Source organism: Sinohyriopsis cumingii, chromosome 4 (genome assembly GCF_028554795.1).
Source record: "Sinohyriopsis cumingii isolate HCF-2022 chromosome 4, ASM2855479v2, whole genome shotgun sequence".
Classification (NCBI taxonomy): Eukaryota; Metazoa; Mollusca; class Bivalvia; order Unionida; family Unionidae; genus Sinohyriopsis; species Sinohyriopsis cumingii.
The window spans coordinates 33,273,686-33,417,864 of NC_142964.1; the positions used below are offsets into that span (position 1 = coordinate 33,273,686).

The 144,179-nt window shown below is 36.5% G+C and overlaps 1 protein-coding gene across 1 annotated transcript; it reads right to left on the reverse strand.

Annotated features, from left to right (window-relative positions):
• Positions 1-15,059: 15,059 nt before the first annotated feature.
• LOC149800906 (uncharacterized) lies at positions 15,060-91,151 on the reverse strand. Its single transcript, XM_089956752.1, has 9 exons — positions 91,124-91,151; positions 90,225-90,287; positions 89,759-89,822; positions 83,865-83,989; positions 63,859-64,037; positions 57,366-57,411; positions 42,665-43,085; positions 26,555-26,685; positions 15,060-15,229 (listed from the first exon to the last, which is right to left on the reverse strand). Exons 3-9 carry the CDS (start codon positions 89,806-89,808, stop codon positions 15,060-15,062), a joined length of 1,122 nt encoding a protein of 373 aa, XP_089812878.1. The 5' UTR covers positions 89,809-89,822; positions 90,225-90,287; positions 91,124-91,151.
• Between the last annotated feature and the right edge of the window lie 53,028 nt (positions 91,152-144,179).

Sequence of the window (144,179 nt, forward strand, 5' to 3'; positions counted from 1 at the left end):
ACTTCTTACTTAAGTGAGAGAACACAACATGTTTACATAAATAATGTTCTCTCTGAACCTGGAACAATTAGATATGGAGTACCACAAGCTCAATTCTAGGTCCATTACTATTCATTTTTTTATTAATGACCTACCACTTTTACTAAGAGACTCAATATCATCTACAGATCTCTATGCAGATGACACAACATTGTCAGACATCCAAATCACAAAGCATTAACTCAAAATTTCTTTACAGAATGTACTAAACAAGCTGGAAAACTGATGCACATGCAATGGCATGGTGATAAATATTGGAAAAACTAAAATATTACTTATCTCAACACGGCAAAGAAGGACAAATCTTGATAGTAATGAACTATGTCTGACATGGAAGGCTACAAATTTGCAAATGGTCTGTCATGATAGACTACTTGGTGTTCTGGTAGATAATAACCTATCATGGACTGAACATATCAAACATATCAGTAAAAAAAAGTCAATTCAAGTTTATGGCTTCTCAGTAGGATAAGACATTTTCTCCCTGAAAGGCAGATAAAGCTATTTTATAACAGTTACATACAACCCTATTTAGAATACTGTAATACAGTATGGCGTAATTCAAATGAAAAAAAAACATAGCAAAGATGGCACATCTTCAAAAAAGAGCATTTGGGCTAATATCAATCCAGAAAGAAAGCAAGGAAAATTTAGCTGGTAGGTTAAAATTATTACCTATTAAAGACCGAATCTGTTTGAGAAAAGCCAGATTAATTTACATGATATCCCATAATAGTGCTTCTGAATATTTACAATCACTATTCCAGTATAGACTACCTGGTAATACTCCCCACCTGCGATCCATGTCTACCAAACAGTATAAAATTCCCAAACCAAATAAGGAGTTATTTAAGAGAAAAGGTTTCCAATACTCTGGAACTCTGCTCTGGAATAGTATTCCAGTTGAGATTAGAAATGCCTACTCTATTTCCTTCTTCCAAACCAATATATCCAGTGGCTTCCTACACACAGCTAAAATAAATAAATTCCTTTGTATGAGGGCCTCGAGGTAGATTAGTTGTTGGCTAATTGTGTTACCCTCTTTAAATAAGGTCATTATTATTATTATTATTATTATTATTATTGACGCTCCTTGATACCAGAGAGAGAGAGAGAGAGAGAGAGCGAATATCCCCTGCAACGCACTGGGCATGGTACCAAGTTAACATAATATTTAACATGAAACATTATAACAATTTTTGAACTATGATCACAACTCACGAATTTTATGTATTTCTACTCCCCAATACAAAAAAAATTAATTTTATTTGTTTTATCATTTTCTCGCAGCTTGGCATATGCAAAACTGAGTCTGGAGTTAGTCAATGGGTTTGAAAAGTGTTTACCAAATACGCCTGAATCAAACAGAACATTTAAACTTTCTTCAAGATCCTATTTGTTAACAACAACACAGAACATATAATTATAGTAATTCAATAATATATTATTGTTTAACTTCTGCTTTTGAACTAGTTTCTTATAAAACTTAATAACTGATGTTTGACATTTCGATGCCAATAAAAATAAAAGACGTAAGAAAATGTCTTCTTTTGAAAGGAAAAGGGACAGAAAAGACTCTGTTATGAAACTATTCCACCTGTATGGTTGAAACCAAGTCGTGAAGAGGAACAATAATAATAATAATAATAATAATAATAATAATAATGATTTGATTTGATGCATCGTATAGGTAAGGATTAAAACTATATGGACCATGGTTTTAAATCTGTGTTATGAATGTAAGAATAAATCTGTAATTCATGATGTTTCCTAATTGAAGATATAAAAAGGAATTCATGATGGAAAGGATACTCAAATTTCCCTTGTAGTAATACGCAATGTACGTGAAAACTGCATGATGCACGGTTCTTTAATTCTGCTATCAAATACGACTAAATTAAAATTCAGATTTAACTGCATGTTATTTGTGTGAATTATGACATTTGAATATGGCTTTTCAGAATGCCAAACATTCTTAGCGAAACCGATTATAAAGATGGCATACATTCCATTTTATATATATAAACGGAATAATTCGCTCAGAGCAGATTAATTGTTTAGTTTTTAGGCATATAAAACATTATTTTTTCTTTTGAAGTCGCAAACTAAAAAGTATGTTTTCTGAATATAAATGGCATCCTGAGAAAATATATGTTGGCAGAAAGTAAATGCCGAGGTATGATTATTAGTTCGATCAATGTTGTGGCACTTACCTATACCCATCCTATTCACATCCGGTGAGATAATATTTTCACTTTTCCCATGGTTGTGTACATCTGGATCAACTATCGACCGTTCCTTTGACGGCCTAAATGGACACACTGGCTGTAATTTAGGTAACCATGCGATATCCGTGACTCCGTCTGATGTATTGTCATCCTCCCGAGACATAGTGCCTGGAATCGAATACCCATCTTCCATTAAAACAATGTTTTGTTTTCACGTAGGATTGAAAGCAACAATATATATATATTCATCTATCTATCTATCTATCTATCTATCTATCTATCTATCTATCTATATATATATATATATATATATATATATATATATATATATATATATATATATATGTGTGTGTGTGTGTGTGTGTGTGTGTGTGTGTGCATGCATATACATATATATATATAGAGATATATAAATCTATTGCCATAATATGTGGCTTACAAAATATCTAATCTTTGTATTTGCAAGATAATCCAATCAAATACACATTTATCAAATCGTAAGTAATAAACGACATGGTATTTCATTTCCACAGACATTTCATTAGCATCAGGTGTCTTGATTCTTTCCTATTACATGAGACTAAACAGGACGAAATGCTAAACATAAATATTTTGATATAGGACAAGGGTGCCCTAAATCTTTGGAGCTCTGCATCAGCTATCGGTTTTATTTGCGGCGTCTGTTATATGTGCATTATGTCGCATACTATCTTGTTTAATGTGAAGTAAATTGTATAACATCGAAACAAATGCACGCTCTGAATCGTTCTCGTGAGAGAATTGAAGAGTATGAGGAGGCTTTGACTTTAATGACTGTTTCCTTAACGAGTATAAATCCTTGTCACTCGCCATTATTAAACGTGCTCATAGAGAAATTTCCGAACGGTTGGGATAGAAAGTTAAGCGATATATTGGTATCATGCACAAGGGTTTCGTTTGTTCTGATGTGATTGCAAACGTATACCACCAGTTAACCAGCCTTTAAACCACACTTTACAAAATTTACCAAACAAGATTGTATTCTATTTCCACTTATTTGACTGCAACAAATCAACATAGGCTGAGGACGATTAGTATGTGACTCCAAAAATGTATGGACTACTTTAGAGAAAGAAACAGGACATGCATCATCATCTTGTTGAATAAACAGTAACACAAGAAAGAGTGAAAACAACAAGCTTTGAAAAATACAATAATTTATTTCCCTGATATGTGTGTAATCTGGATCTTTAACGTAGCTTTAACGATTTTCCAGTCTCATCGCTACGATGTCTGCAGTGAGACAGTTTATAGTGATGTCTAGTACTGGGGCTGAGCGCCAAGCGAGGCAGCTGTTAGTTCAATTTTCGTAAGTCTTTGGTATGACTCGGCCGGGGATCGAACCCACGACCTACCGCACCCGAGGCGGACTCTCTAACCACTAGGCCACCGGGGCGGTCTTATTTCCCTGTAAAAATGAAAACAATATGAACTTACCATTTTGAGAATCAAATCCAAACATAATCCAAGAATAATCCACGAATAAACGTTTAGAAGTAATAATAATAAAATGTTCTAATAATTTCAAGTTCGAGTCCCGACGAAGAATCCAAGATGGAAGGCGATGGCGTATGCTGTAACCTGCACTTTGTTAAAGTCTACAGTTACTTGTAGAAACACAATAATTAATTCTCTGGTTCTGGAAATCCCAAATAAAATTTGTAACAAATGTCTTTGCTCAAGCATTCTGTATAAGCACAAAATATTTTCAGAGAAACGAATTAATCTTTTAGAATCCGAAAAATTAAAATAAAACTTAAAAACTCAAAAATTCAATACTGGTCACAACAGAAGAAAACAACTTGACATTAAGTGTTTAAAGGCCCCCAAACTCTTAGATCTCTCTCTCTCTCTCTCTCTCTCTCTCTCTAAACATCACTATTAATACTAAGTATTTCGCAAATTTGGAAATGCCTTATTGCGAAATAGAGTATCAGGTGATCATGTTTACATATAAAAATCATGTAGCCCCTGTATGTCCCTGATAAGAACCAATCATTTTATTCCGAGTAAAAGGTTATTAACTTGACTCTCAATCAAGGCCAGGAACTAAGTAAAAAAGAGAAACAGTATTTATCAACATCACTTTTGATTTTTGGCCAATAGAAGTGAGTCAATATCTTGTGATAAGTTTTATTGATCCCTAAATGACCAGCCAATGGAGCTTAATGGGCCAGACTAAGTATTTCCTGTCTGCAAGGTTTTGGAACTACGATTTGATAGTTCACTGACCATTCGTCACCAGCGGGTACCTCAAGAGGTCTCCACTTTCCCAGAAGAATTCCATTTGTAATGAAATAACAGACAGGAACTTCAATAGCTTCAGTTTCACTAATGTCCCTTTGAAACAAATAGGAGATCTCAGGATCTTTTTCCTGTTCAACAAGTGATTGTCGTTTATCACCCTGATTAGAATAAAGAGAATGATTCGTTAAAAGAGGATCACTGTGATCAATACCTTCTGATTGATCCAAACATGGAGTCAAAGTGACCTCATCAAAAGCCTGACCAATACATGTGTCAGCTAAAGTAATACTTTCCTTCTCAACATCATTCTCAGTAACTTTCTTTGCCATAGCTCTGGTAACTGCACAAGCTGAGAAAACAACAACATGGAATTCTTTTTCATTTGGATCGACTTTCTGATCCAAGCAAGGGTTGTCAGTGATAAGTGAATTAACTACAACCTTGTCTCCAGCAAAGTCATTGACTAGTAATAAATGAATGCCCTCAACGGGTAAAGCATATACTGTTCCGACTGTCACGGGTCCTGAGGCTAAGTCTGATGACAAATTTACACAATGTAGAGGAACGTTAACAAAGCCTCACTATACTCCCTGATTAAAAGACTATGAGAAGCTCATGTATCCCATAAAATATTAATAGGGATATAATTGGCTACAATTTTAATAGGGACAGGATTGGCCAAATCTCCCAAGAGTGATATAGAACCCTTCAACATGAACGGTTCATAATTCTCCATAATCAAATCAGACTGGGGTTTATTAGACCCAATAAATGTATTGCTTTCAATACATGACCGTGACCTTGACCACTTAGAAATAAGAAAAATTTGGAATAGGTCTGTCTTGATTCTGATGCCTATTTTTAAATTTGTAACAATCAGAAATAACGTGTCCTTTTTTCTTGCAATAGGTACACTAGGAAGAGACAATGATCTTGAATCAAGCTTCTCTGAAGTTTGATTGTTAGAAAGTGTGCCAGTCTGAGTTTTAGAAGGGCTTATATTAGGCTGAAATACTTTTCTGCCGGAAGATTGTTAAGTAGAAGTCTTATTTACTAAAAAACTTTTTGAGTTAAAAATACTCATCAGCAGCTCGAGCAGCATTTTCCAAGGTTTAATTCTGATGCTCATCAAGATAAGACTTAATGTCACTATGGACACAGTTTTTGAACTCTCCATGTAATACAGGTTGTTTGAGACTTTCATAAACTCGTTCAACTTTCTTGGCTAAGCACCATCTATCAAATAACTGCTCTTTTCCATGCAAATAGGTCTGGTCAGCTTCCTTTTTATAGTTTCTGAATTTCATTTAGAAGTGTCACATTAGTGATGTTGTATTACAGAGCTGAGATAGATTAACTCATTCTATGCCTCATGCCTTTATAACTACTTTTACCCCGATCTTCACTTACGAGTGCGTGGGCTGTAGAACAATAATAATAGTTCGAACGCTAAAGTGAAAAGATTTTTCGTAGCAAAATCGGCTAGTGTAAAGCTTTGAAGCTGTTATTAATGTTTTGGCAATAAAAGTATTAATTTTCAAAAATTTACAGTTGTTAAAACAACGGCGAAACATCGTGAAAATACTGACAGTGGCAAAGTAGCATATACCGTTTTTGTGTATATGCGGTGTACATTGTTGTCTCCATGTACATTTCTAAAAGATGCTCATTGCAAACAAAATGATACCATTCGCTCAGGTGTACGAGCTTTGTATAGCAAAAGTTGTGCCATAAATCTGCTGGCAGTCAGGCCTTCATTATTGATTGTGCCTGTACTACTGTTAAGTTTCTTATTCTGTGCGACAACAAATACTGCTACAGTAATACGATTATTGATCGCCACTATACTGAGTATGAAATACTTTCTTATACATTAATAAATGAATATATGAATATCTATACTGTGTTTTTCAATTTTGTAAACAACGAATTACATAGCAAACATTTTCTATTACTGTAGATTGTACTTTAAGTTATTGTAAACATGTTTATATGGCCTATTAGCTTTAGGAGAAGTTCTAGAAGGATTACCTGACGTTTGTCTTGTTTCTGTATTGTATATATGTGATTGAACAAACAGCGGTAATCAACGAGTTGGTAAAATATTTTGTTTTGAGCAGCTTACAATGATTTGACCAAGTACTGATTTGAAGAAAATTATTTTCAGACTTTAAAAACAAATAATTCATGGTAATCTAATGTTTGAAAATGACTATCATAGATGATAAGTATTTTACACCGATTGACCCTAAAATCAAATATTATCCATCGAGAGTATTGTTAAAACCCTATATATTCGGTGAGGGATGAAATCGTATTAACTTGTTTTTCGTGTTAGCCTAGGTGCTAGACTTTGCCTTAAATATGTTATCCAAGTAAAGTCTCTCAATCAGCTTTATCGTGCATGTCGGCGGAGATCACTGAACATATGGTTGTACTAACAAACGACAACGTCAACAATGTTGATAAAAAAAACGTACAGGCCTCGAAAACAAATTAGACATGATTGCAATGATTGCGATTTTCGAGCCTTGTAAAGCCAGAAATACTTCAAAATTGTATTAATTGATTTTAACTATGCCATAATTTCCCAGCACAGACCAGTATGCCTATCCTTTATGCGTTGAAGCAACTTTCCAGAGACCGTGGGATTGGAATACCAAGCAGTATGCGAAAAGCCACCATATTTGAGTAATTAGGAGACACAGCTTATAAAAGCAACATTACCAATACAGCTACTAAAACAATGCAAGCGTGAGCGTAAATTACAAATACAAAGAGGCGCATAAAAAGCTAATATACTTGCGTCATTAGGTCTTACAGTGCACTGCGTTTGACTGTTAAATAACTTCATGCAACACAAACACGATTCAATATGAAACTTTCTTGACAAACCAAGCGGTCAGAATTAGCAAACTTAGTTGAGGACGATAAAAATAGCCACTGCATGGCAGCTACAATCGCCCCTGAGGCAGTCTATTATGTGTGTCAACGAGCCCAAGCGCCCGAGTTTCAATTACAAAAACGTCATGGTAAGTATGAAAAGTAGCATGAAATTAATCCGAACGCGTAGGAGGCAAGCAAAGACGCTAGAAAACATGTGGTCAAGATGAGCTCAAGATGATTCATGGAATCATATCCTGTTATAATTATATGGCACCTCCGGAAATAAGGTAGATATTGTTCTTGGTGCACATGTGACAATGATACCTAATTTCAAGTCATCAAGATCAATGGGTTAAAATCACAACCCTTTTGGTTCTAATAGGAGCCTGCTTCATACTAAATTATACAGACACGACGAATATCAATGATGAAAACTAATGAATGACATGCTGCATTTTTTCAATTACAGCCTATAATAACCCGTGCGCAATTATGCAGAGAACCGCAAAATCACTAGTCGATAGGGTGGAGCCGTTGATGATGGAACATTCGATTTCACTCCAGCAAAAGAATATATCCTTATGAAACACAATTACCAACGATAGAGGCATTCTGTCCGTCATCACTGTATCGCGATTTCATATCCGACAAAGACTCTGCATATCCTCATATGCACATTATGTCTGGTCCGCGTTCAGATGTCAAAGCCTTGGCAACAGGATCGGAGAACGATCGCAACCAATGAGTTGAAAAGTACTTCTTTAAACCCAATAAAAATACTGCATTCGGAAAAAAAAACATGAAAAACTTTGTCAACCTTGTCCTTGACAGTACACATGACAAACTTCACAGATTGTGTTGCTTATCTGACATTTCAGTCAAGAAACTAGTTGATCACGGACTCGTAGATATCCAAATCAAGAAAGCGAATATTGTGGATGCCTGTGTTATCTCCTTCACTGACTACATATTCACGTCTGTTATCATTTAAGCAGTCGGGAACCACTTCAATGTTGTCATTACTCTCACATACCACAGACTCACACCCAAAAGCTGGTATTGTGGGAGTTTACATGGTAAATAGGTTTTCATCATGGTCTTATCGCACAAAAACATGTATTAGTGAAATGATCACCAAAATGAAAGTAAAATGATATTTGACACATTTAGGGTGACCAAAGTTTCTTTAAAGTTAATCTCGTTCAACTTTCTTGGCTAAACACCATTTATCACACAACTGCTCGTTTTGTCTAGCAAATTCAACATGAGTTTGTCAAGCTTCTTTCCCATAGTTTCTACATATCTGCCGATAAGCTTCAGGGACTAACTCGTAATCCCTTAGGATGCTTTCTTTAACCACATCATAGTTACCACTTTGGTGAAATGACAGCGAATTGTAAATATCACAAGCCTTACCGGTGAGTTCACATTGTAATAACTGAGTCCAATGATCCCTTGGCCATTTCAAAGTTTCAGCAACCTTTTCAAAACGAGTGAAATATTTGTCTACATCTTTTTCTCTGAAAGAGGGTGCTAAACTAATATTCTTTGCAATGTCAACACTTAAAATTGGACTTGAAGTATGAATGTGCCTTTTACTTGCCAGTTCCATTTTTTTCATTTTACATTGGTATTCCCTCTCTTTATCTCTTTCTTTCGTCTATATTTGCATTTGTTTTTCTTGTAATTGCATTTGTCTTCCTTTCTCTTTTTCTTCCGCTTATAAATGCATTTCTCTCTCTCTCTCTCTCTCTCTCTCTCAAACTGTAACTTTGTTTGTTCTTTTTGAAATAAAAGTTGTTCTTTTTCTTTTACTAATTGCAAATGCATTTGTTGTTCACTTTCTTCTTTCTGAAATTCCAGCTTCCTCTACTCCAATTCCATTTTGTATTGTAATTCTAATTTCTTCATTTTGTTAGAGCCTGATGCAGACCTGCTGATTGACACCAAAGCACTTTTATCCAAAAACATTCTTTTCTACCAAATACTGAACCAAAACATTTCTTATTTCCTGTTTCGTTAAGGAAGATTTACCTCAGAAAGATCGTATGTTCTGGCAAGTTGAATCACTTCAACGTTTTTGAAAAAATATAATTGTTCCAGGGTATGATTTGAAAGAAAGAGTTCCACTTTTGGTGAGATTTTAGAAAACGCTTGCCGATTTCACTAAAAAGTTCAAACCCATGGGGAATTTAATTTTCAAAAACATAAGTTTTCAGAATTCCAAATTATCCTTAGTACGAGCGCCCTATTCTTGGTTTACGTGTTTAGGCACGAATAAACAAGAAAGAGTGAAAGCAACAAGCTTCGAAAAAATTATAATAATTTATTTCCCTTGAAAAAGTCTGTAAAAATGAAAAAAATATGAACTTACGGTTTTAAGAATCAAATCCGAAAATAAAAAAAAGAATAATCCAAGAATAAAATTTCAGTAGTTCTAATAACAAAATGTTCTAATTATTTCAAGTTCGAGTCCCGACGAAGAATCCAAGATCGAAGATGGTAACGTATGCTGTAACCTTGTAGAAACAATAATCATCACTCCGGTTTTGGAAATCCAAATAAATATTTATAAGAGCTGTCCTTGCTCAGGAATTTCGTATGAGCATACGTATTTTCCAGGAAAATAACCGAATTAATCTTTTTCAATCCAAGTAATTTAAAATAACTCTAATCCATGTAATTTGCAAGAACTCCAAACAGCACAACATACAACTTCCAGTGTAAAAAGAAAGCCCAACTTCTACCGAGAATATCTCTCCAAAACAAAAGTTATATCCTATTCTAAAACGCAAAAGGCGCTCACGTGATCATGTTCCAGAACTTCGTCGAAATTATGTACTTGTTAAAGGTCACAAAGACCAAGTGTGGCCTTGACGAAAGCCAATCGTTTTACTCTATGAAATTAAAAGTTAATAAAATTGTTTCCATCTTAAACACGTGGTCCCATCATGACCTCGATAACAACCAATCATTTAAAAATAATAATAGAACTTATTTACGTGGTTGCTTCTAATTTTGAATCAAGGTAAGGAACTAGCTCAACAACAGGTTTATAAAACAAACAGTCAAGGTCAGACTATTTTCTGGAAAACAATATCATCTTTAGTGCAAAGATTTACATTACAATAGCATGTAATGAAAAATAAAATAAAAATTAAAACTGACAAACAATTCAATTGAAATAAATTTATATTAAATCAGATATAATTAAATCAAATATGCATAACACACCCCACATGATTCGGAAGTACTAATGTCATACATGTCTAAAGGTATAGAGCAAAGAAAATAATGAGAAGGCTTTGGCCGACTATGTGACTTTCACGACCTTGCGGATCGGTTGAAAACACTCGTATCAGTTCGTGCGTGTAACAACGCACCTTAAGTCAATCATGCGGTCGCATCGATTTGTCAGCGGTTTCTAAACAATGACATCATAGACTCAGAAACGTTTAGCATGTTGATGCCTGAACGTATTGAAGATACACATTATATATATATATATATATATATATATATATATATATATATATATATATATATATATATATATATATATATATATATATATATATATATATATATAACAACGACGATGAATTCTGTGGTCATTGAAAACTTCTAGTTTTAGGCAAAATCAATGCTGCAGTGCAGCGCGCTGGTGCAAACATAACCCGGAGAAATGCTTCCATAACCAGAATCTTAAATGAAACGAAAATTTTATGTGATTTGTTTTCTACACCAATATACTCGGGGGAAGGTCGCTTACTAAAGATTGCACAATCATAGTTGTGTGTTTATCGTAGATGGCCGTTTTAGCACTACCACGATTAAGTCGTTTGTGTTTTCGTGGGAGAGCTAAATAAAATAATAAAATGATATTCGTACTTGGACATGTTCTTAATGCTTGAAGATCTGTATATATAACATATTACGGATATGGCCTTTGCGAACGTGTTTACAGGCGCTGCACAAATCTCCAAACAAATTGCAATGCACTCGTTCATTGCATCAACAGATGCTGCTGCTGATTAGTTGAAAAATCTGTTATTGCAGGCAGCTCATTATTTTTTAGTCTGGTTATTACGATTAGAGACTCAGGTAACAACAGGGCCAGCATAATGTCTGGTTCACTACACATTTCGGTATTTTCTTCCTTCTAGATAGTCTTGTAATTCCAAGGAAATGGTGTACAAGACACCAATGCAGCAGACGGTGTTAATTATAATGTCGGATTTGCCAACATGTGCACCACGGTGTTCTTTAACAGCGCACGTTGTCCCATGGATAGATAGGAAATCGAAGCAATTCTTGAGAACGTCGACGCTCAAAAATATTTCTTTTACTCGACCGTTACAGTGACGATTAGGCAATGCTTGCTGGCCCATATATGATGTTCATCAAAGACACGACTAAACATCGTAATCAGAGGGCAGTATTTCATTGGAAGCGTCAGAAACGCCGCAAGAAAAACATTACCACGCCCTATGTACACATCATCGAGCCCAGCTTAATGATGCAATCTAATACGATTGTAACACAGTTCCCAATGCTGGTAAATTTATGTTATCTAAAATACATTTTGAATACCACCAATGAGTCTATCAGTGGTGACAGTCGCACGTTTGACATCATTTACGATGTCTGGCTAAACATATATAATTCCTTTTTTTCGCGATGACCGGAGACCCATGACAAAGCAGCGGTCGGTGTGAATTTTCATGACATATAAGTATTAAACAAGGTGTTGTGGCATTTTCATTTTAAACAATCTGAACACCCAACTGGAAAGTAAGTCCCATGATATTCCCCCATGGCAGTAACTGAGGTCTCGCTAAAGTTAAACGGACATCAAAAACACATCAAAACGGTGTAACTATAAATTCGCTCGTGTGTATCATAGACCGTTGAAAGATATTGACCGAGACAAAACTTTAGACATAGGTGACGCAGATGTTAAGTGTCATGATGTAATCCTCTACGACAAGACTGTTGCTATATGTCTTAGCAGTGTACACAACGACTACTGACATATACAAACGATCAACCGTCTGACTATGCAACCCTGACGTGGAACTGACCTGCTTTGCCTCCAAAGTGGATTTTACTAAGGTTATCAGCCGGGCTGTTGACGTTGACTCATTCGAACATGTCACTTTTGAAAACCGAACTGAAAAATTTAAGACGCTAAACTTGTGCGTTCAAAATATTGTTTTCCAGCTGCATTTCCGAAGAGTATATTCTATAACTATTAAACGGCGACAACATTGCATTCAGAATAAACAAAGTAGAATTTGCTACCTTTCCAGTTTGACAAATAATCTAATTATGTCGGTCAACAGCATTATCTGAAGAACTGGAAAGTAAGTAAAACGTTTAATGTCTTGCAATAATTGCTCTAGTAATATCAGTATAAGATAAAGGGTTAACGCAAAATTGCATATGAGAAAACATCTGTATTGGTTTGACATTGTAGTCAAGTTTCAAGCAATTGAATAACAAATATTTAGTAATATATTCAGTTCTTGTTTCAAATATTTGTCTTTTCGGTCGTGATATTGATGCATAAATGGAACTTACTTTGAACGATACATTCATTCACACCAAAGGCAATTTATTTTCCTGCCAATAAAAAACTATAATTACCATTATGAGAAGTATATATTATACGCCTTTCAAGTAGATGCAAACATATGCCCTGATGTGCTTTAAGTGCTTGTAATTTTCTCGAAAAAAGAAACCTTAATACTTCATAGTTTTGGCCTATATGGTGCGGCTCTATTCGCAAATTAAAATCAAGCAGCGTTAAATGAAATATTGCAACCTTGATAAACATTCATCATCTTCTATACTTCTGTGCAGAATCTCTGTCATAGATATCGCCTTCGAACAACAAGTAGGTATCAATTATTCTTTTCCAATGATATCTATCAATGAAAATTATCCCACCGACAATTTGATTTAATTCTTAATAATTTTGAACGAATTAGGCAATTAATGATTTTTTAATAATGTAAGCCTTGCAATAATGGGTCTTGCATTAAAATTGAAGTTGGATCTTAGTATGCAAGACAGAAAATACCAGTGTCATGAATTGTACATACCTGAAGACTCCATTAAACAGGAACGCGTGCTTCATTTAAGAATTATCAAAAAATTAACATGGAAAAGTTATATTTTAATGATCCAAAATGATATATGTTTAAGTTATTTCGCTGGTAATCAATTACGTGTTGCTATAAATAATAAAGAATATAGTACATAAGCCATGGTTACAGCAAAGATAGAACGGAATGAAATATGGTAAAATTATACGTTATTGAAAGACGCCGAAATGATGAAAAAATGTTAGACAACCACGGAAAATGAAAAAGAAACAAATGTAACTACCAAAATATGTACCTTGTTTTTTTATAGAAATGTTTGTAAGTAGTGTAGAACATTGGATTTTTAGCCTGTAAAGATTTTCATCGCTGATGTGTAAGCAGCATTTCAGTTGTGCATATAATATTAATTCATGCCCATTGCAGTAACGATCTCAACAATAATTTGATCTGAACCAGCATGTCAATATGTGTAAGCATTGTTTAAATCAGGCAGGAAGCAGAGCGAGCCATTTAATAAATGACAGGATCTATTACAATTTCCCAGAAAAATCTTAAATTGCACACATTATGGACACTATGTATAGGTGCAGACGTCTGCCTTCCGTGCGTTTTCAAGGAAATGTTTTTCCGGTCGTGACATATACGTAATGATTATATTCGAAATAGAGAATCGTAATTTACCTATGAAAATATTCAAACGAGCTATACATGAATATGAATCATTTTCAAGTGGTTCACTTTAATATAAAGAAACAATTTCACTCATGATTCCATCCTGTGTTTTCAGTCTACCAACATAAATCTGTGGTTGCCATTCATACCCATATCAAAACGTATTTCTTTCCAAGAATATTACCAAACATATGAATTCTACAACAGATGGAAGCAATAAATAACGTGCATTTTATTATTCGTCTGTAAGGTACCGTTTATGAATCCGTCTTGAAAACACCAAAAGACAACAAAAATAACAAAGGAATATTAGAAAGCTACTTTTAAATACAATGTATGACAGGGAAGACAATTAAAGAAAAAAAAAAACACAAATAAACAATACCAGAAACATTGTTTTTCTCTATGCAAAAATTGTAATTGTACATCTTAAGGTAAAATCACGACCATTAATTTCATTCTGTCAAGCAAGAGGAAACTGTCAAATAGTACAGATCTAGTGAGTTTATTACTTTGCATACAATACATAAATTGTTTTATTAACATAGCTGAAAACATAATGAGATTAGTATATGAAGTCATTCTTCAAAATAATTAATAATTTAGCTCTCTTTTTGCAACGCAATTTGAAAGAATGTATTGAAGTTGTCAAAGCTAAACCTAAAGATATAGTATCGACCTCATAACGTTCCTACAGCGAAGACTCTTACTTTGATTTGTTGCACTTAAGCATGCTTGTCGTTTTATTTAAATGTATTTAATCGAGTTTTAATCATGATCTTTTAGATGTCTTACATTTGTATAAACGTCATTCATGTATAAGTAACATACTTATACTCTACTCTGTAATCGTACTTGGTATTTGCGCTGATTTCCTCTTTTGTTCTTGTAACCCAATCGTTCCATCCTTTTCCGAATTTCTTAGTTCTTCTTTCAGATTTATCTGCTCACTTTCTGATAAAGGTGAGCATGCCAGACTATGGTTGTCAACTTCGTTCTCGCTATCTTCTGAAACAAAGACTTTCTGTCTTATCTCAAATAATATTAAAACATTGTTTCCCATTATCAGTTTTTAACTATGCATTTCTAAATTTTTCAGGAGGATAATACAGAGTAGAATGAAAGTAAAACACTAAAACAGCTTCATTGATAATATTCAAATTGAATGGTTACGTCAAATATGGTCTAGATATGAGTATGTAATTTAATTATTGTAAAGTTGTGGACTATTACTACGTCGATATCCATGCAAGTCATGTGCATTTGTCAATTAGTTTGGAGTTTTGTATCCAAACTTTCTGCTATCTTGAACTTCTTTAACTTTATTTCATTCTCGTCCAAATTTCATGCAAGCTAATTTGAAATAGTTTGCTTTTGCATGGACAGTACTCTCACATTGCACCAACATGTCATAAACATATGCAAGGCTGCATTTTTTGATCTGATACGCATCAGCTCAATTTGCAAATATCTTTCAGTTGATGCCACTAAAACAATTGTGTGTTCATTAATACTTTCAAGACTGGACTATTGTAACTCAGTTTTGTCTGGTTCATCTCAATATCTACTCCAAAAATCTCAAAAAGTTCAAAACACAGCTGCTCGGATCATACTTAAAGTACCGCGATCAGAGCACACATCCCCCGCTGCTCTGTACCCTACACTGGCTATCCATTCGATCCAGAACGAAACACAGAATGTGTTCTCTGTGCTACATTTCACTAACGGACTCCATCCCAACATACCTATCCGACCCCACCCATGCGTAAACACCAGCAAGATACCTTCGCTCCTCTTCTGACAATTGCATACTCATTATTCCCACTATGAAAACAAAGTCATATGGACAGCGTTCTTTTGCATACCAGGGCCCCGCAACGTGGAATGAATTGACCAATGAACTTAAACTCGGTGATCCCATTCAAGAGTGCTCTTAAAACTCACCTATTTCGACTGCAAGAACAAACTTAAAAATTTAAATATTTTCAGCATGTTTTTATGTTTTCTAATTTCATGGTGTTTGTTTTTTTGTAATCATATCATTATATGTTTTTATTGTTATAGGTATTGTCTAATGCTGCAAAGCGCTTAGAGCTTCTAAAGATTAGGCGCTATAAAAAGTCCTCTTTATTATTATTATTATTATTATTATTATTATTATTACTATTATCATTATTATTATTATTATTATTATTATTATTATTAAATATGACGACCTGTGTGAAATGACCAGCTATATCAACATTTCAATCTTATGACCCTGATTGTTCTTACATGAGTGTTGCTACCAATTATCCAAGCTTCAAATTGAAAAGTTCTTCTGGAAAGATTTTTGTAGACATTATTATAGATCTATAACGTTTGCATATCAAAAGAAATCCCTCTCTGAATTTCAGTCCCAGGGTACTATCACATGCATTATAAAAGATAGTAAAATAGACGATTTAACGGTAATTTGAGACTAGTTTCCTAGACTATAAAATAGCATCAGCTTCAAATGTGTATCGGTTTAAGGCTGTACTTCCTTCAGTTATAGATAATAATCAAAAAGGTTTTTGATGTTTTTGTGTTGGTAAAACACTAGAATTTTATGTGATTTCATGAACTGCCCGGACGAAACAGGTCGATCTGGTCTGCTCTGTTTAATTGAATTTGAAAAATCATTTGACTCCATCAAAAGGGGCTTGCTGGAAAGTGCTCTGCAATCTATTATCTTTGGTGATCATTCGACAGTGGTTCAGAATGTTTTTCAACAGATCCAAGTGCAGTATCGGTAACAATGTGCGTCTTCTAACAATTACAAAGATTGCATTCAAAGATATACTTTAGTTCTATATATATGTCTTATAGAATATGAATTCTCTACATTTATAGCAGCAATAACAGACATATCACCGGTATATTTCATAAAGGTAGAGAATTTAAAATGGGTGAATACGCGCAAGATGTCTTTATAATTTTGGATGGCTCAGTCGTTTAGTTGTACTGTCGAAGAACTTACGGATTTGTCATCAGTTTCTGGTTTGCATTGTAAATTGTTAAACTTTAACGTCACATTGAATAAGAGGGAACAAATTTCCAAAATACAATATATGCACAAACATTGTAATCGTTTGCTCTACGTCATCGTTTTTACTTTTAATAGTACAGGTCTCTTTAAACCTATAAGATGTATGCGAAGAAACTAAAAGAAGTCATAAAACTACTGGATTATGGGATCGTGGAAATATGTCCTTTATCGGACTAAACTTTGACCATATCACTGATTTTACCAACATTTATTCATTTATTATTATATGCTGATTTTTTTCCTCCGTTAACTTTACATTGTCAGAATCGTGCAATATTACCCGATACTGAACTCACGTGCAAATACACATATTGCATTCGCATGCATAAAGTAACTACTTTCTATTGCAAACAAACAATGGACGCAGACGCCAGTATTTTCAATTTGTAAACAAATTACGTAGTAGCCGCTTTACATTGTGGTTGTCTAGTTTTGTTTCTGAATGAACTAAAGCAGATGTTTCGTGGACTGTCACATACCAGCTGATTTGGCACATTCCACGTTAACTTTATTGATACAATGTTTCAAATTTAGGTTAGCTATACAACATGCAAAAAACGATCCTTACAAATAGCATACAAGTGACAAGTCATATGCTTTCTTTTTTAGCTGGTGATAAGAATGGCCAAAAAAATATAGTTACAGTATTACATCCTAAATTTCCTCAAAATGTACTTTGTTAGTTCTGCAAATCCGAATTACATGAGCCATGTCATAGGTTCTCAATCTTGATTACATATTTCGAAATTGTACTGTAATTTCGAATATAAGTGCAATTACATCCTCCTGAGTGCACTCAAAATGAAATAAGCATTAAATTCCATAACGTCATTTTGATAATTGCAATTGCAAGGCTTCGTATTTTTCCCACATTATGATTTAAAACATTCAATGACAGAAATAGAAACACATTTACAGATGTCAACAAGCTTCTTCCTCGCTTCTTCAATTTGATGTATTTCATGTGGAACTGTCACACATAAATCCAGTCCATAATCACGAAATTTCGTAGAATCGAAACAATACCAAAATCTATTCCTTCCAGATCAAATGGAAAAGTTGTTGTAATTCACATTCATTCACAATATGACTCCAAATTTCAATTTTAACTAGACGCGCCTTTTCTTTCGAAAGTTAAGTCGAGCGCACGGCTAAGTTCAAAATTGTCTGGACGGAGTTATGTGCGCAGCAATAATGTTGTTGTTGTGTAAATGATAAATCTGCGCTTGTGTATTTAGTTTGGAATACGTCATACATTCAGTTACTTTGTTTCGTGTAGTGTATTTTGTTAATATATTTAGGCATTTGGTAGAATAAAAAAATTAGCATATAATAAAAAATGTACTGCATTTGTATCGGAAAATACGAACTCGTTTTCTCGGATGAATATACTTCACTCCCAAGGTCGTGTAGTATTTCCGTTAGAAAAACTCGTTCTTATTTTCACATACAAATGCAGTAACCTATAATTCCCGGCATTGGTTAGTTCCATATTGCATATGCGAAATCAATGAACAAATTTTACAGCTGCAGCTACCGCACTGTTCTTGATACAGAAAATATTTATGATCGTCGAACCTGAAATGGTCTGCTAAACACTTTCCTTTGTAATTATGTCATGGAACTATCGCATGCGAAATAGACCCATGGCTAACAAAATGTGTAAAGGTCAAACGTTCTAAAAAATAATTATAATGCGATATGATAACTTGCAATTATGCTAGAACAGCTGCCTTAAAAAAGCAGAATTTACTCACAACAGCGCTTGACTTAAACATCCGATAGGTCACTGGCTTAGGTCACTTGTTCAAACATGACAGTAAATTCTGTGTTAGATATATATCTGGTGACTTGGAGACACAAATCGACCAGTACATAAAAATTACCACCCATGAAAGAATTTTGTGAAGAAATAAGCGTTTATGTAATAAAAAGCGATCATGAACTTAAAAAGAAGATGGAATCCCGAAACCGGCATGTGATGCTTCCGACATCAGTGCAGCTATATTTTACAACCCTGCTAAATTCAGTGCATTCTGTAAAACGTTTGCTTTCTCGTTTTCTCACTCCATAACACAATTATAACCCAAGATTTCTGAGATATACTGACATATCAGTGTTACACCACGTGTAAATTTCAAACTAATCTGATCTTTACCCATGAACAAAAAGATTCACTAATGTATCATTCCTTTAGCACAGTTGATGAGCAATTGGAATAAACGTTACAGTAGCGGAGCACACAAAAAACTTTGGCATGTGCAACAACACATGTTTGATTTGTTAATTACAAACACTAAAAGGATATCATGCAATGTTGAAGAAAAATTGAGACTTACAAAAATGCATTTAGTATAAGATTGGGATAAGCATCATCATTCGTGATAGAAAGATTGCTAAAAGAGAACGGTATGGGGAATGATTCAATTAACAGGTTGATGTTGATAAATATATAATTTTTTATAAGCCTTTTTTTACAGAACAACACCAGGAACTAGCAAACCTTACTAGATGGGTCCTTAAAGATTGTCAGAAGGCAAGACATTAATGTATGGAAAACAAATTGTTGTAAAACTACACACCCTGACTGAGTATACCATTATGCTTGTTTCGAATCGTCAATAGGAATGACATAATTTCAAATCGATCTGAAAACATTTGCACGTTTGCTGTCAATGCCGAAACGTTGCAAATTGTTTAAAACAAAGGTCACTGTTGTATATAGATGTCATAGTGGTTGGTCGATAATGGCTAACGACAATTTGTCAATCGTAAAGTATTATCTACATGCGCTTTAAAGGATGAATATCGCAGGACAAGAAAAAGAACACCATTTAGAACATCAATTCAACAATGGCGAAACTCTGGCTGTTAATCAAAGAGTGGTGTGAATAAATTAAACGTTATACAAAGAAATAAAGTACACTGAGACTGAAATAATTGCTAACTGAACAGTCTAAAAAATATTACATATGCAAGAAAGAAATACATTATATATTGAGATGTCTATTTAGGGAATCTGATTAAAGTCGGATCACATTAGTACGTGTAAATCTAATGGACATTTTAAGAGTTCATCTTATGTAGACCTTGTGGTTCACCAATTAACTCACAATTTGTAAATTTTTGAACATTACTTACGTCATTCAGAACATATTGTTAGTAACGATGACACTACCAAACACTAATTTGCAAGGCTTTATCTTCTAAGCTACTAAAATTAAGTGAACTGGGAATTGCAAATATCACCAAAACATTAATTTTTCCTGTTCCCTGTCAGATCCCCACTTCGGACTGTGAAGGTCTGATTTTAAGCAGAGTCCCTGTTTAGGTTAGTCAGTAGGCACGATGATCAGTGGCAGGCAGGCATTGGTGATATGCTGCATGCAATTGAGAAATACAGCAGAGTATACAGTGAAAGCTATATTCTCAAAATATTATTGGGATGAGAAAATCTTATGTATATCTGTATTGTAGATTTAAATGGTCTATAGTGAACAACTTATTACACATATAACCTTGTTCATGATTGTGATTATACTTTTATATAATGCAAATATGTTGACATGTCATTTTTACCATAGACTAGCTCTTTGTCTTGCTTGTAAGTACTAAATACGTTGTTTACTGACATCTGAGCTCAACGTCTACCACTAGAATGTTCTAAAAAGGGACCTTCTTTACGAATTAGATGGGAATGATCTACATTATGGTCATATTGTTATGTCGTTTGTTTTTATATAAGGTTCTGCAGAAACAAAATGTTCTTTTCATTCTTAAAGTTACGTTGCGTTCAGATATAATCAAAGATGAATCAAGTAATAAAAATTATTCTTGGGAATTACAAAGTGCTCATTGGCATCTTGAACTAAATCACCATTTGGGGATTTTTATGAATTCATTCAAGGACATTCTGGATAACATCATTGTGATACAGCAAGACTGTTGGCACATCAGCACTTCCAATACTGTAATTAATTCGGAACACTGTATACTGTTGCATTTGTGATACCATTTTTAGGATTATTTGGGATTCAATTCAGAATACAGCGAGCTCCTTTAACATTTTCGCTTTGTATTATAGGGGAAATAAATTATTTGGTGAAGTTACTAAACCGATTGGTTTCGCTTTATCTGTTAGGATTTGTTGGAAGTGGATAACATCGAATACCATTCACTTTTACTCAGACACAAACAATTTGGATTGTAGTGGTTTTACGAACCTTTGAAGACTAGAATGTACAAGCATTGAATTCAAAATAAAAGAAAACTGGTTGTTTTACCAAAGTCAATTGAGATACCATAATACTCAACACGAGTCAGTAGGCACGACACTATTAGAGCCGAGGGGGGAAGGAAACAGATCAAACTTGCAAAAAATTCTATTTGATTATTTGACAACTGGTACTTTGGAACTCCTAGATTCCAACTCGGCATAATTTTGAAATATAAAGTATGATTTCTAAAGGGAATTCACCTAACATTACCCAGAGAAAATTAAAAATACACAAAGTAATTTTGGGCGATTCGATCACAAATGTGAACAATAAGAGGAATAGGATATAAAGGTATATTTTAATGACAATATTTATCTTTATACAACAAACAGGAGGGCCTAAGCAAATTTAAACAACTTTAAAGACAGTAATGTTAAAGCTTGTTTTTGCGGAGAAGATAACATAAATCGACTAATAGTTGGGAACCAGCCGATAACACCGTTTTATTCAAATAAACGACTGAGTAAAAATGAGACATATATAACAGTATCCAGAAGTAAGAAACCGTCGATATTTTTTTAAAGGTAACACGTTTTGTGGTGTAACACATATGGATAAAAAAGCAAATTTCTATTGATCAAAAAACACGACGTTTAAAAAAAAATACAAATACATATACATAGCATTTAAACAACAAATTTGTACATGAAAAAGAGTCGGTCCATGTGAAAATTGAATCTCCAACATTTGCCTTACACAGGAACTATGTCAAACAAAGAATTATACTAACTGAAAATATAATGTAATAAATTTGTCATATTTTATTTATTTTTACAATAGCATTGATTAATGAAGACACTTTAAGGAATGCAACGTATTCTGGAGTTTTCTTCCCAACAAATGTCATCCGAAACACGAACTGCAGTTTTAACAACACATGATATAACCTTAGAGACAAAATGTTGATATATGAAAGGGTACCACCAGTAATCATACAGCCACATAGACTAAGCGAAGTAGTTCTACGGAGTATGAAAGAAAATCCTGTTCTTTTATATTTCAAGAATGGTATGATATTATGCCGTTTGTAACAATAAATGTAAGTGATAGAAAGAAACCTCTAACAAAAAACATACACTTCCATTTGAACAGTGACAGCTTAAAAGGACACATACCAATAGCAGGAGTGTTACTAAGGACCAATATGCATTTTATGCTGTCTTGTTTAAAGTGTGCATTCAAATAACTCGGTGACATTTAGGTACTGAATTTAGTAAAGTTTATTTTGAAATCCATTATGGAAATAATTAATCAAAAGGTGGCCTTTATTACCACATGCCCCAACCGAGGACATAACCCAGCGGCAACATTCTTATGAGAAGAAAATAAAGCATGTGCTTACACAGAAGAAAACAAAACTGGTACGTTTACTTTTTTTCTGAGTTGTATCAATGTTTCCAGATTTCGTGTTTGCAAACGATTGTGAATCGAAAGGTCTAACAAAAATTGTTAAATCATAATTGCCCTGATAATAACTCCAGTCATATATTTTATAAGGAACGTGAAATATTGTGTCTATGAATACACACCATTCGATGTACAGCTTAGTATATATTTTCACGCATCTTTTTCCATCCAAATGTTAGCATTAATCGGTATGTGATATATTTCCTTCTATTCTTAGAAAGGATAACCTAGTTTTTGTACCTCACTCCTATATATATATGGGAATGATTGTTTAGATACATGAGAATTAATTACTGGGTCGTCATACGAGTGTGACTGCTACAAACGAGTGCATATAACACTGATTGATGTGTGCTTAGTTGTGAGGGAATATTGGCTCATGTGTGCAGGCACAGCGATGAGTGCCGTTTACCCGCGGACCTGGGTTCGAATCTCAGTAGAGTACGAATTAAGAATTATCTAACCTGTATGATAGTATTATTTGCATTAAAATAATAATGCTGAGTACTAAAATTATATATATATATATATATATATATATATATATATATATATATATATATATATATATATATATATATATATATATATATATATATATATATATATATATATATATATATATATATATATATATATATACACACATTCAATTGTGTCTCTCTTAACTTTACATTGTCAGAATCGTGCAGTATTATACGATTTTGAACACATTGACACGGCTCGGCACGTGAGTCTAAAACTAGTATAGCTTAATAGGAACTACTTTGCATACAAAATATGTACATTCATGAAGTAGACACTTTAGATTTTAGTTTTTACGATTTGTTTGTGGATGAACTAAAGAAGCTGTTTCGTCTATTTTAAAGTACTAATGATAAAGTGAACAATGTGGAAGAGTTTACTGATTCACAAATGAAACTTTCAAAGAAGCTAACGACTGAGTGGTATTTGCAACGTCCACAACAGAAGTGAGAGAAGCAGTATTGAAAGTACCATTCTGATAATTTAAACAGTTATTTAGAAGACATGTTCGTAACGTTTCCGCAGGGTATGGTTCAGACTATGACCAGTGCTCTCTGGGGCATATAAAATAACATATAACAGCATACCGAGGCCAATGTCTATGGTATATTTATCAAAGACGTACCATTTTATAAGTCACAGTACAAAATTCAACAACAAAAAATGCAGCATAATGTTTCGGTTGAAAAGTACGGTCCTCAGAGCGAATAAGCCAAGACGACGAAAAGTTCTTATGTCCGCTAGTTGAATGGACTATCACACACCAGCTTGCGCTAACGTTTGTGATAGACGCCATACAGGTCATAACATAGCTGGGGTCCACTACAAAGAGCATGTAGCTGACAAGGTATAAGCATGTCTTGTTTAGCTGATTTTTGCATTTTCAATTTCCTAAAAATGTACTTTCTTAGTTCATTTTGCAAATCTGATATACATGACCCATGCTATGGTTTCTAAAACTTGATTGCACACTGCGAAATTGTCCTGTAATTTGTACTACTTTCCAACTACAATATCATTCTCCTTATTGCACTCGAAATAAACGTGATATTCTGAAGTCTTTCTGGACTGAAAAATTTCAATTGAAAGAGTTCATTTTTCTCACATTATGATTCCAAACATTCAATGACAGAACAGAAACACACATGTAGCTGAGTCAAGACGCGTCCCTCCCTGCTCAAATCACATGTACTTCGTGTCGAATTGACACAGCTCATAAATTCAATCCATAATTGAGAATTGAGTAGATTGTATAGTAAGAAGATTACTGCATTTGTATGGGAAAAGTTCGTGCAGTATTATTTTGAAAAACGTCACTCATATTTTCCCATTCAAATGCAGTAACTTATGTATGTATGTATGTATGTATGTATGTATGTATGTATGTATGTATGTATGTATGTATGTATGTATGTATGTACGTATGTATGTATGTCGTTGAGACGGCTTTGAGGCAAATTAAGCACTAGCTTTCGTCATTTTAGAAATATGCTCTTTTCTTAGTGCTAACTCTCATGATATATATATATATATATATATATATATATATATATATATATATATATATATATATATATATATATATATATATATATATATATATATATCAGCAATAGATGGACCGGGTCAGATCAAGCGTCGGAGAGGGTTGTCCAACATTTCAAAAGGGCCCTGATTTCCATCGAAAAGGCACCATTGCAAAAGCCTATGTGTTAATTTACTCAAAATGTGCATAATACCCAATAAACACGAGGTGGTCCAATTTCAAGTGAAAATAACTGTACGTTTATGTGTGTACTTATTTAAACCGGGAGCGGGGCTCGGAAATCCTGGACCCTCAACCCCAATCTGGCTCTGAATAGAAAAATCAAGTTTATAGGAAGAAACACATACAGAAATTTATCTTGGCATTTCTAACGGTTTCCTATATTTATCATAATTTTGGGTTTGGGGAAGATTTGTGACTAATGCTAAAAGAATCGAACGGGAGAAAATGGTGGTTTTATAGTATGATAAAAACAAATATTAGATTTTGCATAGGACTAGTTTCCAAAGTTAATTGCTATTGTTAATATACAGAATCTTAATTGCTGAATGTACTTTTTCGGGAACTTCAACAATGTTGGACATCCTTCATAACTCATTTCTTTAGTAGTGCAAATAATCAGGGACAAAATATATACATATACAGCTGCACTTGAAAGTTTTATTTTCATTTGTTATATAACTTTCCGTTATCAAACAAATTTTCAGAAAAGAAATTAGTCAGAATTACTTAAATATCAAGATCTCCGAGAGGATTATTGATCATTAACCTTAAAAGTGAAACTGCCTAATCATCAGAGAGAAAATCTGTTTACGCTTATTTAAATAAGCGAAAATGTAGCGGATGCTGATTTAATTATGAAATATATCGTAGTAGTGTACTTTTGATAAAATTATAATTACGAAGAATCGCCTCAAAAATTATTACCCACAGTTCAACATAAAACTTTCTAACAGTACACACTATTCTAAACTGTACTACTGATGCACGTATTAGCTATGAGTCAAGTGGCTAACAAATGTTGAGATCAGACTAGATGCTTATTATGGCCGGAATTCGGTTTGCCCCTTTAGAATAGTCAGTAAGGAGTCTTACGAGGACTTACTGATTGGAAAAATGAGAATTAGTGTAATGGAGATTTGCATGGTATATATCTTGTTACATTTCACAACTGGTAATAATAGGATTGTCAACAAATTTGTATGTCTCTGCGACTCAATGTTAGTCAGTATAAACAAATGTTGCGGTTGCAGCGTCATTGAGATATGCGTTCTCTCGACACTCCGTCAAAATATGGCTGGGTTAAAATATGGTGTGGAACGATGAACGATATATATATGTATGTATTTCATTTGTTTTCTCTATTTCGCCTACTTGATCATGCATTTGCGTCTTTCTAAACTGGTATGTATTTATTGCTGTATGCATGTATATGTGTATGGACGGATGTATATTATGGAGGGATAGGTAGATACGCATGCAAGAACATATTATTCCATGCATGATACCTAGGATAGGACAACCAGTTCTTGCTGCGCCGCTCTCATCATCATCGTCGTCTTGGTCATCGGAGTCTTCATCATCGTTGTCACTATCTAATTTAGGGTTGTCTGGATTCGATGGGCCCATGGCAGCGCTGCTTCAAATGCAATAAAGATATCAAAGTTTATTGCTATACCCAAAACAATAATTCTTTTATAAATATAAATAGATTTCAGTCGGTGCGATCCGATAAGTTCCTGTCAATCGACAATATTCACATATGATGCATTATGCGGATTAATTTCCTAAATCGGGGGAAAACAATATACAAAAACCACATGATTCATGCACATTTAAGTAGTATGAGGCCGACAATACGAAGGGAATTAATAACATCTATGTTATACATATTAACGCAAGAAATAATATCGTCATCCTCTGAATATATTTTCTTTAAAATTACTTAATCATTCGCTTTTCTTATACCCAGTTAGGTCATATTTAGTCACGTGATAGGTTCTTTCTGATTAATTAAATTTACAATGGCTGACTCAGTGACACATATGAAGTTTCGATGTCAAAAGCTATTGAAATTCGACTGGAATACATTTGTTTTAAATGTTAGCATTGGTCTTTGTAAGTTTTTTGTTGCATTTCACACTTTGTGCGAGCTGTATACTTAATACTTAACAAATTGTACACGAAAACCAATCATCAAATAATATGCATTTGATCTCTTAAACATACCCTGAAAACAAAACCGAAGATAAGTATTTATTCATCATTCTTTTAAAGACAGCCGACCTTTAAGGTATGACAATTTTTAAATACAAATATTGATAGACATTGTGAAAAAGAAAGAAGTGTCTATAAAGTACTTAGCCTAACTAAAAAAGAAACACCGATGTGAAAATACGGGGTTCCTCTCCTTTGATTAACGCTGAGTTCATCTGATGGTCCTTCCGGATGCAGAACGAGCTGTGTTTTATGATGAGATCCCGATCAAAAGTTATATGCAATGGTAATTTGTTGTATCATGCTTTTTGTTGTTGAGTCAAATTAACCGCAATATCGAGGTTTAAGACGTTAGCGTTAATGATGTCAGCCTCGATATCCTTTGTGTTTTTGATAACGACGTGGGTGATGTATCTCGTCTCAAATATCTTCTACCCTAATGAATGTGATAATTTTAATAAATTTTAAAATAAGCGCTGCTCATACACGAAGCACGATGTTTATGAATGAGATCTGAATGATATCTGATTTAAATGATGCAATTATCGGATAATTTTTCCTCTGCTCTGGTGTTAGGAATATTTAATTCTAATGAGATAGCCTCGTCGAATTTGCAATATGACGTCGGTGATAAAACGTTCCAGCATTTTTAATTTGTATCATTATCATCAAAATAAGAATAATGGGTTTGCTTCAACAGTGGAACGAGTTTATTTGAAAATACCACGTGAAACAAAACTCTGTCGACTGGAATAAGTTGTTGACGACAACGGTCGAAGGATCGGAAATAGCCACAGTGATAGGCTGTTGTCCTTTTGGGGATATCGATTCGATCGTGGTTAAATTGTATCTTCTAAAACATTTTCTATGACATTACCTTACTTGTGGAGATCTTTGTTTAAGCATGTACTCAGTAAATATACTGAAAAAATGTATCAGGGTAAAATTGTTGGTTATGATATTTGCATAAGGTGATATCCACGATTTTTGATAATCACACCTTGGCTAATTAGTTACCAAAAATAAAATTGTATTATTCGAATGTAAATGTCCTTTTGTGCGGCGCGACCGCATAATCCCGAATAATATTATCCTAAAGTGTTATCCGGGTTCATTGCCTCCCCGATCGGCTCCCAATGTTTATTACTTGAAACTGTGTTCCGAAAATGATCGTATGGTTAACTCGATTTTTCACAGTAATAAGATTTTTTTAAAATCATGACCGCGATTTTGGTTTGTGGAAGAATACACCTTTATTTGTAGGCATCATTTTATTTTGGGGGAATAAGATGACCGAGTAGACTATGGATACTCTGATAAGAAATCTTTATTGTCTTTATTAAACCAAAATTTTGAGGCCGTTATGATTTTGTTCACCAAATAATACCATATGTTAAAATACCACCAAATGCACCTGATATGTCCTGATAAAAGTTTACCCGCTTAGATTCTGTTTCAATTAATGGTGCTGAAAAAATACCAAGCAGATCGTGATAATAATTAGAGTAGAATCATTGATTTAGCCGTTTCACGTGTTAATGAAAGAAAATGCAATCGTTTAAACAAGTAGAATGAAAATGCTCATTATAGATACTGGCTCCATGGACAGTACATCTGTGTTTAGTAATTATGATGAGGATGATAATGAAAATGTTCGTCATGTGCGAACAAAACATTTATTAGCGTTTAACATCACCAATGGCATCAGGGCGACGTCATAGTTTTGTATTTGAAGCTCACAGAGGAATCATTTCAGTGGGTTGTGTCGCAAATCATCCTAATGGCAACAAGGTCAACAATCGCCTCGAAAATTAAGTGATCTTCAGACCACGTGAAAATGATCCTCGTGGATGGGGTGGTGCAACTAATTTTGGTCTTGCTCATCCCGAATTCGCCATCAATCTCGACACAGGAGATGAGACTGAATACTTTTGTCCATCATGCAGGCTTCTAGAACACTGAAAACTCATTCACAAAGGAAATATACTCGATTTTCGTTCAGTTGAACCTATCCACAGAAATGTTTTATTGTGGGATTTTTCTAATAGTGTGGCAAAAATCGGCATAAAATCCACCGTGTTGTCAGCGACCGTCCTCAATTTTTAGAATTAATGATTCATATCATGTTTACCTCCCCTCAGATACGATCGGATTTTATTTAAACTTTTACTGTAAGTGACAAAGGCAAACCTGGCACTATTTTGTTTTGCTTCTAAGTTAGGCTCAGTTTGTTTTAGCAACCTTTGCAGTACCAACCCGCACCAGGATAAAAATGAGCATGAAAGGGTTAGCCATCACTCATGTAAATACAACACCGCCTTTCGTCACAGCAAACGATGCTACTGATAACATCATCAAACTCCGTCTGAAATATCGGTAAGCGCGTTTAAAAACAATCTTTTCGGTGGTAGCAATCATAATAAGACTCTAAATCTCAGCGATCATCCGGTGAATAATATTTCGTCGATGTGATTAAAGTCTAACACTGGCCGCATTTTATAAAAATATTAACCCAGTAGATGTTTCTAAGATAATGTATGAAGCATCGAAGTTTGATTAAGCTAGGTAATATATTTGCTGACATTTAAATTTCGGTTTTCAATTATTTTTCATAGTTCTGATGTAGCAGGTGGAACATCTTCGAAATTGTTTTCCCTGATTTTAGTCACCTCCGAGAGCAACTGTGCATATCCGACAGTCCTTACACGCGCATGCAACGACTCCAAATAACCCACATCAGCAGAAACTTTGTCTCGATTCGCAAGTTTGGCTAACGATTGTAACACTAAAATTTAGTAAGCGTGATCAATTTTTTGTTGTTGTTCTTCACGCTAAGTTGGTTTGAGTGCTTGCGCTGCTGCATCGTCACCCTCACCAGAAACCGATGTTTTATCATCTAACGCCATGACACCCACGATCTTGTCCACATTATGGTTCTCTAATCCGACCTGATGAAAATTATTTTTCTTTCATCGATGTATTCGCGTAATTTATTCCTACGAAATGCTTTTAGCGACGTCTTTTTATCCTTTTTATGCTTTTTATGCGCGTCATCCTGTTGTTTTTGTCCAAATTTGTCTGGTTTAAAATACCCTGTTTTAACAATACTGTCAACCACATCATGATGAAGTTCGTGGATGATGGTCCACGATTACCTCGATATGCAAAACCAATCCAATAAATTCTCTATCGTTACGAAATTAAAAGACGGCAAAATATTTGCCGATGGCCTCTCGCAATTGCTGATACCACATTTTCCGCACAAACGGCAGCGATATTGCCTGAGCATCATTTTGAAATCCTGCGTAAACCTTATCCACCCCCGTTTTATCCAAAGTTCTCAGGTGATTAATAGTACCGCATAATCCAAACGTTTTTTTTAACACGTGCTAATCGTATCTAGCATTTGAAAAGTCCTGGCGATAGGTAACTGTCAACCTACAAACGTAAACGCAAATTATTTTGTCTCCGAAATCGTCATGGTACATTCGTGTAAATTCGATCCGATCCAGTAGTGCCGTTATACAACTCATCCACCTGTTATCCTGCTTTATACCCTCTGATCTCCACGTGAAAGTGCGTTCGTGCCGATGTTTCGTTCTATCAGCTAAAATTTCAAAATAGACTGACACTGGAACTCGAACTAGCATCCAAAATATTGGAGGTGATGCTGGCTGTTTTCCACTCGTTCAGGTTGGTTGACCAAGTTAAATAATAAGCAAATATCATGAAAGATTTAAAGAAGAGGAGTATTCGGATGAGGCGGTGACTGTGCGCCCAGATTGATTATTTGTATTTTCCGTCAAATTCGGGAAGTGGCCGCTATTGTTTTAAACACGACGTTTGTCGACATTTTGCTTTTTGGTAACTTCCGAAGCTAGTGTGGTGGGTAATACATCACGAGCAATTTTGTCCCGATAGGCACAAATAAAGCCCCATTGTTAGCACTATCACGTTCAATTAAGAATTCTCTCGCAAGCGCTTCATCGCATGTTTTACGGACAGCATAATTTTTAACGTTAGCATGACTCGCTACGGTTGAGTCTGAGCCCGGTGCAGAAACAGGTACTTCGAGGTTTTTTGTGCTTTTTCTGGTCTGGATAATCGCAATATCTACCCGAAAGTGCGAAAATTTGCAACGTTATAATTTCCAAAGATTTCAAGGACTGCAATCATGCAGCTACCCCAAGCTTTAAACACGATTTTATGACATTTCATCCTGATGATGAAACTATCCAGGAGAGGTTTTAACGAATTTTGCTTTCCTAAGAGCAGTTAAACAATTTGCTTTATCTATCATTGTATTATAAAAAGATGTCATCTAAAAAAATTAAATCCAAGCGTCAACATGACGAGGTGTTGAGAAAATGTGTGGAACAGCTAGTGTCTTTACGTCACCAAGTGCTAGAAGATAAAGTGGATAAACAAGAATTTCAGCATGATGTGGCCCAGGAAATGTTTAGACCCGTTATCGAAGCGCTTGGAAATAGCCCGGCAGGACATGATCTGAAGCAGTATAAGATCACTGCAAAATAGCTGAAGTCGGTATAGCTACAGATGACAAACATAATCAGCTCATTCCGAGGATTGTCGATGCTAACAGAGTACAGGACGATACCATGGAAAAGCTTGCCAGGCTCGAAGAGGAAAAACAATTCTACAGGACCAGATCCTAGTTGGCATGCTGCCTGATTTGGGTAAACCGGAACTGAACGAAGAGAAAAATAAGAAAACGCCGGAAGGTTATCTCATTAGTAAAGACCAAACGATAAATGAAATTTTAGTCAAACCACACAAATTCCAAAAATTGTTGTAAGTGTAAGAAAAATTTCCAAAAATTGTGAGTACTAAGAGCCGCTTAAAAAAGATTGCCTTAAACCTTAAGATATTCCTCTTTTAGAATCAACGCATCAGAGTAAACGCTATATTAAACAGTCACGGTATCAGCTCTAGTCAGAAAAGACAAAGAGTTACATGGCGATTTATGGCGGCAGTACCACAAGTGTTGCATGGGTGGCCAGTTCTGTGGCGGATATGTGATTCGCTATTATCATCATCCGGCTGAAATCATCTCATCGATAAAATTGCTAATCGCTCCTAAGCAAGCGGATATTAAAGGCACAACAATCGAAAACGAAATCGTGGAAATTCTAAACAATCTATTAAACGAGTAACTAATGACGCGTGATCAATACCACTATTCTACCTGGAATTGATTTCTGCATAAAACCGGTGACTGCAATATCTGTATCAATTACGATGATTTTTGCATAAATCATTAAATACAGAAAATGTCGCTCGAAGATACAACTTTGTTATTTGATTCTCGCTCGGAGAGTTGCAAAGCATGATATCATCCGCCGTTACAAATGGATCAGGAATCCTCTGATGAAATCGCGATGATTTTGGTTAAAATTTGGAACACTTTTTTTTAATTACCGAGAAAAACAACTTGCTATGTTAATGATGCTGAAACTCAGGTAATCGAATGGCAAACCATCTTAATGTCCCCAGGTGGTTAAAACATTACCGATATTGCCGCGAAAATATCCCGGTTGATAACCTGTATGTCCAAAATGCGCACAATATTAAAATTGAACCGATTTACTCCACGCTGTGTACCAGACTCATTTTAGGAAGAAATTACATGATCAAGTTTAATTTACCGATCACAATCGGGTCGGTGCTTGGTTTTGTCGCTGAGGTTATTAATAGCAATCGCGTGTACGAATGGAATTTCTGATTAATATTACCGATTTCAACAGTTTGCTCAATAATTGTTAGATCGATCAAGGGTCTTTATTTTCTTCGGGTGCTGCATCCAACGAAATTTACTCGACATCGATTAACGTGCCTTCCTGGTCGTTGATTAAATGCGGCCCAATCATTTTATGTATTATCCCAACGTTCAACACTTACGCAATTTCTGTATGGCTGAGAGACCAATCGCGAAATATCATGGATAAAACAACGAACCAATCACATCTTATTTGCATTCAAGACACGAGCATTTTTAGAGACGTTTTTATTGTATGGTTCAATGTTTAAAAACTATGAAATGCAAAACGTACAGCTATATGTAAAATAAATGTGTGCTTTTATCTACGTTATTTTACAAAATCACTTTAGCATTGCCTGTGATAGTTTCTAAAGCCGCACCAATCGCTCTCAAAGCCTCAGACGCGGAATTGACCGGGTCAGCGTCCTCAGCAAGAACGGCGGTATGTCAGAAAACAGAGAGTAAGATTATGGGAAAGCCCAGAACTGGCCTAAACCAAGAAGCCTAGAGGCTAAACTTACAGCACAATCCGAAGAGATTTTATCAGAGTCAGAAAGGAGCGTGGGAAATACCAGCATTATCGGAAATGTGGTGGTTTCACATCAGCTTATGATTTATAGAGGCTATGGTAATTGCTTTGTAATTACTATCATGGCAATTTGTTTTTTAATGTTAATGCAGAATATATAACGTGTACTAGAGATTTAGTACCCATTATTTAAAATGTTAATAGGATAATCACATCGACGACTCCACGACCGAGTACGAGTATGTCGAATAATAGGATTCGAATGTTACCAGTCTAACTTCGAGTACACATCGAGAAACTGAAACATGAGACGAAGATGTGTATTTTGTACTTCATAAAGCCTTTGTTGGAAATCCGAGGAAAACTTCAAACCAATGCCAGGACTTTAGTGAATTTAGCCGATGGTGCTCAGGTTACAAAGCATCGGCGGGTCGTTATTTAAATCTGCTTAATACCAACTGAATAATCAAACCGTGGAAGACATTTGCCTGAAGCCAGTACCATCTTCAATTTGATCACAATTAGTGAACATCATATGCCGTCGTTCGTTACGAGCATATGGTGATGCCATGATACGGGCACAGGCGCTGCGGTTTGTAACGAATTTCAAAAGGGGGCTTATGCGCTCGCGATAGCTGCTGTAGGCAATGGCGCTAACGTAACAGGAAACAAATCTCATAAAGCCGCGTTGTACTGAGTTGGTTGTCCGTGTGGATGCCTAAAATCACACCATTTATCACACTTTTATCCGAATTAGAATCGACGTAAGTCAAATTTACCAAAAAGCTCCATTTTGATCAAGCTTGGATTTACATGGAGATTTTTACTGTAGCTCAGTTGACCAACACGTGGAGAGTAGCGACGAAAGTGGGCAATGAGCTTCACGTCTTTGTCGCTTTTCACCTGGCGGCACGGAGTGCAGACCAAATAGGAAACAATCATGTTTTTGATCACATCGCAGTTAGCCGCATTCATGTCCGCATTACTTTGTGGCAATATCCCGAACGAGAACTCGAATGTAATTTCCACTTCGCTAATAGAAATTACACTCCAACGTACATGATGCTGATAGCAACCATGCAAAAGTACCAGGACATGGATACAGTCACTCAAATTTCTTTAGAAGATTTTGCAGCGTTATTACCCATGTTTCATTTCGATGTTTCAAAACAACTCCAACGAGTCAAAGATTCACTCGCTGATCGTGAAATTCGATGGACAGCAGCCCTTTTTGTGGATTACACGTGTTAAGCTTTTGTCACCTCCGATCGGTTCATGACGTGAGACGTCCTCAACGGAAAGATGAATGTAGTGGTGTAAGCGATCATTGTCTAAAAAATATCTCATTTATTATGTATAAAATACCACAGCGACGCCGTAAGTGGGCACAGTAAAGGCCGATCCACTTATGGTGGATCTATTGCTTCTGCTATTCTTTCAGTGATAAAAACTCATGGCGCTAAATTTTTAGCGTGTGTATTATTACTTATTGGTGAAGCTGCAGGAGCAGGAGAGGCCATGGGAGCTACAGAGAGAGAGAGAGCGATCAAAGGTTATGGCTTAACAAGAAGAATGAGAATGATCATGACGTCGCCTACAGGTTACCGTAACAAAACAAAAAAACATACGTTAGAAAAGATAAATATCGCCATAGCAGGCAATGTAAAACATCCATGTCGATTAAACGTGATGCGGCTCCGGTAATCTCTGCTCCTAACGGTCTTCATAAATTCAAGCTGGCCACTCGTCATGTATCTGAGTTAACTAAACACCCTGAGGATAAAAGAGGGTTAATCCTCAAACTCTTCGCAAGACAATTATCCAAACAAGAAGCTTTATTGAAACGTTATTAGCAGATATTGCAAGGTCGTTATTACCGGGGCATTTAGGTAATGTTCTCTGTGGAAGAGGTCTCTAACTTCCTGGAACGTTAAGAGGTTTTAGAAATGTTGTTTCAGGAAAACAACTAAGACAAGAAAAGGAAGCTGGTTGACATTACTGGGGACGCGCTAAAACACCTGTCTAACTTTGACATCGAAAACATTCCTATTTTTATTACAATTTTTATGTGTTTTTTGTTTTCTTCTTCTAAGTATCAGCTCCAGGATACAATTCATGCGGATGAAAGTTGTGTGATTAATGCTCAACATTGTTAAGATGGTAATGGGACTCACTGGGTAGCTGTAGTAAACGATCCTGCCCAAAAGGATGTGGAATATTTTGATTATTTTGGTTTATCTCCTCCAGACGATGAGATTCGATATTTGGTAACAGGAGCTATAAATGGACCTTTGTACAATTCGCTTCAGCTTCAATACGTCGACGAGTACACCTGCTTCTGGTATTGCATTGGTTTTATCCAAGAGTGACATCCTGTAGCAGCGGTGTTGAATTTAATATCAACATGATGATATACTCAAAATGTCGTCAAACAACCGTTCTTGGTGCTTAAGGTGTAAGACCAGGACGAGAACTAAAACAATCGTCAAATGATTAGGTTTAAGTGCGCTGTGGGTGGTAGGAATAAATCCCGAGTGGTATCAATAAAGGTTGTGTTTATGTGATATTTAATAATTATAATATGCACGCCCATTATTAACGCTGTGGGACGGATACGAGCAACGCCACTATCAGCATTGAATTAAATGTCTGTCTAGGCAGATGTGAAAAATGTGGAGGACGTAAAATCGTGAAGTGTTTTCTACTGACATCCACAAAATCATCTGCAAACTACTGATACCTAGAAGAGGTTGGACATTACCCGGACACACAAAAAAAACGAATAGTGGAATCCTCTTTATGAACAACTAAATGAAAACAATCAGCCGTTACCAGGTTAAGAGCCTTATAACAGCGTCGATGCTACTGCTATGCGACACGATATTTGTTACCAGGATCACTCGGACGATAAGGCTGGATGCGATAAAGTCATTTTAAACAATTTAGGGGATTTGAAACCCAAACATTTTTGAGAGCTAGTCAACCGCAACCGGATGATAGGACCAAAACATAAATTGGGAGTGGGCACCAGTACACCAGGAGAGCGCCGATTGCATAGTGTAGACGCTAGAGCACAGCTTGCCGAAGAGCTGAACGAACCCGTGCGAAAACTTTCCATGGCGCAAAGTCGTTGCTTTAGGGGTAAATGATATTAGGTCAGTAGATTTAGTCGACATAAGAGATTACAGCTCTCGAATGATAAAATGAAATATTTTCTCACTATAATTCATGTGTTCAGCAAATTCGCCTGTTTTGTGCCTTTACAAAATAAAAAAGAAGCTTCTGTCATCGACACGCTAAATACTATGGAGAAAAATGTTACAAAGAACCGTCTCGGATATTTTCCCAAAAATACAATCACGTTATTAAGCACACAAAACCAAGGTAAACCTGTAGTGATCGAGAGTTTTAACAGGACGTTAGAAACACCGCATGTGGAAAAGGTTCACTAGCGATGACACTACCGATATGTAGACATTTTACCAGAAATTGTACGTGAATATAATCACACAAGGCATAAACAGACGACTTATTTTTTACATTCCACAAATTTAACGTGAGAGACCAGGTAATAATCAGCGGGCATACGTTTGAAAAAGAATACACGCTCAATTGGACTTAAGAAACATTCGTGGTAGATAAAATTAAAACAAAAATACCTGTTACCTACACGCCGTAAGACGCGACAGCAGAACCTTCAAGGCTGTTTCTGCAAACAGGAATTTCAAAAACCCACCAGGAAATTTTCCGAATAGAAAAAGTCATTCCGACCAGAAGGACAAAATCGCTAGTCAAATGGTTTGGTTATCCTGATAAATTTAATTTGTTGCTTCCGACGAATCAACGAAGACATTTGCTGAAGACTCAGACTGAGAAGTTCATGTGATGTGCTCGCACATCAGATACTCTTGCGTCTTAGATGATAACACGTTCGATGTCGGCGTGATCAGAGGCGCAAGCGCTATGAAAAATTATTTTATTGTAAGCCGGTGAAACGTTTCTTGCCCGGCATTTGGGTAATCCCATCACGTCAAAAATACGTTGAAATACATAATCAAATTTAATAAATTTCATTCTGCCATGGAATGGAGTGGGTGTGATGCTATTAAGCAAAATGTAAAATTCTTCTCATAATGGTACGGTCAAATTAAACCGTTTTAGTTTATTTTGAATGTGGTCTTGCTGCTTATATTTTTGTACCGGTCGCTGATGAGTGGCGTAGACATGACGCTTAGAATCAGGCTCATCGGAAAACAATTAACTCAAGAATATAACTTAAATCGCTATTCGATATATTTTAGCACCAATTCATCGACGGGTTCTGGCAGCTAATTCTGTACCATAAGAGTATGAGGATCAAATTTTGCTAGGTTCATTATTTATGCTATACTTATTTTATTCAATTGGAACACAATTTGTTTGTCAACAACCAATAAAAGAAAGCCAGTGATGTGTACGCCATGTAGATCAGACAGTGATTCCAAGCTCTTGTGGGTTTCAATAAGAGCAGCTTTACGCTTTTTTGAATGCTGTTCCGATCGATGCTATCGCTGCTAGGTCGAAAGCCAATATACAAAGGATTTTGGCTTCTCTGTTGGAGAAACATCGCAGCATTAAATGTAATGTGATCGTGGAGGTATTCTTTAGACAAATGAACGAGGATGAGATCGATTATAATTTTGCTACGCGCCAGATAGCCCTCTTTAACGCGGCGGATGCCAACGTGAAATTGATTTACGACAAATTATTGGAGGAAATAGAGAAACTTCAGCATTGTGGTTCTGGGTGGGTTATGGTAGGGATTACATAATTAGTCGTCAAAACAGCCAAGTACAATCAGCTCGGAGCGACAAATCAAGGCTGTCTCAATGTCAAAAATAATGCTAACTAATGTTTTAAATAGGCGGTATAATCCAAACTTCATGCCACTGCAAAATAAAAACCTGACTGGATAAATCATTAATTTTTATCGCGATGGAATTTCTAGTACAGATCTCAAAATTTGAAAAGCAGGATAACATCAGAATTAATTTGCATAACGATAGTGTTTATCCACTCAGATTAGCCGGTCATTATGAGGTGTCCGTTAATCTCCTATACGTTCACAAGTATGACAAGGATGGTCATTAACGTTCGATTAAAACATTTTCGGAGAAAATTCGAGCAAGTATCTGAAAAAGAAATGGCGATGTTTTGTTTTGCAAAAAAAAATGTTTATCCGCTTTACAAGTCAAAAAAATTAAACGATCATGGCCTTGATTGCGTCAGAGTCAGGTGATGACACCTCCCAAAGATGATATAATGAACAAAAATAACCTACAAAAGTTTTCGTTGTTAAATGAGGATTCCTTTTGTGGTGTACGTCTATTTCGAAACGCTTATTATGTCGGTGGGTCATCAGGACCATACCGATGAAAAACGTACACTATCCCGTATCAGCAGTATGTGCCATGCAGTTTTGCGTGCAAAATCGTTTGCATCAGCACAAATTATAATTCCGAGGTCAAACTGTATCATTGTCTGTATTGCGTCTAGACGTTCGTGCTGGATTTACTGGCAGAAGTGGATAAATGGATTCGATTTTGCGAGCCATTGATTCTTACTAAGCAAAACAAAATTGATTTCGATAACACTGTGGATTGCTAGATATGAGGAAACATGTTAGATAATTACCGAGTGAGTTATCATACTCATTACACTAGCAAATACCTGGGAGCTGCTCACAGCGTGTAATTTACATTTTTTTTAACTTAACTCCTTTATGTGGTGATTTATAATCTGTGCTGATATGATTCGCATTTGATCGTCAAATGTTTTGGGAATTTTTCGCAGAAAATCAAGGGTATCCCTAACAATATGGAAAAATACTTGTCGTTTTCGTTAGGCCAAAAAAAAGGATTCATTGATAGTTTTCAGTTAGACGACCTCGGCAAATACAGAAAACAGTTAAAACATACCAAAGAAAATGTCACGCGCGAGGAGATTTATCCTTACCATTTCATGGATAATTGGAGCAGCTTTGATGGGGTGTCTTAATCAACCAAAGAGTAATTCTACAGCTCCTTGACAGATTACAATATTACTGGGGCGGATTATGCTCATCCTATACTATTTTGGAACGTGTTTATGATTACTATGGGTGATTATCGTGATTTATATTTACCTACATATGTACTGCTACTCGCAGATGTTTTAGAAAATTTCAGGGAAGTGTGTTTAATTTAATATGGATTAGATCCTTGCTGATATTATTCCTTGCCAGGTTATTATGGGACGTTGCACAGAAAATCAGAAGGGGACACCTCAAATTTGTTTGCCGATGTTCAATTTCGTCGAAAAAGGAACTCAAAGAGGTATCAGCGTTATTATTCACACACGTTCGAAAACCAGTATAAAATATTTATCTCATTACCATCCTAATGAGGAATCCAATTATATCATATACCCCGATCCTAAAAATCTTTATGACTGGGCGATGTCACAACCGACACCTGTCGGAAATTTCTCAGGAATAAATCCGGAAAAATTTACAGTGAATATCCTTGGCAGCGATGCTGGCACCGGATACTTTCTCGAAGGCAATTTTGTTTTATCTTCAGGAACTCCACGAAAACATAATGATTACCCACTAGCACCAGAAAGTTTAACAGTGACTGAGGACATGATGAGCACTAATATGCTACTGTTAAAATACATTAGAATGTGGAGGAAAAACGTCTAAATTAGTACCTAAGCTCATGACATAAAATCGGTATGTCATTCATTACAGAAATCTCATGTTGGGAGTCGAATTGGTGAGGATTCATCGTGTGCTCAACTTTGATCAAATAAGATGATTAGAAACTTATAGTCATTTTAAAACATCGGAAAGTACGTTAGCTACGAGTAGTTGTGAGCAGAGTTTTTCAAGTTGCTGAATCACTCAGTGTTTGGCAAATTTATGTAAAATATCAGAAATGTAGATGTCGAATTAGATAAATAAGTTAGTAGCAGATCTAACGTTTGCCAGCATGAAACACTTCGACGAAATTTTAGTAGCGATTCACCGAAAACTAAATCGGTGGTGATGAGCAAACCCATCTACTGCTGGTTTAGTATGTTAGATTTATCGAAATTGCTCATGCATGATTTTTATTATCGGCATGTTAAATCGCGATATTTAAAACTGTCAAGTTGTTGTTGACCCACACGGACAGTTTTTGTCACCAGATTAAAACCGATGATGTGTACGAAGACATGTTCCCGGACAAGCATTACTTCAGTTTTTCAGATTATTCTAATTCGATTAAATTTCACAATGGCTCTAAGAAGAAGGTGATTGTAGCATTTAAGGACGAGACTAAATTAGTGCCCATAGCTTGCGTTTTTGGTTTAAGAAGATGTATTCCGTTAAATTAGCAGGTGGAGATGGTAAAAGAGCGCCAAAGGAATCCAGAAACGTTATTGTCACAAAATCGCTGACGCACGATCATTACCTGACAGCGCTAGGAGAATTGAAATATTTTTTTCGCGTAAACTGGATTAGATCGAATTAGTCATAACATATTTAGATACTCACTCAACAAAGTGGCTTTATCCTGTTAAGGTGGTAAACAATAGGTTCTTCATGATGGTGTTAACACTTTAGTGTATAGCCATAAAGATATTAGATTAGATGTTAAAGATTATTTACGGGATGTTCTTGGATCGATGACATCAGTGGTTATCAAGGAAGAGAAAAGAGGACCGGGTGATAAATTTTATTTCGACATCACAATAGTTGGCTATGATTTTTTTGTCAGGCTATAAAGGCGGATCAGAACACACCACACTGTGTTCGGAATTACCTCAAAAACAAGATCAAGAGTAAAAATATCATATTTGTGTTCGGAACCGCCTTTTTGTACATACTGCTCACATACAGAAGTGAACGTCAGTTATTCAGATATGAAGACATTTAAGTTATGTCTTCATATATTTACATGCATGTACTTTTTCAACAGCCAAATCAATCGGAAAGCTGCTTTTAGATATCAAACAAGATATCACTAAACTGGAAAGCTACTTTTAGATATCAGAGTACAACACCATATAAAGTAGCCTTTTTTAGTGTGGTACTCCTGCGGACTTTAAAGGTGAAAATGACATTGACAAATAAACTCGAATTCTCTTGAACGTGATTTTGCCTGTAAATACTCTACGTCGTATATTATGTCACAGGTTACGGTGTCCTTAAAGGGCACTGTTATGAGAATATCACTCATAGTTAGGCAATCTAGACATAACACAGATGACAATATTACATCTTATAATTTAAAACATTCACAATATTTCCTGCTCAAGAGGTATTTATGGAGCAACAAATTTACAGGAGGATATATCAATCATACAAATACATTAGAACCTTCCATTGATGGATATTACCGTTAAAATTATCGCTCAAGATTGTAATGTGATGCGATATGATTTGAATTTTTAACGTAGCTTTAACAATTTTTCAGTCATATCGCTACGATGTCTGCAATGTGCCAGTTTATAGTGATCTCTAGCAATGGGGCATCATGTAACATGATGTCCCACCCAGTCACATTATTCTGACACCAGGGCAACCAGTCCTAATACTAATCTCTTAACGATGAGCGCCAAGCGAGTCAGCTAAGTACCATTTTTTAAGTATTTGGTTTCACTCGGTCGGGGATCGAACCCACTACCTCCTGCATCTGAGGCGGACGCTCTAACTACTAGGCCTCTGGAGCGATCTCAAGGTTGTATCAGAGAGAACTGAACGACATTCATTTTGATAAAGCAAGATTGATACTTTACACCATGCACTACAAAACACGATCAAAACACTTGGTCCGTCTCAAAATACTATTTACTCATACATTCCAGAGATGTCTTTATGTTTTATAAATGAGGGAGGTTTATTTTGCTTATTTGTCTATGCGACCATATAGTCTCGTGAATACTGTACATTATGACGTTTGCTTCTAGACATTGGTTAATTACTCACCATAATCAAACAAATAATCACTAAAATCATAGGCACAAATAACACATTCTCTAGGTTTAGTTCAATACAAACGAATATAAGCGTGCAAACATAGATCATACCTTCTTTTATTCTCTTGATTTGCCTCTTCGTTATCTTCTAGTTTCAGGTGAATATTAAAATGATCAAAGTCCATCTTTAAGCGTGTCACTTGCTTTATCAGTGTCAACAAACACTTTCTAATACCTTCTCTAATCGCGTTCTTATTTTTCTGGTACAGACGTTCACAATATGTTTTATCTTTGGTCACAATTACGAGGGCAATGCATCCATTTGTTATTTCAATCAGCTGACATTCCATTTCTTCCGTCACTATTGCAATAAGTTGTTGGATTATTGCTTTGGTATCGTTGTTGTCTTTATTAGAGATTGCCTTCAATGCACGTTCTTCTATTGCTAAAACTTGTGTTTTCGTCAACCGTTTGTCCCGAATTTGGATTTTTAGCTTCAGTTGATGGTTTCCTTGAGAGGTATCAGGTACTCCTGAAATAGGGACATGTATAAAGTGAAGTTGTGTCCATCGGCACCAAGCATAATGGGGGAATGTTGGCTTAATTGTGACTGAAATTCCTTCTTTAGTTGCAATATAATGCAGAATAATGTCATACCATACAATTTAAAAAAACAAAATATTGATACAATATAAAAAGCAATACGATGTAGTACAATACCATACACTACAGAGCAGGACAATAAATTAACACGGTAGAAATATACTAATATACAATACAACACCGTACATTTAAGTTGCAAGTTCGAATCTTGCATTCGGATCAGTCCAGGTCACTTGTGTATCTCTGGGCATGACACATTATCCCAATTGACTTAGCACCATGAAACATATTTGTGTGTTCCGTAAACGTCAACTCTAACCAACGTGAGTAGAGTTTACTTTCCTAATTATGGGATGTCTTTAAGTGGAGTAAATACCAACTATAAAGTTGTTGGCAATAACAGTGAACCAGCAATGAATATAAAGAGGAATCTCATGCATACTGGCATTTCATATCTAAGCATGCATACATGTATATGTTTAATCATGTTTCATTTTTCCCATGGGCCGACGCGACCAGCCTCCACACACCCAAACCCCACCCCAACCCCCAATTGCAACAGACAGACGACCAAGCCTTTTCTCTCTTTCATGGGGCGGCTCGTCACTAGAATGTTTGCATGTAGTAAAAGTTATGTCATCTAGGATAAAACATTGTGAGTATTGAGTGCGCCCTGCTTACGACCTACATTACTAGCGAGTAAAGTACCATTGTTTAGAATCAATTTTTGTGTCGCAATCTCAAGGAAGAATTGATGCAAAAAACAGGACGAAATCTGACCAGACTCAGACGAGCTGCTCTCTTGCGATATTAAGAGATACTTTATTTGAAACGGGGTTGAAGGGTCTAAGAATAAATGGAATTATTTCTATATATGGGATTGGGGGGGGGCATCACTCGTGGATCTAAAGTGTTGTTAACTTGATATATTGGTTGAACAGATGACATGGAGGGAAAAGACAATGCATGTGCGAGTCAGGCCCGTGGAAAAAAGCATATTAGAAGCAAGACAGTAGAGCATGGATGGTTGTATATATGTAACTGAAAGCCAACTTTGATGCTGTATGGATCGATATTAATTACACTATTAGACCCATAATTTCCTTGAGAAGTAGGCTGATGTTTGTTTAAAGCGGTCTTTGATCCAGCTTGGCTGTCGTTTGATACCATATGGAATCATTGGGGCTTGGCCTCACTCAGCATAATTAACACTGATCGGTTATACGTTCGTATTGGCCATAAAACCATATATACAACATCCTAATCATGGCATGTGTGTCTGTTAATCTCAAGGAGTACCAATTATTAGGCATCTGAGCACTACTATCTACTTTTGTAAAATCATTTAAAAATAAACATGGACTTTGAGGTAGGTGTAAAAATTATTGATTATTATTTTAATTAAGGGCAGTAGCTATCAAATAATGGACGCCGATGACCTAGGTCAGTTATTTGATGAAATAACTAAACTCGAAAGCAAATACACGAGATATCCCAGTTTGCTAGTAATATAGACGACTTTAGGAGAGCGTACTGTGGAGATTCGCCATCAGTGTACGAGATTATCCACAAAGGCGAACAACTGTCGTGCCAAGCGTTGCAAGCAACTTGTGTTTATGAAACGAATATTCCATTGCGAATAGTATCTGCTGTGAGAAAATCAAGCTCAGCGCGATCGATAAGAATCCTGCTGATAACTTGTTTCCCATCCGTTGAACCACCCTGTGTAAATTTCCCAATCATTTTTCTTCCTTTGTCCTTGGCCACTGAATCTTTTCAGGGTAATCTTTGCTTGCCAGCTGCTTGTGCAAGAGGTTCTGGGAGCCATATTTGTTTGTGGTTTGTACGTTATAATAGTCTCTGCCACTGTTAGCGCCGTAAGTATGTTCTGGTCCAGCATGAACCTCAGAAGAACTATCGGAGCCCATTTATCCTCGCAGAAGTTTTTCCCGAACCACGCAGTGATCACGGGTGAACGTCGAACTCAAACCGATCAATCAAGTAAAATCCAGTTAAGTCAGCATCCACTGGTGGAAAACTATTTATTGAAACCCTGGTCAGTTCGTGTGTAAGGTGACCATTCCTGGTAAAATATGGTTCACCTTCGCCACGTTCAAGGAAACTCACTGGGTAGCGAGCAAACATGTCTACGGAAACGACATCATTCGGGTTATAATTTGTGTTCGAGAGACCTCCGTGGCCGTTTTCGACGAATAATCACTGGATATCCTGGGGAAAACTCTTCGGAGTTGGTTTCCTGTCGTTTCTTCCTGGCATAATATAAATCAACAGACATTCGCGTATATGTACACGTGCTTGATAAACTCCTGTTGAAGATGTTCAGTGCGGTAGCAAAAGCTTTTGATAGCATTAACTGATCAAAATCTGACTCATGGTCGGATTTTGGAAACCAGATCGAGACCGGATCTTGTTTAAGACATCTTTGATTGCACGATAAATGTCTCTGGTGTAGTATTTAATGGTATGTTTTAGCAGAAACTGGAGAGAACTGGACCACGAGTGTGCGTTATGCTCCACGATGTATAGTAACCCCCTGGATGTTCTGTATTTTCCCGTGCCATAAAAAGCCTCGCCGATTATAGTCTTTGTGACAATAGGGGTTTTCAAGTTGCGTTCTAACTCAGCAACATCTTCTAGAGTATCTCCTATCTCTCTAACTTGCATTTCCCATTCGGATATGATCTCCAGTCTCCAGACCGTTAAGCCCGCTAAAATGCTCCATGACGCGAGCAGCCACATAGTTAATGGTGTCAGACGTTTTCTTTGGCTGCAGCGACCCTTTCATTGGTTCATAGATTGGATGAAGGCCATATATAACACCGGTTGCAGGATATCCCCTGTCGTAATAAACTTTGTCCATGCCAGTAAGTAATCCCGTGTTTGACTTAGACGTTGTTGTAACAGCCGATAGACCTTTACCGCGTTCCTCACGTACTGTATCAACATTGTCTTGGACAATCCATTTACATGAATGTTTGACAGAAACAAATTTTATTCTGATAAGAGAACTTTTTCGGGGAGTGGGGGTAAAGTGCTAAAATGGACGACGCTCGAACATCGCTTATCTTGCCACTATAAATCCGTCTTTGTTTTATCTAAAACTACCACTTCGGGTACACTTATGCCGCCCCGTCAACAGAAAATTAATTCGCGGCATCGTGAATAAGTATGTGGATCGTTAAAAAGTCTCTTTGGGGTTTGAGATACATGTCAGACGTTTTTGTGTAGACCAAAGAGGACAGTTACTCTGTAAGGTTCAGTAGCTGATTGCTACTGTATTTCCTTCCGGCCTTTTTTATCTTATATATATATATATATATATATATATGTTTCTGTCTGCCTGTCTGTCTCTAACATACCTTACCATTTTTAACCAAAACTATGGTACTGGACAGTTTTCGTTCGACTGTTTTAAAGGCTGTTCGGTCGAATGATCCAATTGTTCACTCTGTGTAATCGCACCATCACCTGTTAGGTTATCAACAATACATTTTACCCTGTAGCCAACTGTGACTTTACCTTGTTGTATGTGGTCGAGGTCTCGTGAGTCTTTATAGCCTCCTCCTACGACGCTGTTTTGTAAATATTTCGATGAATGATCATTTCGCAGTTTTTCAGTCCTGCGGCTGAGTACTGCTAGGATGCAGTTACGTCGCCGTTCATTGATCTCAGATAGTGGTGTTATATAAGTATAATTTGATATCTATCAGGAAATTTCTGATTTTGTATTTTTTGCGACGAGTTTAGAACGTTCATACCATTGCACCTAACTCACCTTTTGACTACCATGTGCGGCACATAGAGGTATTTTTCCACGAACGCCATGTTGAGATACTTCACGTGGAACGTTGCTTTCTTCCTTTCTAATTATGTCATCGTGTATCCTACAGCACTGGTTGACATATTGCTGTCCACAATGTTTTGTCTTTCCTATAAGGAGCCATTTACACTTATTTTTTCCAATCATCGTCATTAGGATTGTAACCTTTCTAATTAATTTTTAATATGCGCGAACGGTAAAGTGATGGGCCGCCCCATGAAAGAGAGAGGGGGCTTTATCTGCTGGCTGCTGCATAGGGGGATCGTGTAGCCCCATTGGAAAGATGGAGGAGAAAGTTTGTGATCGGTTGGCTATCCCTTAGATGCAAAATTGTCAAAATGTATCCGTGAAACGTCTCCATTGAAAATATCATTTACAAGTCTAATGCCTTTCTTAAGCCATAGTTAATAGTACACACTTCTTCCATTTATTGTACTGTAGGTATTTAACCATGTGTGTTTTTCTAAAATTTGCTCGACTGTGACCAATTTGAATAGTCTATTTAGTTCTTGAAATGCTTAAAAAAACCGTCTCCAGAAAGGATTGAAATCCGTTTTGATTGAGTTAGTTTAATCAATCCCAAATAAAAAGGAGTTATCAATATTTGATATTAAAAATTGTAAGTCGTTAACATTCTGCTAAGCCAAATAAGTTTCAAAACATTCATAAAATTTAATAATATTAATCATATTTAATCCCACTTCGTGAAAACCCTTCACAGCAATATTTCGTTTAGTTCTGTTCCCATGGTATATACAACTTGTGAAATAGTGTATTTAGTTGACAGAGAATATGTGTAGGTGGATTTGGTAATGACAATACAAGATGGTTAATTATGGAGATAGCTAAACTTTTTATTAGTACTATGATTATAGCGGGGTTATGGACCTTTTAGTCCCTTGAATTAGCAAGGTTTTATTTTCTCGAATTTTAGATGGGTAAGTAAGAGATGTAATTGTTTCCAAATTAGCTGAAAACCTAACATCTAAGACAACAAATGTAATACATCCCCATTTACGTTTATATTATGGAATATAGTTCATATTACTATCAGAACTACTTCCAATAGAAAACAACTTTGTTTCTCCAATATTTATAATAAGTCTAGAAAATTGTGAATATTGATATCAAATATTCAAGCAGACATGAGAGATTTCTTTGATGCATCATGAGTAAGTGCCATATCAGAAGCATAACAAAAAATGTATATTATTGCACCTATATTTCTTCCCTAATATCCTTATTTTTTATACACCAAATGAGCAAAACTTTCTGTACCAAGAATAAATTTTATGGGAAGAGAGCATGAGCTGAAATTGATTATATTCACAAGTAATGCGATATTTCGTTTCACCGTAGTAATTCTGAGGAGACAGTATATAATCACTATAGTTTATTCAAATTCCGGAAATCTTAGCCTCTCGTTTCTCGGATCTGTGGTGGGAGTCTTAGTGGGCCTTGTAACTGAATAAAATGAGACGACATGCTGGCCAATGTGACTTAAGGAAGTGAAACAACTCCTGTCCCCAGGAACACCAGAAGCGTCATAATCCTTAGAGCTGGCTGTACTCGTGAATTCACAAATCTTAGCAAGCATATGAGCTTTTTCTAATATTTTCAATAAAGGTCAAGGACAAAAGGTAATAAGACGGATTTTGGTATTATTAAATAATTAGCATTCAATGTTAATGAAATAACAGAAGCAAACAAAGTTTAAGAAATCTATACAATGATTATGAAAGCATAGTGGCTTTCAAAGCATCAGTCAACCTAGCGCATAAATAAACCAGTACGTCGGGACTCTTAAGCAGTATAGGATAAGCAGGAGGATGCTATAACTCTTTCTCACGACAAAATTAAAATAGTGAAGGGATTAACATTTTCCGAACACAATATAATCAAGTTTGAATAAGATTTTCATGTAAGTTAGTGAAGCAAATGATCCATTTAAACCAGAAAATGGGTAGATATCTTATCAATCCTTATGGATGGGTACAATATTTCATATAATATACCCAAAGATATAGCAGCTTTTAAAGGCGGTGCCCCTAAAAACAGATATTAGGTGTAGGTGTGTAATTTTCTCACAACATACATCTATGTAACTCCTAACTATATAATAGGCAAGAAAGTTCGACTTTCAAAATATCAATTTATTCGTGCAAAATGATATCTTCTTATTTTAACAGAAGATATTTTTATTATCAGAGGAAACTCTTTTAGGAGATCCAATAGTATCTAATTAGAAGACTTGAAAGGCATAATACTGATGGAATATTTTGAGCAGGTGTGTTACATTTAAAGGGCAAACCAAATTATGTTTTCAAGCTTGAAAGAGTAAACTAAAAATTAATCTTGGAAAGATGTGCTGTAAGAATGGAAATAAGATGACCAATCTTTTAATAATTGTGAGCCAGAAGAAATACTAACGATTTGTATCATGGGCCATATGTCAAATATTAGGCAAACACACAACAAAATAAAAGTACTTTAAGCAAATGTAATGTTTTGGGTAGTGATACTTCATATGTTGGACATTGAAGAAGCACACATTCGAGCGACTATCTAGAGATTATTCTTTAGTACCAGAAAAGATAATTTTAAAAGATGGTGATTTATCACTATTACGGAAAAAATTGATAGAAGATACAATCTGTACAATACGTTCAGTACATAAATTAGTATAAATGTTAGAATAAGTAAATAAAAATTGTCCATAAAGTTAGGATCAAAATTATAAAAGATGCAGAGAGCAGTTTTTTATCAAGAGGAAAGGCTAAAATCATATAGAACTGAACATATCATTGAGACAAAATGCACCTAATAAAAAAAAAGGATTTCCTTAACTTATGCATAATGCTGCCTTCGAAAAAAAAACAAATGGAATGTTGTATGCACTCAGATAAAGCAGTGTTAAACTTAAACTTCGAAAGACTATTGAAGCTAATTAATGCTGACTTTGCGGTTCTACAAGTAAGTTACTCATATATTTTTTAAAAAATTCTGAATTCAAATACTTTTTACGATCAGTTCCTTTGTCTTTATCGATACTCAATTTAAGCTTATTCTTAGTTAATCAAGGATGACATTTATAAATGTTGAACTGACGCTTATGTCAAAAATGTTTCTCTTTATCTCTTTTCTTAGATTAAAGACATTTACAAAAATAGTATTTAAAATATTTATATTTTTATTTTGACACTCAGATAAAGAAATGTGTTAAACTTAAACTTCGAATTAATGCTGATTTTGCGGTTCTACAAGTAAGTTACTCATATTTGTTTTAAATTGCTGAATTCAAATACTTTTTATGAAATATAAAGATATAATTCAGCAATATAAAATATTTAGTATAGTATTTATTTTGACATAAATGTCAAAAACTAATATTCTTCAGCCCGTAAGTGGCTCTGCACTTTTATCACTTTTATACTTGCAATTAGGATAATTCGACATCTAAAACCCAGACGAAGCACTGAAGTGCACAAGATAGAATCATCTCCTTGTATCTGGAAATCACGTGGTGCTATAAATTGATTTATGCATACAATAAACTAAATAGCTTATGTACCAATATTTTGTGCAAAAACCGTGCATTGACCACATCTGATTTCATTTCTTAGTTTTTCAGTCAATGTACAGTGTTATATTTAATATTTTTGTTAAAATATTCTTGTAATATAAATATTTAAGCATCTTGAATTTTGTTTAGTCATTAAGGTTAAATATAACATTACTACAATAAGAAATGGTTAGCTCTCTAATATGCGTTCTTTCAAAATCGTCGAAATCTTAATTATTGGCAACCTCTTTACACTATGACATCATATGGTATGAAAAATATAAGTGTGATAAATTCATACATTAAAACTTTTATTCGTCAGGACCCATTTTTTACAGGATCATTCGTCCAGATGATGAAAGTTTGATCAAAAATAGAAGTGTGGACAGGGGCCAAAGTGTCTGTGTGTGTCATTTGGATTTTTAACGTAGATTTAACAATTTTTCGGACATATCGCTACGATGTCTGCAGTGTGACAGTTTATAGTGCTGTCAAGCACTGGGGCATCATGCCTCAGACATGAAGCATAATGTCCCTCCCAGTCACATTATCCTGACACCAGGCGACCAGTCCTAACACTAGTGTCTAAATGCTGAGCGCCAAAAGAGGCAGCTGTTAGTACCATTTTTATAAGTCTTTGGTATGACTCGTCCGGGATCAAATCCAATATGATATTTGTGCGAGCTTAGCTGTGGTAACATAGAATTTCGTTGGTAACATAGAATTTCCTGTGCAACATAGAATTTCCTGCGCAACGTGCTGACGTCAGTAAGTTTACGCCACTTAATCCTGGCATAACCGTTGATGTATCTGTTTGGAACAATCGTCTGCAGCCTATTCGACTATCTACAAATACGCATGAATGTAGTTTAATATTGAGTTGCTATTGTTGCAGATTGCGGATTCGTGGTATCATTAAGTATGGGGGAAAGATATTACACAAATGGCATGCCAGTAGATTAAGTAGGATATCTCCCAGACGACGTTTTATGTATAATTTTAGCACCCATCAGCTGAACACGGACTATAATATTTACTGCGGCAGAATCAGTGAAAAGCGGAAGCGGACGACTGTGAAAGAAGCCGAAAAAAGGTTGTGATATTACCAGCGGTTGAACGATAGATGACAGTTCCATGTGCAATTTATGCTGATTTTGAATATTTGAACGTTTCCATGAACATTACCAAGGTTCTAACAAATACGACACAGGTTGCATACAAGACTGATACACGATGTTGTAAAGTGGCTAGGATACAGGTGAGGTGTTTTTTTTTTTTTAAATCACTCGAGGTTACATCTAAAAGGATCCAACAATAGCCTACCCCGCCCCCTTGACATGATTTGACATGACTAGACCTATGATGATAATCACCGGGTCAATACTGCTGGTTTTGTGAAGGTAACTTTGGAGCCGGGGCCAAATTATGTGACCATCGTGTATACCGGGGAGCAGCACACAGTGTATGCAATCTACAGTTGCGAATTTACCTTCTTTTAACAACAAACCCTGTGGTATTTCGTACGTTGTGTTGTTTTGATGGTCACCTAATTACTCAAGGAATTGATTGCAGCAGCATCAAAGGTACCAATAAGCATAATCACCATCAACGTGGAAACATTCATTGCAGCTTCTGAATTCTAACCTAAACAAGCTAGGCAGTAACCTTACGGAGGGGTCCAATGAGCGACTCCAAATCACCAGTTGATATGATACCACTAACACTTACAACCTTCAGCTCATGACTAGAAAAGTAGTTTAGTCATATATGTATGTAGTTTACTCATATAAGTGGATAGGACACGTTTGAAGTTCAGTTGCCACATATGTCGGCTCTCGCAACGGTTTATTTACCGATGACTAATAACAGGCAAACAAGGTTTGGTCAGCAAAAACAATAGCGACTATCACGATCTGTGTTGGAGAACAGATGTTCTTCTGCTCGTGTATGCCTTTGAGACGTCTTGCGATACAGCCATGCACGTATACAAGTTAATTCCTCCGAACTATTTTTTGTCACTGGGAATCATGTGGAACGCCTTATTACTTAAAGCACTGGTTGAGGTGAAAGTACCGACACCGACACTGATCAGCACCTGCTTATTGAAAGTGGAATCCCACGACATGTTTTCAATCGGGAGCAACTGTTACGCACGCGTCTACAACCCAGCTATGAATGGATAGGATCCCACGACCCCCAAAGTTTACATCATGTGTCTTGACACCAACAGTTGTATAGATGGGCAATGATGCAGAACATCCCTTTTGAATGGAGACATTGACAAACATGTACATGAGTAAAATCATAAACAGCGACCATGGATACTTCTATTGAAGTTGATCTTAATAATCTGGACGATCTTTGCCACACTTATAATGATCATACTCTGCACTGGTACCATGCGGTTATCCGCGTATCAAGCAGGATTAATGAATCCACCCAGCTATGACTTAAAGCAATCATGCTTTTCATGTACAGAGCCTACAGCAGTATCCATGATTCGGGATGCGCAAAAGAAAAATCCACCGAGTGTTGCAGTTTCGCCAAAGTACATTTATGACCCGTGCATTCTAATGAAAACAAACCTGCGTACCGAATCGACGAATGAGTTTCAGAAAGATTGTTTTCAAGCTACCGAACAATACCATGTTCGGTTAGACTATTGAGAAATCTTCGGAAACGGATTCGAGTCGACCTTGTCGTTGTTAGTGAACAAGATAAGCTTCGAAGGCTTATTACTGACCCAGTATCCTAGTCCCGAAAGATCTTCGATGATGGACTTATTGCTGTACACAGATAAAAGTCGACATTTAAGTTGACAAAGTCTGTGTAAGTTGGCTGCTCTGTTTTGGACTTTTTGAAACTGCTCATGTATGATATACTTAAGCCGCGATAAGGCGAAAACATCAAGATTCTGCACACGGACTTGTTCTCGTTATTGATGCATATTATCACCTATGATGTATTCACCGACGTGCGTGACGCGTGGCTAGTAAATGGGCTTGGCTCCAGCCAGTAACCGAAAGATGCTGCTCAGTAACGAACATAAAAAGTTGTTGGTAAATTCCAAGATGAGTGCTCGGATAAACCTATTGAGTAATATGTGGGACTGCATCCAAAAATGTATTCGATCGTGGTTGCTGTCTCTAAAAGCATCAAGAATGCGAAAGGTGTCTCAAAGGTGTCAAAATTATATAAAAGTATCTAGGACAGGATATGTATGTGGAATATCATCGCAAGCAAAGTGGATTCGCACACATAGCACATCTGATTCAATCAGAGAAACACTATGGATGTGCGTCGTTGCAACAAGGTCAGTTTGTTTCACTTGAAACGACACATAACGCTGGATTATCCCTGATGACTACTTACGTTTATCGGCACGCGCAGATCCCAATATAACCCTTGGATGTAGTTCCGTATCCGCTGGAACAACTTGCAATTCCTCTTGTGTAAATGCTATACGTGATGGTTGTACCGCAGAGCAGTCTCCAGCATATCACAAATGGTAACATGTTGGTTATTTAGGAGTATCAATAAGGTCAAAGATTGTAAATGCATCAATGGACCATGTCGTTGTCTGCCTTCTAACATACCGCCCCTCAGGTACCAAACAAAATTGTTTCTGAGTGCGACTAACGCAGGTGATTGTGAAATCATTTTAAAGGTAACGGTGACAATTTTCTGCGCAATATCGAGCATTCTAGGTTTGAGTGTACTGATGTCTGAATACTCGACTCGCAAGTATACAGTTAAATTGTTCCACAATAACCTGGTCACGATGACAATTACCTTGTCCAAGAAGAATCCGCAACGTATATTTTGTTTAACAACAACGCAGTGGAACCAGAAAATTCGTTGCATGGGTCCTTTTGCAAGAAACATAGCCATTTCAACGGTCCGTATGTGTAAATACGTCTAAGCGCATCTGTATCACTCGCTAAATTTTTAGACATCAAAGGCTCTGCATTTTGTATCTACTGGCAATATCTACAATGGTCAACGCATACTTGCATTTAGGTTCGCGTACCCGTACATGTGAGGAAAAATACCATCAACGTTTGTCACAATACCTGTTTGGTCAACCATGCTCGATCAAACCCCGTGGATAACCCTTTTCCGCGCTTGCAAACCTTTCAACAGGAGTTTCAACCCTCTATAAACCTGGAGGACGGTAATAGACTTATCCACTTTTATTATAATCAATGTGCTTTATCTCCAGTGAGTGTACTTTGTCTGCCTCCCAGTGGAATCTTAGTATACTTACTTGTATGTAGTATGGTCAGAATGGCGATTCTTTCTTCTAGTTATAATTGATCGCGTTCAAGTCGTGGATGAGATCTATATCAGCACGTTGGCGTGCATTGATATCACTAAACGTTTTAACTCCAGCTTTGTTTGGTTGTGAGAATTAAGTTGTATATCCAGCCGTGTTCCAGACCCATACAATTCTTTCAGAAGATGTACCTTTCACCAGAGTATTTGCTCCATGGTATCTCAGGTAGCTTCGCAACATGACAGCCACCGAGCCGTTTTTACCCGCTTATGCGTTTGCCAGTGGAACCAGATGTTCTCACAAATGTGAACTTCTTTGAGGCACACCTAAGTTTAAATGATTGCAACTCTGCACTCACGTGTTTGAATCCACGTTAGATATGCAGCACTTACTTTCTTGCGACATTGCACACAAAACGAAGACATAATTGTGTTTCTACAATAGCTTCCTCACTGTTGACATAAGTGGACTCGCAAAGCCTAAAGAGTAATTAATGAGGTCGCATTAATTGGTCTGCGGTTAAATAAAAATATCATCAATTGTTACGTTTTGCAGTAACTTATGGAAGACAACGATGATGTATACAACACCAGTGATGAATTCTGAGTCAATTCTTCATCAAATCAATGCTGTGATGCTGACTGTCTTTACAAATGCACCCCAGTGCGTCACGTCGATGATTATTATCTGATAACAAAATAAACCTGAATGTATATATTTCTACACCAATCACCATGGTGGAAGGGTCGCACAATAGAGACAACACTAACGTCACTGTTCGTGTTTCACAGTTAGTCTAATATCCGATCACAATTATTCCGTGCTTTTGATGCGAATAACTTGCTAGCGGTTTTGCCAGATGATTCACAACTTGGGATATTGTAGAAAGGTCCCCTAGGTGCGTACAATAATGCCTCAATCAAACATGAGATCTGACGAACAATTTCGTTGGTGACCGACAAATATTGTAAACTTTTGATATGCTAGCTAGAACCCAAGTACAGCTCTGTCATCTTGATTGAATCTCAGCAATATATGGTCAAAAGTAGACAGCTGACGCTAAGAATATGTCTTGGTTGTTAAAAGGATATTTCCGAAAATAACAAATTCTGCTATTACACAGATAAAAAAATTCCTGGATGTAAAGATGGCATTGACGGACAAAGTAGCAGTATGATAATATCAATTGTTTTGGTTATTTATCTATGCTGAAGTTTTCTCCCCACATCTGTTTTCTCATGCATAGGCTCCTCATGGCAACTTTCACGCGTGGGTTCGCATGCGTAAATGTAGATTTGAGGACAAAGTTATGGGAGTAGAAGGCTTTGACCTAGATGAGCAAAAAATACAAGACCACCGTCATCATACTACTTATGGTGATGAAGATGTTGATTATTTTTACCGTCTTGCAGATGTTATTTATTGTCATTTCTATGACCGTTTTGCAATTGTTGTGTTTTGTAATTACTGTCTATGTATCTTCGAAGGTAGGATGTAGATGATGGAGAAAAACAAACATGAGTTAAGTTATATTAGCACCGCTACAAAATACGCTAAAGGCTTGAATCATAGATTAAATTTTTTTATTTATTTTGTTTGTGAGGGTTGGTAGCCTAGTGGGTTTTTTTAAACTTAGGTTTGATGGAATGGTGGGTGGCCAAGTGTTTTCGTGCAACATTTGAGTGATGGTGGGGAAATGCTTTTTGGAACTATTCACATGGTATCGCACTAGCGACTTTCTGAAAAATATATTAGAAATTAAGTTCGGAGTCTGGGGTTTCTGAAAACATTGGCTCACAAAAGTTTGGGTGGCCAAATGTTTTTGTCAAAACAAAAAGACATGTCCTCGTGTGGTAGGTAGCTCACGAGTGCACGGAAACATCTATAAAGGATGAGAGGGTGGTTATGTATGATTATAGTGAGAAATTTGAGGATAGGAAGGTTGGTAGCTTATGGCTTGACAAATAATTTAAAAGTATAGAAGTGTAAGAGAACTAGACTAATTTTTGACGATCTACTTTGTGAATGTTAAAGTCTGCATAACGTTCATTTGTTCGCCGGTACACAGTGACGTCTATCACTTCATGAAATCGTGACAATAACACGTTGGAAAAGGTACATGCTGCATGTTCTCGCTATTCGAATGAAGAAGTGTGCGTGTACACTGGAGACGTTTGGTTAACAATCGCCAAAGATAAGACCAGTTGCAAGTTAATACATTTGTTGTACATACCATGAATACTACATTTGTTTTCTGTATTGCTATATAATAGCTGGCGCAAGAATCGATCACGTGGGTGTGACAAACGAATACTATAATTCTGAGATTCGTTACATGCGGACATCAAATACGTGTTCTTGCCATCGCGCCAATTAGTCTCACACGGTCACATTGGGCATACCCGCTAGATATATAAATTTTGACCATGTTATACTCTGTGAATATTTAAGTCAATCTTAAAACAAGACAAGGTGCATATAATTTTTTCATGTAATGACTGCCTTGATAGGAATTATTGTTTTTACTTACCTACGTTGATACTCGTGGTATTATTATCCCCTATTACACAGCATTCCTGAGGGAGAAAGGAAAATGACATCGAGTTGTATACAAAATGTGTGTATATATATATATATATATATATATATATATATATATATATATATATATATATATATATATATATATATATATATATATATATATATATATATATATATATATATATATAAAATCTTAATTTCACTCACATTAACCTCTCCCCCTTGTAATTATATATGGTTATTACTGATAGCTGATAATATGTCTTCCAGTGTTTTCACACGAATGTTAAGCTCATTAACTCGTATATATTCATTATTCTCTTACTTCACACATTTCAAACCGCTCTGAAATTGTTGAATTGATGATGCTTATTCCCTCATCGTCACTCTCTAGGTTGATATTTCAGCACTTTTGTTTTCTTAAATTGGCCGTAAATTTTGCTATATAATTCTATAGCTTGTCAATGAAATGATATATTACTTAATCTCCTGAAATCAAGAGTGTTTTAAATATTTTAGAGTTATCATATACTTGTTTTGTAGGTTTGAAAGTTCAGTAGATTTTTCGGTTGATATATTATTAACTTTTATACAAAATACCTGAGGGCCCCGAGTGGCTGAGTGTTCTAAAGCGCTCACAGTTCCGGATCACTGACATCCCACCTGTCTACGTGTCTTCGAGCCTCAGTCTCGGCTAACGTGGCTACGTGAGAAAGTTTGCCAGTAGCTTCTCGTGGGTCGGTGGTTCTTCCCCGGGTTTTCTAGGGTTCTTCCGCCACCAGTTATACTGGCCACCATGTATATAGCCTACCTTATGTTGAAGAATGGCGTTAAACCCTACAACAACAACAGCAACAACAACAACAACAAAATACCCGATATGATTCGTCTGCCAAATACCAAGTACCAAATAATGAAATCGTCACATTTAGTACACCGTGCTGTTTTGTATAACATACATGTTTTTACTAATTTAGGTAGAAGTCGTGAAACAGATTATTTGTAAAGTGTTCTTATGTTTAGATATGTAATGGGACTATGAATACCTGAGGTGAGAGTGGCAATGAGGTATACAAAGAGTGCTTAAGAGTGTAGTGATTTCCAGTAAACTTGGCAATGTAGCTACGTGGTATTGGACTGAGGTAGACGGGTGAATGGTTACCAGTTTTATCCTTCCAGCTATTTGATAGTAGTATTGTTGTATAAGGAAGGCGTGCACCACCAGTTGGCAGTAGATCATTATGTTGAGGACAACATAATAATGAATATTTAGCTAAGTAGTGTTCGACAATGTAAGCTAAGTAGTATATTACTGCTTGAATTTAGCCTATTTTGGCTACGAAAGTTTATCACGCTAATATTCGGCTATTAAACCACAGCACGGTAGAATGTGACTATTATAAACTGTCAATGATGTGATTACTATAGTTAATTATTATAGTACTGACTTTTATGTATGACATTGAATATTTTCTTGTTATGCTTGTATTAGTCATTGTCATTTGTGTGAGAGGAAGAGAATATACATATACACTTTAATACATTTCATATCACTGAATGTACACGTTTTGTTTTCCTTAAGCTCATTTTGGTCTCAAAGGGTTACAAGTTCAGCCTCGTTACAAACTTGTCCTCTCCGTTTATTTATATCGTCATTGACCTATTTGGAAGACTAATGTTTTTGTACAGAAGCTTTATTACTTTGTAGAACGGGTGTTCAAGACAAAGTCATTGTTTAGTGATTGACATATTCTACTATTTTCTCCTTTTTTGTGTCCACTATAAAGTAAACGTAAACTTTGAAGGGCATCTTCAAGGTACTTTTGTCATTTATATAAAATTGAACTGGCATAGCCATTATAATCGATTGCTTTTAAGTTTCCATATCGAATTCCGCTATGTAATCTGCTTATGGTAGCCCTATCCCATAGAAACTATCCGCTATTACGCCGTACGAGATCTAAATCACCCACATACACATTTTTTATAAACAGGGTAGACTTAGGAGTCTTTACAGCAATTCTTTATATTGTTTAGTTGATCAAGGAAAAATTGCATCTGTTTATGTAAATGCATTTATAAACTGTTAGCGATTAAATTCTAGTACTTTAGAATTGTACTTTGTTATATTCAGTGTAATTATTAATCGTGGTTATTAAATCATAAGAATTGTTTTCAACATTCAATATCTAAGCTTTACTCCCTGTTGCTATTAGCAGTCATTCCTTCCTAGACTATTCGGGTACTTTTCAAGATTATAGAATCTCTTGTATATTCATATAGTCTTGGTTTTATTTTTATCGTTTATTTACTAGAATATGCTGTTCTTATAATCATTTCAAATAATGTAATAAACATCCACAAATTCTCATTAGATAATATAATGTACCATGCTTTTTCCAATTCGACACGAAGATTAGATTGTTAATTGTTCATAGACTGTCATTCCATGGTAATATAGGTGGGCTTCACCACTGGGCTGCCTTCCAAATATGACAAAATAAGAATAGGCTCGATTCAACCTACACGCAACAACTTGTCTCGAGAGGATTGGTTCTATGCAATAATCCTGAGAAATTGTACTAACACTGAGTCCTTTAGGTTTATTTGCCGCTACGTCCCTGCAAATATTCTTCGTATTTAGTAACCATATGAAATCAGTCGTGATAAATTTCATTATCGATGCTTGATTTACTTGCCATTTCATTATTATTCAATTAGAGCAGATGCTACAATATCGTCATATTTTGAAACTTGATTTTGTTCTAGCAGCAATTCTGTAAACGCCAGAGAAAAGTCTTCTGAAGTAGTAGATGAAACAACTATTCAGTTAGATAAACTTGATACGAAAACCTCAACAAGGTAAAGAAAAACAAACACTTGCTGTTTTAAACTTTTTTCTTACACCTATGTAATGTTCTATCTCTTTAAACAAGGTAATGTTTTATCTCTTTACGTAACGTATTTCTGATTTCTGTGATTTTATCCACATGAAGTTAATTCCATGGTCGTTAGGCAATTTGTCTACCATTTAAACATATTAACCTATTGCCTTTACAGTCAATAGATCTGTATAGTTAGACTATTAAATATATAGTTAATCTATGTAATTATTGTATCTGGTAGTACATATTGTATCAAGTTTCCTTTCAGACAATCGCCCTCAAAGAAACTGGAATAATCAATGCTATTTTTCTATACCATTTCAGTTAGGGAATCTATTTTAAATGAATATCCTTTTTTAAATCATTCGGTAACTTACTGTAAGAGATGAATTTAATCCTGTCTGATAATTATGATTAATTATGGGTTTCTTTTCGCTTTCCATTTATTGATTAAAGTGGTATTAGTTTTAATATTTAGCTATTTGTTTTATATTCAGTCTTCTATATGCTTGCTGTTCTACTAATTAGGTAGAAAATATATTAACTGTAAAGTTATTTTTTATAATTTCTAGAACATGGATTCACTTTATTTATACTCTGCGTGCAGACTACTATAGAGTTAGTAGGCTCTTCCGTCCTGATTATATCAGAGGTGTTTATTTGTTGTAAATATTTCGCTTTGAATAAGTAACGCCTTTCATATAGCAATAATCAGATCACTTGCCAAGCAGTACATTTTGTTCAGTTTTACTGTCTTATATGTCTTCTAACGCCAGTAATCTCTGCCAAAATATTTACTGTTTTAAACTAGTATGCATTGACTGTCCCACAAAAATATAACTGTATGCGAGTATCTTTCTTTTGCGAAGCTACTTTCTTTCGTGATGATTTAGAAACGTTCCAGAAACAAATACAAAAAGCTAAAGGTGTAAAATGCTAATATTTTTTAAAGCTATTGGTATATGAGCATACACTTTTCGTAAAGCCACATTATTTTTTTCAAAACAATTGGACGAGATATCAGCAGCAGTTTGATTACCAGGAATACTTATAGGTTCATTGATAAAATCAGAAAAATATATATGATAAAAGAACGTATGTTTTGAAAATATTGTGTGAGAGTGCAAATTAACGTTGAAGTGGGTGGTTTTTATAATGTATCACTCAAAATAGTGCTGACAAATCGATATTTAATTAACAAAGCGTGAATTATGGAAAAATATCATCCAACAAATTTGTAATTTGTTATCGACAGAAGTTTCACTGATCTTGTACTAGCTACAAATGGATAATATTCCATGCTCATAGTTTCCATATAAATGTACACAGACAAATTATGGGCTCCAGAGTCCGGTTAGGAGGTTTCTAATTACATTCTATTGTTTTGAAAATAATAATAATAATAATAATAACAATAATAATAACAATGATAAACTTAGCATGTTATTCAGTTTCTAAAGTTTGTCATTTTATTAACAGCATTTGAAGATAACTGAGAACAGCTCAGAATAATTTTGAAACTAAAAGCCCCCACACAATCGGGTCTAAAGAATCTGACATCCAAATCGATCGAACTTTCTTTGCAAGCGTTCTCTTTACAAAACGAACTATGGTATGTAATCATTCTCGACAATCGCTTGTAGCTTTGTCGTTCTACAAATACTCAGCAATTGTCATTATGCGTTGATTTAAACAGTGTTTAACAAAATGATTACTCGTTATAATCATCATGCCCTGTAACATCACTTACAAAAGTCGCTAAAGTAATTTATTTTCTTTCAAAATAAATAAATGATGTTGCCTTTGCAGCAAGTTTCCATACACATCTTGAATGTTAAGTGGTTAGAGCGTCCGCCTTTGATGCGGGAGGTCGCGAGTTCGAACCCCGGCCGAGTCATACCAAAAACTTGAGCAAAATGGTACTAACAGCTACATCGCTTAGCGCTCAGCTTTAGTGCTATGACTGGAAGGCCTGGTGTCAGGATAATCTGACTGGGTGAGATGTGATGCAGCGTGTTCTGCGGCGTGATGCCCAGTGCTAGCCATCACTATAAACTGCCATACTGCATACATCGTAGCGATATTAGTGAAAAAAAATTGTCAAAGCTTCGTTAAAAATCCAAATCACACATTGCTTTTGTAATATTAATAAATAATATAAAAAAAAATAATTTCCCTAGATATATTCAGAATATGTATATGAAATAATAGGTGTAATACTTATAGGTTACTGTATTTGCATGGGAAAATATGAACGAGTTTTTCGGATGGATATACTGCACGACCTTTGGGAATGAAGTATATCCATCCGACAAAACAGTTCATACTTTCCATACAAATATAGTAACCTTTTAATCATATGGTCATTTCTTATTCTACCTAAGGCTTAATTATATATACAAAAATACACTACAAGAAACAAAGTAACTGATTTATGCTGTATTCCAAGCTAAATACACATGGCTAGCGCAGATTCATCATTACACAACAGCAACATTACTAATGCGCATATAACTCCGCCCAGATACATTTGAACCTAGTCGCGCGCTAGATACCACTTCCGAAAGAAAATGGCGTTTTGGTCTACTTAAGATTGAACTTTAGAGTTCTATTGTGAATGACTGTACATTGCAACAACTTTTTCATTTAGTCTGGAATGAATAGATTTTGGTATTTTTGTCGATTCTACTAAATTTCGTGATAATGAGTGGATTTATCTGTGTCAATTCTACATGAAGTACATCTGATTTCAGCAGAAAGGGAGCAGCGTGTTAACGTCTGCAAGTGTTTCTGTTCTGTCATTGAATGTTTGAAAAATATGAAGTCTTTCAATTGTAAGTATCAAAAAGACGCTAGAGAACATAATGTTTGTTTCATTTTGAGTGCAGTAAGGAGGATGTAATTGCACGTGGAATGTAGTCGAAATTACATTACAATTTCGAAATATGCAATCAAGCTTTGGAACCCATGACATGGCTCATGTAATGCGGATTTGCAGAACTAAGAAATTACATTTAGAGGATATTCAGGATGTAAAACTGTAAGTATATTTTTTGCCATTCTTATTACCAGCTATAGAAGACACGTTTATGCATTGTCACTTGCGTGTTATTTGTAGGGACCCAGCAATTGTTGGACCTCCTGGTGTCTTTCGCTAGCCTAAATCCGAAACATTGTATCAAAAAAGTTAACTCGAAATATTGCAAAGCAACTGATATGTGGCAGTCCACGAAACATCTGCTTTAGTTCATTCAGAAAAAAATTCAATCAACCAAATCGTAGATGGTCTACTACATGAATGTACATGATTTGTTTACAAAGTAGTTCCTAATACACTACTGGGCACACCTGTCGTTCACGTGAATGTAATATCGTAAAATATTGCACGATTTTGACATTATATAGTTAATGGAGACAAAAATGAGCTCATAATAATTTGGTTTTCATTCTATTCATATATATATATATATATATATATATATATATATATATATATATATATATATATATATATATATATATATATATATATATATATATATATATATATATATAATGAACATGGTACACAGATGTTAGCAGAACTTCAAATACCACGTGATACTGTGGTCTCTGATTGTCATTTTCGGTACGATCGCTGAAACTTTCCTCGCTTTCTTTGCATCCATCGTCATTATCTAACTGTCCCCTCCTTGACTCAGCAGAAACTATATTCCCTTGTCTCCCTTGTCTTTCTGTTTCTGCGAATGCATTCACATTGTTTATCTGGCATCCTATGATAGAAATAATAGGCATTATGTTATATAGGTGTGTTTCACCAACACTTACATCCATTACGACTTCATATAGCTGCATCATCCCATAAGTGCGAAGCCAATGGTTTTGTGAAATTCTCCTGTGCTTCGTAGTACTGGGACAATGGAGTACAAAGATATAAACAAGCTGAATTTTGTTAGAAGCGAAATAGTGGAAAGAAGCATATATTTCAAAATATAAATAACTGCATTGCTTAATATTTCATTTAAAGCTTTCGCGCTCGGGTAGTAATTGAAATAGAAACAATGAAAACATTTATTTCTCTAAATAAATAAAAGTCACTTCACTGAGAAAACTACCAAAAATGTTTGGATTATTTAAATGATTAACATGCGAACAGATGTTTCACAAACTAGTACAAATGTTGGATATTAATCTTTTGATTCCGAAATATGGATATTATATAATTTTTGTTAGATGTTTAGAATTCTTAAGCATGCTTTCTTCCTAATATGCATTTCGAACTTTGAAAAGAACATTATGTCCATGCGCAATCTCGAAATCAAGGCAAAGCATTTGTAATCTATGATGGTGGAGTTGTTTACAAAGCCTGCCATCCGCATGCTTGGTTTGAGCTGAGTGTTGAAGTGCAGGAAGGACCGAGCGATTACATTGTTAGAACTTCTGTCCAGACAATTTATCTGAATTAGCAAGTTTGAACAGAAATGAAAGCGGTGGCTGAAGTGGTGTAGAAAATTATTCCTTCCTAATCTTGACCAAAAACATTCTGAAAAAAGGTAACCGACATCACATCAAGCGCTGCCCTTTTTATAGTAAAGTAGTTGTTATTAAAAATTAAATGATCACTGGATATGTATGGAAGTGTAAATTTTACCAAATAATTCACAAAGTAAATTGGGTCAAGGGATCTGTCTAGCTTAGAAAACCAGTGATCCCCTTAGAAGGGCTTATGTCCCACTTTCCTGTATAAAGTAATGCAAGAAAAAAAAAACAATAATGAACCATGTGAAAATTTAAAGGGCCATCAAGGAAGCTATATTGCCGAGAATCTTTAAATGTTACCTTTGAAGCAAAAGATATGGTTTTTTGGATGCCAATTAAAAATTATTTCAGTATAACTGTATATGTTGTACGTTTCTTGCAAACCGATACTGGTCCATCACTGATGCATTCAAGTCCGAAACATTGGCAAATGGAAGTAATTTAATGGTAAAAAATGTGCTGGTGAAATCGAGAAGATATGACAAATATTTTCATTGTTGGGAATCGGAGAAAAATATTTTTCAAATCTAAAGAACTCTTACTGGCATTATACTGAAGAAGATAATAACATCAGTCAATACAAGCACCAAAACGTGCACGTGAATTTCGATACGCCAAAAGAACAGGCTCAAGGTTCTACCATGAAAAATATATTCTATTTCAATTTAAAGATATAAAGCTGCAAACCACTCTAAACAAAATAAAAATAATCCTTAGAAAATAACAATGAATACTGGATACATAAAACGAAACGAATGCTACAAAAGCAATACATACTCGATTAATGGTCGCAATAGGATAAGGATAGGTTTGCAAAGGAAAAAGAAGTTTAAAGTAACTTATGTGGCATGTAATAAAATTCACAATTTGAAATTCAATGGTATTCTTCAGTTACTATGTGCATAGTTAGTGTAAATACAGCATGTTAGGTAATCTTTCTACATTGATCATTATATATTACACAGTATCTATACACTTTTTAAAGTCAGCATTGATATATTAAATGACATTTGTAATGTAATATTAGTACCTATATAAGCTATTCTTTTTCTTGTTTTATAATCAAAAAGGGATTAAATCGATTTTTGTTCTTATGGTTTCCATAAGTATTCATTATATATAGCTGTATCTTGCCTGAGACATATTCTCCAATTCATAATCGTGATTTTCACCTTTTGTCACTTATGATGCTCTATATTCAGTGTAATTATAAATCATAAGAAAAAATAAATTGATACAACGCACAATGATTTGTCAATATCGTGAGATCAGGTGACATGGTAAATATATCGTTCCTTTTACCATAGGCTGAACAGCTTCAGTACTAATGGTTTGTACTCTTGGTCCAAACAATCTCAGTTTGTCACTAATTATACCTTACTCTAGTTTACTTGTTCTCACTGGCGCTGGTTACCATAAAAGGTAATCATGAATCTCAGACCATCATGAGAGTGTTCAGCCTAAACAAAAATCGTCACAACCGTGAGAAATGCTTTGTGTATGATCAGCATTATTCTGATAGTGTCACTGATGAAAATGTTTCTATCTGTTTTACGTTTTACAGGTACAGTTAAACTAGTCATTCTATCCTAGGTTTTTCCACTTGTTTTATTCTATTTGGAGTGTGCGACATAAAGTAATATGGTTTAAAATGCCTAACACCCTGGAAAGTCTTCCCGTTTGTTCTGATTTATATATTTCCATATGTTGCCATCTTTCTATAGCTATCTACTTAGCTATATGTAGTTATACAGATGCCTATTCTTAAGAAATGTATCGCCTACATAAACCATACGGCCAATGACAACTGCAATAGTTATATATTCAACAGTTATCTGCCAACCATACGAATTGTCAAAATCATCAAGTGTAGTTTTGTCTAAAGTACGACCTGTGTGAGATTGAGTGGAAAAATATCGAGACAAAACTTCATCGAAACTATTTATGTACTGAGTAACTACACCTTGCTCTCTTAGTCTTTTGTTTAGGTAATGTAGTGACTTTGTTCTGTTTTTGTTGAACTCGTTGATTTTATTGCATTTCCTTATATTGCTATCGAGTCTGATCTTTTCTCGTTATCTCCATTTGGATGACAACCTTAAACAGTAAATTATTTTCTATCAATGATACTCCATTAGGAAGTGAAGTTGCCATTTTGATAAAGTTTATGACGTATCCCATTTTAAAATCTAACTTTATAGAATGAAGATATAATTATATTAAACTATTGGGCCTAATCTAAGTCTAATTTGTTCAATATTTTATCTTCTAAATAACTCCTTACCTTAATCGTTCATTCTGGTGACTATATTAATTGGGCTCTTTCAAATAAATTGGTTACTTCAATTCCTTAATCATATATACTACATGCAAGAGAATGCTATTAGTTACCATTAATATAACATATCTCAAATCAATTTCACTTTCAATATTTTCAATTAACTTGATAAAACTTGAATATAAGCCGATATGTTCATTTTCTTATAGCTCACTTATTCTGCAAAATGTGATGGAGGATAATCAAATCCAGATGCATTATATATTATTTGTGGTGTTGTGAAACTAGCAAATATAGTAGCACAAAAAAGAGAAACAAACAAACAACGCTAGATGTTGATATTCGCCTTCATAATCTTGTCTTCCTTAGCGAATTGAAAACTAAAATCACTTGGATATATTAAAGATATTTTCTGTGATTTATTGAGCCATAAACGGCAACTTCATTTGCCTGCGCTATTGTAAGGATATATGTAATTGACATATCATGAAAACCTATTACTTTTCCATACTCATCTTTAATGTTGATATTCAGTCTGCTTACAGTTGGTTTTTATCATTATTCATGTGGTCTATTGACAATGCACGGATTGAAATCACCAGGAGATGCATTATAACAGTTAAAGATTCAAAGAGATTTTAACGAGAGGTTGAAGACTCCGCATTTTCGTCATAGTAATTATTTGTATGTTTAGCTGATCAAGGAAAATATGTAACATTTTAGGCTTGATGAACTAACAAACTGCGAGTCGGTGAATATTTGTACAGCTCTCTGACTATTCAATCCTAATTATTTAGAGTTACACTCGGTTATATGCACTGAGTAATTATTACATGGAGTTTTTAAAACTTTTCGAGTCATGTTTCTGGCATTCAATATCAATGACTTCTTCATTTGTTATGACCACTAGTCATTATCTAAAGGACCTGCATCACGCACATTCTTTTCAGGTTGTTCGATTCAAGTTTGAAGTAACGATCTTGTCGATTTCCAAATATCTTAAAACAATGTTATATTTAATTGTAAAAATTAAAAACATCCACTCTGATCATATTATCATTTTAATTTGATTAATTTGTCTCTACATGCAGAAGCATAATACGGCAGACTGTTTGTAATTTGATAAAATTTTTTAAGTTAGTCTCATTTGAGTTTTAAAAATTAACGTTTATTTCTTTGACAGGGTGCTAGCCCTGCTAATGTTGTAGACTATATTCTGGATTTCAAAAATGAAAGTTTGTTGACTTAATTTCTTTCGCCAGCTTTTTCTAAATTAGATTCATAAGTCAGTATTTACTGCAGAGTGACTTTGATAAGAATACAATTGTGAATATAAAGACCCGTTTTTCGTGTTTCTTCCCTCCGATTATGATGGGTTACGCGCATTACCTGCGCGACGTGTGAATCCGTGTCTCTATATGCTACGTTTTGGTACATATATTTATTTTTTTTGTAGTTCCTCGGTAGTTGCCTTCTATAAACAGTTTCTAACCTCATCTGGTCTGGTTTTATTTCCCTTTATCTAGCTACTTCCATGCAAAATGTCATATACTCTCCTTGAACTTTATGATACAACTGCGTCAAACTCGGTCTAGTGGATTTCGTCTTATCGCAGTGTTGACCATCTGATATTGTTCAACATTTGATATAATTTTCGAAGGCCTTTATAAGTGGTCATTTCTTTCAAAATATTTATTTGAAAAGTTTCAAAAGTTGTTATTCTTATAGTATAGGTTGGAGAATGATGAGTGTTTATACCTGAATGCCAGATATTTGAAATTATTATGTTTTCTTTAGTGTTATATTTAGTAGTTTTATTTTAAAATCAACTTGTAACATTTGAGTTTTACCTTTAAAATGTTAAAACTAGATTCAGATTCTTAGACATCTAGATGTACAATCACAGTATAAAACGGTTCTTTTTACCGATACATGTATAGGGCAAAATGTGGAAATAATGGCTTAAAAAAGTAAAACTCTTGACCAAATCCGGAATCATTAGGTCTTTTTATTATAAAAACAATGATCAGAAAAGAAAAATATTTACCCTCTCCACGTTTTCGCTTAGAGTACATAATTACTAAATGTATTCGATCATGCTAGATAACTCGTAAAGATACATGCCATTTGACTGAAGGAAGATATCTATATACAAATTTATTGCATATTCCTTGATGACAAAAATTCAAATTTTGGGGCAGTGAAACGTTATATTCTAAATTTGGATATTCTTTAAGATTTGTAACCGAATTTGGTGACTCTTTATGGCAATTTCACGTCGTGTACCAGATATATCTTTCCAAAGAAATGTATCCGTTTAATGTGAATACAAAATGCAAGGAAGTTGTAGACCACAATGCATCGTTCGTATCATCAAACGAGCTTAAAAGCTTGCATTTTATGGAAAGGATGAAGTTCTCACTCTCATTTCCAATTTATTAAGTCTAAGAGATATTAGTAGTAAGTCTAACTTGACTCATTCACTTTAAAGACTTTGCTTAGTATAGCTGAGTGGTACTTATATTTATTACTAAGAAATCATATCAGATCCAAGGTGACACATGGAAATCGCCTCAGTGGGAATTGTGCGAGCTAATCAAGAAGTTTATATTCACTTTGAAATTTATGTTGTGTTGGAATCAACGTTGCGTTCCAAGTCGGCATTGTTCTACGACTCATCCCACCATTTATAGCTCTGTGGCATCCATCCCTCCCCCCATGAAAACACCAATACCGGCCATCCCTACTGCTCCTTGCAAAGGAGTATTAAGTTTTGTATAATGTCATAATACCCTTGCGGAGCCACATTGTTATATTGGTAAAAATAATCTGAATTGAATTCCGTTATTCAGTACTTACCTTACCTGTATGACGACACCCATTTAGTTTGACCAAAAAAAAGATATGTGTTGAACCTAACAAAAATCTTGATTCTGTGTGTTATAATTCTAAACGAGGAATCAAGGTTTGTTTGATACGCCTTAAGTGTCAAACTCAGTAAACGCCAATATAAAACTTAATTCATGTTGTAGTTGGTAAACGGGCCAAATAAATAACATAAATTTAATTTTGTATTGATTTCTTGGAGGGGTGTATTATTCATTTTTCCATAGTGCGAATACCTTTATATATCGAATTTTGCTTACCCATATTAAACAGGTGTCATAGCTCAAGTGGTTAGAGCGTTGTAATATATTATACATTGAGAGGGGGACACAGCAAGTTAGAATCGGGAAGATTGTCGAGTTTAGCCTGAATTGCATACATGAACTGAAAGTCACCATCATGAATGTGTCGATTGATTTTAATTATGTCATTTAGACACGCAAGTGTGTTTTTTGTGTGGTATCAGCACTTGAACGTAAATAGAGGATCTCAAACGTGTAACGACTTAATATTGAATTTAAGAAACGAGTTGAATAATGTCCAGCTTTTGCGAGCCAAGGCTCGCAAAAGCTGGACATTATGTAACGAGTTTCGTAAATGTAATATTAAATCATTACCCATTTGAAATTCTTTTTATCACATAGTTTAATTTCAGTAGAAATTATTTACATAGAAAGAAGAACGAATAATTTCGTTCATTCTGACAGACGCTCTATCTTTAATTTGTTGTGCGTAAAAAATAGTCACAAAGTTGAAATAGTAAAAGTATATTATACATTTTTGATAACTATAAATCAAAGAATAAGTGTCCATCCAAATAAACAGAACAATTTACAAAAGACAAAAATTTGTCAACACAAAATGCCCAATGTGCGTAATATCACATTGTTTGATACGGTGCACAGTACCGGTTTGAATAGTGACAGTGTTTACGTTGAAATTTCACATCACAACTAAACATTACATTGTTGGGATATTTTTGTGAAAAGATGATTACTGGTTACAGAAATAAACGTATTTACTGCAATATATTTGTGACCGGATATTTGCAGTATTTGAACATTAGATAGTGCAGAAGTCGTAAACAAATCTCTTTTATAGTCGGAATTTTTTGCATCACATATTTACCGCGTAAATATGCTGTGGATGGATACAGTTCTGTCAGTTCGGTAGACCGGTTTATGTTTGCATTCTTCTGTGAACAATGGTGAGTTTATTTACTTCAGTAAGTTCACATTTAATCCAAGGCTATAAATATTCCTTCATTCCATCCCCACTCCCACCCTCGTTACCATCTAATGAATACCGGCAGTTTTGCTTGTTGTTATTGTTCTTGTCTTGGGGGTTTTGTCATTTTTCATGTTATGATATTTTATACATGATATAACAAACTCCTGTGGGGGTAAATTGGCAATATTGAAACAGACGAGACCATTTTTCCCAATTTCTTTTCGCGAGTCGAATCAAAAAATGGCGGCCAAAAATGTTCATTGAAAACAAAAATTCCATAAGGCGGGGTTGAAAACGTTTTTTCACGATCGCAGCCAATCATAAAGAGAATACTGCACAATACTTTCATGGCCTTATTTCGACCAATCAGTATCACATAAAATGATGTGTTCATATGCATAATAACAAACATATGCAACTGCACACGCTGTATGCAAAGTGTACTATGTCAAACTAATATATATATATATATATATATATATATATATATATATATATATATATATATATATATATATATATATATATATATGTATATATATATATATATATATATATATATATATATATATATATATATATATATATATATATATATATATATATATATACGTAATAATAGACATGCAAATTACATGTACATGTGAACTTTTTGGTGCAAAAAATGCAAACTTATCATAGTGATTCGTTATGGTGGTGCTATTGCTGCATCTCTTGGTAAATTGTCAGGGATGCCATGGGCAAAATATCCCGGGGAAAACATCTGCCAGTATATAATTATTGCGGTCCAGGTACACTATTAGAAATCCGACTTGATCCGCAAAACTGACCACATGCTGGTGAAATTCCAGCCAATCAAACCGATCAAGTTTGATCTCATTACGATGTTTCTGAAACAAAAATGTGGATTTACTACAACGACACATCTCCAATGTAGAAATGATTCAAGACTTAAAATCGATCAAAACTGAAAGTTTTAGAGAAATCATTGCACGTTTGTTGATGATTTCGGCGATGAAAGGTAAATTGTTGGTAGGTGGTAAGATATAATAGAATCGATTAACTATAACCCAGATGGGTATTGGAAACGTGCAGCAGCGCGTAACAAATTAGCTAGTGCGGCATGGGTCGACCAGGTAGTGGCAAAGGTGGTCCCGACAGGCAATATGGAAAATGTATCTACCAGAGCCAAATTATATTCAACATGGATGATTTAATTTAAAATTTCAACGAAGTTCATCAGGCAAATGTATATTTTTTGCCGCACGACACAATAATCGTATATATACATAAAAGTATACGTTGACCGTAGTTGATGCTAAATGCAGATACAAACCATTACAACCGCGAACGACAAAAACGGTATCAGTAGTCACAGATGCATTTAGGCGAGCTTATACACTTGGTCGCTTAACGTGGCTACAATTGCTGTAGATTGATCCCGGCAAAGAATTTCTTGGAGCAGTATCATTGCTGATGGAGATTCATTATATTATGTAAATGTTCGACTAGGACACACTAGTATAAATCATGATCAGGCAATTGTACAACTAGTTAATCAAACACTTGCCGAGCGATTGTTTGTACATCAGTTTGCTCAGGAACTATTGATGCTGAGTGCTAGCATTAGACAGCGATATCGCAAAATGGTGGTAAGACTTCCGGAGGTTGTTGCCGCGGTGAACAACGAAGTCACACGCACGATTGCAATGAAACTCGTCTATGAAATTGAAATGAATAGCGCATTTGCAACGAAGAGTCACAGATAACAAACCTGTTTTAGCGAGCAACATAACAGGCATGTATCTATATGAACTTGGTGAGCTGAAAGGTGGTAGAAAAGAACAACCGAACTTACCAGAACTACTAACACGCATTGTATTTCCAGCGCGGTAAGATCCGCTGATAAAATGCACATTAAGACTGGATTCAACTGCTCCCCAACGTAGATTTGTCCGCGAACAATTAAAGCCAGTTCCTGAAAATACATAGTTACCTCTCCGATGATGGTCGCAAAATTAATTTAGCAACGCCTCTACCACGGTTATACTCACGATAAGCTAGCACTCAATTGCCTCTTGTATGATCAATCTGATATCGATCTGTTCCACGTTAAATTGTTTAGAATCATTAAGAAAAGATAATCTTGTTTGTTTTTTAACTCAGCGATATAATGGAGATGAAGATCCAACACGCGTTTATGTCCTAAGTCATATCGTCAGTATGATGCTAATGTTTCCATTATCAAGCAATACTAAATTTCCTTGTTGTGGATGCTGTAGTGTTTGATTAGTAGTAAAATTATTCTACCCAGTTGAGATATGCGCTCAGCTTGAGATACAGCCTAAGATATCAACGATCTAGACCAGGGTGGGATTTGATATCGTTAATCATTGTAATGAATGAATCGCGATTGCGTATCAGAGCGCCCAGCAAGACTGCGTTTTACCTCTTGGCGCTAACACGTGCTCATCTTTCTCATCAGGCATATAAACGACGTCGCTGAGCATCGGTTCTTGACTTTCGTCAGTGGAACAAGACTATTCGGGAATTTCGTTGCGTGTAGTGTAAATAGCAGTGTCTGAAGTTCATCTCGAATTAGTTTTCGTGAAGCAGCGATTAAATGGTCGGGTGCCATCTGGTTTATAAAAACTTTCAACGACGTTTAGAAATAGCGTTACGCATTTCGTAACATTGAATTCCGATTTGGAGCGAACCGCATGTTGACCGTCAACCGTTGCAATGAGCCCGATAATCATCACGTACTTGTTCGTAGTAATCGACATGTTTGGCTAATCATGAATGAGGGGATTCACCTGCAATTGGAGCTGATTGGCCTTGATCACTGCAAATAATTATCGCGGCTAGTTTACTTTCAGCCTCGTTAAAACATTTCCAACTTCGCACTCGGTACAGCACAAATTTCATCCCAGATAATAACACGGGGTATATATTTCTGGCCCATTCTTGCCGGATCGCAAGTATCGCCACGCCATTGAAACAAAACAAAATATGATAAGTTTGGGATTTAACTGATCCGTTATCGCGCATTTCCTTCGCGACTCCATTCGTTGGAGTCAATACAGTCATGCCGGTTGGCCCATGATACCGCCAGCCCCGTTCACATAAACAAATTTGTGGTGCGCGATCGGATCACGTACAGACGACGCAGTTGATATCGCGGCAACATAGTTGTTATGAAACTATTTATCGACCGGGGACTAATCTGCGCTTGCTTGTCACACGCGTATTTGCTCTTGCTTGATTCTCAAATATCCCTACTGACTAATTGCGTCCAGTGCAGTTATCGGCTCTCGATGATGATCACATTGATGATCACTATCGTTACGATTTTGGGGGAAACACAGAATCGACTAGATTTTGTTTCATCACTGGAAGATTATTGATTTTCGTCCTCAGCAATGGTAGACGTTTTGCTGACACAAAACAAATCAGTGGCAGTTCTAACATATCGGTGAAAAATCTGTTGATCATCGAAATGCAATTGATGCTTACATGCGTGAGAATCGATGACCACATATAAGAATATTGCAGTGATTTAGCATCGTAATATTCAACGATATATGCAAGTAATACGTCCACTTATTTTGAGTCCTATATTTTTCGCATATGACATATCACCGAAACTTGCCACAGGTTTAAGTACAGGTACCCAAATCTTTCTGAGGTTTATGGGAAATTATTGTTTCGACTATCGTCAAACTGGTTAATATACCATCATCAAGCATAATAAGCAGCAACACTGTTAAAGCCCATTCACGTTTATTTCAAACGGGATCATCATCGCGTGATAGATTAAAATCTAGCCTAACCACGTCGGAATAAGTGGATGAACTTCGCTGCAAAATTTAAACGAACACATTTCGGGGAATCCAGTTGTATCAAATTCAGGTCACGTGACGTTAACAGAGACACGTCGCTATTGAATGCTTGGCATGTCCAAATCATTTAAAATATGGTTCACACTCTCAGTATTAGAGAAAACTAGCTCGATAACACATTAACATATCAAACGACACTACATCGCCGGGAGCATGGAAGGTATTCCACAATTCTCTATGTCCATATTTCCACACACGACTGCTGCACATCTTCGAGAAAACTTGCCGGAGTTGGTTTTCACTTATTTCGTTGCGAAGCAAAATGCAACACCCCCGACGCAGATGTAAAATAGTCACTCGCTATCTCATTGATCAATGAATCATCAGACGTGTATTGACGGCGACCTATCTTAAACGTTCATGAAAATCTCCCCCCCCCCCCATAACAATTCGCCACCGGTAGCACAAACTGATCAAAACCAAAATCCGAGTCGCTGAAACAATAACGGAACGGACACTGAATCGATGCGCACAACATCGTATACCGCCTGATATATATCACACGTGATAAAATATAACTATTTGTTGCACGATGGTTAACCACGCATGTGCGTTGTGTTCCACGAGTTCTACAGCGCCTGCTTGTTATATATACGAGAATTATGAAGAACGTTACCTGCGATCGTTTTAATCACGATCGGAGATTAGGTCTTGCTTTCTAGCACGGCGACGTCGTTCAGTTTTGCTTCCTCCACGGCCACGCGTTCGCTAAACTCCCTTATTTTTTAAAGTCGTTCCTCGGTTAATTCATAACGGTGCTTTACATTTACAAAGTGCTCGATACTACTTTGAGCTACATAATTTTTAACGTGTTTTCATCGGCAATAATTTATTTTTGTAAAGTTTGCGCATTACATAAATTACATAAATCGCGTCCTCCACTGTAGTTGTTTGATATGCGTGCTCGTAATAAGGTTTATTAATTCAGATTAACAATCCAGCAAGCGTCAACGCCGACAATACAATGACGTGTCGCCGTCGCTATTACTATTCACGTATTGGTTCTAGTTTATCTCAGATCAACCAAGAAGAACGTTCACGATATTCCACAATGAATTTAATCCTAACGGTGTAGCGTCGGGTATCGGCTCAATTGTATCTGTCCCACGCACATCTGTCATCGTCGCATTAACTACTTGTCGTTGTTGTTCGATTTACCATGTAAACCATGGTCAGGATCACATCGTATCGCTAGCTGCTCGGGTTTAATAAGCCCCAGATTAGCCAATTCTTCAGATGTGTCTATCTCAGCGTCAAGCGCACCAACTGTTCGTTGGACCGTTGGCAGTCCTATTTGTCAGGTCAGTGTATCGCTGTACGGTTTCTTTGACGCGCTTTTGCCGTTCCAGTATCGTTTGTCTAGTAGCGCTTTTCCACGAAAGCCAATTCCACAACGAGGACATTGAAAAAGTCCACGAACTCGATCAGCATGTAACGAATAGTATTCTTTGACGCGGCTTTGTCAAAAATTTTGATGTTTTCCCAACGACTTTTTTTTCTGAACATTGTTTTCATACTGTATCTTTAATTTACATCACTAGAAAATTATATGTCTATCAATTATGAACTCTCTCCACAATTTTCAAAATTCAAAGATTTTATATCATGCATATATGCCTAACATAGATCCACGTGGGAGGAAATACCGAAAAACAAACTCACGGGGATCTTTTACAACCACAACAATTCAACGCAATGCCGCGACACATTAGCCGTATTGTATTGCACACGATGGAATAACTTATATGATTTTTATTCACCCAGAGCAGCAGCATCGCATCGTCAGATGTTAATCAGAAAAAATGAAACCGATATTTACAAACAAGTTAAATAAACCTGAATTTTACATAAACAAATTATTTTATTATAACGATGAATCAAGAAAACATTGATGCGATTTTGTATGCGATTGAACACCTGCAGTTTAGCAATTATAGTTTACATCAAGAAAAGAAAGTCGAGAAAATTAGTGATGACTTTAAGCAACACTAACTACAAACAAAAAATAAATCAGGTAGATATACACTTCCATCCGAATATGACAGATTCGCTGGCACCTATTTATGCGTACGACTTAGTTGCAATTCTCCCGTTGGCGACAGCGATTGAACGTATTAGATTAGCGCAGTCACTCGAATACGAAATTAAAAGTCAATTAAGGGGCGAGCACGACATTTACTGCAAATTAATGCCCCTGAAGTGATGAATAAATCAGCGGCGACTGAAGTCTTTACAGATAAATCCAACAGTTTATTTTTTCCAGCAATAAATCGACAGTTACTGAAGTCACCATCCGTCATTGATAAATCAACGTCAATAAATCAACTTCTGAACAAAATACTGCAACGTTGATTTTGTCACGCTACAGTCCACCATTTATAGAGATACACGTGATCGCAACTGTCGGCGATCAGCGTGTTATTTGTTACTTTTTGTGTTACCTGATGATCTTTGCGGGCGATATCGGATATACAAACTTTGCGTGTTTCCCAACGCAGATCAAGAAGATTCCTGTCTTCGTCGGTCAAGGGTAATCGCATCCGAGGTATGCTATTTTTGTTGCACTGCAAATACATGGAATGAGAAGGTACAGACACGATGAGACCGCCTGGAGACACGTTTGGGGAAAACAACTGTTCAAGATATATCCATGTTGCGATTGTTTACTTTGTTCCGACTGATAATTACTATCAACGGCGTCTCAAATGAGGGTAACCCCGATCTTCGACGTGATATTAACGATGTCGGATGCGACATAATGCCCAAAGTTATGATTCGTTGTTGTGTTTGAGAATTGATGGTAATAATTATTGCTGCAGTATATTTGTGGTAATCCCCCGAATGTCATCGTGGTCAAATTCTAGTATTTTAGCGGTATGTACGGTGTCTTCAGTGGCATCAAAGTGTTGAAAATATTGCTCAGATGTGGATGTTTACGTTCCTTGACATCATCGGCCAGGCAGCTCCAAAAATATAGTAAGTCTTAACCCTCAATAGTCTCACAATATTGGAAATCTATGTGCCAGCAAAATCGCTAATGGCGATTAGGTCAGCATTTTTTGTCTAACAATGGTACACTGGATGAAGGAAATTGCGTATTCACGAATCAATTGCCGATAAAGCAGTTTAAGACCACTTAAATTAGATTTATATATATCATCACATTCTATTAAGTCTTTATTGAATTGAGTGATTTGATAGGACGTTTATGCGTATGCTTCTCTTGATGGAAAACGTTCGCCATATAGAACAAAGAGGAAAACGCGAATGTGTTGGTATAGATGGGAAACTGATCAATGCTAACACAGATGGGGCTTCGGGGCAAGTATCAAGTGGTCCTGTCCATCCTACAATGTGCTTGTTCGACTATTGTCCAATATCATCCTGATAATTAGGATCTGTTGTCTGATCACGGCGCTCAGCGTTAGTGCATGAACCGATATTCCAATCTTAGATTCTTTTCCGGTTACATAGTCTATTTCCTCGATTCCATACGCGCCAGTGGGTATTCCAACCAATTTTCAGTCATAGGTTCCATCTGATTTATTCTGGTAGAAGAACACCTTCAAATGGCGCTGAATTCAATATTTGACCAACAGTAATAATCTCGCAGCTGCGACGACGCGATTTCTTACATGCGACCGCTCGGAACCATATGGTGATTGTCGCGGTTGTAATTGTAATAACATGATTGAATAGTGACGTTATTTCTGCATTGATATCATTGATTACATCTTGGACCAATTTGATTTTTCAACAACGTTCAGTTTCTATGTGCTTCGCGTCATTGAAAATATCGCTGATATACTCGAATTCGTCATCGTCGAGCTTTCCGTCCGACAGAACCGCTAATATAGCGCCTGTCACAGACGCGTACGCGTTACCCGCGATGATGGTGAATCTAGCATGTTCATGTAAGTCTTTGATGGCGCAGTTTGATAATTTTATTGTTGCAATGCTTACCACAGTGACCCTGATCGGGGTCGCAGGAACAAACACATAAGTGTCATTCAGCGACATCAACGTGGTTGAAGCGGTCGCTACATGACTGATCGCATGTTTGTGGAGTTGTCGATGATGGTTATTCAGTGATTGTATTTTATTTTATTTTTTGTTTCACGATATGTTCCGCGATGATCTGCTTAAGATCAAATTAATATTGTTGGGCTTGATTGTATCTCCACTCTGCATAATTTATGTCTATAACATCGCTGCGATATCGGTTGAGGAGTTTTACACACAAATTCGATACGCTAGTGATAACGTTTGATCTTTCGGATCCAATATGAATATTTCATCGGTCCCGCTGTTTAACAAGACCAATACAACTCCGACGAATTTGTCGGACAAAACACCTCCATAAAAATTTTATAAAAATTATAAATCTCTCAGCTCTGAATATTGAAAGCCTGGACACCCCGGTGATCGCTATAGCATGACTGATATTTTTATTTTGTCGGGCCGACGTTACCAGGCAGAATGAGACTTGTGTACAAGGCGCCGCTGGTGATTTTGTTCATGTCTTGGATTTTCACAATGATGTTTGTAAGCGTTGATAGTACCTGATGAAGTTCACGTTGTAACGCCCCTGTATCGTCTGCGATTGACCATGTCATTGGTAAACATCATTGACGTGTCAGCACTACGCGAATAAATATCGAAATATCGTTCGAGACCGAAAATCTTCGTTGCAAAATATACGTTGTCCAGACACGCTTCGTTTTCCTTTCTATCAATTATAGACTACGGACTGATCTAAAGAGCCGTCATTACGAAAACCATCCATCTCGTTTTCCCGCCGCGTGTGGATTACCATTAGTTTTACTTGTGTTCTTTTAACTTCAGCGAATGCCTAGGAGGGGGAAGAAATATATGCTTGTATCTTGAACTTGTAAATCTATTTGACCACGTTCGTTTGGAACACATGAGTCAGAAGAAGAATACTGATAATCACGTATGGACTATGAGCACCAGTGCGTTCATGTCAAATGAGGGATCTAATAAACATTTGAACATTTTTTATACTTTCCTTTTTGTCCACAACTATGACCAGATATCCCGCTTCCTGCTATTAGATTCTCAGCGATAATTTGGTTTTCTAGTGCTGCTTGCCTTTTTGCCATTGGGGAAGAAGTAAATGGTGGCCCATCAAGCAAATCTTGTAATCGCTGATTCGCACGTTCATTTATAATTTTACTGGCATTAGCAGGCATCGCTGCCATGCGTCCTAGTTTTACTTTTGGATATTGTTATATACTAATAACGGATTAATGAAAATGCGTTTCCGACAATATCATCAACTGTTGCAACGGCTTCATCTCGAATCACGTCGATCGCCTTCATACCTAACTGCTTTGCGATTGGAATCGCTTTAGGATAAATTCTATTTAATAAACCTGAAGCATTACCATGACCATAGCCGTAAATAGCGCGGGAAACAAGGAATCATGAATTCATTACTCTGACTTCTTCGTGGGTACGTTGGGAATTGTATATGATAATTATTTTTCTGTTGCCGATCTAATTGATCGTGTCGGTGTAATGAACGTCATCAAATAATTCCTCAACGAGTGCTCGATAAACATGTCTGTCCATTATTTTGCCAATGTATAAACGCTGGAAAATTCCCGTAGCTCATTGAAAATTTCAGGAGAATTAGTACAAGCTAGTATACCATCATAAGAACTTCATGTAGACTACCATCTGTCAACACGTGATCCGGACACGTTTGTGGTCTGCACGCTAACCCGCTGCCTGTTCGTGTTTCTTCATATGCCGGAAGTGATGATGGTTGTTACATTTGTCACGGTACTGGTTGTTTTCTTGGAGGAGGCACTGTTTCTCTACCATATGATTTTTTCAACCTGACTGATACAATACTGATGATCAGCGTCATTCGTTTTACCTCTGATCTTTGCAATGCCACTTTAATCTCGATATTCAATGTCTACACAGTGACTTCCTTTAACATTACAATGTACTAGTAAAGTAAATTTTGCCGTAGTCTATATCCTGCCGCAGCAAATGCAAATGAATTTGTATTAAATTATATATATATATATATATATATATATATATATATATATATATATATATATATATATATATATATATATATATATATATATATATATATATATATATATATATATATATATATATATATATATATATATGATGTGTTCTTACACATGTGGAAGAGTGGAAGAGGGGTGCAAGTTATTGTCAGAAGGAAAGTGAATGAAAACAAAGGGCTCTGTAATAGTAACTTGTTGGAAGAAATTGTAAAATTAAATGTGCATACACCAGCCTACTCTTTCCGACATCGATATAGTCGAATAAAGATAGAGAGTGAAAAGACAGAATTCCCTGGGTCAGTCGTGCAAATATTACAAGGTCAAAGTATATGGGTGCATACTTAAAACAAAGACAAACGTTGTGTTTGATGCTGGCCACTTTCGTGACCATAAATGATATTAGTGAACCAAACATTTGCTATGTATTTACAGCATAACATAACCATTTGGACAAAATATATAGAATAAACGTGCGATGAAACTGAACAATGTGACATAGCGTATAATACAGAAATTGTTTTAGGCTGCAACCGCCGTAAACAAGAATGTTATATACTAAGCAGACACAACCTAAACTATGTATTTACAGCAATATAACTGTTCAAACAAAATATATCAAATGAAGGTGGTAACAAATGAAACACTGAGACGAACGGCATTATAAAACAACGAGACTGTAGAAGCCGTATAACTTTGTAAAAACTGAACAAATGGAGACCAACAAAAACAAAAAAAACACAGATAAACCATATTTTTAACAACATGATAACATACAACAATTATATACAGGGAGGTATGATAGGGTGGAGGTGGGAAAAATGTCTTCAGAAAAAGAAATAACGTCCGCACCCCACAATGAAATTGGCTCAACTGAAGACAAAGTCCCTAGCAAAGAGAATCCCTCCGCGCGTTTCCAGTGCGAAAGCATTGCGATTGGCTGGGCAGAATACGTGATTAAAAACTTAAAATATATTGACCCTTGACAGCTCGTTACCCGACAAATCTGGCGGAAAATTGTAGACCCAATCACACCTCCCATACATGTCCTAACGCGAGCGTAAATCATTTTATATGATGTGTTCTTACACATGTAGAAGAGGGGTGCAAGTTATCGTCAGAAAGAAAGTAAATGAAAACACAGGGTTCTGTATTATTAACTTGTTGGGTGAGATTGTAAAATTAAATGTGCATACACCAGCCTACTCTTTCCGATATCGATAGAGTCGAAAGGAAGATATGTATATAATGCATACAGATGTTACTACACACAATTTCAACGGTTAACTTATCATGGGGACGATCAGAACAGTCGCGTCGGAGGACATCAACACCATCCCAAACAGAGTGGACAAATACAATATTTCATTAGGGAAACTGCAGTTTATTGAAAGTCTCCATTTTATGAATGGCGGCCTGGAAACTTTCCAAAGCAGGCATTGTGTACCATAATAAGGCACACAGCGCTTGACAGTGACATCGAAATATTTACAAGCAAAAGAGTGTGTGAACACATGGCCAACTGGGAGCATCATGAAGAAACTCAGCTTCCAGTGATAGCGGCCTTCTACAACCAATACAGCCATGCCGTTATCTCTGGGAAAGATTTTGAGCATATGCAGAGTGTGTAGAAGACATTTGGCTATTAAAATATGGGCAGATAACACGACCGTTACCTCACGACCGATGCACTTCTGCTGGCAGAAGTGTCCGAAACACATCGCGACACGTCGCTCAAGAACTACGGCCTCGACCCTTCCCATTACTATAACGCAGGAGGAATGAGCTGCGACGCCCTCCTGAAGACCACTGGTACAAAGTTAGTGATACTGACAGACATCAACAAGCACGTTTTCTTTGAGGATCTCATCCGTATCGGAATCCCAATGGTGCGTCGTTGGCACTCAAAAGCAAACAACCCAATGTGTCAAACTATGACAGGAAAATAGCAACAAACTACATTATACAAATAACGTCTCTGGTGCATAACGTCATGAGACTTAATTTGGGATTACCCACCCGTACTTGCTGCATTCAAGAAGTCTAGATAAAGTATCCGGATGAGCTTCATGACGCACGGAGCCAGAAACCAATGGCTCAAATGTCATACCATAGTTTTACCTAACCGAGCTGGCGAAACTATGGAAAACACCAATGATCCTGGTTTTCAGTTGTATGCTTCGCAGCAGTAGCAGACATAAGTTATGTCTGCTAATGTTTCTACCAGAAACATTTACCTTTAGAGACACTTTTGCCGACCAAAAATGAAAGTATGGGTTTCAACCAATGCCACATGTCATGTAAACATGAATCAACACCTATACTTACAGCATTATAAATTATGAAGTACAGGCAAGATGCTCAAAACAAGCATGCGAACTAGTGCATATGTTGCTATTTTTTTTTCTTCGTTTCTTTTATCCATGAAATTGTTCTCATAGGAAAACATTGCACTACATGAAGAAACTTTACGTATATACCTTTATATTTTCTATTAGTTATAGGGCTTGAGTTACATTTTACTTTACGTAATGTATGTATGTATATATGTATGCATGCATGCATGTATGTATGTATGTATGTATGTATGTATGTATGTAGGTAGGTAGATATTTAGATAGAGAGACAGATACACGTACATGTACATGTGCATGTATGTGTTTACTCTACATATTGCTTTTCGTATACTACCTTGAATATCAATATTCTCATCAGCATCGTCAACGCCGCTGTTATAGTGATCTTCAGATTCAGCGTCGTCAGTATTTTCCATCTCAAGATTGTCTTGAGTCGACTGCGTTGCTGCAACGTTCCCACTAATACAAGATGGAATAATTAAAGCTGATTTGATTCATTTTGTATTCATGTTGTTCTTTCTTAAATATTAATCAATTTTGTTATAATTTGCCTGAGGTTGTCCGTTTGAGTTTATTTTTTTAATTTACAATTTGTGCGAGTCGCATATTCTGTATCTATCCCATTCATGGGAAACAAATCTTCTTTTGTTAGTTTCAGCAGGTTTATTTTTCATAAAATGACTGGCATGTCAGAAAAACTATTTATGCATATAAGACGAATGTTAAAGGCTTTATAGATTCAAACTCTGAAATTAAATTAAGCATACAATGAAAGTATGTTAGTTCCAACTTAAGTTAGACAGGATTTTACAATTACAGATTCATATTTAGTTCAAAGCTTTCGTGTTAAAAACATTACGATATTTGAGGTCTCTCTCAATATATTAAGTTTATGGTTTACAAGACATACATTAAGCGGCATATTTTCGAGGTTCGCTTCCTCTGAAGAGAAAAACTTCGTAGGAAAATAACTGCTTATTCCCAAAGTTGACTCATATTCTAGGTCAGTTTATTTTCATTTTTATGATATTTATCAATTTTCAATCTCTTGTTCAACAGCCAAATAAATTAGAATACGGTCTCGTAACATATGGTATCATGCATAAGCTCCAATTATTATTCTCCTGCATATTATGTATTGTGCTTCTTTTATAGTTTATTTTTACTGATGTGATATTATCAACAGGTTTTCATCTATCACATCGATTCGTTATATCCTCTCTTTTTCACTCGTACGTACATTTTACCATTCGTTTGATTCTGTTATCACCATTTTTTCAACTTTTATTTCCAATTTTTGTTTTCGTTACAGCGATATAAAATTATGCTGTTCTTAAAAGAAGGGTTTAGACCAATGTCTGCTTCATTCATATTTGTAAAATAATCGATCATGGAAACAACAATTTTCTTGATTTCATGTATTTACTAAGTAAAGTAAGAGACTTATTTTATATCAAAAACTGTTTTGTTTTAGAAATTTTCTTTACGTTTCGAATACATCGTTTTTAAAATAACTGGCACGTTTATCCATACATTTTATCTGTTTTTATCCTTGCTTGCTACAACTAGAGTCATGCCGGTGCCGCTATGATGTGTGTTGTTGTAGCATCATTGTGCGTTGGAAAGATATTGGTGTATTTCTGGTGTCTGCTTGGACGACAATGTTTGGCAAGCTAGTCCTCTACGTTCTGTTGGGCCTCTCTTTTAAAGATGCCTTTGTGTTTGAGTATGCGAACAGTAGTAAATCTCTTCTTTCCCCGAAACTTTCAACTGTTGCGAGTATTAAAATTAGTTTTATCATTAAACTGGATTTAGCCCTGCAAATACATTTTTGTAAGCACACTATGAGCTCTGTTCTTGTTCTTTTGTTTACACTTATTATGTGAAGTGTATTTGAACAATTGTATCACCAATATATTGTATTTACATCTGTTGCATAATTTTGGAGGCTTGCGTGGTGTAATGTCTATGCCAATTACTGTTTATCCGCGTGACTGGCTTAAATCTTTCTATATGCATATTTTTAGCACGGACTTATACCATTTGTAGGTAGATGGTGTAATTAACAATATTTTCAATTCTGTCTATTATATATTTCTTTACTTTCTTATACCATTTGTAAGAATGTATTGATAATTATCTGCACTACGGAACTAATGCAGTCTGAGCAAAGATGTATTAAATATTGTTCTTTGTTAGTCATTTAAAATGATGTTAGACATACACATAATACAGAATGCCTGATAAATTGGTTTTAGGCCGTATTAACAAGCCAACAGTATGCCACAATGAAACAGATTTTTTTTCAACAATCCTGCTGCGGTTTTTCGATTCTTTAAATCATGTCAATGGTTTCAGATTTATGTTAAATATTGCCTTTATTATTACTAACTCTGCTAAATTTACATCATTTACTGAATCCGCGTGTGATGCATTAAATAAATGTTTATCCTCTGTAAGTTATATGTCTTTATTTCTTGAATCATTTAGATGGACCCTGTGAAATGTAGTATATGGTTCAGTTGTACTAACAAGCTTCGTATGCATACGTGTGTATGCTGATTATAAATACATAATTTATACCCTCTTCGTACTTTCCTGTTTAAACACAACTACTTTCAAATGTACTTTCTTCAGTGGTATCACTAGTGAGAGTAGTTTATAATCTGCTATCATTTTTAAGCAAGCAGTATATATCTTTCTTAAGACCAGATATGAAAACATTCTCTTGAATGTTATTCCTCCACCCACCTAACGTTTTTAGTATATTTTATCCTGTCAAAAACAGGAAACAATTATGAGTCACATTTGTATATGGATATTATTCATTTTATATTCAAGTAATACACTCTTCACCCATTGTCTAAGGCATTTGATTTAACATAATGTAGTTTTACGCATTATTGGCTCTTGAGATATCTTTCTTAATCTTTCGCCCATTATACCTTATTCAATTCTGCTTGTTCTAAATAAAACAAGCAACCACATCTATTTTCTATATCAGGAGAATGTTATGGTCATTAAATTAGAAAGATAGCCAGTTGCACATTATATTTGGTTAATCGTTTAACAATTTGTTAACCACTGCATTGTTAGCAATTCCCGGACCTTTATATCAAACGATATGTTGAAACTACCCTGTGCAATCAGTATGTTGTGGCTATGTGTTGGTATTCAAACTTTTAACGTTGGTTCGGTTGTAATATTATCTTGGGTGTATATGATACAAAGCATGTACTGGAATGAGGTATCTAACTCCTTGATATATCTTCTCCTACTTCACGGGAGTAATGTGCCTTACATTCGTCGACATCTTTGCAATTTATTTCCTATCAAACAGTCAGAGCATTCTATATTTGGAGACCAGTTCGTGCAGAGCAGAATCCAATAAGCGTGTAAGCAGCATAAGTACTAATACCCGATTCATGTGCAAGTAAACTTAGTCCAAGCCTACTAAAAATAATTCAGTCTGATTGCCTTGGGTTTGAAAACTTTGCTATTCCATTATGGTCATTTAAATCATTTCTAATATCTGTACTATAAACAAATGCAAACGTTGCAAAAGTCCAAGTTGAATAAAGGACGTGTCACCAAATATTGATCTCTAAATGTTTCATTCATGTAGTCAAGAATCAATGCGCTGTTTTTATTGAATTTGGCAAATTTTATGTAACTCGTCCAAACTTGTGTCTTAATCGTAATTTTTACCCTCCGTTTGTATCAAATAAGCTGAACGGAAGATTCATGCAAATGCTAAACCGCAAGCAAGTTATTGATGCAGTGACCGAAGCAACTTTGTTTCATTTGTGAGCGACACATTTTAATACTGCTGGCAGTTGTCACTTTGACACATTTCGAATGATTCATATGTTCTTTAAAAATCTGATTTCGTAAAAAACGGATGACGTCTTAACCGTATTTGTCCAGCTCCATCTGTATCAAATAAATTGAACGGTGGCTTCCTTCAAATGTTAGACCATGAGCTACTGCTCTTTTTATCGTTGCTACTTCTGTGACCATAGCAATTGTGCTGACAGTTGTCAGTAGAAATGTTTCGAATGCTTTCTAAATTCTTTGAAAATTATCCACAAAAGTAGTGCTTCGTTCTTGATGTTATGTCTAACATTACTTACATAATGATTACATTCCTATTCGAAATTTATTGTACTATCCTATACTATAAAAAATCTCGATATAAAGGAGTCTCATTACCACGTACAATATAAAACTCGAAGAAAATTATAAATAATCCCGAAATTTACTTTATTTGTATCTTGTGGCAATTCATATGTTGCGAGTACGTTGCATTCAGTCAAACGCGAAACTGTGTAGTCAAACTACAACTGTTCGCCAATATATGTAATGTCAGCTTAACTTATAATCAAGCAAAATAACAGTTGCATCGTTACTAACAACGTTAATACAACAATGTTTTAATGGTAGTCTGTTATTTTCTCTTTAGAATAGGAATTTAGTTAGATGCATTCTGGACGCTCCTCCTTCTGAACAATTCTAACATCATGAAATAAAATACACGAAGGCAGAAAACTAGCAGATTGATATTACGGTTATTGTTGCGGTTTAAGTCACTGTTGATTGTTGACCTATTCCAGCATCTTATCCTCTGTTTTCCCCTCAATGTTAAACGGTAAACCAAAATCACTCGGACCTCTTCGAGATATTCTACCCACATAGGTGTTTATTTTACATTGAAAATATCCATACTGTAAAATCACTTTTCCATTTTCATCACTAATACTGATATATAATTTGTTCATTAGATACCTTTCTAATTTTTGTAATGGTCATCAATGTTATATTATACCAAGTCTGGTAATCAAACGGACAAAGACTCTATGATACGTAACAATGAAAAATAGTCCTTAGCCTAATGTTGGTGATGGTTTTATTGATTTGCCGTTGACAAATGAAGAAACATTTTTATTCATAAACCGAAAACCTACACCAGATTCAGTATTATTATGTCTGTGCTATTGTTACGCGCAGTGATTTAATCTTAAGAGTTATGTTTCAACCATTAAATAAATACTTTCTTAATTATTTAAGTGTTTTTGTAATTGTTATACTTGAGATTGTAAAGTACTACAAGATTCCAGATATTTCTTTCAACAGTTTCCATGTCACACTTTAAAGCATATATTCAACTATTACTCATGTTTTCAACTGGCTATATACAAATATGATAGGTAGTTATGTCAGTTATATGGTCAGTTCCGACATATTTTGTTTCTCTATTTCCGATCTCAACGTTGTAAAAATTATTGCGATCTTAAACTTTTTCTGTCCCATTGATGTCGCTAACGTAGTGTGTACACGGTTATCGTAAATATTGTAACACCAGGAAACAGAATATGTTATATGTAATGAAATAGATAGTTTGCCATTTCTGTTATTAAACTGATTGCAAAAATATACTTTCTTTACCTAAAGACTATCGATTGAAATGCATAGCCCGTATACAACCTAAACATCATGTGTTTAAAGCCTATCCCATCAGTGTCTCCAAAATATCTTCAACTTTTGGTGTATTCCCTCTCCTAAGATAACGTTATTTTTAATTTCTCCATGTCTGTTATTACTTGAATAATTTTTTCCTGCCTGCATCTTAATGATTGGCAAAATAAACTGCATATAGTCGACCTCTGTTTCACCGAGTTGTTTCCGTTAATCTTGTCGATACTATATAGCTTTGTGATTGCTCATGTTAGTATTTCATCATGCTCTAAACAATATTTCGATTAATAGTTCTCGACATTACATCTAACAGTGTTGCTCTAACGATAAAGGATCAAACAGGCCTGTAATTATTCCAGTTAAACGAACTCAAGCTGGAGAAACGCTGATACTAGCTAAAACAGTTACTTTACCTGCCTCGACCCAATTCAACGATTTGCATGATGCTGTATATTTCTTTCCAACAGCTCTATATGTCTATCAGTTACTCTGATCCCGTTAATTTGTTGTGGTCTAAATGACAAATATAGTTATATTGTTGCGAACTTTATAGCAAATTAGGCTTTGTAAGCAGTAAGGGTGGTGCACTTGATTATTTTTACTCGTCAAACGATTACCCCCACCCCCATATATATATATATATATATATATATATATATATATATATATATATATATATATATATATATATATATATATATATATATATATATATATATATATATATATATATATATATATATATAAACTTACCTCGAATTATCTCTCGCACTTCTATTAAGACCTTGTTCTCTTGCCTCCATATCAGAGAGCCTGTCTGTTGAAAATACGATATACTACTCAAATTTCGTGAGATGGAATGAAATTGAATAATGTGATAAATAATAGTTATTTGTTTGTAATGACAACTCATATCTATGGCATAAACAATCACAGATAGGAATCACACACCCGTTGTTGAAAATGAAAATAGACCGTTCCATTTTATTATATGAGGATTCATGAAAAGTTTCATTTTGACGTCTACGCTCACAATTTTCTTATAAATAAATAAATAATGTATTATGCTAAAGAATGGAAAATGCACTCGAGAATTAGAAGCAGGAAGCTTCTTAATGATGTTAATTAAATCGAGGGAAACACTGAAGAGTAATCATGCTTTTAAATATAGCTTCGTGACTAGCACAGTTATATCTGAAGAAAGAAAGAATGGAAATACCCTTTTGGTCAATTTGTTGTTCCTTCACTTCTTCTAATTCCTTCTGTAGATAGCAGAACTTGTCTATTCAATTATGAAATCAGAAATTAGAATGTTTTGCACAGATGTTTGTTCTAAATATGCCGATAAGCACATCAAATAATTAAAATGGTCAGAATGAGAAGAACTCAGCATGTACGTGAGGGTATAATGATATGATAGAAAGAGAAAGCAACAACTTAGTTCCTTCATGACAAACTTTGCAAGCAACTTAACATACCGCAGATTCGAGAAACTCATTTAAGTATCAAATTTTGCTCTTTCCTAGAGCACAGAGATTGATGTATATACCTAATATTGACACCAGTGGAGTTATTTGTCATTATTATACATAGTAAGGCAGATAAACACTTCATCGTGCCAAACAAATGCTAACATGAATGCAGTATTAAATACAGCATATGCAAGGACTGCATTAATAAATATTAAATATAATTGATTAACAGCTCCAGTAAAATGCATAGCATAAAGAATAAATACATATACAGCACGTGTTACTCACGTTTAGAGGAAAATAAATTGCATCACCTGTTCCAGTACTATTACTAACTCCTTTTTATCTATCTCTGTCTCGTAACCACGGCTTCTATTCATTCTTATATGTGTACCAAAAATATGTATGTATGTATGTATCTTTAATTTTCTTTCCTAATTATCATTCTTTACACCTCCTGGAAGGTTTGACATTACTCAGATTTTGACATGAAATATTGACAGAATGTTTTACAATAAAGAATATTGCAGATCTAATGAAAAATCAATCAATGCGCGAAACAAAGCCCCAGATCACAATTAACTGTTTCATAATAACTGGATATAAAATGGCGCTGTTTAATCTGAAGAAAGAAAGAACAAAATACCTTCTATTTCTCTCTGTAGATAGCAGAACTGCTCTGTTCAATCATAAAATCAGAAATATAAGCGTTTTACACAAAAGCAAAAACGTTTATTCTTATATGCATTAAAACACATCGACATCAATGCACAGAATAAGAAAAATAAAGCATGATCGTGATTAAGAATCAGGGTCAACATGAAGTGATAGGACAAAAATGAAACAATTAGGATTCTTTCTGGAAAACATAGCATCAGCTGACTGAATAAACTGTAATTATTCTTAAAACGTCGAATTTACTCTTTCCTTGACAATGTGTCATGTGACCTATATACGGTCACTGAAGCATGACTTTTGTGATGACAAAGAACACATCACTTATAGGATATAATACATATGATAAAATGCAATTTATAAAAAGTAGAAAATAAACAGATTTGGAAAACATTTTTTTAAAACAAATTCAAAACGCAGCTCCTCTAACCTTAGCCAAATTGAAATTCTTTAAGTAAATAAAATGAAACCACTCATAAATATATGAAATGTTGCGTTTATAAACTCTCGGCCACTGTGTTATGTCTGGTATGTTAATTCAATAACAAACAAAAGAACAAGGAATGGAATAACGTGGAAGGAAAGAACTTAAGGTGCTAGAGAATTCGCCTGCTACCCATGCAGAATTTGACACCCAGCTAAATATGCAAACCCACTAATTTCTCTGTACATAAATAGATGGTATATACATAAAACTTTTAATCATACAGTGACGAATACATACTCAACAGAGAAAAAAGCGCTTTTACCTTGGGGTGAGGGAAGTCCAGTGTGTTACGTCGCCCGTTCATTAGAGATAGATGTGATATATGCCATTACTTTCTGGGTTCAATTCAAGCATAGAAAGAATTATAACACTCCAAACTGCTCGATTTTATTGGTGCATTCTCTATAATTTAATTTCATACACTCAAGAATCCTGAATCTTGACATGGAATGTGAGATCCAGGAAAAACCAGGGGAAAACCGCTTTCACCTCCTTAGGCTTTTATTTATCACACACACACACACACACACACACACACACACACACATATATATATATATATATATATATATATATATATATATATATATATATATATATATATATATATATATATATATATATATATATATCCGTAAGATATTTAGGAATTAAGTAACCGGCAAACGTAATGATATAATATAGAACACACTATGAATTGTACTTAAAAATCAAGTCTAAACAGAAAGTAACCAAATACCACGTTGTTCAGTCTGATTTCTGTTCACTTCCATGCTCACTTCAGTAATCATCTTCTTAATTTGCTCTGTCAAATAGAAAGCGATATCGTATATGTATATTCAAACTGCGATTGGAGTGAATTTTCTTGCATTGATTTAGCCCTTACGTTTTAAGATAAAATCTCATCGTGTTACGCCTATCATCTCAGCGTTGTTTGTTTATGCAGCGTTTGCATTTGAGCAGAAAGCTCTTCGTTTTATAAATTATTATCTTATGATTGTAACTCGTTGTTACGGTTTACGTTGGAGCTACAATATCATAACTTATTCAGAATCATAAATGCCCATTCTTTTGTTCACGACAGGTCTGCAATGACCTGGTCTACAACCTAATCTCACATGCACATGCACACATGGTTCTGTATGTATGTATGTATGTTATATATATATATATATATATATATATATATATATATATATATATATATATATATATATATATCTTCCTCGCAGGCAGATACGGAACGATGTTCAGACCACGTCTGCTGAAAGGACCATTATGCGTGTCGGTTACAGACCTATGAGAGAGATAAAGAGATGGAGAAGTGGTCAGTAAAAGACAATAGGAAAGGGAATATATTTGTATACATATATACAAGTAATGCTATACCGCTAGATATTAAGTTTTTTGCTGTTCATACAATTCTTAATTTATTTTTTCCAAAAAATCGAATCGCGATGCTGGAAAACGTTGATGATGTGACGTGTGACGGGGGTTTAAATGAGGCAGAGAAAAGTCGTAGAATACATGAACTTGTGACTGTTAGAAATATGGTATAGTGATAGGTAAATGACGAATAGTCCTTTCGGCTTGAAAGCATACGGCAAACTGCCTGACACAACCTATGATGAATTGCAGTTTATATGAAATGAAGACATGAATGAAGGAAATGTATGTAATTTGCTATATGTAACAATAGGGATCAGCATTAATTACGCCCAGTAATATTCCAAGACATACAAAGCTTAACAAAATACAATATTAAACCTGAATAAATGTGTTATTTTCATGTGCGATGAGAGGGAAATGACGAACAGTCCTTTTCTGTGTATAGAAAACGGCAAACAGCGAAGCAGTTAAAACTTGCATTGCGATTTGAGCCAGGATAACTACTTATTCGATATGTGTTGGTTTGCTAGAACTGAACTGACAAGTATACAAGTATGCTCTCTGAATTAATTAATGAATTTACGATTCTAGACGGAGATAAGACAAATAAAAAGCGATTGCATGACTGATACATTATAAAACAAGTAAAATTTTTGTTCAAAAAAAAAACATTTCAGTGAAAATAAATTATTCAACGACAAAAAAATATGTCTCTAAAAAGTAGAAATTAGTCTCGAACTAGAATCAGTATATGATAAGTCCTGTTTACACTCTGTCCTGCTCCGGGAATTGTCGAGGCATGACCTAAACATGAATAAATGTTGATTTGCAAGACATAATGATAATTGATAACAAATAAATGAAATACATCTGCATAATGATTAATGCTAACTAGTAAATGGAATATACCGACATAATAATAATTGTTTATCAGTAAATGGAATAACCCATCAGCTGAAATATCAATAACAGTAAACTGTATACGGGAACAAGATAACTATAGCAGCCACTGCAAGCTGGCTAAAATACCTGTCTTACACGAATATTACTTTTAATTTTGGCATCGCGATGGTTACCTATGAACCGTCGCGATTGCTCACTGAACGGGAAGAGCTAATCATGCCCAAGCTAGGGAACGATTCCTTGATGTGTCTGGCTGCACGTAACTAAAATAAGACAATTCTACTACGAAACTTCATCTTCAATGCCAGAACTTTTGTCTCGGATTTCTATGTCGGTAAATGTCGGTAAAAAGCTCATTAGAGCCAATGTTTAATTGCTGTATTAAGCCATGCCGACGTTAAATAAATCTTATGTTTGACTCTACGGTGAACGGAAAATCTTTCTCTGTTTGCCATATTTTCATTTCAGAATTGTTTCTTGGTTCCTGTTTCTTTCGAAGGCTTGAATTGTCGACCTGAGGGATTTCAACTGTTGGTAAGGACCTATTGGGAAGTAATAGATTTCTATGGAGGATCCTTGGAAGTTCTCTTTAAGTCTCCTTTACCGAAACAGACATTGATAACTCTACGTTTGGCTGAAATTTCACTGTATGGATCCCTTGTAATTTTATCAGATACTTTATGTTTGCCCATAGTAGATACATTCTTAACCGAAACGTGATCTCCAGGCTCTAAGCAGGACTCATGAACTCGTATGTTGTAGTTATACTTCTGCTTTATTGGGGCTTGCATGGCTTTTCTGGTGGCTGTTAGGTAGGAAAATCGGGGAGTTTTAAGTGTTGTAGTATAAGAAATGTGTTATTTGATCCTTGACAAATAGATGCATAACCACAAAGACGTCACGCGCTAGACGATGGCGTATCCCAAACATAAGGTAGTAGGGAGAAAATTACGTACCCTAGGGTTATACGTATACATAAGTGGCGCTATATGTGTCTTCAAATCCGGTTTCTGATTCACTTGTACAATGTATGCTAAACAAGTGCGGTTGAATATTTTACACATGCTGTTACAAAATGGCATGGTTCGGGATTGTGCAGCTCTCTTCCACACCAACGACAAGACAGAGCTCCTTCATTACCTGTGATTCAAAGTTGCGGCTTTGGTCGCTTTGAAGGCACCCCTGGAAGACGTGTACAATAAAAATGTCAAACAAAACACCTATTGTTGTTTTAGTAGCTTAGTTTCTGGTTGAAAAGGTATAGGCGTACCTATTGAAGATGTGTGCAATCTCTTGAGTATTTCCATAACTACCTTTCGATCCCTCAAGAGACAAGAACTCTGTAGTTCAATTTGTTGTGTAGTCTGGATACTGACGAGAGATGCCGAATTCTTTTCAGATGGAATGTTCTGTCTTATGCATCGCTTACAGAACCTGACCCTTCTTTCATTATCTTGTTTCATATCCGGGCAAAAACAACGTTCTTACAATGAATAGTCTCTCCTTTCTCCTCTTGGATGGCCTGCATAAGCTAGCTACATAAAGGTTGAAGGTAAAAGGGGCTGAAGTTGATTTTGTTGATCATCCTTTTTGACCTGTATTTTGACCCAGCTTTCAAAGTAAATTTGCTCTTGTCCCGTCTGTGTACGTTTCCTTAAGTGGATTATTTCTCCAAGTCTTCTGCAGAGGACTTGTTACCCACTTAGAGTAAGTATCTAGCTCTATATATGACACGGTTCATCGACTGCGCTCTAATCCAGTCAGTTTCAGAAAGGCCTCACTTGTCATGGATTTGAGTGCCTTGCTCTTTTAGAGACAATACGGCAATTCTCGTCAGAACCACTATCTATCTATCTATCTATCTATCTATCTATCTATCTATCTATCTATCTATCTATCTATCTATCTATCTATCTATCTATAAATACGTTGACGCAGTCACACTTGACTATTAAGCAACGGGTGGTACGTGGTCAAAGATAAAGTAAAGATGGAAGTGATGGGACAGTCAGAAGAGTAATGATAGGAAAGGCAGAAATAAGTAAAAGAGTGTCAGTCTACGTTTTTGTCTCTTCATACTCAGACCAATCCGGCTGCCGTAGCGGCAATGAGATATGGAACCTCAACCGGCATAGCCCTGAGAATCACTAGGTCTTACTTGTAGCTGACTAGTTCATTAGAATGTGAAATTTTAAATAGAAAAAGTATGAGCGAGGATACTATCATATTGATTAAGGATATGTTCCCAAACATCAGAGAAATGATGTTGGTTTATAGGACCTGCCCTGATTTTGTGGATTTGTTGAAAAGAGTCGTGAGCTAGAACAGGAAGTGACCGACGCCCGCCATTGTGGACTACAGGTCTTGTACCTGTGCTCAGATAAGAAATGTGACAAAATTCCTCACATTATCTCAAATGCCACACGATTCAATTCATATTATTGTAGTATCATCAGTTTTCGTGGAGGACCAATTTTCGTAGTTTTCGTTATTGCCCCGAATCCCGTATTCAAATCACCAACGAAAAATGAGCCACATAGGATGATGACCCCCACCCCACACCGCTTTCTTACAGTGTTTTATTCCTAGAGATTAACACAGCTACTAGCATTTGATAAATCAAGGTCAATGCTGTAATATGGTAATTAAATATTTGCTTTTATATGTGTTTGTTTCATTTGTTTATTTTAACCTTTTGAAACAAAAATTATAAATCATTTTATATTGTTTTAATGCACACGTTCGATAAGGTATCCGATAGCTGTAATTTTGCACTCACTGCCTTAAATCGAAATGTGAGTTAAGTAAGGATAGAGAGAAAATAGAGAAAAAGCATAAGCATTCAAACAATAGTAATACTGACAATAAAAGAAAAAATAATAAAAAATAACAGTATATGAAAATTAAATTTAATACTTAATTCAAATTGATCCCTCATTCGAGTACAACTGTTGTTGAAACATTTAAATCCTTCTGAAAGCGCATTTCATTTTATCCATGCATTGTCAATCCAAAAGAACAAAAATCTTGTAAAATACTATAACTATTACTTGAAGCACTATTATTAATGAACGATTATGTATATACACTAATTACAACAGCATATTAAAGCTCACACCTCACAGATTTTTGGACAAAGCCACTGTCAATCAAGTCACAGGGTACTCATAAATGCTTCTCGGGTAAATAATCCACAAATTGCTGAATTAAACAAGTCCAGCTTTTTCAAAAACCACTGATAATTAGGTCCGATCTTTCACTCATCGTCGTATGAGCTGCAATTATCCATTCAGCGTGAATTGGCTTGAGTAATGAGGTTGGCACGAACAAAACAGACCACGAGAAAGTTACCCGGACAGATGTTTTGAAAAAGAAACCATGTAAGATGACTAACTGATATCTTACCAATGGATTAAGAATCAAACAGATATCAATATCTACAATTTAAGAAGAAAAACTACTAAACAAATACAATATGGAACAATTTTCGCAAGCAGTACGAGAAGCACGAGAAAAGATGGCAGCTCAATGTGCAAATAGAGAAGTAGGGGAGCTAGATAAATATTTCAACACAAGAAGAATAGAGACCAATGAATAATTATTTCTGGAATGTGCATGCAGAAAAGGAACTCCAGAGATAGATATGCTAGGGATACCCAGGGAAATAGTGAAGGGAGTTTCTACAGTCATGACAGCAATAAAAGTACAGAACACAGAGTGCCTTAACAAAATCTACTCAATCAATCCTAGAGGCTTCAAAGGATAAATTGTACGCCCTAACGGATCAGAACCTTCACTACCATTTGGTGATATCGATAGTGCTGGGGAGAAAGAATTAATTAAGGAACCCAAACCAATATTGCGCAAGATAAAAAAAAACTAGAGAACTTCACTTATCTGATATACAGCTAGAAATGCCATTGGATGCTACTGTTAAAAGATTTGAGGAGAAACTGAAAATAAGAGGTATTTCATCACGACTAACAACAATCCCCCTGATATTAATATACAATGGCACAGGAATCCTGGAAATAGAGAAAAGCAAACTAACAGAAATAAAAAGGGCTTTCTTTTTACACGGTTTTATAACCAAATCGTGGTATAAGGGATATATCTATCACAGAAAATGTAGCAGATGTCAACAGACTGGACATACACCACATACATGCCCTCAAAACCAGGAGAACATAACAGGAAACAATGAACCGAAACTACCGAGACAACAACAACAACAAGCAGCTGCAAAGGGTCAAGTAGAAGAAATGCAAATTCCAAAGCACCAGTGGCAAGACAAGCAAGAACAAAATCCCCAACAACAAAAACTACAAAAACAACAAACACAACTAGAACATCAACATCAAAAAGACTCCACACTGAAACAGTCAAAAAAGAGTCAAGAGACTGCAATAGAGAATAATGGACAACAACAACAACCAGCAAAGATGCAACCAGATGAAAGACTGCAAAATCTACAGCAACAAAAGAAACCCCCGACAAGATCAACCAAACAAGATTAGAATAGTTAAACCATCAATAACTACCTCAGAACATACACAATTAGGAAAACTACCAAAGATCAAAACGTCAGGTGAAAGTAGTAATGTTACGAGGGGAAACTTCAGCAGGAGAGAATAATATGGGAAAAGAGATACAGACACCCAAACCATCACTAGCAACACTACCACCATCATCAACAACAATAACATCGACATTTACAGAAAATAAAGACCAGCAAAGAGACAGAGAAAGGGATAGAATCAGAAGGAAAGAAAAAGTAAGAAAGAGACAAGAAGAAAATGCAAGGATTGCAGAAGAATTTTCTTAGCGCACCTAAAAGTGTTAAGATTAAAGGGTTCTACGAGATAGTATATTAATAGTTACTAATTAATCTTATCTTTAAGTATGGCATACCTCCTTACTAGGTGGGAGGGAGAAAGAAAAAATTAAAATGATGAAAATCTGAATTTAGAAAAGGTATTTTATTGCAATATTATTAGTTTTTCAAGAGCAGGAATGAGATGGGTGACAATGGGAGGGCGTGAGAGAGTGGATCTGATCCTCTTAAGGAATCTGTCCCTAATGGACGATATACCAGTTCCATTCCCCACCCGTTCCTGTCTCCCATCTCATATTATAACAACAAATTTGAAGGGGCAGCCATATTACATTTAGAGCTCTGTGCCTTCTAATTTCTGTGATGAATAGTATATTAATTTGCATATATGGTTTAAATTTTAGGAATTTTAAATTTAATTTTTTTAAATTTGATCATTGAACGAAGGTGATGAGGGTGTAATGAAAGGGTGGGGAGCCGAACCCGGCCCTGCGCACTGGCTGGTGCCACCCCCTAATGGGATAACTAACCAGAGTCCATCCCCACCCGTCCCCTCCTCCCACCTTCATACTTTATCCCTTCAAGGGTTATTTATTTAAAACATTTCTCTCTTTTTTGGACTTATAATATTAATAATAAAGTCCTTTAAATCTTTATACAAATCATCACAAATTTCATTCGTATAAAGGAAGTGGCTGTTTTGCACTCCTCCCTGTTTCTGTAGTAGTGCTTCTTTTATTTTTTCCCTTGCAGACGCCGTTTTAGGGCAGTGGAGGATGATATGTTTTTATAATTTACACTTTGCCCACATAGATGACACAGAGGAAAAAGATGAAAGATATGTCTATTAAAAGTTTCCTCTCCGGTCATCCAGACGTCATGCGAGTATGGAAACATCATTGATTGTTTGCAGAGTGATTTCATTCCCTCCCCTTTCCTCCATATTTGTTTCCAATTCAGCTTTGGATTTGTAACCTCTACATGCATTTTAATATTTTTCAGTGAATTTCCATTTAGGTTTTATAATTTTGATATGTTTTCCAAAGCTCTTTATTGTCTCTATATTTATATAAAATATTGCTCTCACGTTTACATTTTCGTGGAGCTTTTAAACATTTTGTTAATTTTTTATAGATATAATCAAATTGTGTGCATAAATATTTATAGAGGTACACATATATGACCTCCCATGGATATTGGAATGCTTCTTTTAGGCTTCTACATCTATTAATTATATATGATATTTGTTTATTATTTAAATGTGGTAGTCCAAATCCACCTTCACTTTTGGGTTTATATAACAGCTTTTTGGGAAGATAGTTATTTTTATTCCATATGAAATGGATAATTCTATCTTCAAAGTATTTAATATGGTTTCAGTCAAATCAGCTGTTTTGGTTGTTTAGTTGATTTGACTGTATATATAAGTCTTTGCGACTTGTATAAGTTCCATTATATTTAATGGGACAGACAACCATTTTTCTATGTGTTTATCTACTATGTTTAAAAGGTATATAAAGTTAAAGTTTCCCATGAAATACTCCTAGTGCCTTAACATGTTCTTTGATTGGGGGAGTTCAGGGTGGTTACCCCTCCAACTCCCAATCAACAAAATCTCAGTTTCATTGTGGTTTAAGGCAGAGCCTGAGGCTCTACCAAAATTACAATATTCCATTTTCAAATGGTGAAACGAATATTCATTTCGTATAAAATTGGAGCATTCATCCGCAGAGAAGGGTTTTAAATTCCTTCTCCAGGTTGGGAATTTTTGATTCCTCCAATCCTTTCATTTAATGCAATATTTTTGTTTTACGCTTCAAGCGCAATCACATATAGGAGCATGGACAGGGGGCACTCTTAAGTCACTGTGTTAACGGCATGATCGTCAGAAAGTACTGATGGTTCAACTTGATGGACAGTGGTTTAAGTAAGAGATCACTCATAGGCACTTTAATAACCGATTGTCCTAGTGTTGTTGGCTTCATTTGATGTTGAGCACTCAAACGAAAACATGGCGAAAGTGATTAATCTTGACAGGTGTTTTATTTGTGCTTAGAGATGGAAGTATTGTTTAATATTGTTGGTTGCGTTGGATTCGACTGATGTTATTCACTTGGTCGAAAACACGGTGTAAGTATTGAACTTGCCAGGTCTTTGATTTGTGCTCATACAGGTAGCAGTATTGTTTTAAACATTAAAGTGACCGCCGTTTGCGTCTGCATAGTTTTATTATATTATATTCTTTATTTTGGGTATTTGTAGAGGTTAAACCATGAAATTAAATACTGCTAATATGCAAACTTCGACAGGCAAAACCACGAATTTAAGTACCCACAAAAATGCCCTTTTTTACAAAACCACGCAAATTGAGCCCAACGAAAATAAATGATACTACAGTAACCCAAGAGAGTCAAAAAAAAAAGTTGTTTTGTGTTTGTCTTTTTATTCTGTAACATCTGTCAATAACCGCACCTCAAAGCTACCTTCATGAAGTACGAACAGATTCTACTATCCGGGAAATAGAGCAGGCATCTTTGATGGTGCATGAATGAAACTTCCAAAAGTCGATGCAGAATCATAAATTTGTGTCTTTCTTGCGTATTACATCACGATCGAAGAGCAACGACTTGCATATGACGCTCGCTTCTGTCATCTCTCTAAAGAAGGCATGGGCAACATCCTCCAATGTGAGGGCGGATAAGTGATTTTTAAAGCCACAACCCATGATGTAAATTAACCGATAAAACCAGGTCACGGGCCGTGTTTTGTCCACCCCTGTATAAGGTGTTCTTTGACCTCTTCACTCATGGATGCAAGTATTTTCCAACATGGCTTCTCGAAGATGGTGTTCTTACTAAGTTTGACATCATGCTCCAAACGACCCGTAAAAACCAAGTCCAGTAGAGCACTGAGAGAAAACCAGCATCCATCGATCGATTGTGTGGCTAAGCTAAAATAGCCGTTGTGCTGTAAGCTGTCAAACATTATCTTTTATATCAGCCAATATATTTTGCATGTTGTCAGTTTTACTTTCGCCGGAGGAGAATCAGGTGACCACGTGCTACAAAATTTGACTTCTTGTAGATTGTAAACAGCATATCATGTAGGAGTCCTAATAGCTTGGTTGATAAATTGCAACGATGACATAAGCGAAACTACTTTAGAACAGACATATAGACTTTCTGATATTCCAAAAGCATTTTTGCTCATTCACTGCAGACTCTATCCCAGTCGACTTTCTAACAATACTAGCTCAATAGGTTGAACTTTCTACAAGGCGCTTAGTAGTGGACCTAGCTACTGAAAAGGTCATCTTTCATTCGTCTAGTATATGAATGCAATAATTCAACAATGTAGCGTCAGTCACGATGATATTGTAAATAGTGTCGAGGACAATTAAAACGGTTGCACAAATAGGGTCACTTTCTCTCTGCCTCAGTGGAAGCTAAATACGAATCTATGAGTCCATCGGGGGCATAAACGGATAATCTAAGCTCGTTTAGTTCATGCAAATGTAGATTGGGCATAAGATAATCCTTGAGACACAGTTGTAACCATGGATTCTCTATCTACAACAGATTTGAAGACTTCCTAGAAAATACAAGTTTCTTCTCATTTAAACTGCCAACGTTTTAACGGCAGCTTCACCTTTACAATGACTGCGGGGACTATAATATAGTATAGATGAAGTCTGCTCTGAAACCATGTTTGTTTGTCTATATCAATATATTTTACCGCTCGAGTGTCGCGAGAGACAACTGTAATATCTTTCGCGGTATTAACTCGTATAGTTTTCTTATGATGACTTGACTTTATGTACAACGTAAATATCGACCCGGTTTGGACACGGCAATTGAACAATCACGATAAACAAACGAATTGTCAATACCTGCCAGTAATGTTATACAATGTAAGGAGATCGATGCGATAGTTCTCGAGATCATCAGGAACTCATTCGCAGTGTTAAAGCTGGCAACAAACGTATCAAAGATATGTTACATTCAAGACAAAACCTAGAATGCAAAATATCGCAGTGGGCTTCGAACGAGCGTTTGCAATCTCCGATTGAAACAACAAAAGAGACCACAGTCAAGACCTCGGAAACCGTTGAACATGTGACAGCACTGATGGGAACATAGGAAAAACTGGATCTAATTTTTAAGAGATCCAAATACACCGAGGATTTAAAAATTGTCACGAGGGTATCTGTTGAACAAGTTACAGTGCTAACAGGAACTGAAGACGAATCGGGTCCAATTTGCAAGATAGCAAAATGCACCAACTTATAATAGCCACCAGGGCAACTACAAAGACCACTGAGACCTTGTTAGAGGAGAAGGAAATTCTCAAAGAAGGTCAAACTGAAACCGTAGAAGACATCGGAGAAACCGGAAACAGCACTGGTGTGTGGCAAAAGGCTAAAAGGTACTTGAAAAAAACGTCCGAAAGTCACTTGCGAATCATCCAGCACCATCACTAACCAACGTACACGTCAATGATGGAATCAGCGCAGCAAGTATTCACCAAAGAAGGACATCAGTGGAGTTTTGAAAATCCTATACAAGCCATTTATAATAGACTATGCAACTGGGAACAGGCTTTGCCGAAAATACCATCTGAACAAATTATAGTACAAGTGGATATTTAGAGAAATTACTGGAGAGAAACAATGCCGAGGTCGCGCGTCGCAATCATATTAATGCATGATTGGTTGCTGTTGTTGTTGTTGTTGTAGGGTTTAAGGCCATTTTGCAGCACACGATAGGCTATACGTGGCGGTCAGTATTAATGGTGGAGGAAGAACTCGGGAAAACCCCGAAAAGAACCACCGACCCACGAGAGCCTACTGGCAAGCTTTCTCACATACCCATATTGGCCGAATCCGAGACTCGAACCCACGCAGACAGAGGTGAGATGGCAGTGATCCGTAACGGAGAGCGCTTTAGACCATTCGGCTACTCCGGGCCCCTAATGCATGATTGGTGTATTTAACACAAAAAAACTTTTGAAGACAGTAAACAATTATATCAATAAGTTTGTTAGAAAGGCATAGGTGGCTAGAAAACGCATAAAACCAGGATAAGATGTCACTGATCCATATGAAGTCACGCATGAAAACGTTCGCAAGCATAAATAATCTGTGGAAAAAGACTTTGGTGAACCGTGTCACGAATAACAGATATATGAAATGACGGACAGGTTGAAAGTATGCGTGGGGTCCGTTCAAGCGCGCAACAACGCACCAGAAGTCTTGAATGAAGCCGTATCTATTTGATAGTGGTTGCTCACCAAGGACATAATGGATCCGGAGACGTTCGCACGTTGATGCATGAAATAGTTGAAGACATTGATGATGTAAATTACGACACCGATGATGAGTTCTGAAGCAATCTCCACTGAAACATTTCATGTTTTACACGAAACCAATTTCGCGATGAATGGCGTTGTTGTAAAAAAATAAAATGCCACGAAGGTCATCTCGATGATTGCAATCTCACCCACGAAAGCAGAATTCTATGTGACTGTCTCCACACCAATTACCGCAGTGAAATCACTCACACTTGAGATTGTGCTAACGTCGTTGCGTGTGTATTGCATTCCGCCTAATATCTAATCACGACCGTAACTCGTTTGTAATTTCGAAGGAAGATGGCATAACTTGGCAAGAACTTGAATTTTCTTCTGACTAGTATGAAATGAATTATAGATATATTCTCAAAAATATCAAATTGCTCAGTATATGCATACTGAAGTTTAACTGTACACCTTTCCCATTTTCAGGTTCTTTTAGTTAAAAAAAACTATTAAATTTCCAGAACATTTTTCGTTTGATTTTCATTTTGAAAACTATCTTCATTTTTACACAAGAATGACCCGTTCTATATTCGGGTTCAACGTTTACATCTTCAATAATTGTGAATAAATTTTCTGACGCAAGAAACAAAGTACGGTATCGCTTTTTCACTGTCTAATGTTTTCTTTCAAGTATACCTTTTGATTCCTATAATACCTTTTCTCCATTATTTACCAAATTATATTCTATACATATATCTAAGATAATTTCACTTGCTCTTGGGTTATTCACATTATTATTATCATTATTGAAAATATATATATTTTGATCTATCACAAGATTGAAACCCCTCTCAAATCCACTTAAAGTCATTTTTAACATGCAATATATCTTTTCTATCTTAAGGTAAAAATCCAGATTGTCTCTATTTAGTCCATAAATAATAACAATTGTAAATCTGTAGTTTCCAATGGTAAGCTTATTACCCGTATCATTTGTTTTTATTCCATGGAGGGCGAACTGTAAATTTTCATTCAATAATATAACTACCCGTCTTGAATTAGTATAATATGAACCAAAAACATGAATTTTCCCAATGTTTAATGAATCGAGTGTCTTAAAGAAAGCCTGTAGACAAAATCAATTTTGTTCATCTTGCACAATGGCACTGTATCTAGTGCATGGGGGTGTGACATTCCAGATTATCACTGATTGGTGGTTAAAAGATGAGCTATGCATGCATTTTTTTCAGGAAGGTTCGCGTGAAACTCTTGTATACACACAAAAGCGCCGCCATTATTCACAGGTAGCTCGCAAAAGTCATTGAGTCATAACATATACACAGAAACAACTTCTAAAAACCACCAAAAAAAACTATGAACTCAAAGTTAAACTTATAACGTTCAATACCGAAACTTTAAAACACTAGTGGCACTCCCTTGTTGTCTTTTAAATTTAGTATCAAAGATAGTTTTTTCTAGCTTTTATTTAGTTCAAAATAATAACCACGGCTAGAAAAACTTGAATTTTCTTTATTATCCGTAATTTCTTAATGTATAAGTTTTTACCACAGGATACTTCAAAAACTCTTAAGCATAATAAGAATCGAGAGTAACAAAACACGCAAAATTGCTAATAGTCTAAAATAATGAGATATTGTCAGTCTATTGTTGTAGTTGATGTGTCTCTGTGCGTCATCATTATGTGTGCTGACGAGAGAGAGATTACAATTTTCAGTTCGTTTTAAAAATTGTAATTACGATTTATCAGTACAAGTTTAAATATGTGATGGTAGAAAGTGTCAGTATAGAAATGAATCTATATATTATCATTTTGGGTCTGGTAACTACATCTACAGTTTCGTAAGTACGCTTTTATAAAATCTCACCACTGAACAAAAACCTTTGTCCGCAGCGGTCGTATTGGCCTTCTCATTGGCTTTTGTCATGCTGGTCACGGTTTCGACTCGTTTCTAAGAGTGGGATGAGCATAATTAATGGACCAAATAATATCAAACGAAAATTATTTTTTTTATCTTCCTCTATAACAAGAATTTTCATCAAGAGCAAGACGTCGCAGACCAAATGTGAAATTATCAATAATTTGTACATGGAGGTATGAAAATAAGGTTTTGTTACCAAAAGAGTGTACCACAAATGCGGGTGGTCTTGACTTTCTCTCAAGAAGAGACAGAAAAAATGACAAAAAAATAACTTTAGGAGTCTTTAAAACCATGTATTTTGTTTAAAGCTACAATAAGTTACCCCATTTATATATCTTAGAATACATTATTCATAGAAACAATGTCGAACTGGTTCTCAATACTTTCAAAGATATCCCTCCATCAAATACCTAAGACGTTTAACTTGAAGATATCTTATTTTAATTCATCGACTCATAATAAAGGTCATTACAACTAGTTGTTGCTTCAGGTAATTGGTATCTCCTCTTGATGTTTGTTTTGGATTTTTATGGGAGAAAGGGGTGGTGAATTTATCTCTCATGATATCATTTGTATTTGAAGATATACAATAAGTTATAATTTTGCTAACCATTTAAATCCACTATGGTTAAACATAAATTTTATATAGAGAGCAAAATACCTGGGATTTATATTTATTCGCTTTCATGGGTACCATAAAAAGGCTAAAACGTTTATATTTGATCAACATCACGTTTCGTAATCAGCAGACCCGGGACTGAGATTAACAGTTCCAGACTACCGTAATATGAATCAGATGGAATAATCCAGTGTATACAACACAAAATCTGTCATTAGCAAATATGTCTGCATAGCTGCTATATTTTTGTGTATTCTGCTTTTCAGGCTTTTGTGTAAAAGCCTTGCATTCTGTGGTGTGTATTTCACAATGAGTCGCGACAGTATAGCTTGTATAGCGTCTGACTTCGTAATCGAGAAGTTGCGGGTTAGACAGGGCTAGGCCAAACTGGTTGGCAGCCTCCGTGTGTCCTTGGGAAAGGCATTTCGGTTTCATTTCATGTGCATGATATAGCCTATAATGTGTTAAAGTACCGTTAAAACAAACTAACAACATTTTCTCGTCAATCTGCTTGCCATATCAAATCATACCAACTGTATTTCGTCCTTATCAAGAAAGCTTTCTCCATGTTTTATTGTATAATTACAGTTCACCGTTTTCAAAATCCCATAGATTATAAGTATATATGCATATGTATCTTTATTGTGTTCGTCTGTACGACGTACAATGAGAACTTATCATAGACTCCCGCGCTCTCCAAGTCTTCAATGTTTTTGGCATCCATGACATAGTCGGCGTTGTATGCAGTTACGTAATTCCAGTTTAAAAGTTTATTGTCACAATTCTGCTGCCAGCTTTTTTACACAGTAAATCTTCACGAAGATTCGGATGATTCTTATATTATCCTGGAGTTACAGTAACCTTCTTATTTGCCAGAACCAACTAAAGTAGCTATTTAAAGTTAACCCCGTTCTCAGCTGTCGGCATGAATTGTTCATAGAACTTGAACTTACCTAATTCAGAACAGACCAAAATTAATGTAGGTCAGGGTGATATAACCTACTTTTTTATACTTTTGAATGTCGTTTACATGTTAACATGGTATTACGTTTTCATCTTCCCATCAAATCTCCAGCTGATATTAACCGTTATAGATTTTATCAGTATACATAGTGTTGTTTTTACTGCAAATGGTAACACAGGGACCACAATATATTGACAGACACCAGAGAATGCCGGGGCACCACGAGGTAGATCAAAGAAAGAAAGATCTTTAACCTCTGACCCTGTCTCTCTCAGTCTCTCTTACACACACACACGCACATACATACATATACATATATAAGTAGTGAAAGGGGTCACCCTACGGACAATGGGAATTAGCATTACAGGGACCCCTGGGTCACTCTACGGACAAGGGAAATTTAACATGGAGAAAAATCGTGTGTCACTCTACGGACAAGGGGAATTAACATGGAGAAAATCGTGGGTCACTCTACGGACAAGGGGAATTTAACATGGCAATAAATCGTGGGTCACTCTACGGACAAGGGGAATTTAACATGGGATTTTTTTTTTAAAAATTTTTTTTAAAAAAAGGGGTAGGCAATTCAAAGACTATCTCTTTTCGAGAAATATGGCTGGCCCTGAAAAGGGCCTTTGGGTTTTCTTCTTCTTCTTCTAATTTCTTCTTTTCCTCCACCAACTTCTTATTTTATCTCCAACACTCTTTCTCTTCTTTTTTTTCTCCTTCTCTTCTTTCTTCTCTTCCTCCTCCTCTTCTTTCTTCCTCTTCTCATTTTCCTCTTCTTTTTCAATTTTTTCGTTCCATGTTCTTATTCTTATCTTTTCCTCTTCATCCTCCTTCTCCTCCTTTATTTCTTTCAACAGATCACTGATGATTACCTTCATTTTTCGTAAATTGTTTATCTCCATCTTCACTCGATGGGGACTATATGAATAGTGATCCTCGTTTAGGTTAACCAACATTTGCTCTATCATTCCTAAATTGTCGAGGACGTTTTGCAATTTTTCCATTTTGTCCATTTGGTTAGAAGCCATCTTCTTTGTATTCTTTGCAGAATGGTTTGAACAACGAGCACTGTGGGTTCTTATACGAAAAGCGCGAACGTGAAGGAAAACATCCCCCTAAAACATAAAATGGATCTTACCTAGATGATGACCCAACATCGCGCGAACGTGAAGGAAAACATCCCCCTACTTTCTCATTTCATATAATAAAACCCTAACTATACTCTTCACATACGCTAAGAAACCCATAATCTACTATTCACACTAACATACCTGAGCTCTTACAAACACTAACACACTAACTCATACCCTCACACTATCTAAAATAAGAGTTAGTGTTTATTTTCACACTACTCTACCTACACACATTGGCAAATTAATAGTTATTTCTTTTCTAGAGTATTGGGTAGCCCTGAAAAGGGCTGTTTTTGTTTGGAACTTCATGGACACCTGGTTAATGGTGGCACCTTCCAGGCCTGGCGCCACATACGCATCTTATCCCCCAGTTACTTTTTACCTTTTGGGGGGAGAGAGCAGAGGCAGGATATGTTGCTTCAGAATCCCAATTTTCGCTCTCCGGGATTTTGAAATTTCTTCTCTCCTTTTCCTCCTCCTCTTCTTTGTTTCTTCTTTCCTCTTTATATCTTCTTTCTTCTTCTTCTTTATATCTTCTCTCCTCCTCTTCTTTGTTTCTTCTTTCCTCCTCTCTTATCCTTCCCTCCTCGACAATGGCTTCCGCGGCCAGTTCATTTAATATGCGCCTGGCATATTCCAGATGCACATGAAGCTCCAACAGTTTCTCAAGTTTCGTGTTCATTTTTTGGTGTTGATCAATCAACAAGGGTAGCTGGACTGCCGAACGAGTTTCAATTTATACTGAAAGCGCGGACGTGAAGGAAAACATCCCCTAAAAACATAAAATTCATCTTACCTAGATCATGACCTAAAACAACAACAACAACAACGCGCCGACCTAAAAGAAACACTCGCTCACTTTTTTATTCTACCCATCACTTCAATAGACTATCCACATACGCAAAGCAATCCAATCTAACCCCAAATATACACCTCAAACAGCCCAAAATAACTAACATCATTTTAATCTACTATCCTCACCAACCTACTTTATCACTTACTAACACAAACACACCAACACATACCCTCAAAATTTTTAAGAAAGAGTTAGTGTTTATTTTCACACTAATCACATTTGCAAATTGATCGTTATTTCTTTTCTAGAGTATTGGGTAGCCCTGAAAAGGGCTGTTTTTTTTGCTATGGCATTCTTTTAGTTTCTAAGAATGCGATGTCCTCTGAGGATAGACTTTCTGGCGATAGGTCTGCTTCTTCGGAACGAGAAGAAGAATTCTTTGGTGTCGATACGACAATCGACAAAGCCCCTGTCAGCTTCAGGTTGCTGCTGCTGCTGTTGCTGTTGTTGCTGCTGTTGCTGCTGTCTCTGAAGTCTGTACTTTTCTGTCCATTCTTCTTTCTCCCTGTTCATTTCTTCTCTGAAGAGCTCTTCTATCAGGTCTTCAGTGATTTTTAACATTCTCACATTCTCTATTTCTTCTGGTTTCGGTATCAGACTGTGTCTGACCCTATGCAGATTCACGTAGGCTTCGTTGAGCTTAGCTAGTTTGGAGCACATCTTCTTAGGAGGATGAGTCGACAATGGATGGCTAGACTGGGAACAACCTGGTTCTTAAAGTGAAAGCGCGGACGTGAAGGAAAACATCCCCACACGGTTTTCGAGCCGCAACGTTCATGAGAGGGATAGTAAGAAATGAAAGAGCATCAATTCAACATTCTTATAGCTAAACAAACCACAAAGGCATTTTTTCAAAACACAACATTTTTTATTCAAAAATCACTTAACACTAAACAACAACTCTAACATTTTTAACAATAACCCAACACTATAACATCAAACAATTTTTTTCAAAACACAACTTTTTTTCTCAATTGACAGTCTACTTTAAGCAAGGCTGACAACTTTGTGAATGAAATCGTGATTTCCACTTTTGGAAATCATTAGGCCATTGATGGACACTACGTTTCCTAGCTTGAGACAAAAGATAAGCATAATGGTCACAAAACCATCGATCTACTTTCACATCGTTTCTAGCAGAAGAACGAGGATCGAAATGAGTCACTAAATGTTCTAAGGAATAGCCCAGGCTGCGATGATGCAGAAAATACACACAGTACTGTCCGCACACCAAGGAATCTGTGCCTTGTAATTTCACATTATTGAATCGGGTGGTTTGAGCATTTCTTTTCATAAAGTCGATGATATCGTCTTCCAAAGGGGGTAATCCATACGAATCGAAATATTCCACACATCCTTCTTGAGGAAAGTAGACGGCTACCCAGTGGGTTCCTGGGAGATGACTCTCGTCCGTGTTGATCACGTAAGCTTGATGGTTTTTAGGTTTGCGATGAGGGAGTTCATCTTTAGCACAGACGACAGGATTCCAAGAAGCCGTATACGAACTGTGGTTCAAAAGGTAATGAAGTTCCCAGGTATCCATGTTTTTTTCTTCTTCACAGGTAATAATAAGTCGTCAATTCGATCCTGACTTTTTGCTTGAAAATGTCTGACGAATAAACGGTTATTCGTTCTGTTTCCTCACTCTGATTCAGGAGAGCTTCGATACGATGGATCTCTTGAGTGGTTAATGGTGGACAAGAATGTTCACGCAAGTCTTTATACCACTGGTGCAACACGTCTTTGTTTGAGATGAGACTCCAAGCTTCGTCCAGATACTCGTCCAATTTTTCTTCTTGACTCAACATCAGGCATTTATCGTGTTGAATTTGACTGGGATGATCGTTTTGACATCCATAACAATTTTTCTTGATCAATTCCGTCATTTTGTCGACCAAGTGTTTGGCAAAACAGGAGACTAAATGGGCTTCTTGTTCTGGCCATCTCGACTTCATCATGATATCTTCTTCGTCTTTGTCTTGAGATTCTTCTCCTTCCACGGTCTCCTCACATTCCATCTCCAAAGTTTCTCCACTAGGTAAAGAGGGATAACAGTCTTCCATGGCTTTCTAATAATCTAGAATGACTTCTCTCAAACTGTTGATTTCTATGGTATTGTCGAATTCTGCATACAGGATGACGTTCACTGTCTGTTTCAGCGGTTCTGCAAACTGAAGTTCCACACGAATCTGGCCAGATTTTATAGGGTGGAAATGTCCCTCGTCGCTGCCTTGGTCTGGAGTGAAATCGAAAGCCCACAAAGCATAGCCTCCTGCATAATCGTCATACTCAATGCCGTGACTGGTGTTGGTTCCTAACTGACCGGTGGCTTCGTACAGGGACAAGTACGATCTCAAGTAATTCTTGTTTTTGGGATCAAAGTCAGGTTCGAAAGGTCGGGTACACAAGGTCTTGCCATCACGACTGACTTCGACTTTCTTCACGTTGAAGTGTTGAAAGTTGAAAGGATTTTGATTGAAGGTTCCGTTGAAGGCTGAATTCCAGACCATACCAAGGATTAAACGTTTGGGTAACTGTCCTTGGAACAGATGATCTTCGGTTATGGATTGCAGTCCAGCTGAAATGGTGAACGTTTTCACTTCCACACGTCGGATGGGATACTTGGCAGTCGTTCTGCTCAACGTTTGACTGATGTCGTTTGCCACTTTAGGTAACACTTCTACGCGTCGTACGTAGAGTTTGGCCTCCTGGATTATGCTTTTAGGAGGCTTAGTAGGATCAGCAGCTATCAAATGGAAAGCGGCACTGCTGCGATTCAGTCTCAAGCGGACATTCACCCCGTTCAGCAAATATTTCTCTTGCAACCACATGTCCAAATGCAAACGATCCATCAGTTCTAAACTTTTCTTGTTTATGATTTTGTCTGCTCTTGCCTCAAAGCTGGAATTGGATGTATCTGTTTTTTCTAACTTGTTCGCTTCGTCAGCTACCCACAGCACACAGGCATTGAGATGACTATCCTTGGCATCTATTCCGTACGTCAAGAGATTTTCCAAGTAGGCACGGTAAGGGTAAGTATCCATGCTGCTGCTGACTAGTTTGTTATTCAAGTACAAATCCACTGAACTGAACAAGGAATGCATGAAATTGTTGACGGGACCTATTTCGTCATCGTCTTTTACTTCATTACCATCCTTATCTAGAACTTGGATTTTCAAGTACAAGTAACTGCTATTCAGATCGATGTAATCTTCGGGCTGTCCTTTGATTTCAAACTCGATGGGAGCGGAATCGGTCAGTGAGGAGACGGGATGAAATTCCACCCATTGGGATTCTTGCATGGTCATCATGGTGGGGGGCATGGCAAACAGATCCAGTTCCGTCTTGGAACAGGCGCAAGACTCTCGGTGCATCATTTTGTTTTGTGTCTCAATAATCGAAAACGTCTAAGTCTCGAACGGTTCTTCTTTTCTTGGCCTTTCTAGCTTGAAGTCTGGTGAAAGGGTGTTTTCTTCTTCGTCGTCTCTTTCTGCCTTGTCCTTGCTGAATGCTTGACTCGGTAGCGTGCAGGGCATTTATAGGTGTGTCTCGTCGGCCCAAAATGTCTTTGCCCGTTTGCAGCAAGACATTTTTGCCTGCCCTCATGAAGGCTTCTTTAGGGTTTTGTTTGTCGATGATGACATTTTGGAGAAATTCTTTGCCTTGTGTCAGTGCCGCATCTTTCAAGGCGTGCAATCCTCGTGTCACCATCGGTTTTAACACCGGGGCCACCGAACGAAAGGCCGATTTTAACATGTCTCCTAAACCGTGTCCTCGCTGTCGAGCCACCCCTTGGTACACTGGATACATGACTTACTTACTTACGAGTCGTGAGAGAACCGTTTTCGAAAATGGAGTTTCACCGTGACTTTTCCTTTGGTGAATGGAATATCTTGTCCCAAATCTCCTTTTATAGTAATGTTGATCGTGTCCAAATACGACTTGCTGACAGGCAAATAGTGAGGATGTACAAATTCGCGGTGAACGTGATAAGTGTTTCCACCTTCCTCGTCAGCGTTCGTGGCAGAATCCACTTTGAAAGGAATGACACGCAGTAACGGTACGGAGGTGTGTCCCACCACGTTGTATTCCACCACATCGGAGTACACAAAGATCAAATTCAGTCCTTGGTTCAGTTCTACCGGGAAACGAAAATACTGGCCAAAAGTCACGTTGTCGTAAATGACTGGTAATTCGGGTGATGTTTTTTGTTCTCCTATCTTCCTCAGCTCCATGTCACCGCCCAACATGTCAAACAATTCGGGACAAAATATAATGGAGACGATTTTACTTCGCTCAAATTTCATCAAGAAGCGACGAGCTACTTTGTGGTACTCCAGGGTGACACTTTTGTTCCTGAAATTGTCCTTCTTAAAAACTTCCCCAAACACACCATTAAACTTGGAGGCTATGGCGCTGACCAAATGATGACCACTGAAATAATAGCCTGGGGGAATCACAAAGTTGTAGGTCCACGTTTTAGTTTTCTCATCATAGGTTTTATTGGTATGTGTGCTACTAGTCTTATCCAACTCATCTTGCAATGGTTTGTCATGAACTTCCACCTTAAAAGTATTTTGATTGGGAATGACATTGTGGACTTGGGTTGGGTGAATCATTTCCACTAAAGCCACTTCCCAATGGGCTTCGTGATCTAAAGGGATGGCTTGAGGTAATTTGGCCGTGTAACAGCACAACGTGTTGTTGGGAAACACCTCCATGGAACTGTCACTGGGTAAGGTTAAGTAAAATTGGTTTTGGTGACTCATAATTCCAGAGTTCTGTGGCTGTCCGAGGGGATATTACTGGATGTCAGAGGCGTGTCTCCGCCCAAAATGGGGTTCTGGTTGTGGTTGTTGGAGTGGTGACTGGCACTGGCACTAGACACAACGTTCCCGTTCGAGGAGAATTTCAGGGAGGGATTGGGAAGCAGGTAACCGATGCAACTGCTCAATAAAATGGTCCACAATTGTTTGTCTCCTTGTTGCAAACTCAAATTGGCGATGGCTGCCCCGATGACACAATACACCACGAAGATTTGGCAGAAAAAGACGATTTGCGTTTTAGGCACACGTTCTCCACACCACACCCACAAGGGTTGTTTTTGTAAATCTTGCACAGAAGAACTAGGGGAAGAAGGACTGGTCGACGTAGCTGCGTCTGCTGCTGTGTGAAAGGGCATGATGGTCACTTCTTCTTTTTATAGTCGATGACTTGCGAAGCGTCGATCCAAGAATCGAAACTGGGTGGATATCCTTTCCAACGTACTTTGACTTCTTTGACACGTCGTTTGCCCACTTTACGGGTTCTGCGTTCGAGAATGCTTTCGATGTCGTACACGTCGTCTTCTTTTTTGGTGACACGTTGTAACTCGGGCAAATAAAACGTTCCTTTGAGTACTTCTCCGTTCATGTCTTCCAATTTATAGACGGCAGGATGACGGCCATGCACTCGTCCAGTGACGCGAAACAGTTCGGTCTCCTACGGTCAACTCTCCACTTTTCTTGGGGACAGCCCTCGTCGGGGACGTACCGAACAGGCGCTCGAACACCAGCACTTCGTTGTCGGGAGTCACGTCTTGCGGAGCACGTCCGATGCTTCGATGGTAAGATTGGTTGTACGCTTGCACCAGGTGCGGTAAGATGTCGATGTACTTCAGAGTGTGGTGATGCGTAAAATATTTCCACATGCGTTCTTTCAAAGTGCGTTGAAAACGTTCCACGATGCTGGCTTTGGTTTCGGGATTCTCGGTGGTAAAAAAATGAATGTCACGTTTCTTTAATTCTTTTTGGAAAGCTTGGTTCAGAAATTCGGTGCCTTTGTCCGTTTGCCATCGAAGAGGGCGACGACCGCTTTGTTTCAACACCCGTTGCAGGGCTCGCACTAACTCGCTGCTGGATTTGGAAGTCAAGGGCACGACCCAGGCAAATTTGGAAAAGACGTCGATGACACAAAACAAATATTTGTAACCACGATTGTAGCTGGCCAAATGAGAGACATCGGCTAAATCGGCTTGCCATTGATGATCGATGCCTTCCACTCGGGTGCGACTTCTGGCAAACTTGCGTCGAATGGGTTTGTGTAAAGTGTAGGTAGCTTGTTCTTGTAACCATCGTTGCACTTGAGGTAAACGGAGACTTTTCAGTCGCGTTTTGGCAGCACGATACAATTTTTGAACTCCTGCGTAACCTGCAGGATGCGAGGGATCGTAGTAAATGCTGGCTAAGACTTTTTCCATTTTTGTGTTAATAAGTTACCCACTCTTCGGTGATGCTACTTTGGGTGGGTCGAAAGGGTGGTTTGGAAACGGATTTACGTGTCCGATGGGCTACGGGAGTAGAAGTCGAAGGTAGTGGTGGAGGTGGCAATGGAATGGCTTTGGTTTTCTTTTCTTTTTTCACTTCTGGTTTCCCTTCTTTCTTTTTCACTTCTGTCGAAGAAGGCGTGGACATCATCTTTTTAACCCAAGCTTTCATTTCTTCTCGTTGGGGTGTGGGGGACGGGGTCAACAAGGATCCTGCAATCTTACTCGAAATGGGAGCTGCTGACGGTGTTTGAAACACTTCGCGCGTCTCTTCTTCCTCAGGTCTTTGTGGGGTAGCATCTCTGGTGACGGTTGGGGATGACAGTAGTGGTGGTGGTGGTAATGATGGTGCTGGACTTTTCATCAAGGTCTTAAAATCTTTTAGAGTGGGTAAAGCTGTTTCGTCTAAAGCTTTCTGGTGAAAGAGTTGCAGTCTTTGCAAGAGTTGACCATACTTTTGCGATTTTTCTGTTTCGGACAAATCTTGACGATCCATCAAGGACTGCAATTCGTGTTGTAACTGGGACATCTCGCTCAAATTGGGATTGGGAGGTAAATGCGGGGTGCGTTGTTCTTGCCACCGATGGTATTCCATCCATCGTTTGTAAGGCACTAAAGCTAGTTTTCGTCCTTCCATGGGGTTGTCAGGGGTCGATTCTGAGATCTTGGGACTTCCGAAGACCTTTTTATCTTGCTCCCATCAGTCCTCCCAACATGGTTCCCAAGACTCCTTTTAGTATGGGGCCTAACAAGAGAGGTAAAATGCCTCCACGTTGGACCAACATCTTCTTTTTTTGACGAATGGGAATTTTCTTTTGAACCATTTTCCGAAGAACGTGACGATGTTTGCCTAAGCATTGTTTCTGGTGTTTGGACAAAGGGATCGTGCCTTTCAAAACGTTCAAACAACATTCGCACACGGTATCGATGACCTCTTTGGAGGCTGTTTGAATGAGTTTTTTTCGTAGGGGTGGAGAAGCTTTGGACAGGACAGATAACATGTCCCCATGTTTGGCTAAACGTGGTGGCAGTCCTTTCCTTTTTTTTCCTTGGGGTTTTCTGGAGGGTGACATTTTTTTGCTTGTGGGTTCCGGGACATTCACCGAACAGACACTAACGTCGATGACTTAACGCACACCCTTTTATCTTTTTTTGGGACTATCGCTTTGTCATAAAGGTAACAATGTTTTTCCGAAAATCGCCAAGGAATCCTCCCCTTTGTTGGCGCCTCTTTTTCTTGGAACGACTGTGTCTTTTTTTAGGGTAACGTCGATGCTTGGCTAAGCGCTTTGTCGGATGACGCGTCTGCCTTTGTCTCTTTCTTTTGTGGCTTTTTGGAGGTGACATCTTTTACAAGTTCACTGATACCCCGACTTGGTCACAGGTCTTTTTATACTGGAACGCGTCGCCACTGATTGTCTTTACGTTTTATCAGTTTGAGGACAGGCATGACACGTCGTGCAGGGGTACGTAACGGACTAAATCGAGCCAGTTCTTGTTTGGACAAATCCAGTAAACTTTGTAACATGCCCGATCTTTCTTGGACTTTGATTTTGGGAGAAGGTACTTTGTGAGCAGCAGCCACTGCCGCTAAATTGGAAGGTCCTGCCACTGGGGAAGTTCTTTTGGGGGTCATCAACGGAGAAGTTCTTGGTGTAATCAACGTCTCCAAGTACTCTTCAGTTCCTGGTGACATCAACGGAGAAGTGGACAAACGTGAGGCTGCCGGAGACGCTGTGGCAGGTCGTGGCTTGCGAGTGTAAGGTTGCGTCCTGGCCGAAGTGCCTCTCTTGCGACTAGTTTTCTTCTTCTTCTGTGGACTTTTCTTTTTCTGGGGACTTTTTCTCTGTTTCTTTTTCTGGGGGCTTCTTTTCTTTTTCCGGGGTGATGGTGGTGGTGTCTGGTAAGAGGAGGGTCCTGCCACTGGAGAAGTTCTTCTTGGGGACTTGGTCTTTTTCTTTTTCTTCTTGGGGCTTCGTTGAACTTTTGTCTTAGGGATAACTTTGGGGGCATTAGGATCCCATCTTAAGAGTGAGCGAATGATGACCCCTCCTAGAGTACCGCTCCCTCCAGGTTTCAAAATGATTTGTTTTTTGGTTTGAGTGTCGATGCGGGGATCGGCCAGTTGGACCAAAGCGACTTTGTTTCGATCGAAAAAGCGTTGGGTTTGATGAGGAATCTGAATGATTCCTTGGAGTAATTGACGTGCCGTCACCGTGAACCATCGTAAGACTTCTTTGAGACTAGCTTCTAAGACACGGGCTCGTGTTTGTGGATCTTTTTCTCGACTGATGCCATACAAGGCACGAATCAATTTGACGGGAAGATGCGACTGAAGGGACGTCATGTTCACACTGTGTGAGACAGACGAAAAAGGGTCTGAGGTTTTTATAGATTTTTTTCATGGGAGGAGTGAAATGAAGTCGAGGACGGAGACGTGTACAGGACAGGCCCTCCGTCTTGGCACCAGTGGTGAAACAAGTGGGTACGAAATCGCAAATCCTCGGGGGTCGTAGGTTTCAAATCGACGAGTAAATAGGCGTGTGGCGTTTGAGTGGCATCGTCGTACGCCTGAGTCAGCCAAGGCGTTCCTAACTGTTTGGCTAAGACTTGCACTTGCGATTTATCTCGAGGGCTTTTAAACAAGACCACGTAATGCGCATTGAGACTGATGGTGCGATGGGCTTTACTTTGTTGAAACAAATTTTGGGTGATGTAAACGACACTGGCATTACGGTGATGCCCTTTGCGCGTGAACCACAGTTTAATTTCTTCTTCGTCTTCTCCTAACATGTCGTCGAAAATGACCAAATGGGTTAGACGGGAGTCAGAGACGATGCCATCGTCTTCTTTAGGAATGCCTTCCACAAACACGATGGAATCGCCTTGACTTTCTCGCAAGAGGCTGTACGCCGATTGCCACTCTTTGTAACACCACACGATCCGTTGAGGGGGTCGATCGATCAAATGATGTTTATGTTCGATCAAACGTTTGACGAATTCGGTTTTGCCTGAACCGCTAGGTCCAGCAATGAGCATGTTAAAGGGATGGCGAAGATACAAAGCCTCCCAACTGGCACGATCTAAGTGTTCGTCGATGACTTTGACAGTGGAGGAAGAGGGAGCAGAGACAGCAGAGGTAGCCATGGTATGAGAAATGTCACTTGTGACACGAAAAACAAACAAGACAAGAGTTTATATACTTTTTCAGAACACGTTTATTGAATGTTTCAAATATGAACACGAAAGACAAAAATACATACAACCCAAATAGTGATGTACAGGAATATAAAACACAGCAAAGCGATCAAAGTGAAATATAAACAAGTGTCTGTACAACATGTTTTGGGTAACCAAGATGTCCTAGGGACAGTGTGTAATGTTCTTACAGTCTCTACATGAGGTATTGTCACACAAGTGTCCTCCCGGAATGACCTTTCAGGCATGTCCATGACAGTCCTGTCCTGAAGCGAGTGGTTGTTCTCGGTGACGGGTTCTTCTGGCACCGTCACTAACACGGGTTGAAAAGTAACTTTTTTCCTTGAACAACTCTTGTGCATACTGGGCCACTTCTTGGGTCCAAGCCTCAAAACCCCCCTTTTTCCAATCACGAACATCTGTCCAATGAGGGTGTAAGTCACAAGCTACACACACATCGTCATACACGTCTTGGGTCGCTAAAAGTTGACGAATCTTTTTTTCCTGTTGAGGTCGAGAAGTATCCAGATGAAAACGCAAGGCTTTGAACAAAAGGAGTTTTTCGTGACCATTTAAGGCCATGGAGGTGGTAAGTACTGATCGTAAAGAGTCCACAAAGAATCGGCTGGTAAACGAAATCCCAGAAAACAAGTCACTAAGACACACACCACTTGTCGTCCAAAATTGAATGGATACAGTTCTTGTAATAATTGATGGTAATGATCCACGGTTTGAATATGGTCATTGAGTTCCTTCCACGGAATCTGTTGGATGACATGTGACATAAACCTTGGCATGACAGCCTCTTTTTATATTCTCTTTTTTTCGGATGCAATACACGTACTTTCTAGCGAGAGATCTTAGTTCTCCAGTAGGGAATCTAAATCTTGCATACTGTAACCGAAACGTCAGAGTTCGTTTCGGTGTTTCCTCTTCCTCTAAGTAGATTCCACGTAAAATATGTTGGTAATCCTTTAACTTGTCTTCCTCAATGCCTTGCACTAGGTGAATCTCGAAGTAACCATAATCATGAACATGTCGATCATTAGCGACCTCAAAGTTTTGAACAATGTCTGACCATTGAAAGAATTTCTGACGAATCAGTTCTCTTATACCATTCAGGTACCAGTGGTTAAAGATCTGGTGACGTATCGGATGCAATTGTTCTTTACGTTTCACTTGTATTTTGACCAGCTCTCGGTAAATCCTTTCTCTCAACTCCACAGGCAAAGCACGAATGTTCTCTTGTAAAGTATCCATGAATAGGTCATACTAAATCCTCTTTGGTCTGACACAAGAAATGTACTCTTTGCACAAACATGGTTTCACTTCAGTGTCGAATTTAAATCGTTGAGTCACTAATCTACACATTACAATTCGTTCAGAAGTTTCCTCTTTCACCAAGTTGACATTGCGTGAAAGATGTTGGTAATTCGTTAACTCTTCCTCTGGAATTCGATGCAGTACGTTTACAATGTAGTAGATAGAATCGTCAATACCAAACCATTCCTTTTTATAACCAGGAGGTCGTTGATCAATGTCTGTCCAATGGAACACTTTCAATTGAATCAGTCCTTGTATAGCCTGAAGGTACCAGTGGTTCAAACACCGGTGACGTATCGGATGCAATTGTTCTTTACGTTTCACTTGTATTTTGACCAGTTCTCGATAAATGCGTTCTCTCAACTCCACAGGCAAAGCACGAATGTTCTCTTGTAAAGTATCCATGAACAGATGATTATGGTAAAAAGTTTCTTCAATGTCTCGGTCCCACTAAGGGTAAGTAATGACAATTCGGTGACCATCGAGCATGTTCAACGTAGGCCGAATCTTGCGGTTCCCAGTGGTGAAGTGACACACCGCAACTGAAGCACTTGACTTTATCTCCTTCGCCCAAGTAGAAAAATCCGGCTCTGGCTAATTCTTCGGGGGTCGGTCCTCCCAGATACTTTGGCCATTTTCCTTTGAACGATTGAAGACGATTTTCAAAGTCGCAGTATTCCGACAAACGCACAGGAAACGAATATTCGTCTTTCACAGGTTCGTTTCGATAAGGGTTGGGTGACATGAACAGGAGTTTGCTCAGGGCTGGATGACATCCGTAGGGGGGTAGACGTGAAGGTGAACATTCCCCTTTAAACCCGGTAAAATGTCTAAGAGGACGAGCGGCATCGCTTTCGCATCCCTCAGGTTTGACACGCACAGCATCACTTTCCATGACAGGGGCAGTGAAAACAAAGTTCCCATGATGCTTTACGGCATCACTCAGGTCACAACGTGCAGCATCGGTCCCATCGCAAGGCTCACAATCGCACTCGTCTGCAAACTCCGTTACGCAATTACAATGGTAACCACATGGACAATCGCAGTTTCCTTCCGGACATTTTCCGTCGCAATGCATGGGTCTTATCCATCCAGTATTAGTCACACTAGAGGAAGATACAACTTTTTTACAATCCCCAAACTGGAACGATGTCTTTTTCAAAGTATTCATCTTGTTCGCTCGGTCTTGGTAGTCACAATGAACTATCGATCTTGACCATAGCCCCTTTTTTATACTAGTCTCAATGCAGTCTCCAACTTGTACATCTTTCCTTTTTTACGTTTTTTATGTCCTGTTCTGGAAGGTACCGTCTCTAAGGTACCGTCAACATTGTACCGTAGTGTGATGGATGGAAAGGCCATAGAAAGGTAAGGGCAATTCGGAGACCATCGAGTATGCTCCAGAATAGCTGAATCTTTATAGATACATAGATCCATTCGTAACTTCAGTCCGCAAGCGAAACACTGTACCTCGTATCCCAATCCTGACTCAGGTCCCAAGTAGACAAATCCTGTTCTAGCTAAAACATGCGAAGAAGGTAATCCTTCCCTATCCGTAGGCCATTTCTGAAACGTGTCCAATCGACGGGCACAATCACAATAGTCAGGTAAGAAGACTGGAAAATGGTAGGGTTTGAACTTGGAGTTCTCATAGGGTTTCTCACTCGATTCTTGCTGTGGCGAAGTCATCTTTCTCGTAACTATCCTCTTACAACCAATGTTTTATACCAACGTGTCCATACGGTAAGGTGAAATGATTGGGAAGTCGCACTCGCTTCTGGTATACAATTTGATAGACTTTTTCCAAGGGTCGACTGACGATGTGGTGAGTAGGTAAACGTGCAATCTTGTTCGGTTGATAGGTGGTCACTTTAAAGTTTCCATCCTCTCCCGATTGCAAGGCTTCTTTCAATACCCCAAAGTTGACCACTCGACTGGTACGATAATTCAGAGTCAGTCCTTTCACTTTGCACGTCGTGTGCACTTCTCCTTGTTTGTCCCGGTATTCGTAGCCGTAATTTTTGGGACCGCCACTGACAAAACTTAGAATCTTGTCGTCGGGATGCTCGTCTGTCCAGGCTCCTAAACGGTCTCCTTCGATGCTAGGGTGATGTTGAATCGGGTGATGGATGTAGATGCAACTGTCCGTGTCAAAGTACAGGACGCGTTCTTCTAACAGTTCTAAAGCTTCGTACAATTTTAAGCGAGCATGGGCTGTCACGTAAGCCGCAATGATGACATTTCCAAAAGGGTCGTCTTGTACAAAGTCCAGATCTTCTTCGTAATTGACCAAGATCAAATTCTCTCGAACGACGTCCACGTGTTTCATGTATTTGGTTTTGTCGTGAATCATCTGGAAGTAGCGGGAAGGTTCTGTCAAATATTCCGTCTTGGGTAAACACGGTCGTTGTGCCATTTTACCCCACAAGCAATTTAACATCACTTTGGCAAACGATCGCCTGCCTTCGTTTTTCTCGATGTGGTCTAAAGTGATACCTTCTTGTTCGTAATATTTCTCTTTGAATTTTATTTGGTCTTCGGGAGTGTGACACCAGGAAGGATAGCCGCTAGCTTCTTGCTTCAGTTTCAAAAAGGCATCCACGTAGTCTGCGAAAATGCCTTTCTGCGTGGGGTCACCCTTGCGATACTGTTGTGTCTTGGGAAAGTGGCAAATTTCGTACACTTCTAACAGTTGGTATCCCATGTCCAGAGCTTTGAACAATTCCACGCTGACCCAGGTTCCCGTCAAGGCCCGTTCTTCCTGGCTGTGCTGACAAGGCTGGTCTTGGTTGCACGTTTCGGCACAAGTACGGCACAAGGGAAACATCAGTTTGCCTTGACAATGGTGAGGTAAGACGGGATGGTATAGGTTCGTGGGAGGCAAAACTTTGCACTTGATCAAGCCTTCGTATTGTCGAATGTTGACCAGGTCGATGTGTTCCGTCAGCAATTGCGGGTGCCCTACAGGAAAGCGACAATATTTGCACACGTAGGGATACAGCGAACACACGTCCAAGTATTTGATTTCTTCTCCTTTCTCTTCGTCGGCTTGGTACAGCAAACAGGTGGCATTGGTCCTTCCTCCGTACAAACTATCCCTCGGGTTCAGCGGGTCCATCAGCTTGTAACTTTCCACGAGACGTTTAAACTCGGGATCGGTTTTCATACGGTGATCGTACTCGTGTTCCCACATTTCCACCACTTGGTATCCTTCCTGTTCTAACTTTAGGCGTCGCTGACAAGTGTCCTGGTACAAGTCTTCCATGGTTCGTTGCAAAAACTGATTTTTAGTACCACGGTCAGGGTAACAGACGGGACATCCGTGAAATAAGCAACCGTTAAACTCGTACACGATCTTGGGGTTTTCTAAGTCCCAGCCATCGACCGAATACGTTCCGATGGTCTTTTCGCCCCCTCCGTTACGGGCATGCTGAATCCACTTGTCTTCCTTGTCGCACAAGTAATGTAACCAACGTAGGGCTTTGACCGAGTATTGACGTTTGACAAAGTGGGTCGTTTGAGGACTGATGACAGCCACGGTGTTTTCAGGCATGAATCGTTGTCGATACACTAAGGAACACGCTTTGGCAATGGTGCAAGCTTCTTTCAAAGGATCGACCCCTCCGTGTTCCATGAACAGTTCTCGAAATTTTCCACAGCAACGTCGTAAAATGTCCACGTCGGAACGACAATACTTTAGCATTTCTTCCTGAAAGTCGAAAGGGTTCGAGGCGTGAGCCTGGTACCAAGCGTAGAAAGCTTCTCGTTGTTCGGTACGCATGTTGTCGGGGTCGTAATAGTGAGCCTCAGGTAAATGGGGTAGAACGGCATGTTGATTGGCTTCCGTATTGAAAAAGTGTGGAAAGTACCCTTTAGCCATTTCTGTCATTCCAAACGTTTTAGGCATTCGACTCAAAGGCATGGCCAAATAGCTCATCGAATCTTTAAACTGTACTTGTCCCACTTGCATGAAAATGATTTTGGCCCCGTTCAAAGTCACTTTAGGACGTTCGGTGCCTTGTTCCGTATAGTACCTCAAAAGAAACTGTCCATCGTATCCGGAAAAATTGTGAGCCATCACCGTGGCATGACGATGACAATCTCCGTAACGTTCGATGTCCTCTTGGCTCCACGTCTTGTCGACGGGGTCTAAGACCCATTGGGCAAAATCGGCTAACGTATTTGGTCCCCGAAAGATTTTTTCACGCCCTCCAGGAATCTTGCTGCAGTGAGGGCAATGACTGAAGATAGGTTCTTGAATGCACTTCTCGCACGCTCGATGAGCCACGCAGAAATTAGGGATGTGAATGCCAGTCTCTTGCATGCATTCGAAATCGAAAAAGATGAAATTGCCTTTCTTCTTGTGACCGTCCTCTTTCTCTGGTGGGGGTTGGTATTTTTGCACGTAACATTGGTGTTCCAAGTCCACGATGTGGTGACAAATGTGACATTTTTTCTTTCCTGAACATACGTGTGCCTTGGTATTATTGGTACGTATGACTTGTTCACACGTAGAGCACAATCTCAGCAGTTGACAAGCACATTTCTTCTGTGAACCTTGCGTCTTCAAATGTTGTTGGTAACATTTAGGGCTGACAAACGTGCGCAGACAAGTGGAACAAGGCACTGGTTCTTCGCTCAGACAGGGTGGAGAGGCCAAACATCCTGAGCATTTCCATCCACAATGTTTGTGTTGCTCTCGATTATTATAACCATAGTCACATTTCTCACAATAATAAACATATCTCAGGAATCCAGTGATACTGGTAATGGTATCGAAATGGTCATCGTGATGATAAAGGTGAATGTATTTTCCGTCCTTAAAGTCTTGGCCTCGAAACAACAGAGGTCCGCGCACTTCTTGAGGGTGCACTTTCAAGGTGTATCGTGGAGCTAGGGCATCTTGCAATTTTTGCATCTCTGGAATGCCACAGGGTGTGTCTTTGGGCAATCCGGCTTGTTGTAACAGGAGTTCTGCTTCATTTCGTTGTTTGGCTCGGTCGGAACGTTGAATAGTGTCCCAGGTTCTTTTCCATTCTACCGTGTCGTTCTTGTTGGCATAGGTTCGTCCCACCACGATGGCACGGGCTAAACACATCTGGTCATGAGGGTTGTTAATTCGGACGAGACTCGTTTTGGTGTTGCGAAGATCGTCCACCAATAACATCTTTTTGCGTCCTGTCCCTTGAGGAGGAGAGACGTGGGTCATGTCCAGTGTGGCTTTACCATCGGTGATGTCAAACTGATCATTAGATTGTTGTACGTGTTGAATCTTGTCCATGACTTTGGAAGCAGTCAATTCTGCAGGGGTGCTAAACTCGATCCAAACAGGGGATTTCAAACCGTCGTGTTGTATGGAAAGTCTCAAGCGATCGTCTTCTTTGGGTTGACATTGCTGCTTGAGTGCAGTGAGCAAAGAATCCCACACCTCGGTGATGAACACTTCTGCTTTCTCCAACGGCACTTCAGCCTTGAAATCTTTAAACTTCACCGTGTATTTGTAAGCCGTGGTTCTAAATTTTCTAGAGGAGCGCTTTTCCGTCTCTCGAATGGAATAGTACTTTTCAGGGTTGACAAAGGGTGGTGAACTTGGTTTAGAGGGTTCAAATTCTGGTTCACTCATGTCCTCTTCAAAATCACTGGCATGAATTTGTGCCAAGATTTCAGCCCTGGTACGAGGCGATAGATCACGTTTCTGCCTCTTACTTTCTTCTTCTTTCTTCTCGAATGAATGGGATCGTTTCATCTTGAAAGCAAAAAGTCAAATGACTCAAGTTCAAACACCATAAACTACTTTATAGTCATAGCAGACCAGCGTATATAAAAGGGTGTGTGTCTTGTCCTTTCACTATTCATTTCACTCTCAAGCCGAGCACAACGATGGAAGAGACTGACCAGATGGAACGTTTCGTCAGAGCTTTGCGAGGGGTCATTAGAAAATTCTCTTCAGACCAGCCTACGGACTACTCTCCTTCCTTTAGAGATAAAAGTCAAGATACTTGCTATATCTGTCAGAAGAAAGGGCATTGGTCTTCAGAGTGTCCAGACCGTCAAAAAAGAAAAAAAACAGGGGATAAAAAAGACAAAAGTCAAGATACCTGTTATTATTGTAAAGAAAAAGGACATTGGTCTCCAGATTGCCCAAAAAAGAAACAAGAGGAGTCAGAAGAAAAGAGGAATTCTTCAGAAGAAGAGAGGGATTGTTCAGAGGAAGAGAGGGATTCTTCTGACGAAGAAAGAAGACAGGTGAAGAAAAAGAAACAGGAGAAAAAAAGAAGAAGGGAAGAAAGTGAGGAGGAAGAAGAGGAAAAGAGTGTGACGGTGAAGAAATTCAAAAAACAGAGAGACTAAACAAGGAGAAAAGAAGAAATCAATGAACTTATTATTAAAGTGTTGTGATATAAATTGTGAATTGGATTGTAAAAAATGGAGAAAAGAATAAATGAATGATATAAGGTAAGTGTCTTTGAGTTGTGATTTTAAAATAAGAAGCTACACTCACGCACTCATACACAGACACGTACTATAAGGGTAACATGGGTGAGTTTTTTTGAGTTATTGGCAAATTGAAATTGTATTTCTTTTCGAGAAATGTGGGTGGCCCTGAAAAGGGCCTTTTTTCTTCATGGTGTAGGGGTGAGTTTAAGCAATCAATTTTAACTGCCTTAAGCCTTTGCCACGGCCAAGGCCTACTTCTGGACTGCGTAATGTTGATGATGATGATGATTGGGTTGAAATCACTAAGGGTGGTACGGTAGGCTTAGTCACAGGGTTGACGTGTTTGGCTCGGGAAGGTCGTATTCTCTTCGGTCGTGATAAAGAAGTCTGATACATTTGTTTCAGACTTCTTAACTCCGCTAAAATGTCCAACAGTACCGTGACCGTTTGATTTTCACCCTCTTGTTTCTTTGCTGCTACTTCTTCTTGCTGTTGTTTTTTTCTTACCTCTTCTTCTTGTTGCTGTTGCTGTAGGAGAAAAGCCTGTTCCGCTTCCTTTTGTCGTTGTATAAATTTCTCCAATTCTTCTTTCTGTCTCTGTCTAAAATTCTCCACTTGCGGTAATGAAGAAGGTAACGAAGGTTCCGGAACAAATTCTTGCGAGGAGAGAAAATCCACAAAATCCCAATTCACCTCTTCTGAAAGTAAGTCCGAGTTCCCTTGGGCAGTCTCCCCTGCTGGTGCACCCCAATGGATCGTTTTCTGAGTTTCCGTCATGTTGAATCACTGTCGCATAGATTGACTGCACACAAGCGCTAGCGAATCTAAATAGACTACGTGACGTCACAGACTGCTCTCTTCGGATTGGATGCGAGCTGACTGAATTCTGTAACGCGTGTTCGGATTGGTAAATGAACTCAATCCGTTTCAATCCTTCCTCCGCCTATAAATAAGCGCCGTTCAATGCATTGATTCACCTGTTCTCGTCGCTTCAAGATGTGGACTACAGTTGAGTCATCCACCCTTGTGTCTTCCATGATGTTTCGGACAGACTTGCTCATGTATGTCCGATCGAAGTGGACCGTTGTCCACAGGACCAACACCAGCCTGTGGATACGTAGGATCTACGTCGAAAGACAAGGATGCCTGAAAAGAGTGCTGATGTACGGACCAACAGTAAGACGCAGCCTAAGGACAAGAAGAAGACCAATGCGGTGCCATTTATGTTAATGAATACATTAACATAAAAATCAAAGGCCCTTTTCAGGGCCAGCCATATTTCTCGAAAAGAGATAGTCTTTGAATTGCCTACCCCTTTTTTTAAAAAAAATTTTTAAAAAAAAAATCCCATGTTAAATTCCCCTTGTCCGTAGAGTGACCCACGATTTATTGCCATGTTAAATTCCCCTTGTCCGTAGAGTGACCCACGATTTATTGCCATGTTAAATTCCCCTTGTCCGTAGAGTGACCCACGATTTTCTCCATGTTAATTCCCCTTGTCCGTAGAGTGACCCACGATTTTTCTCCATGTTAAATTTCCCTTGTCCGTAGAGTGACCCAGGGGTCCCTGTAATGCTAATTCCCATTGTCCGTAGGGTGACCCCTTTCACTACTTATATATATATATATATATATATATATATATATATATATATATATATATATATATATATATATATATATATATATATATATATATATATATATATATATATATATATATATATATATATATATATATATATATATATATATATATATATATATAAGAAAATGGCTGATACTGGATATAGTTTCTTTGAACTGTGAAAGGTATAATAATTGGCATTAATTTAAACAAATTGGCAATCTGGGAAAATTGAAAAGTGTACTGAGGTTAAAAAGAACAGAAAACAATTTTTATCGAACACAAAAAAGATCGATTCAAATTCAAAGATCTTTAATAATTTTGATACGTTAAAAGACATATTACCATTTAAAATGAAAACTATAAAATATACACTCATTAAGTGGTTAGAATTACATGTTTTGGATTTGATCCGTTTGTTACATTTAAGCCTATATCACATAAACAAATAGACATCGGGCCCAAATGGCATCGCGTCCTCATGTTCCTAAGTCACCTTTTCAATGATATGTTTTAAATATTCAGCAAGAACGTGACGGTTAGCTGAGTCGCACGCCCATAAATGTAAGACCAGTACTTAGCACCCATCAAATGTTAGATCCTACAAGGAATGGTGCAGTGTTAATAACATAAAATTAAACACAGAAACACACACACACACACACACACACACACACACACACACACACACATATATATATATATATATATATATATATACATATATATATATATATATATATATATATATATATATATATATATATATATATATATATATATATATATATATATATATATATATATGCGTTTGTACCTATCATGATCATTATCCGCGTATCACCTTCATTCACCAATGTTTCTGAAAATTGATAAAGTGTAATTGTTAAAAGACAATATAATTTATTTTTATTTGGAAAAAAGCAAATTGGGTCAATTAATGAAAATCAAATTATTGAAAATAAATCAGGTTATAATATTAGGTCATTTTATATGATGCACTTGCTGTTTCACTTAATAATTTAACTTTTACCTACTTTTTAAAGACTGTCCAGAAAAGTTATTATTTTGTTTTTCATTGTTCATAAAGAGGATACAGTTTTAATGCATGTCCTCTACACAAGTCGATATTTCAAATTGCTTAATGTGAAAGATTCTAAATCATTAAAGTTTTTTGTCGTCATACTAAAACCTAGTATCCATTAGTTCATATAAAAGTCCATCGTCTTATCTGTACAATATGTATTATGACTATAAGAACACGGTGGTCCTATTCTATAACAATAGCCAATATGGATTGCATTAATTGGCTAAACATGATTTTTTTTTTATTTTGGGACTATTAAACTGCATTCATGAACCAGTGGAGAGCGATTATACATCAAAATAACAGAAGCAACCACTTTTCAGTGTGGTAAATCCGTTTTATTTAAAAAATGATTGAATGAGGATTTATTTAAAATGCAAATCTATAGCGAAATATGATCTCTTATCCATATCACAGCTATCATATATCTTGCTTGGATTCTTATAATGCGCAAACAATAGTTACTTTGTACATTTTGACTTGGGATCAATATGTACGGCTGATCACGGTTCATACCACGATTAACGATATAACCTCTGTACCTACTTTATTTTCCCCTTTTAAAGATATGTATACTCTTTTATGTGTTATATTTCCATCTTTGGGCCTAATTTTTCTTTTCCTTTTCTCTGTCTGTCCAATAGCATGTACTGATCCTAACATTTTACAGCATGTTTGTAAGCAATAAGAAACTATTTCATTAACGGATTAAAAACAAACTCCGAATAAAAGCAAGTAGGTTTTAAGAATCAACTAATTTAAAATTGTTTTTCACGTGAATCGTGCAATATGTAATTGACAGAGCATACATGACCTGTTTCACTTCGATACATCTTACACTAGGCAACAAACGGCAAAATTGTTAGAGCAAATATGGTAAAACTGATTAAACAGTCATTTTAACTCTTGCCATACTAATAATCATCAATGAAAGTCATGTAAAAATTTGGGATGTATGAGTGTTAACTGCAAAATGAAAGTAAGTAACTACTGAACTTAAGCTGCAGTGTCTTCCAAAAGCTACACGGCAAACTATTTTAAAAGTATGACGCCCTAAAGTCACTCTGGTAGTCCCATCCACGACGCCATAAAACTAAATCACGCAAGAAATATGTCAAGGAAAAAAAGAAAATAATTTTTTTTTATATAAAAACAGTAATTAATTTAACAGAATGTACAATTTAAAATATTCTATTCAAGAGATACATTTGCACAATGTCACTATCCTGAAGTATCTTAAAATATCTGAATTTCCTTTCATCGAAGTAGTAATATCATTTATTTACACAGATTGACAAACATTCCATGTAAATCGAAGGCAATTGCCTTCATAAAATATATAATAAAAGGAAATAAATGTTGTTCTGTTTAAATATAAATAAATGTTGCACTTTTAAAATGGACACATTTTTCTTTGTCATTCATGATTCTATCACATTCGTGGAAAGACAATTTTTTCACGTAACGTGAAATAGTTCTTTATATCTATTAGGACAGAATTTTTCAGTACAAGTAATAAGATTGAAATTTTCTCTAAATTGTATTAAAAGTAAGTTTTGATTAAATTATATTGAAAGTAATTTTCTATTAAAATATACTGAGATTAAACACATTTATTTCGGTATTACAATTATATACTATTTAATAAAGATTGCGCCCCTTATGAACAAAATGCAAAAACCCCTTGTATATACATTTCCCTTGTATCATAAGTCAGCAAAAACTACACTCCCTAAGTTGTGTAAGTTACCGCATTGCGGAAACCTAAAATTCCTGTCTAAGCTATAAGCTCCATTCGCTGACGTGGTAGAATTGCCTGTCTAATGACGTACGTAGACCCAGACGATAGTCTGTAAGAAACTATGAAACCTCACTTTGAGATTCTAGCGTACAATAGAACTAGACGCATGTCCATATTTTGGCTTTGTCCAAAAAAACTGATATAAAAAGCGTCAGTCCACGGACATGCCAGTTCTTCGCCAGAAACTCAAAGAGACTTCTGTCATTACGGGTAAGATTATAGTCTATGTACAATTTTTCATATAGTATAAGGATTATTATTGTTATAAGGATTTTTAGTGTCAAGATGTTAATCTAACATCAGTACGTTGCAATATTGGATTATTTGAATATTTCTTACTCTTCTTTAATATAATGTATTGAAAGTTTAATTGTTTGAAGAACTTATATTTACTTGTAAATATATTACTGATAATAGTAAAAAGCTACGTTCGCTACCAACTTCATACTCAGTAATAGTTAATCTAGAAATAAAATACTCTTTAAATAATAGAGTTTAATATGTTGACATTTTAGAATAAATTCAGTAAAATATATTTCAGTTACGGTATTAGTCAGAAATATTGAATTTTAGATTCTTTAGCTATCGCGAATTTTTTCGATATTTAATTATCTATATTACATTCTAAAAGGCAGATATTATACAATGTATGATGTTGGTAAGTGAAAGAATATCGTAGCTTTATATGTATCTCTTATATCTGTAATTTAAGTTTATCTAGATTGATATTGGAATTTAATTTTATATGTTGAGAATTTCAATAAACAGTTCTTCTCCAGAAACTCAAAGAGACTTCTGTCTTTACAGTCGATCCCGTACCTTCGCTTGCCGAAATTCCCCAGATGTAGCCATATCTTCGTTGTCAAAGTGACACCTCTTTCAAGAGGAATGAACTTCTCTCTCTCTCTCTCTCTCTCTCTCTCGGGTCATGGAAATGGCTTGACCAAGAGTTCATGAGACAAACAATTCCTCTCATAAATGATGATAAATAAATCATTTTTCATAAATTATCTACTCAAAAAGCGTAGATAGATATGATCTCACTCTCTCTTTGATTCAAATTTTGAATTTACCTTGGCGTGCTACATCCGGCTGTGCTTGAATAAGGACGCTAGCCATCTGCAATATTATTAGAATATATATATATATATATATATATATATATATATATATATATATATATATATATATATATATATATATATATATATATATATATATATATATATATATATATATATATATATATATATATAATTTTGTGTGATAAATTTTTTTTCAAGTATGGTTACGATGTTTTGTTCTTTGAAACATCTAGCAAGTATTATGTACTTCTGTTTCGACTTGCATATCAGCTACATCATAATCATTTGCAGTCTTTCAAGCCTTTTAATTTCAAGAACTTCACCACATTCAGCCACTTTTCAGTTAATTAAATAGCAAAGAAATCATTAAGTCACAAGAAGACATATTATTGGGTTTTTGTAGTGATGAATATATTTTTCCAGAAACTGAAGAACGCAAAGAGAATGAACTTAGACCATTATAAATCGAGTACACAAAGAGATCGTTGGTGAAATAGACAAGAAATAGCTGGAACCAACGTACAAGAAATAAATTTTAAAGATATATGAAAGTTGTGACAATGCTAGATGAGGTAGAATTTCCAGATCATTTTCAAATGTTATAATGTATAGTGTGACATCATGCATCAGCAGATGCATTCCGATCAACAATTTGAGAAGTTTACAAAATAAACTTACGTCGACGACATGACTTCAGATGGAATTATATGTTTGTCATTTAAGATAAGTTTACCTTTATCCTCGCTGAGTTCTTGTTTTGAAAACTTTCAAATATTACTATGTTAAAACGACAGCAGAAAGACATGAGGAAATACTACTGAAAAGATATTGATACATAAAATATCGTAGCATCTGGGTAACATAATGAGTACCAGATATTTTGTTGTTGATGCATTTGTAGCTGCCATTACAGGAGGAGGTACTAGCATTGGATTAAAGTTTCACAATGAAAATCGATTACCGTTTAAGATTTACTAAATGATAAAGATATCCATCCGACATAATTCCATCGAGTTTCTAGTATTTTCTATCTCTCTAACTGATGTTACTTTTGCATTTAGGACCTGTTGTTATTGTTATCATATATCAGTATTTTGTTCATTGATCAATTGTTATTTGTTGCTCAGGAGAAGACAGGTCTAACGAGGAAAACGACATGACATTATCTATTTTAAATTACACTTCACTCACACATTTAGGTTTGGTAAACTTTATCCTTCTACAACAGAGATCAACAGATGGCGCACCTAGTTTCTTCAAGGTCATGTCTGATTTATTGTCTTGTCTCAATGCTGATAATCTTCTACTGCTTGTGTTTTAATTTATCTTGAAAGTTTCGTTTGGTACGTTTAATTGTGTGGTATTTATTCCAGCGATAACTTCTTTCATCTGTCCACTTTGTAGCTTTTGCTTTGCAGTATTCTTAATGTCATAGCTTTGTAGTAAGCGCTAGGTCTGTACAATTGATTGAAGTTCGTTTTTGCTCTTCCCACGTAGAAGATATCATGAATTCCATCTCTTTTAGACATGGATACCGAAGACTATAGAGGCACGAATAAAACGCTGAGTGGTATACACAGTTTTGAATTGTTAGAGGCATGTATAAAGAGAGTTTCAGTAGGTACACGTGTTTCTACAGTTGTACTGTGTTTATCGTGAATAGTTATTAAAGTAGTTGTTCCTTGTAGTGGTGTAAGTACAACACTGGTAGTAATCACTATAAAACCCATTTAGAAACATTGATTTACGTCAAAGCTTTAAACCATGATAGCACAGTAACATAAGTTATCACTAAATTATTACACAGGATGAATGGCATGATAAGCAAAGCGATCACTGAAAATGAAATAAACAGTGAAGAGTTTACTTTTATCATCTGCGAGTACCACATATACAAAGATATAACAAAAGGTAATCAGACCAAAATGAACTTTTAAAAAACAAAGAAACATATGCATGGAGAAGATAAAATATACAATACAACACGTGGACAAGAACAATTTAAAACATCGGAGTTGGGTTTTAGTTCATTCTCCTAAACAAATGAAACACATGATAGCTATATTACAATAGACTAAGTCCCTGATTAAGAAAAACAATATTTTATAATCTACCCGATAAAAAAATGGCAAATTCTGATTGTAGATAAAATGCACTGTTATTGGGTTTTGCAATATTTCCGATGAACCCAAACACAATACATTCAACTACATCAACGAATATAATGAAACAATAAGTTTCAATTCATGTTGGTTATTCCAACCTTGAGATGTACATAAAAATGAAACAAATTCATTAAAGTAAATGCATTGTGTAACAATGAAGAAAGTATTGATATTTACAGTATAGATATTGAACGCTTGAAACACAACATAAAGTTAACATTACTCTGAGTAACAGTTACACAGTACACATGACCAACTAAATGCTAAAGTGTGATGATTCAATAACCTTGGAATTATAAAATCATCGGCTGAAACAGATACAATTTATTTGTTTCTAAAATCCAAAATTTATGCATTTTCTTTTTATCCAATGAATAGCACCAAAACATCTTTCTGTGGTTGATATTCTACTTTTCTAAGTCTTTGCCAATTAAAATATCTCTTTTATAAAGACTTCGCTCCATACAATGTAATGGATATTACGAACATGTCACAAAGGGATTCAATCACTAGACTGAATAATAGCATCAGAGATACATATCGGAAAATGATAGATTTTCGCGGTATGCCCTTTAACGTATGTTTTCGTTCTACAGTAAATAGAGTAAATCCATTATAGAATGACTTGAGAAATATTGTTTATCTCTCCCGGTGAATTTCTACTGCTAAATATGAAATTTCATAATTTTACTTGAAACTGTTTCAGAAAGATCTGTGTAATGACAGTCAACAGAACGATCGAGAAATGAAGAAAACAAAACTAGTGAATGATTTTGACACAAACATTTTACTGACCTTAACAACAAGATATCAGTTCACATTACTGCATTGTCGGATCGAGAAATGAAATTATCTGATAACGAAACCAAAATGATCAATTACGCTAAAACAAATCTGAAAGTGAATCGAAGTTCTATTCAATATTTCAACAAACAAAAAAATACAATCTATGCATTATAGATTTTAGATATAGGATCAAGACCACGTTCAGTCAAATATACTACGAATCAATTATACGCAGAGGTTGAATAATCTAAAACAGATACAACAGAGATTGTTTGTGGAGTATTCCTGCTAGTATCTATGTGGCGAAAAGAAAAGATTATTGACAAAATAGACAAAAACAATACACGTTGTTCAAAGGCTAAAGATGCATTAAAGCACAGAAGTAACCAAAAACTCCACCAGCATTAATTGCTAGCACTGATACAATTAAATTCGAAAACAAGAAACCATACAGACAATAAAAACTAAAGTAAACACATCAATTCGATGTAAGAGCATTGTATTGGGAGTCAGAATGGATGAAATAGAGTCTTAATAAGAAAACAAAACTCATGCAGGAATATATATTGTTACGAGACTATGCTCTTAAAATAAGTAACAGAAAAGAATGAAAAGCAACACGCTTTGTAAAATTCAAGAGAATATAAAATGAAAATGAAACAAATTACGGTATTGCGAATTAAATCACAAAATAATCCTAGAATTACAGACACAATTCATAATAATACAAGTTTTTAATGACCTTTAGCAGAAAGCCAAATCAAATCTAACGCGGTGTTGATGTATATGTGATGACTCGTAAACTGTTGAAATGCCAACAGTCTTTTGTTAAAACACAGTAATATAATTCCAGGTTTGATTTCACTATCAATCCTATTGAATGTCTCTGTCCAAAGAGATTATTTTTTATGAGCACTCTGTATTACCAGAGAAAAATTACTTGAACTGAATAATTGAACTAAATTCCAGCCCAAATGAACTAGTGGACACAAAAATAATATAAACTGCTTCTGCAACAACTATAAGCACAAATGAACAAATTTACCAGTGGCATGATTACATACTACGTTACTTAACCTCAGGTCACAATAAGCATTTTCTAATGTTTTGTGTATTTAATTTGTAATGTTTGTCAGTTAGTTTTTTAAGTTTTTCTTTCATTGAATGCTATTGTAATGTAACATTTAATGTTGTACTTGACTTTGTCCGAAATTAAGTTCATATTCTACCGGGCTTGAATTATTGATTTTGGTTTATAATTTTAGTAAGATATGTTATTTATAGCTAACATTTTAAATTATAAACATTAAGAACTTTAAAGAAGGTTATTTTCCATGCAAGCAAAAATGAAATATTTTCGGATAGTGTTATTGTCATTCAACAGAAGATTACTGGCGCATCAATACTTTACAGCCACATTAACACTTTCAGATTAATTTGGATTTCCAGTAAGTTTATTGAGAATTTTTAATTATTAGGTCTTGTGTCTGTAATTCTATGATTATTTTGGGATTTAATTCGCAATACCGTAAGTTCTTTTTCTTTCCTTTTCACGTTGTACTCATTATTTGTTAAATTTTACAAAGCTTGTTGCTTTTAACTCTTTTTTTATATCACTTGTTTTTAGGAGCATAGGCTCGTAACACTAAAAGCAAACTATTACCTAATGAAAAATAACCTGCTAGAAAAGTCTTACTGCTTACAAAATAAAATGTTAGTTATAATTAGAAACTGTTCCACTTAAAATACAATCTATAACCTAGACTATGTCAAATATGCAAGGGGAATCCCATCAACAGAGACCCAAACACAAATAAATATGTTTCTATTAATACTAGTATTAAACCCATACACATAGAGAATGATTTAGCGATGCATTTGATGGTTACAGAGTTAAGAAAAATCAGATCAGATAGAAAATAAACCTGATTTTGGACAAAGTTAAATCCAACATACAATGTCACATTGCAATAGCCTATAATCAAATAAAAAGATACACAACTGACGATGTAAATTAAAAATACATCACAATATTGCATTACAATTCGCATTGTCTGGAGTACTGGCATCTTATACATTTAAGTGTGAATTTAGTAGCGGTGTTTCAATTCATTTACGGATTTAACTACGCTCCGTCGGGTTATATTTAATACAGGACAATACAGTCTTAGAAGTAGAGCACTGTGTCTTTAAAATAACAAATAAGGCTTATTTTGTGTCTATTTTGACTTTGAAAATCGACATTTTCGGGCTTTAAGGGTCGATCATTTTGTTGGGATTTCTTTTAGTTCTTTTTTGTGCTGGTGGGGGGCTGAGATGTAGTGTGTCTTGAAATATTTTTAAAGAACAAAGATCCGGATTTCAAATAACTTGACAAAAATATTCTTGCTCTAGTTTGTAAGAAAAAAACTAGTCATATCCATTATGTTATTGGAAAATAATTGTCTTGAAGTAAAAGAAATAAATCCAGGCTCGAACACGTTTCCTTCCAAAAACCGTTTGATCGTGCAACACTATAAATCTTTAGTCAAAGATTTTAGGGGAAAATGCACATCTATTGATCGTCTTCCAAAACGATGATAAAAATTCAAAGAAGCAGTGTTTGCAGAAAGCCATGCTATTCTGGACGAATTTAAAGAATGCATTGTAGATACTTAGAATCAGAACGAAAGAAGCAAATCTTTAAACGAACTACGCATTTCCTTTCCAATATAAGGTACTGATGTGACAATAAGTTTATGTCTTTTGCTTATCAACAAAACAACATTTATCATCGTAAGTCGTCAGTGATATTTGTTCGATTTGATGCTATTCTTTTCGTCACTGTATGAACTGAGAACATTCATCTCTTGAATTTTCTTTATGTTCGAATAGTTTATTTTGGTCCATTTCGAATTTTTAATTCTTTTCGAGCACGCATTTCCAACACATTTAGAAACCTTCTTTTTATCTTTGTGTGACTTGAACAAATAGAGTTTTGACCTTAACCCCAAATATTCTCTAATCTGAACATCACCAAGCTCATCTTTGAACAGTCCTTAAAGTTTCTTATTCACATTTTATATGTCATGCACCATTTTTGTTAGTATCGTCACCAGTGTCGACAAATTTCATGCATACATGTTTCCTGATTTATTATATATACTTGTCAGGATCTAATACCGTAACGTTATTGTTATACTTAGTCTTGAACCCAAAATAATAAAACGTTTACATGAGCCACTTAGGTAACTAAAGGACAACAACCATCCAATAGCATCATTTATGAGGCCATTTTTATTTCGGTAGCTGATACAGGTCAAAACCTGCTATACCCAACACTTTATCCTTATTTCACACGCGCGGTACATGATTTAAGTAAGGACGTAAGTAAGTGTATATGAACCCACGGTGACCCTTTCACCCATAGTGAGCCTCCAGTGGTACTGCGATACGAGGCCAATACACTGGCAAGCATGCTAATAAACTGAGATACACTGGAAAATATGCGGTTTGATAGCCTGTAAATTAATTGCCTATTTTGGTCACTGACGTCTCTGTTTCATATGTATGCATGATGTGAATGGTTTTCCATTTCCACCAGTAAAATTTCGAAACTCACCGTTCGACCATTCCATCTTCAATTGCCATTGCATAGAGTTTATTTTTCGTACCGAGATTAGTTAGTGCTGTCGCGAGAAGTTCCTAATAAACACACATTCATGAAAGTAATCGTCTCAAAATAACAACAATTACGATTGGTGTGCCAATAATAGTTGCTGTCCCTTTCTGCTACACGAAGACCAACTGTAGTTCCTGCCGCTAATCTGCAAATAACATCTACAACCACACATGTGTTTCTACTTCATAAGCAACATTATTCACTTAGTAATTTCATCTCGTGCTGTTGTTCCGCTTCGATTATTTTAATTGAATGTCTATCATAGTTATTATATTAATAATGTGATCGCGAAGTATAATTCCTAGATCATGTGCCGGACGCACGTGCACTTCCAACAAATTACTCTTTTTACTGGCACAACTGTCATTTAATGATATAAATACTGTACCTTAGCATTATTTAAGTCTCCGTTTAGTTATGGGGGCTTAGTACCACAGTTACACATTAATATATTGAGTGCACCTATGATTAATGTCTGAAATGATCCTTCTCGTCTGCGTCCGAACACTGTTACCTGAACAAGTGCGTACTTGTTGAATAACAGCTGAAATGTTTCTCTTCTAAGTTGAGTCAATGTTGGTTTACCATACGCGAAAGGGACCCAAACTTGGGCGCATTTGTCGATGAACTCCACTTCATCGTTTTGTTTTACCTAGCTGTGCTGTCTGTGACCTAGCGTTTTCACCCGCAAATACTATTACACCAAGCTGACCTCACGCAAGTATTGACACATAAATGTGTCCCAACTACCGATTTATTATTGACTCGAAACAAGACTATATTTCATTGTAAACTGGGGATAGCTACGCCATTTGACGCAGATTATCGTCGACAAGTGGAACCAAATCACCATCAATATTAACGTCACTGACCAGCTAGTCCAATACCTGGTTCCCATATTAAACAACTTCATCACCGCGGTCAGAATCCATCACATGTATGTAACGGTAAATCTAATATTAAACACCAAAATACGGTTAATAATGCCTCATTCCAAACATTTGCCCCATGTATATTTAGTATTTCGTCTATATTATTTTTAAACGAGCCACCAACCGAACAAGTCTTTGACGAGTTTTCTAATCTAAATAAAGAATCCCTATATTGTAATACTTCCCTTCAGCATTAAGATTTTCCAATGATTGTGTTTGTTCTACTAATATTAAGAGACCATTATGTGTTAGTAGACGCGTACATGATAAAGAAATAATATCCGGATCTATCAACAGCAGTTCTAAAGTTACCACTAGGATGAAAATAATCAATATTTATTTCTCATACACCATATACCCCATTGTTACAGCTATAATCCGCATCGTATATACCAATATCATCAATGGAATCGTGGATCAGTTGAATTTGGTTTCTATTCATGACATGTTCTTCGCTCATATATTCACCAGAACTTTTTCAACTTTTTATTTCTAATTTGTGTCGACGTACTCTTTGATAGAAGTTAATGATATACAAGGGTTTCCGTTTCCTCCGATCTCGTTCTTTACGTCTTGTTCATGATGACATGCCTTGCAGCTATGTAACACTGTCTTAGATGTGTACATTAGATGTTTTAAGTTCATTAGTTTCATCTTGGAAATCACAAGCTCATCCAAATGAATGTCAGTAAAAACCCAGCTGGAAATCTCAAATAAATCCGCCTTGGAGGCGGAACTGTTCAGATCCTCGTCAGGCCGCCTCATGCTGAGTAACGTCTGGAAATGTTAATAACATGTGTTTCATATATCAGTTGTACTTTCTAATGGACAAGGTAAAATCAATAATTGCTTGTGGTGTTGGGCTTTCTGCAAGTATGACCCGTTTTAAAAATAAGCTGTCGACATATTGACCCTTCCAGCAGAGATTGTATGAACATAAATTAACGGCCGACGACTTTGTCCAACAAGGATTAAATCATCAACGGCTTCAAGTGGTGGTGCAACCACATATTGGTATAAATGCAATAAATGATTAGATGTTACCGTGTATTTAACCCAAGCCTTCCAATGACGTGTTGTTGAATCCACATTAACAAGCTCATTTCAGGTAACAATATCATGGAAATGACTTACTTTGCCATCGTGGAAAAATCAAGAATGGCTAATGGACGCATCAAGTTTTGCAAATCGTACCGGCTAGTCAGAGGTCTCTTCCTGACTGTATTTTGCCAGTCACTCCTGGCCTTTTCTATCTTTATTCGTTTGCAAGACTACATGAGGCATCCAATTGCCTTTTCAAAAGCTATTCGGATGCTGTTCCGACTGCTCCTAATGCAGCCTCTTTTTCAACAGCGGGAGCCTCAGAAGCTATCATTCATGGAAATGACACGAGAAATATAAATATTCCAGCGTTTGTTTGCATTTGTACCACCTCTGACTTGGATAACTTTAATGTCACAGAGGAATTGTTTTGTATTGCTTCATAATGCTTATTAAGGTTTGTTTAGGTCATCACTCGAAGTGATCTCCAGTTAACTGTGTTGGAGAAAGCCTCAGTGTGACTCCGCAATCATCTGATGGTGAGCAATATTCTTCTTCATTAGGCAGATCCTCTTGTTGAGATTGCCTCAAAAACCCAATAAATTGTTTGGAAAAATGTTTTGTACATACGCATAAAATTATCACAGGTTGCTTTGGTCATTTCTTTCCCCATGTTTCAATAGATCGCAACATTTTTATGAAAAGTATTCCACACACGTTTATTACTGTATAATCAATTTTATCTACCCCCTTCTTTGAATACCTGTCTATCTCATGGGAATAAGGTTACAGAACCCGGTCGCGTATCAGCAAGTATTTCCAACATATATTGTAACTGTTGTGGATGAGATACGTTAACAACATAATTTAGGGGATAGACAACGATTATCTGCACTGCCTCTTCAATAAATCTTAGAGCAGGTGAGTCTAATTTTGATTTGTACTCGGATGGCTCTTGTAGAATATTTGCAAGTGCCTCTCCAACATGTCATTGAATGTCGTCTAATCTGTTTAGAATTAGTCCTAATTGTTCTCGCGCACGCCCGATCGGACAATATTGTCGTATCGTTCCCATCGTCGCTGCACTGGTTTCCATTACTTTCTTTATAAGTTCCATAGTTTCCTCTGTAAGGTCTTGCCGTGAAGTTCATCTCCACTGCAAGGTATCTTTGACCCGTTTGCATGTATCGATGTACTCGCGTAATAGTTGATTAAGCACGGCTTTGCTATTTCGGCCAGCAGCCTCTGCTATGTCATCGTTGGTGGATTTTGTCATTGTATATGGTTATATTGGGTTGTTAAATTGTTTTTTTAGACGCTTACGTGGTCACCAGGTCAAATCAATAGCGACGAAAACGGGTGACATCCGCGACCATATTACCAAATTCATCCAACGAGTAGTAAGTAGCACACCAAGTCAAATAAATATTTTCAATGCGCTCCACTGCCACGAAATAGCAATAACATGCTACATTTGTCACGGATCACTTTAAGCATTATTGTATATTGCCCGTGTTTTGTGTCGGTTACGGCATAAATGTCTTGCGAGATTGTCTTGATGTTCAATGAAAACATCTTCGTACATGACAAGATTATCCTCACTTGGATCAAAGTCGTTTCATAGAATGTGGAAAAACAATCAACACTGCACGATTTACTTCTTGGCGACGACGTAAGCGCTAATGTAAACATTTTTAGTACATATAAGTCCCTTGATAGTCAGTAGATCCTAAGTTAACCATCTCAAATCATATTCAAGAACAGTTGACTTTCCCTGAACCAGCTCGGTCAATAATCATGCACGAACTGGTTTTGGAAACATGTCACAATTTTTATGTGCTTTTGGCTTTGCCTGTGCATTAAATTCCATTAAACTGAATTTTCTCTTTCGTGGTACCATGTTGAATCTGACTTGCATATTTCAATCATGTCGTCATATTTTGTACGATGCCGCATGAAAACACGTACTGCAAACTCAACGAGATTTCAAAGACGTAATGGCCTAGATGTGTTTATTACAAAACGTCGGCGATGATATCGGTACTGCATGAAAAACAAGTTAACTGGGAGCAAGGAAATTCATGTGGTGCTCTTTCATGTTAGACATTGTAACATACATCGCGACCAAGCTATTGTGGAAAAAGTTAACAATATACTTCCAGAGCGGTTAATAATTTGTAGGAATGAAATGTCGTGTTCACAATGAATCGGTTGAGTTTGTCTTCAGTATCACGCATAAGATCAACAGGCATTCGTTTGCAAGATTCTCTATCGTATTACCAAGCATATCATTGTTTATAAATTTGACGAAGTCATTCTCAAATTCATTTTTGGCCTTTGCACGTAGATACCTATTCATTTGTACATACGCCGCAATCCAATCAGGTTGGCAAAATCTAACTATGAGGTGGACTTTTACGCATTCGTGATCGTAAATATAACTTCACATTTCGTACGTGGACTAAATAGTTGTTTTTGAATAAATTTGATGCATGCAATAAAAACATGCGTTCTGATTCGTCCATGATTGTACTCTGATAACAGGCCAACCACCCACTACGTACCACAAACGCTTCTAGAGCCTGCGGTTAATCGTTATATGTGTGATGACGTACGTCTGAATACTCCACATCTATTTGAAGAAGTATCCATATTTATTGTTGATGTCGTTTTCACATACATCTTTGCTCACATTTACAAGTGTGGTATCAATTCGTTCAAACCCACAAGCAGACATGGGCTACATTATTGTCCATCCAAAGATTAAAAATGATGAATGGAATTCCTCGACTGGTGGTAAATGAGTTTCAACAAACTAGTTCCTATCGCTAATGGACTCGGAGTAAAAGATTCCCTTGCATGTGTGTAAACTGAATGTTCCATCATTGGCACCGTCGTATCGATTATGATTTTTAATCAATCATTACCATTCGCTGCAAGGTTGCTCACGAATTTAACTAGGTTGGAATTGATAAACTGCAGCTAGTTAATAAAATGTAGTTGTGAAAACATATACGTCATTTATTTTATCATAGTGTTTGGATTTACGCTTTTCCGTGCATTTGACGCTGTTGTTACTGCTTGCATTATTAGTTGGCCATCATACCCACGCAGGTTATGAAGTACAACTTGAAATTTTGTTTTGTTTGG

What these genes read in the sequence shown, in the direction of transcription:
- LOC149800906 (XM_089956752.1), bottom strand. Translation starts at nt 89,808, where the DNA reads ATGGAGGCAAGAGAACAAGGTCTTAATAGAAGTGCGAGAGATAATTCG. An exon ending in AGTGCGAGAGATAATTCGAG is followed by an intron (nt 83,990 to 89,758) that starts GTAAGTTTATAT and finishes ATCTTGTATTAG; the next exon opens with TGGGAACGTTGCAGCAACGC. An exon ending in AATCAAGAGAATAAAAGAAG is followed by an intron (nt 26,686 to 42,664) that starts GTATGATCTATG and finishes TTGCATTTGAAG; the next exon opens with CAGCGCTGCCATGGGCCCAT.